The 144,179-nt window shown below is 44.4% G+C and overlaps 1 protein-coding gene across 1 annotated transcript; it reads left to right on the top strand.

Annotated features, from left to right (window-relative positions):
• Positions 1–52,260: 52,260 nt before the first annotated feature.
• LOC141096595 (uncharacterized) lies at positions 52,261–143,841 on the top strand. Its single transcript, XM_073583337.1, has 3 exons — positions 52,261–53,111; positions 139,405–139,539; positions 143,722–143,841. The coding sequence occupies exons 1-3, from the start codon at positions 52,341–52,343 to the stop codon at positions 143,839–143,841; spliced, it is 1,026 nt and encodes a 341-aa protein (XP_073439438.1). The 5' UTR covers positions 52,261–52,340.
• The last annotated feature ends 338 nt before the right edge of the window (positions 143,842–144,179 follow it).

Here is a 144,179-nt window from a genome sequence, read left to right as displayed (position 1 = left end):
CATGCTGGCGCCATTGCCGCAATGTCGGCACTTGCTCTCCCCGGGGTGCCTGTGCTGTTGTTCTGACACGTAGCCCCGGCGCCCAATCAGGGCTGGCATCACTGTCCGCACCTCCTGTCGAATTGAATTGAATTGAACACGAAGAGGAAGTCAGAGATCACCTGCAGCCCGGAATTACTCTTCATGTTCAATTTGTCCGAAGGCGGGGACAGTGATGACGCCAGCGCTCATTGGGATCTGGGACCACGTGCTACAACAACCACACTAGAGTCCCGGGACCTCAAGTGCTGTCATCACTGCAACTGCGATGACACGTGAGGTGAGTATAGATTTTTTTATTTTATCAGTGCCAAACATTTAGATAAAGAAGGGGTTGTCCAAGTAGTGGACAATCCCTTTAGTAGAAAACAGCTTGTATGCATTGTGCATGTTCTGCTAAGAATCGTGGTCGGTCTCCAAGGCAATGAGCTGTAAATGAAAGGGTTAAGAACAGATGAAAAATTTTAATAAGTAGTACATTGAAAAATTGATAGTACTTTCAAGCACTATCTGACAATATCAATTTATTAAGATGGAGTCTGAAGACTTAATAAACAGAGAACACAAACATGGTACATCCTTTTAGAACTTCTAGAGCCCAGAATAAATAACGAAAAAGAAAAGGCAAAACTAAGTGCTCTCCTTCTTCTCTTTGAACCCCAGAGCCTGATAAATGCAGGATGTAAAAAAAAAAGTACCTCACCTGTCTGGTCCTCCATACTTGTTCTTTTCTCTGGCACCTGTTGCCTGTGTCCTCTTCTGTCTCAACACCATGCCATGGATTCTTGCTCAACCAGGTCTTTGACATCACTGTACAGCATGCCGTCAATGATGAACATCTTGAGGAGTGCCGCAGTGGCATAACGCTCCTTGATATTATAGACCAAGTCAAGCCGGAAGCCAATGTCTGGAGTGCTGAAGTTGAAAAGCATGCATTCGATGAAGGAAGGGGAAAAGAAGAGGTGGGGAAGACTGAATGGTGCACAGCAGAGGAGGTGGGACATTTGTACAGTGAGGTAATATTTTTTCTTGATCATTTGCCTGGCCCAACATGGCTCAGCATAATATAGCCACATCTGGCCACCATTTTGTTCAATTCACAAGGAGCAAACTGCAGAAAATCCAATTTTGAAAAAAAATTTGTAAAATTCAAGGGGTAATGTTTCTCCTTGTGGTGAGTGATATTTCTGGCATGCCAGTGTAAGAAGGCTTATAAGCCATGCAATTCTCCTCTGGAAACTTAATTTATATATTTAATTTCTCAGAGGAGCATGGCATGACTTATAAGACTCTTACATTGGCATGCCAAAAATGTCACTCTCCACAAGGAGAAGCATTACCTGTTGGTTCCCAGTCAGTAGCCTTTCATACAGCCAAAACAGATCTCTTGCTTTGCACTGATGAGGGGCAATACCCTGAAACCTCTTGTCTGTAAGTTGAGATTTTGCTTTGGCTTTTGTCGTCAGTCATATGGCAAGGCTAATTCAAGGGTCGAAATTGACTTTTAGGATTGCTGCTTCCAATAGGTGGCATTTCAATTCTAGTCCTCTTACTCTCTGAAGAGGCAATTTGCATATGTAGAATTCAAGAATTGAGTTCTATTTGAATAAATTTGTTCATCTCTAATAAATACTGGTCTCTCACTTATTTAATGTATGTTTTGATTTTTTTAGATATGTATTGGACCACCCCTACTCTGGGAGTGGTCTGTATGGATACTTTTTAAACTGGTGTTGATGTATTTAGCTACCATTCTACAGTCAATTTGGGAAGATGGGAATTACCCTTGTATACCTATTTTATATCTGAATGTTATAGTGTTCTCTTGGGGTTTTTTTCTCACTAATGGAAAATTTTACACTAATACTTCCTTTGGTTTTGTTTCTCATGAACATTTTGGAATCCAGTCATCAGCAGGCACAACTCCATCCAAGAGTCTTTTAATGTGGCCAAACACAAATAAATGGATGGACACCTGGATGTTTGGGTCCGGCGGGTTCGGCTGAACAGTTGCAGACATGGATTACGGCGTGGGACAGAACGACGGACAGGTATGGTATATTGTTGTGTTTTTATTTTAGTTTTATTACAGGAGATCGGTGGCTTTGGTGGAATTAAGCGAGGTCGTAAGTATGGTTTAATTAAGATTATTAAAGGAGTCTGTGTCATTCTTTCAATTAAAGGACTTTTTTCTGGGTGTCTGTGTTTTCTTACAATGTCACTATGGGGTTAGTAATGGGAGTGTCTTATTGATGTCTCTCCATTTCTAACCTTGGGGCTCGATGTCACCTGACAATACAAAGGTGACATCGCACATTACAGCGCGACAAACATCCAGTGTTCGGGCAGCCAAACCCAAACAGTAACACGGACGTCCCGGTGAAGTCCGTGTTTGGTGTCCGTGCCCGAACAGTAGGTGTTTGGTACAGATGCCGAACTTTACTGTTCGGGTCCGCCCATATCTAACATTAAGGTCTCATTCAGACGTCCGTGTTACCCATCCACGTTCTATCCATATTTTTCACAGAACATGTACTCATTTTAGTCTACGGTGCTAGTCACGTATCCGTTTTTTATGGTATTTTGGATGGAGTACCAATACAAACAAGTCTATTGGTCCATGAAAATCACTGACAGCACATGGATGGCAACTTTTAAGTTTTGACTCTCTATATATTATACAGGTTTAGTTATGGGTTTCTTTAGTTTCCATCATTACTTGCGTTTTATATCACTGTTATATTATTTATTTCATAATATAGAACTATGTTGCTTACTATCTCTTTGTATTTCTCATTGTTTTTAGCTGTATGATTTTATACTATCCTTTAGCACTTCTATCGTATATAGTCAACCCATGCTTTTCTTATTTTTGGCGTTTGTTCAAATTCTCTCCTTTGCAGATTGATGCCCCTCTTGTTTATATGCTCATGGCTATTTTCAGGCTGCAGCTTGCATTGGCTCCATCTGAGCTGTGTGTGAATATTAAGAGAGCAAACATGGAAATCATCACATTTATTGTTTACAGTTCTAAATATTTAACATGTCGATGTATGGTTAGCCATGATAGACATGTTGATCCAATGTCAGTTTTTGCAACAGTAAATCAGATTATTGCAACTAACATATATATCGGTGTTTTAATTTCTTAAGTAAACAAAAACAAGAAAGAATATAAAATATACCACACATGGAAATGTTGTAAAGAAAACATGTTACCTGGATTGGTGCCCACAGATATCGACTATTGTACAATGGGAAGGGCAGGAGATGGCTGATAAATGGCATTCTTTGTGTAGCAAGTCACCTCCCCTTAAGATCCTTTAAGGGAATGCCAACAAATACCCATAAGGATCACGCATCATAGTTTTATACATAAATACTTTAAGATTTTCACCACACACCCAATTATTAAGGCTCATTTTTTGCTGTGGGATATCTTCTCTTATATTCTCTTTTAAGTAGAGGGTGACATTAAATAATCATCCAGGCAGAGGTCAGGAGGAGAGGAACATAGATAACCACCATATAGAGGGCTGAAATGAAAGAAGAACCAGGACACAAAACCCAGGACCAGAACCATTGAAACCAATTTGGTATACTGGACTGAGACTAGGATGAAGAACCAAACCAAATGGAGCAAGGCCATAGGATCATAATATAGCAATAAGATATGGAAGGGAATAGGAAGATGAAATAACCACCTCATAAGGATGTATATGATGCTAAAAGAATTAATGGAGCAAAGCTTGGGCATGTGCACCTCCGTTCCATTCAAGACAGGGTTCGGCAAAGCGCAGTTTCAGGGATTCAATACTCTATTATTTATAGGTTCCAGGAGTTGAAGCCCCAGCAATCTGTAAATTATTTGCTATCCAATGGATAGGAGATAAAGCTTTATTCTCAAAAACAACATAAGGTATCTATTCAAGGGAATTGCTGGAATGTGATATAGCTTTTCCTAATATTTACTTTTTACCTCAGTGTTCCATCTGTGTTTCATCCATTTTATCTGATCTATTAGATCAATTGATAGAAAATACTAGACATTTTTCCTCGGATACAACACAGATGACATAAGAGCAAACAGTTTGTTTTACATGGATGTAAAAATGGAAATGGATGTGTGAATATTCTAAGCTGACTTGTATTTTTCCTTGCATTTTTGTATGCATTTTGCTGCATGCATTTTTATGTGTTTTTGTCTCTCTTTATGTTATGTTTATGTTTTTGTCTCTCTTTATGCAAAGATGTAGATAGATATCGGTGAGATATATAATTAATGCATGTGTAGTTTACTGTACATGTATTAGCCTAATAAAATAAATGAAAAAAATATTGTGGGGTCCCCCTTATTTTTGATAACCAGCCAAGGTAAAGCAGACAGCTGCTGGCTTATATTATCAGGCTGGGAAGGTCCATGGTTATTTTGCCCTTCCCATCCTAAAAATACAAGGCCGCAGCCTCCCCAGAATTGGTGCCAATTTTGAGCTTTGCCCTGCTCTTCCGGATGGCCCTGGTGTGGTGGGAATGAGGGTAATGGTTTATGAGGTTGAATATTTGAATAAAGACTCTCCCACATTATCCCTCATTCGCCAATTTATTGAAAAATAAAAAATCCCATGTAGGTCCACGGTAATCCAACGAATCCAAAGTAGGCCAGAAATGGATACTTGAAAAAGACAGAAATAAAACCCAATAGATTCCCTCCTTAACCAATTTATTCCCCAAAATGTTCCCATGAAGCTCTGATGTAGTTCACGTTCCTCGATGTCTCTGTCGCCTCTGAATAACAGTAAACTGACTGCTATTCACAGGCGCCGGGTACTGACGACAACTCTCATCAACGTCGCTGGCTCCCGCTGCGCTCAGCCAGACTTGACGAGGAGGCAGGTGTTGGAAACCTTCAAGTGACTGCAAAAGACCTGCAGCAAGATTTGAGGGCATTAAGGTTTGTGAAAAATGCGTAATAAATGCTGAAGGTCTCCATTCTCGTATTCCAAGAAGTACACCTATATTGACAAAACACAAGAAAGTTTGGCTCCAATATAATGTAAGCATTATAAATAAACCACAGGAGTTTTGGCATTCTGTTCTATGGAGTGTTGAAACAAAACTGGAACTTTTCGAGCCAATGGGTTAGCAGTATGTCTGCTGGAGGAAGTATGAAGCACACACTGATGTGAGGAACCTGAACTTTGGGTGGCATTGGGACTTCCAGCAGGACAATGATCTCAAGATAATTTGAGAAGTCCTGGAAAATTCTGGAGAGTTCATTACAGTCACTTGACTTGAGGCAGGTAGAAAATCTTTGGTGAGATTTAAAGAAGGCGGTTGCAGAACACAAGTCTAAGTATATTGGTGAACTGGAGGTTGTTGCCCATAAAAAATGGGCTAAGAATCCTCAGGAACACTAACAGAAGTTAATGTCTGATTATGCCACTTGCTTGCAGCAGGTCATAACAACCAAAGGGGCTCCACTAAGCACTAAATACTCTTGTCATGAAGGGGTTGATTAATTCTGAGACTGCACATTACATGTGGCATTTAGTGATGAATTTGGAAAAAACAGTTGTTATATCGGGCAGCACAGTAGCTCAGTGGTTAGCACTGTTGCTTTACAGCAGTGGAATCCTTGGACCACGTCCCACCATGGGCAACATCAACAATGAGTTTATATGTTCTCACTGGGGTTGAGTGGCTTTACTTTAGATTGTCTAGTTTCCACCCACTCTCCAAAGACCTACTGATAGGGACTGTAGATTGTGAGCCCCAATGGGGATGGAGATGATAATGTCTGTAAAGCGCTGCGTAATAATGGTGCTATATAAGAAAAGCATAATAAATAAAGTTCTTTTATAAAATTGTTCTTGTTTGTTTGTTTTTGCAAACAGCAGAAAGTTTGCACGTTTTAATAAAAAACCTAATTTTCAGTGGTGGTGAATAGTTTTGTTTGCAGCTGTAGATTTTCCAGCATATAAAGAGTTAACAATCCTCTTACATATAGACAAGAAGGAAGTTACCAACCACCCCAGGTGTTGTAGGTTTCAGCACTTATGTGGAATGTGTCGCCATAAAAAAAAAAGGTCTGTAGAATGAAGAAGATTAATATTTTTAGGTAAGACAACACAATTCTTCTTCTACTCTCAGTTTGGTAGGACTACATGGATTACTTATATCTTATATAACATAGTGCGATGGCGAGGCTGTTGTTCCTCCATGTATTAAATAGTAGTAAACTTTAAGAAGTCTGTGAACTACTATTAGCATGTAATTTGATCGCAACGAAAAGTTGAATCCAGGTGCTTCAGGTTATATTGGGTTATTGTATGAACACGGGGGGTTGTAGCGTTTGGCATGTGATACCTATGATCTCATTCTGAATACTATGATAATCTTTATTAGCCATTTCTATCTACAGAAAAGAGGCAAGGAACCAACATGTTATTTGTTCTTAGAATTTTTTATATCTGTGGCCAAATAAATATTCTAAATTGTAACCTGGGACACCCAGATCTCTAAATGATTACATGAGAAATTAACGAGCACATTTTAGGATATGTTGTTAAGCTAAAATCAAAAATCCAGCAACTACATCTGCAACCCTGCCTCTCTAGCTGTGGAACACTACAACTCCCATCATTGTCAAAACCAGTCTTACTAAAGCTATAGAGATGCAGACTGTGGACCACCGCTGTAAGGGCTTGTTCACAATTAGCATTTTTACCATGGGCTTTTTTTCCTGCAAAAAAAAAATCGCAGCATTTTACAGTAGCAGCAAAATACACGAGATTTCTAAAATCTCATTCACATGGTGTGGTTTTTTCCTTACATTTTCTTGAACTGCTGTGTGTTTTTTTTCAAACAGCAGGATATTAATTCTTTAAGAATTTTTGCCTGTTTTTTTTTTTTACCCATTCAATTGAATGTATGAAAAGCGCATCAAAAGCTCATCAAACATGCGTGTAATGTACATAGCGTTTTTACTGCCAACACTTTGCAAAAAACCACCGTGTGAACATAGTAACAGTATAGGCAGTGGACTGTTGTCTTAGATTTATTTAGACAATTGAAGTAGCTAAGATTTTAATTGACTTAAAGAGGTATTCCCATCTCCAAGATTCTATCCCAATATCTAGTAGGTATAATAATAATAATGCTAGCAAATACCTCCAGTTAGAAATGTAGTATAGTTCTTCTGGTTTGCTATATTGCTTACCCCATGTGCAGGGCATTGCAGTAGCTTAGGTATCCCTGATTATGATGACCACTCATATAGTGACAGCTAGTTAATTGCTAGTAGTCGTAACCATGTATACCTACCTAAGCTACTGCAACGCTCTGTACACGGGGTAAGAGACATAGCGGAATCTTAAGAACTATGTTAGATTTCTAATTGGAAGTATTTGCTAATATTGTTATTATTACACCTACTACATATTGAGATAGGATCTTTGAGATGGGAATACCCCTTAAACAGCTTAGATGGAGTTGTCCAGTAGCCTCTTACGTTTCTATATTATATATGACCCAAATCCATGATCACAGAGGACCGCCTTACTAGTGGTAGAAGAGGAGGACTGCACACTCAGAACGTCCTTCTTTAAACCAGAGCAGAGCGCTGTTCCACCATGTATCCGTGTATTCACGTCTAATTTATACTGACTGAATCGTTTAACAAGCGTTTGTAAGAACACAAGTTCCCGATCGTCAGCTTGTGTAAACGTAGTCATTGGTTGTTCATCATCTGAATGGATTGGTTATACTGGTATAAATGTGATCCTGTATATAGGGGATGTGCTGATGACAACATACATGATAGAGGCTGAACGATCATATTAACAATGCCTTTATCGCTCATGTCGATCCATGTGAACAGGTCATTAAAGAAAAGTCGTCGGATTTATTGTCAATCAGCGCTTGTGTATGGGCTGAAATCGGCCTGTGTAAATTGACCATTGCAAGGACAGTCCATTGCAGGGATTGATGGATGGTGCTTTATTTTGGTAAGGGGGAGAACTTGCTTCTTTTGGTAGTGACATCCGACAATGCAAAGGTTCTGTCAATAATCCCTCTCATGTATAAAAACAAGACTGTTTTCATATTGCCTTAATTTAGACAACCTTTAACCTCGATATTAGACTAAGATGGGCCTAAATTAAGCCCATGTGTGATAACACATCATTTAATCTTAACTATCCAGACGCAAATTCAGTCGGCCAGTACGCTATTATCTTTATATTGACTTTTGAGTCTGTGTAAGGCTGGTTTCACATTTCGTTTTTTTTCACGGTAATTTAGCGCTAAATAGCGCATGCGTTTTTTTTCCCTATACTTTGCATGGGATGCGCTTATGTGCGCATACACATGCGTTTGTACGCGTTTTACCGCGCATGCGTTTTTTTGCGATATGCGCTCGGGCGCACAAAATGCAACTTGTTGCATTTTTTGTGCGTCCGATTTGCCTCAAAAAAACGCATGCGCGCGCAATGCGTTTTTTTACAGCAAGACACCCATTATAAGTCTATGGTGAGCATATGTGCGCATTGGCATGCTTATGTATGCGTTTTTTTGCACATGCGTTTTTTTTTTTACCATTAGTTTAGACAGTGGAATTTAGGGGTTTGGGTAAAGTTAGGGTTAGTTAAGGGGGTTTAGGGTTAGGGTTAGGGTCAGGGTTAGGGTTAAGTATGGTTTGGTTAAGAGTTAGGGTTAGGGTCAGGGTTAGGGTTAAGTATGGTTTGGTTAAGGGTTAGGGTCAGGGTTAGGGTTAGGGTCAGGGTTAGGGTCAGGGTTAGGGTTAGGGTTAAGTATGGTTTGGTTAAGGGTTAGGGTCAGGGTTAGGGTCAGGGTTAGGGTTAAGTATGGTTTGGTTAAGGGTTAGGGTCAGGGTTAGGGTCAGGGTTAGGGTCAGGGTTAGGGTTAAGTATGGTTTGGTTAAGGGTTAGGGTCAGGGTTAGGGTCAGGGTTAGGGTCAGGGTTAGGGTTAAGTATGGTTTGGTTAAGGGTTAGGGTCAGGGTTAGGGTTAAGTATGGTTTGGTTAAGGGTTAGGGTCAGGGTTAGGGTTAGGGTCAGGGTTAGGGTCAGGGTTAGGGTCAGGGTTAGGGTTAAGTATGGTTTGGTTAAGGGTTAGGGTCAGGGTTAGGGTCAGGGTTAGGGTCAGGGTTAGGGTTAGGGTTAAGTATGGTTTGGTTAAGGGTTAGGGTCAGGGTTAGGGTTAAGTATGGTTTGGTTAAGGGTTAGGGTCAGGGTTAGGGTTAGGGTCAGGGTTAGGGTTAAGGTTAGTTAGGGTTTGGGTTAGGGTTAAGTATGGTTTGGTTAAGGGTTAGGGTCAGGGTTAGGGTTAAGTATGGTTTGGTTAAGGGTTAGGGTTAGGGTCAGGGTTAGGGTCAGGGTTAGGGTTAAGGTTAGTTAGGGTTTGGGTTAGGGTTAAGTATGGTTTGGTTAAGGGTTAGGGTCAGGGTTAGGGTTAAGTATGGTTTGGTTAAGGGTTAGGGTTAGGGTCAGGGTTAGGGTTAGGGTCAGGGTTAGGGTTAGTAAAGTCATGGTTTGGGTTAGTGTGAGGGGCCACCTAATGTTGGAAAAAAACGCAAACGCGGTAAAAACGCACTAAAAACGCATACAAACGCATAAAAACGCTGCGTTTTTTTCATGCATGCTCATAAAAATGCTTGAAAAAAACGCAGCAGTTGTATGCTTTTGTATGCGTTTTTCAATGCGTTTTTTTGCGGGAAAAACGCGCTGCAAAAAAAAGCAAGTGTGAAACAGGCCTAACAGTCGTAACATGTGCATGGAGAGCCTGTGTTGTGACTGTCACATAGCCGCAACACATGCAGCTGCAGCGCCGAACAGCTGATTATCAGGAACGCTCCAGGTATCCGGGTTCCCGATGCAGCTTCTTTGGTAAGTGCTATAGCTTGCCGAATAAGGAGGGAGCCGACGATGTTCGCTCATCTCTAGTCTTGACATAATTGGTTACAGATCTGGATTCTCAAACTATTTTTTTTTTTTTTACAAGGAATTTTATCCCCTCAAAAATCATGGACAACAAGTAATTTTTATGGACATATTTGAAAAATAAGTGCTAGCGATTAAATGTGGAATATTGTCAATAAGCTGAATATTCTAACATAAACTTAGTATCTTCATTTACTATGAGCAGTAAAATGATGTATACTATCACAATAATTCTCTCTTTAACCACCAGCTTAAAAAATTCCGGACACTAGGAAAAAGAGTCCTATTTTTACGAATGGTTCGGGAATTTCTGCATGGCTTTCAGTCATGTTACTGACCATTTAGGCAATGGACATTAAAATGGCAAATATGTTTTAAAAGAAAGAACTAAATGAAAAAAAATATATATTCCAATTTTAAAGTGACAGACAGAACAGCCTTCCCTCCCCGCTCCTGTCTTGCTGGAGTAATTTTCACGGCTGCTAGTAGGGAGGCAGTCTTAGCCTAAGGGATTCTTGTACGTAGTTTTTTTTTTTTTTTACAGAGGTGTTGTGTAGCCTCTACTCTGAAATGCCATATATTAGGAATCTAGTATTTCCACATTAGCGTTATCCCGCATCATTGCCCCAAGAATTTCTACTGGATTATGCTCCTTGTTCCCTGGACCCTGTTTTCTGCGATTCCCAGGATGTGCCGACAGTACAGGTAACGTTTATGTTGTCCGTGTCATAGTAGAAAATGGGACTCGCTGTTTTACTTTCTGGCAGTTGAAAAATTCTGCATTCATTAAGGTGAAAGGCGTAAATTACGGCTTTATAAAAGAAGAAAGTATAAACCTTACCTGAGGTTATGCAGCCGCTTTGCAACTACAACTCTCAGTATGCATTCATTGCCACAACAAGCTCTAAAAACTGAATTTTCACAATGGCTGGAAAGACTGTTCTCAGACTGTGAATTAAATTGTACGCTGGGAGTTGTAGTTCTTTTTTAACATCCACAATGTGCGATGTGCAGCTACTAGCTGGGAGTTGCAGTTCTGCAACAGCTGGAGGCGCAAGCTGCACACTGCTGAGCTAAAGTATTGCTCAAATATATAGAACATTTGTAAATCTATTATCCTAATCTGGATCACGTGGAAATGCTGCCTTCCGTGACGTTCGCATTTTATTTTGCATGGTTTCTAATGGTGACATGTGGATTGCATTCATACCTTACATTAAGATTTGTGAATTTCTCAAACTCCAGGTAAAGGTTAACATACTGTTCGCCTTACCTGAGGATTCAGTTTATTGCACACTTATGCCATTTAACATATGACCGCGCAATGCATTAATGGAATTGTAGTATTATCTTAGAATTTAGTTCTGTAGTTAATAATCACTATTGTTTTACATTTGTGTGATTTCATTTTCAATCATAACATTTCATTTTGTGTATATTGTCGTTATTATAATTATGGCAATATGGCTGCTTAAGGGAATCTGTCAGTAGGATCAACCCTCCTAAGGCCTCTTTCACACTTCCGTTTTTTACAATCAGTTAAAATCCGCCAGGTTTTGAAAAAAACGGATCCGCAATTTTTTTTTGCGGATCCGTTTTTTTCCACATTGACTTTCATTATTGGCGGATCTTGACGGATTGCCGTCCGTTGCATCCGTTTTTGTGCGGATCCGCCATAATGTTGCTGACCGTCAACATCCTCAAAGATTTCCAAACGGAGCTTGCAACGTTTTTTTGGCCGGCGGATCCTCCAGACACTGATTTAACCCGAAATTCTGTCTGGGTGCCGGACAAAAAAAAAAAAAAGTCTCTCTCTCTCTCCCTTCCCAGCCAGCGTTTCCTTTAAATTTCCTCATTTTGCGGATCCTTTTTGGCGGATTTTAACTGACAAAAAACTGAAGTGTGAAAGAGGCCTAAGCAGTCTATATGGGCATGTAGGTCATAGGAAGCTGAATTAAATGATACCTTGATATCTGCGATCTGATGGTTTTATCCAGAGCAATTAATATTTTTTATATATGTAAATGAGCTGTTAAGATCTATGGGCAGAACATAGATCTCCCAGAGTATCTGCCTCCATAGATTATTTGAAATGAAAGGGGGCGTTACCAATGTGAGACATGTAATGACTGCTCTCCTGATCTACATGTCTCATGCTGGTAACTGCTCCTTCATTTAATAATAAGCTCTCAGGAAGATCTATGTCCGGCCCATAGATCTAATCCTAAACAGCTCTTTTACATATAAGAAAAATATGGATTACTCTGGAATAAGACATGAGATTGCAGATATCAAGATTCCCTTAAACAGCCACGTTGCCGTAATTATAATTTCTATAATAGACACAAAATTACAGGGATGAAAATAAAAATAAAATCACACAAATGTAAAGCAATATAGTGATTATTAACTACAGGACTAAATTCTACAATTCGGTTAATACATTGAACAGTCATATGTTAAATGGCACAAATATACAGAAAATGTAAGATAATTTACATTCTAAGATAAATGTGGATTTTTCTGGAATAAAGCATCAGATCGCTGATATCGAGGTGTCATTTTGTTCCTCTTCCTATGACCTATATACCATATAGACGGCTTAGGAGGGTTGATCCTACTGTCGGATTCCTTGCAGTTTGGGTCCATTTTGTGGGCAATCTTCCAATTTTGATACAGAAAAAAATTGATGATTTTTTGTTTGTATTCTCATCAATATGTCATCTGTTTTTATGCATCAGCAGTTATTAAAATGTACATGATCAAGTACAGTTGCATATGATAAAGAATTACAAAGCAGCAGTAAAAATCACATGCTGTAAAGTTGGTCCATATAGGATCCATTTTTATTTTAGTTCCTATAGACTTGAATAGGTGAATCTAGTCCGACTTATAGAACAGACTAGTGCATTCTGCAATTTTTTTTCAGACACATTTTTGGTCCAGGAAAAAATGAAGTGTGAGTGTAACGAGCAGCCTCTTGAGTTGAGCCCGCACAATACACAGCAGATGCCAGCTGTGTTACAGAGCCACCATCTACCTCTAGCAGAATTGACTAAATCTTGCTCCAGTCGCTTCTATTTAACTATCTAAATCACATATGTCAAACTCTGGTCCGTGTGCCAAATCTGGCCCACAACGTTGGGTAGGGCTTTCCGAGTATATTTGGCCAACAGTGTAAGGTTCGAGCAGGCTCACAGGATGCAGTGACGAGACACGAGACTGAATGTGGGGTGAAATAAACTTTAATAAGTTTAAAGCCGCAAGGGCTAAACTGCTTCAAGCAAACAAAGGGGAAACACCTATTTGTCCTCGCAGGGACTCGTAAAACAACATTAAAACAAAAAGGGTCCTTATTTTTCTATAATGCACTTAGCCTTCCGGGCGTCGCTCGAGTTCACGACCACTCAGGGATTGCAGATGTGGCTGCCCTGTAATCCACGATTTCCCGGAAGGACTTGTGCTCGTCCGGCCCTGAAGAAACCAGAACGATGAGGCGCAGCAGGCCCTGAAGAAACTGGACGGTGGGGCGCAACGGGCCCTGAAGAAACTGGAACGATGGGGCGCAACAGGCCCTGAAGAAACTGGAACGATGGGGCGCAACAGGCCCTGAAGAAACTGGAACGATGGGGCGCAACAGGCCCTGAAGAAACTGGAACAATGAGGCGCAACAGGCCCTGAAGAAACTGGACGGTGGGGCGCAACGGGCTCTGAAGAAGCTGGAACGGTGGGGCGCGACCGGCCCTGAAGAAACTGGAACGGTGGGGCGCAACGGGCCCTGAAGAAACTGGAACGGTGGGGCGCAACCGGCCCTGAAGAAACTGGAACGGTGGGGCGCAACGGGCCCTGAAGAAGCTGGACCGGTGGGGCACAACAGGCCCTGAAGAAATGGGAACGGTGGGGCACAACAGGCCCTGAAGAGATGGGAACGGTGGGGCACAACAGGCCCTGAAGAGACTGTTCGGGGGGTAAATCTCCCAGGCGTCCGTTTAGAGGCGCTCGTTCCCCAGCCAGGTCATGACGCAGTTTCAAAAACATAAACGTTAACAAACTCTGCTCAGTGTCCCCTCAGTAACCGGGACGGGGCTCTGCGGCCGCCTATAGCGAGGTGGCATCCCCTGAGGTCGGTGATGACGGGGCCGCAGCTGTGGGAGAAGACAGGGGGGCAGTGTCCTGGCCACTGTACCGGATTGCTGTCTCGTCACAGCGGTCACCTGAGATCCTGGTCCTGTCACACCACGGAGGGAATCAGCGGGCGTCACTTTATCTGAATGTATGCGGGGAGGGACTCCCGGGGAGAGTCTCTTACGCGTCGCTCTTCGGTCAGTCTCAAATTTTCCTTTGACAGTCTCCTGCCTGTCTCTCTTCCCCACACCGTCAGTTGCCACAGTCCTCCCTCTGCCACACGGCTCTCTCTCCCTAGTCCGGCTCTCTTCCAACTGCCTCCTCAGTGCGCCCCCTGCTCCTTTTACCCTCGCCCCGCCCCCTGTTGCCCTGACAACTTCAATCGCATGTCTCCCTTTGTAATTCCCCTGATGTGGTTTCTTCAATAACCCTGATGGCGGTCCCCCTGGTTCCGGCCCAATCACTATATGGGGGTCCTCCTCCTCACAGCAACACCATCGCACTTTACTTTCAACTATATTGGCATCCTAGCTGCAGATACAGTTGAAAGCAATGATTGAGGAAGGTGTGTCAGCTGACTGTATGGAGCACTATGTGGGGTGCATTATACTCTATGGAGCACTATGTGGATCTTATACTGTGTGGAGCACTATTTGAGGCTTTATGCTGTATGGAGTCCTTTTTGTGGACATTATATTGTATGGAACACTATGTAGGGTCTATTATACTGTATGGAGCACGATATGGACGCATTATACTGTATGGAGCACGATATGGGCCCATTATACTGTATGGAGCACTGTGTGGGGTCATTATACTCCATGGAGTACTTTTTGTTGCCATTTATACTGTATGGAGCCCTATTTTGACCATTATACTGTATGAAAGTCTATGTGAGGCCCATTATACTGTATTGAAGGCTTGCGTGCATGTGGAGGGTAATGTGGAGGATTTCACTGTGGGGGGTATCTTACTGTCCAGGGGGCACTTTTTTTCATCATACTTTAGTATCTGCATTATTGAAGGTTTTTTGTTATCCTTTGTTATATATACTGCTCAAAAAATAAAGGGTACACTTAAACAACAGAATATAACTCCAAGTAAATCAAACTTTTGTGAAATCAAACTGTCCACTTAGGAAACAACACAGGTGGGGACCACAGACCACAGTGCCGTAACTATAAACTTCGGGGCCCCAGGGCAAAACTTCATAGTGGGGCTCCTCAACTTTTCAGTTACTAGAGGTTGTGCGGAACGTGGTGAAGCCTGCTACGCATTGCTGTATACAACACACAGGCTTCACCACGTTCCGCAAGACCTTTAATACATTTTGTTTATGATGCAAGTTTTAGAAGTTAAATATTCAGTGAATATGTTTGGAAAATTAATAAGGTGAATAATAATTCCAAATATTGCACAATTTTCAAATAACTGTATATGTTTATTAAATATTAAGTAGTTTTAAACAGTATATATTTAAACTTTGTTCTCTTAAACATAACATTACTTAAACATTACCTATTTGTTCAGTTTTAAACAGCTACTTAAACATCTGTTTCCTAACTTTCAGAGAAGCGAATTCATCAATTACTTTGTCAAAGTTGATCTGTTGAGCTCAATCATTCTCAATTGAAAGTAAAGCTAAGCTGCTGAGTCTTTCTTGAGCCATAGTACTTCTCAAGTAGTTTTTTATGACTTTAAGCTTAGAGAAGGATCGTTCAGCCTTAGGGCCCCGTCACACATAGCGATCTCTCTAGCGAGATCGCTGCTGAGTCACAAGTTTTGTGATGTAACAGCGATCTCACCAGCGAGATCGCTGTGTGTGACTCCTATCAGTGACCGGCCCCCCTGCCGGTATCACTGATCGCTGCTGGAAAGCCCTGGACATTCTTTTGGTCGCTGGTCTCCCGCTGGCCAGCACGCATCGCTGCGTGTGACAGGCGAGAGACCAGCGATCAGCTGGTAACTAAGGTAAACACAGGGTTTCTAAGCACGGCGCTGTGCTCAGAAACCCTCTGTGTACCTTAGTTACCAACGCGCTGATGCAGGGAGCTGGTAACTAAGGTACACATCGGGTTTCTAAGTGACGCACATCCCTTAGAAACCTGATGTGTACCTTAGTTACCAGCTCCCTGCATCAGCGCGCTGGTAACTAAGTACACAGCGACGACGCGCGCTCGGCGTCGCTGGTGCTGATCGCTGGTGAAACTGCCTGTTTGACAGCTCACCAGTGATCATGTAGCAACTCACCAGCTATCCTGACAAGTTGATATCGTTGTCGGGATCGCTGGTGAGTCGCTATGTGTGACGGGGCCTTTAGACACAGTCACAGGAACAGTGAAATACATGATGCACGCTGTGCAAACGTCTGGATAGCTTGATGAAAGTGAAGAATGCTCGACTATTAGGAAATCAGCAAATTCCTTAACAATTTTTATTTATTCCAGTTGCTTTTGAAACAAATTTTTTACTGAACATAACTGTGAAGGAAAGGCTGGAGTTACATCATCTGCAAACTTGTTAACAAAATCAACAGCTTTTTTGTGAATATCTCTTTCACTTGCACTGGCCAAAATCAGGTTGTAATACTTCATAAGAGTCAAGAACAGCTTTCATCCCTTCAAAGCGTCGATGAAGTTGATTACAAAGTGTGTCTACCATTGGATAGAACACAGTAACTCGGAAACAAGTTTTGGGTCTGCTAATCTCTCGTCTTCACACAACTCATCAAAGTGTTTCTTCACTTTCCTTACTCTGTTCTGGTGAAATTCATTTTTTATTCCCCATCGACTACACACATCTGATGCTTCAGAAACAAGTGCTTCGAACCTTTCACGCATTTCGGTTGTCTTTAACAATGCATTACCCAATAACTCATATGCAGACAAGAGGTCCATGGTTTCAGATTGTACAGTAAGGATTTCGATACGAGGTTGAGAGTCTCTAAGACTTCACACTGCACAACCAAAAGTAATATAAAATCAATACTTCCAAGTTTGTTTTTTAGCTGCTGTGCTTCATTTCTTTCCTTGCTTTTTTTGGAAGTCAAAGTTATGCGAGTAAGACTTTTCATCACGTCCTTGCTTTTTTTGGAAGTCAAAGTTATGCGAGTAAGACTTTTCATCATGTCACAAAACCAGTGTTTCAGTGCATGCACTGCATCATGTCGGCCAGACCAACGAGTTGGATTAAGAGTTTTCAGTGTTACTTTCGATTTCGAATTCAGTGAATTGGGCTGAGCTTCGATGCAGTACACTGATTTCAAATCTTGCCAGCGAACAATACTATTACCAAAAAAGCAATATACACTTTGAATTGTTTCAAAAAACTGGCTCACCACTCGGTTCTCTTCCACAGCATCCTTCAACACTAAATTAAGGTTATGAGTATGCGTGTGGGGCTTTTTCTTTAATACGCTGCTGCACTCCATTGTATACCCCACTCATGACTGCAGCACCATCATAGCCTTGTCCCCGACATTTGGTCAAATCCAAGTTTTTCTCTTTCAATGAAGTTATTATTTCTTCTGCAAGACCTTGCGCAGACTGATCTTTTATCTCTCTAAAGGATACAAAAGTTTCACATATTTTGATTTCAATAGGTTTCCCCGATTCATCATTAACTATTTTGACATACCGGTAAACTTTACACATCTGATCAATTTTAGCTACAGTATGTCCTGGGTGGTATCTAGGATCAATGAAAAAAACAAGGAATTTTAAAGCTCAACTACAATTTCATCTTTGATTTGTAAGGCTAATAGATTAATAAGCTCATTCTGAGCTTCTGCGGTGGGCTCCATCCCTGCAGGTCCCCGGATCCAAGATGGCGACAGGGGCCTTCAGGGGCTTGCAGGGAGCTGGCTTCCTCAGTGCCTGCAAAGCGCAGGCACAAGGAAGCCTTGTGCAGTGCCTGTGACAGATCGCTGATCTGTCACAGTAATCTGTGATATAACAGATCAACGATCTGTCACATGAGAGTTATGTCCCCCCTGGGACAATCTAATAAAGTTTAAAAAAAAAGTGTAAAAATAATTTTAAAAAAATTGCTAAATAAATAAAAAAAAAAAAAAATATTCCCAACTTCATTTTTTGGAATAATTAAAAAAAACAATAAAAGTACACATATTTGGTATCGCCGAGTCCGTAACGACCTGCCCTATAAAACTGTCCCATTAGTTAACCCCTTTAGAGAACCCCTTAAAAAATAAAAATAAAAAATGAAGCAAAAAATTATGATTTATTATCATACCGCCGAACAAAAAGTGCAATAACGCGCGATCAGAAAGAAACATATAAATATCCATGGTACCGCTGAAAACGTCATCTTGTCCTGCAAAAAACGAGCCACCATACAGCATCATCAGCAAAAAAATAAGAAAGTTATAGCTCGCAGAATAAAGCGATGCAAAAATAATTATTTTTTATATAAAATTGTTTTCATTGCATAAAAGCGCCAAAACATAAAAAAAGACCTAAATGAGGTATCGCTGTAACCGTACTGACCCGAAGAATAAAAGGGCTTTATCAATTTTACCGCAGGCGGAACGGTGTAAACGCACCCCCCAAAAGAAATTCATGAAACGCTGGTTTTTGTTCATTCTGCATCCCAAAAATCGGAATAAAAAGCGATCAAAAGATGTCACGTGCCCGAAAATGATACCAATAAAAACGTCAACTCATCCCATAAAGAATAAGACCCCACATGACTCGGTGGGTCAAAATATGGAAAAATTATAGCTCTCAATATGTGGTGATGCAAAAACTATTTTAACAATAAAAAGCCTTTTAGCGTGCGACAGCTGCCAAACAAAAAAACCGCCATAAATAGTAAATCAAACCCCCCCGTTATCACCCCCTTAGTTAGGGAAAAATAATAAAATTAAAAGAAAATGTATTTATTTCCATTTTCCCATTAGGGTTAGGGCTATGGTTAGGGCTAGAGCTAGGGCTGAGATTAGGGTTAGGGGTGTGTTGGGGTTAGGGTTGGAGTTATAATTGGGGTGTTTCCACTGTTTGGGCACATCAGGTGCTCTCCAAATGCAACATGGCGTCTGATCTCAATTCCAGCCAATTCTGCGTTGAAAAAGTCAAATGGTGCTCCTTCCCTTCCAAGCTCTGCCATGCGCCCAAACAGTGGTTTACCCCCACATATGGGGTATCAGCCTACTCAGGACAAATTGCAAAACAACTTTTGGGGTCCAATTTCTCCTGTTACCCTTAGGAAAATAAAAAATTGGGGCAAAGATATCATTTTTGTGGAAAAAAATGAATTTTATATTTTCACACCCGGTTGTTATAAACTTCTGTGAAGCACTTGGGGGTTCAAAGTGCTCACCACACATCTAGATAAGTTCCATGGGGGATCTAGTTTCCAAAATGATGTCATTTGTGGGGGGTTTCCACTGTTTTGGTACATCAGGGGTTTTCCAATCACGACATGGTGTCCGATCTCAATTCCAGCCAAAAAAGTCAAATGGCGCTGCTTCCCTTCTGAGCTCTGCCATGCGCCCAAATAGTCATTTACACCCACATATGGGGTATCAGCATACTCTGGACAAATTGTACAATAACTTTTAGGGTCCTGTTACCCTTGGGAAAATAAAAATTGGGGGTGAAAAGATCATTTTTGTGGAAAAAATATGATTTTTTAATTGTACCGCTGTACGTTATAAACTTCTGTTAAGCCCTTGTGGGTTCAAAGTTCTCACCACACATCTAGATAAGTTCTTTGGGGGTTCTAGTTTCCAAAATGGGGTCACTTGTGGGGGGTTTCCACTGTTTAGGTACATCAGGGGCTCTCCAAACGTGACATGGCGTCCGATCTGAATTCCAGCCAATTTTGCATTGAAAAAGTCAAACGGCGCTTCTTCCCTTCTGAGCTCTGCCATGCGCCGAAACAGTGGTTTCCCCCCCCACATATCAGGTAACTGCATACTAAGGACAAACTGCACAATAACTTTTGCAGTCCAATTTCTCCTGTTACCCTTGGTAAAATAAAAAAAATTGAACCTGAAGTATTTTTTTTGTGAAAAAAAGTTAAATGTTCATTTTTTTTAAATATTCAAAAAAATTCCTGTGATGCACCTGAAGGGTTAATAAACTTCTTGAATGTGGTTTTGAGCACCTTAAGGGGTGCAGTTTTTAGAATGGTGTCACTTTTGGGTATTTTCTATCATATAGACCCCTCAAAGTGGCTTCAAATGTGATGTGGTCCGTAAAAATAAAATGGTGTTGAAAAATGAGAAATCGCTGGTCAACTTTTACCCCTTATAACTTCCTAACAAAAAAAATTTTGGTTCCAAAATTGTGCTGATGTAAAGTAAACATGTGGGAAATGTTATTTATTAAGTTTTTGTGTGCCGTATCTCTGTGATTAAAGGGCATAAAAATTGAAAGTTGTCAAATTGTGAAATTTTAAAAATTTTCACCAAATTTCCATTTTTTTCACAAATAAACGCAAGTTATTTGAATAAAATTTTACCACTAACATGAAGTACAATATGTCACGAGAAAACATTGTCAGAATCACCAGGATCCATGGAAGCGTTTCAGAGTTATTACCTCATAAAGGGACAGTGGTCAGAATTGTAAAAATTGGCCCGGGAGTTAACGTGCAAACCACCCTTGGTAGTGAAGGGGTTAAGGCTGTGTGGGGGCCATAATACAGTATGAAGAGAGGTAGGGGCCATTATACTGTATGAAGGGCTGTGTGGGGTTCACAATGGGAATCATACCCTCATCACCTCACTATCCAACAACCCAAGACGACTTTTTGAAACCTTAAACTCCCTCCTGAAACCTAAAGTACAGGCCCCCATCACCAACCTCAGCGGTGAGGATCTGGCCACTTATTTCCTAGAAAAAATCAACCACATCCATCAGGATATCTCAGCCCTATCTCCTCAGTGCCTGGATCCCCTTCCCTGCCGCACCTCAAGCTCACTAGACATCTTTGAGCCTGTTTCAGAAGAAGAAGTTTCCAAGCTCCTCGCTTCTGCTCGGCCTACAACCTGCAACAGTGACCCTATTCCTTCACAGCTCCTGCAGTCTCTCTCACCAGTGGTCACCACTCACCTGACTAAAATATTTAACCTCTCTCTTTCTTCAGGTATATTTCCCTCCTCATTTAAACATGCCATCATAACCCCTTTACTTAAAAAGCCATCCCTGGACCAGAACTGCACTGCTAACTACAGACCTGTCTCTAACCTTCCCTTCATCTCTAAACTCCTGGAACGCCTGGTCCACTCCCGTCTAATCCGCTATCTCTCGGATAACTCTCTTCTCGACCCCTTACAATCTGGTTTCCGCTCTTTACACTCTACTGAAACTGCCCTCACTAAAGTCTCTAATGATTTAATAACAGCTAAATCGAAAGGTCATTGCTCCCTGCTGATTCTCCTGGATCTCTCTGCCGCATTTGACACTGTGGATCACCAGCTCCTCCTCACTATGCTCCGCTCTATAGGCCTCAAGGACACAGCCCTCTCCTGGTTCTCCTCCTACCTCTCTGACCGCTCCTTCACTGTATCTTTTTCCGGCTCCTCTTCCTCTTCTCGTCCCCTTACTATCGGGGTCCCGCAGGGCTCAGTCCTAGGCCCCCTCCTCTTCTCTTTATACACTGCCCCTATTGGACAAACAATCAGCAGATTTGGGTTCCAGTATCATCTCTATGCTGATGACACCCAATTATACGCTTCTTCCCCTGACATCACCCCTACCCTAATTCAAAATACCAAGGATTGTCTGTCTGCTGTCTCTAGCATCATGTCCTCCCTCTATCTGAAACTAAATCTCTCTAAAACTGAACTTCTTGTGTTTCTCCCCTCTACTAACCTCACTCTACCTAACATCGAAATAACCCTGGAGGGTTCAACCATAACTCCCAAGCAGCATGCCCGCTGTCTTGGGGTCATATTCGACACTGAACTTTCCTTTACTCCGTACATCCGATCACTCAGTCGCTCTTGTCACCTGCATCTTAAAAACATCTCCAGAATCCGACCTTTTCTCACCTTTGAAACTGCTAAGACTCTCACTGTCGCTCTTATTCATTCTCGTCTGGACTACTGCAACTCTCTTCTGATCGGTCTCCCTCTTACCAAACTTTCTCCTCTCCAATCCATCTTGAATGCGGCAGCCAGGGTCATATTTCTGTCCAGCCGCTTCACTGATGCCTCCATCTTGTGCCAGTCATTACACTGGCTACCTATTCGCTACAGGGTCCAGTATAAACTCATCTCTCTCACCCACAAAGCTCTCCACTGTTCTGCACCGCCTTATATCTCCTCTCTCATCTCTGTCTATCGCCCTACACGTGCCCTCCGTTCTACAAATGACCTAAGACTAACATCCCCCGTAATCCGAACCTCGCACCTCCGTCTCCAAGACTTCTCTCGTGCTGCTCCAGCTCTCTGGAATGCACTTCCCCAGACGATCAGACTGATACCTAGCCCTGACCTATTCAAGCGCGCTTTGAAAACCCATCTCTTCAAAGAAGCCTATCACATCAACTACTCAGCAAGCTAACTTTGCCCTGTTCCCTCCTTCCAAATATTATTCTGAATCTGCACCCTACTATTCATCTGTCTCCACACCCTTCATGCACATGATAACTGCACTTGATACTTGTCTATTGCACTTAAACACACGGGCTGATGACCGGATCATGCAGCTTTATATGAAAATCCCTATTATAATTGCCAGACCTGAATTAACAAGCATTTCTCACCTACTGTGTCCCCCCATTTCCTTGTAGATTGTAAGCTTGCGAGCAGGGACCTCACTCCTAATGTCATTGTTTGAATTGTCTTAACTTGTATTGAATTTATTGTCTGTACATGTCCCCGCTTAATTGTAAAGTGCTGCGGAATATGTTGGCGCTATATAAATAAAAATTATTATTATTATTATTATTATACCGTAGAAGAGGGGTAGTCTTATACGGCGAGTATATTCCAAACTCTATTTTAACTGGAAAAGTTGGGGGTCGTCTTATACGCCCAGTCGTCTTATACACCGGAAAATACGGTAATACTAAATACTATCTACCTACACACGCACTACAACTACTATATGCGACAGACTGCACTGACGATCCGACACTGGCCGCTGACCGATGAGCAATGGCCAATGAGCAGTTCAGCAGTTGGGTTAAACAAGACCTCAGTGTCAGTGCACGTCACGTCGCGGCCGCTGCCTGAACTATTGGCTGAGTCACCGCCTGGCGTGACACCACACGATCAGCTAACAGTCTACTGTCTGCCATAGAGCTCCTGTTACTAAGCGAAATAGCGTTTCCCTGTTTAAAGTGTAAACGAACAAAAAACATTTATGCTTGCGCTTTCATGGATCATTTCGTTATTTTTATTAACTTTAAACTTGAATAATATAGGAGCTGGGTATTTTATGAGAAATTAAAGCATTAAAATACAATTTTTTACCATCAGTTTGGGGCCCCTTGGGTGGTTGGGGCCCTGGGGAAGTGCCCCAGCTGCCCCGGTTGTAGTTTCGGCCTGTCAGACCACATCTCAGTACCAATGCTTTCTGGCTGATGTCACTTTTGAATGTTGGTTGTGCTTTCACACTTGTGGTAGCATGAGACTGACTCTACAAACCACACAAGTGGCTCAGGTAGTGCAGCTCATCAAGAATGGCACATCAATGCGAGCTGTGGCAAGAAGGTTTGTTGTGTCTGGCAGCGTAGTGTCCAGAGGCTGGAGGCGCTACCAGGTACTTCACAGAAATGTATAACTTTGAGCTGTGAAAATAAAAAATCTAATTTTTTCCAGAAAAATGTTCTCTTATCCCCAAATTTTAAATTTTCACAAGGATAATAGGAGAAAATGGACCACAAAAATTGTTGGGTAATGTCTCCAGAGTATATTGATACCCAATATGTTCAGGAAAATGACTATTTGGGAACATGGCAGGGCTCAGAAGGGAAGAAGCGCCATTTGACTTTTTGAATGCAAAATTTGCTGGAATCATTAGCGGACGACATGTTGCATTTGGAGAGACCCTGATGTGCCTAAACAGTGGAAACATCCTAGATGTGACCCATTTTTAGACTAGACCCCTCAAGGAATGTATCTAGGTGTGTGGTGAGCTCCTTGAACCCCCAGGTGCTTCACAGAAGTTTATAACGTTGAGCTGTGAAAATAATAAATCACATTTTTCCCACAAAAATGTTCTTTTAGACCCATTTTTTTACTTTCACAAGGGTAAAAGAGGAAATTGCATGATACAACTTGTTGTCCAATTTCTGCTGAGTACGCCGATACCCCATATGTGGAGGAAAACTACTGTTTGGACGCACAGCAGGGTTCAGAAGGGAAGGAGCGCCATTTGACTAATTGAATGCAAAATTCTAATTTAAATGCAGATGCCATGTCGAGTTTGGTGAGCCCCTGATGTGGCTAGACAGTTGAAACTCCCCATATGTGACCCCATTTTGGAAACTAGACCCCTTAAATGTATCTAGATATTTGGTGAGCACCTTGAACCCACAAGTGCTTCACAGAATTTTACAGGGTTGAACTATGAAAATGGAAAAAAATATATTTTTCCCACAAAAATGTTGTTTTAGCCCCATTTTTTCTATTTTTACAAGGCAAAAGGAGAAAATGGACCCCAAAGTATGTTGTGCAATATCTCCTAGTAGACCGATGCCCCATATGTGGGGGAAAACTACTGTTTGGACGTATGGCAAGGCTCATGAAGGAGTGATGTTTTGGAATGCAGACTTTGATGGAACGGTCTGCATGTGTCATATTATTCATTATTATTTATTTCTAAAGCACCATTGGTTCCATGGTGCTGTACATGAGAAGGGGTTACATACAAATTGCATATATCACTTACAGTAAACAAACTAACAATCACAGACTGATATAGAGGGAAGAGGACCCTTACATGCTACAGGATGGTGGAAGGGAAGGAGACAGTAGGCTGGGGGGTTGCAGCAGCTCCAGTGAAGGTGAGGCAGTAGCTCCAGTAGTGGTGAAGAGGCAGCGGGGATCATTGCAGGCTATAGGCTTTCCTGAAGAGGTGGGTTTTCAGGTTCCGTCTGAAGGATCTGAGTGTGGTTGATAGCCGGATGTGTTGGGGCAGGGAATTCCAGAGGATGGGCTCTATTCGGGCTAAGTCTTGGAGGCGGTTGGGTGAGGAGCAAATAAGTGTGGAGGAGAGAAGGAGGTCTTGGGAGGACCGGAGATTGCGTGAGGGAAAGTATCAGGAGATTAGTTTAGAGATGTATGGAGGAGACAGGTTGTAGATGTGCGGTTGGAAAGGTATGAAGAGATCCAGGATAGGGCGAGGTCTTTTATGCCAAAGGAGGAGAGGATCTGTAGTAGGAGGCAGTGGTCAACTGTGTTGAAAGCAGAGGACAGGTCTAGAAGGAGGAGTATGGAGTATTGTCCGTTAGCTTTGGCTGTAAGGTCGTTTGTAATTTTAGTCAGGGCTGTCTCAGTGGAATGATGGGGGCAGAAGCCAGATTGTAGATTGTCGAAGAGCAAGTTAGATGAGAGATGGGAGGAAAGTTCAGTGTGGGCATGCTGCTCCAGGAGTTTGGAAGCGAATGGGAGCAGCGATATTGGGCGATAGCTGGACGTGGCTGTTGGATCAAGGGTTGGCTTTTTAAGGATAGGCGTGATTGTGGCATGTTTGAAAGCAGAAGGGAAGGTACCAGAAGTTAGTGATAGGTTGAAGAAGTGGGTTAGGGATGGGATAAGAGTGGCAGTGATGTTGGGGAGGAGGTGGGATGGGATAGGGTCAAGTGCACAAGTGGTGAGGTGTGATTTGGAGAGAAGATGAGCAAGCTCCCTTTCAGTGATGTTAGATAAGGAGGTTATGGGGTTTGGGCATTGGTCTGGTATGCAGAAGGGTTGTGGTGGTTGAGCAATAAAGACTTGCCGTGTTTGGTCTATCTTGTTTTTGAAGTGTGTGGCAAAGTCCTCGGCAGAGATTAGGGAAGTCGGAGGGGGCAGTGGTGGGCGGAGGAGGGAGTTAAAAGTATTGAAAAACTGTTTGGGGTTGTGGGATAAGGAAGATACAAGGGATGTAAAGTAGGCCTGTTTAGCAGAGGTGAGAGCTGATTTGAATGCAGGTGTTGCTTGTTTGAGTGCAGTGAAGTCGTCATATCCCATTTAGAGAGCCCCTGATGTGCCTAAACAGTGGAAACCCCTCACAACTGACTTTAATTTGGAAATTAGACCCCCTAAGGAATTTATCTAGATACAGTATGTGGTTATTACCTTAAACCCACAGATGCGTCACAGAATTTTACAATGTTGATCTGTGAAAATAAAAAAATATTTATTTTTCACACAAAAATGTTATTTTAGCCCCACTTTTTTTATTTTCACGAGGATAGCAGGAGAAATGGACCCCAAAATTTGTTGTCCAATTTCTGCTGAATACACAATACTCCATATGTGGGGAAAACTACTTTTGAAGCACAGTAAAAGGTTCGGAAGGGAAGAAACGCCATATTGGGGTTCAAGTTTTGTTGGAAAGGTTTAAGAGGGCCATGTCACATTGGCAGATCCCCTGAGATACCATCATAGCAGAAACCCCCTATAAGTGACCTCATTTTACAAACTAATCCCCCCAATGAATTCATATAGGAGTGTAGGGGAGAAAACAAGGGGAACTGCTACCTTGGATCTAATCCTTATAAACAGAGAGGAAATTGTTGAGGAGGTAAAAGTGGCTGGGACCCTAGGAGGTAGCGACCATGCTATTTTAGAATTTTGGATAACTAGAGGCGGAAGACCTGTGAAGACTCAGACGTCAAGGTTAGATTTCAGAAAGGCAGATTTTAAGGGCTTCAGAAAGAGAATTGGAGGGATCCAATGGCTGGATATCCTTAAAGACAAAAATGTCCAGGAAGGATGGGAAATCTTGAAAAATGAAATTCTCAAAGCACAGTTGTTAACAATTCCGAAAAGAGGGAAGAATAGGAAGCATTTAAGGAAACCAGGATGGATGAACACAGAACTTAAGCACATGCTAAAAAGGAAGAAACAAATGTTTATAAAATGGAAAGAGGGAGGCATATCTAAAGAAGAATATAATGCTGTCTGCAGAACCTGCAGGGCACAAATCAGATTATCTAAAGCTGAAAATGAATTGAGGCTTGCAAGAGATGTCAAAAGCAATAATAAAGGATTTTGGGGATATGTCAAAAGTAAAAGGAAAGTCAAAGATGCTATAGGATTTTTACAGGATGAAAATGATGAAATGGTAAGACAGGATGTTGAGAAGGCTGAACTTTTAAATTCCTATTTTGCATCTGTTTTCTCTCAGAAAGGAAATGTAACATCAACTGTTATTCACTGTCCTATTAAGGGAATAGAAGAATCCAGGAAATCTATAAACAGAAAGATAGTGAGGAAACACTTAGCTAACCTAAATGAATTCAAGTCTCCAGGTCCAGATGAATTACACCCCAGAGTACTGAAGGAGATAGCAGAAGAAATTTTTGAACCCCTCTCCATAATCTTTGAAAATTCTTGGAGAACAGGAGAAGTGCCAGAAGACTGGAGAAGAGCAAATGTTGTTCCTATCTTCAAAAAGGGGAAGAAGGTGGACCCAGGCAACTATAGGCCGGTGAGTCTGACTTCTATACCAGGAAAGATCTTTGAACAAATTATTAAAAAACATGTATGTCAATACCTGGATAAGAATGAAGTGATTAAACAGAGTCAGCATGGGTTTGTAACTAATAAGTCATGTCAGACTAACTTAATTTCCTTCTATGACGGTATCACTGATTGGGTGGATCAAGGAAATGCTGTAGATATAGTATATCTTGACTTCAGCAAAGCATTTGACAAAGTCTCTCATACAATCCTTATTGAAAAAATGACTAAGTATGGAATGGACAAGGCAACTGTTAGGTGGATTCATAACTGGCTTAGTGATCGGACCCAAAGAGTGGTGGTAAATGGCTGCACATCCAGTTGGAAGAATGTCTTAAGTGGGGTACCACAGGGCTCTGTCCTGGGCCCTGTATTGTTTAACATCTTTATCAACGATTTAGATGAAGGAATTGAGGGTAAACTGATTAAATTTGCTGATGACACAAAGCTAGGAGGGATAGCTAATACTAGAGAAGAGAGAGAGAGGATTCAAAAAGATTTAAATAAACTGGAGAAGTGGGCAGCAACTAACAGAATGGTTTTTAACAGGGAGAAATGCAAAGTACTACATCTGGGCAATAAAAATGAAAAAAGCATATATAGAATGGGAGGAATAGGGCTAAGTGACAGCACATGTGAAAAAGACTTGGGTATACTAATAGATCACAGACTGAATATGAGTCAACAGTGTGATGCAGCAGCAAAAAAGGCAAATGCAATTCTAGGATGTATTAACAGAAGCATACAGTCTAGATCACGTGAAGTCATTATTTCCCTCTACTCCTCTTTGGTCAGACCTCATCTGGAATATTGTGTCCAGTTTTGGGCACCACATTTTAAAAAAGACATCAACAAACTGGAGCAAGTTCAGAAAATAGCGACCAGAATGGAGACCGGTCTGCAAACCCTGTCTTATGAGGAAAGGTTGCAGGATTTGGGAATGTTTAGTTTGCAAAAGAGAAGACTGAGAGGAGACTTAATAGCTGTCTACAAATATCTAAAGGGCTGTCACATTGTAGAAGGATCAACTTTATTCTCATTTGCACAAGGAAAGACTAGAAGCAATGGGATGAAACTGAATGGGAGGAGACACAGATTAGATATTAGAAAAAACTTTTTGACAGTTAGAGTGATCAATGAGTGGAACAGGCTGCCACGAGAAGTGGTGAGTTCTCCTTCAATGGAAGTCTTCAAACAGAGGCTGGACAAACATCTGACTGGGATGATTTAGCGAATCCTGCTTTGAGCAGGGGGTTGGACCAGATGGCCCAGGAGGTCCCTTCCAACTCTACGATTCTATGATTCTATGATTCTATGATCATATTGACACCATATGTGCCTCACAGAATTTTATACCATTGGGCAGTAAATAAAAAATAATTTCATTTTTGCCACCAAAATCTTGTTTTAGCCCCATATTTTACATTTTCACATGGGGGAATGAATAATAATGGCACCAAATTTGTCCCACAATTTCTGCTGAATGTAGAAATACCCCATATGTGGCTGTACAGTATTGCTTAGCCATGTGGCAAGACTCGAGAGGGTCAGAGCGATACTTGCCTCCTGGAGCTTAGATATTCCTAGAATTGTTACGGAGCCCCTAAGTGCTAGTAGAGCAGAATTCCCCCTAAAGTGACCCCATTATGGAAATTATATTGATTGGGAATTTATCTATAGGTATAGTGACAGTGTTGACTACATGCATGTTTTCCACAAACAAGCAGTTGCTGAGTGAAAATTGCAAACTGTCATTGTAGTGCCCAGTATGTTGTAGTCCCCAGTACGTTGTAGCTCATGCTTCTGGAAACACGCACCCATAAATTAGGCAGGCTCTCATCGCTACAGAAACGCCAAACACGTGGACACTAAATGTGGTTCAGAATACTGCGGACTCAGAAGGGAGGTGGGCATTTGGATATGGGAGCACAGAATTTGCTGAATTTCTATTGGTGTTGAGGAGCTATTTTGCTTTTCTAGAGGCTTTGTACTACCAGTAGCGGGAAAGCCCCCTATATTTCCGATAACAGATGATGTAACTGAGTGGGGACATGCTTTTTTGTGGATTGATTTGAAGCTTTTGTTGGGAACATTTTACATAAAATTTTGGATCATATTTATCCTGCACTCTATGCTGAGCACTTTCTTTGTTGTTTCCATCTAAATCTCTGAGTGATGCAATTCAGATGAATCCCCCGAGGGATCCATTCACTTTAATAGGGCAGCAGAGTTACTCTGGACTCCATCTGGTCTTTGTTTAATGTTATTTTTTTCAGAAGTGCAAAACACAGTAGCGGTCTGCACTTTTATGCATGCAAGATGGACACCACTGTATGATAGGCCAGATGGCATCCACAGTGCCTCCATCTGCCTCATTATAGGGAATTTTCTGCCAGGGGTTCCATCTGAATCAGATATTTCAGAGATTTACATGGAAATCTCGGTGTGAGTGCTCAGCACAGAGCGCAGGATAAATGTGAGCTGAGCCTTACTGCAATCTTTGGGAGGCAAAATGAAATAATCAACAGGTGGTGAAGAATTGGTTTTATTTTTTTTATGTTGCATTGCAATGCTTTATAACAGTCAGTGTTACTTAGACTATGCTCTGCACATGGTCTAAGGGGCTTGCCGTAGCCTAGTGACTTGGATGTCGTCATGAAGTCATTGGATCACCATGACAATGATCCGCCCCTTCGAAGACGTCACAGGGGCGACTATCAGAGGGAAGAAGTATCCCCTCCCTCTCCCTGCCTTCTAAATTCTTCAACTAATATTGATCGCAGCACTTAAAAAGAAAAGTCTTGTGTGAAGAAAAGAAGGGCTCAATTCTGGCTTTACTAGCAGAGAGATACAGTGAGGGTCATGTTGCCTCCATCCTTAAAATTTCTAAGATGGCAGTCCATTACAACGAGGTCAAGCAGCAGACATTGGGGACATTAAAGCTACAGACCGGGCGAAAACGACTCTCCACTGACCGGGATGACCGTCATCTTATTCAAATGTCAGCAACCGCAGGATGACATCAAGTGACCTACAAAAGGAATGGCAAATGGCAGCTGCAGTGAAGTGCACGGCAAGAACAGTTTGTAACAGGCTCCTAGAGGCAGGGCTCAAGTCATGTAAAGCTATAAAAAAAGCTTTCATCAATGAGAAGCAAAGGAGAGCCAGGCTGCAGCTTTCCAAAGACCATAAGGATTGAATCATAGAGGACTGGAGTAAGGTAATTTTCTTTGATGAGTCTAATTTTCAGCTTTGCCCAACACCTGGTCGTTTAATGCTTGGACGGAGACCTGGAGAGGCGTACAAGCCAGTGTCTTGCACCCACTATGAAATTTGGTAGAGGATCAGTGATGATCTGGGGATGCTTCAGCAAGGCTGGAATTGGGCAGGTTAATCTTTGCGAAGGACGTATGAATCAAGCTGCATACAAGGTTATCCTGGAAAAACAGTTGATTTCTTCTGCTCAGGCAATGTGCCTCAATTCTGAGGACTGTTTTTTTCCAGCAGGACAATGTGCCATGCCACACAACTAGGTCAATCAATGTGTGAATGAAGGACCACCACATCAAATCCCTGACATGGCCAGCCCAATCTCCAGACCTGAACCCCATTGAAAACCTCTGGAATGTAATCAAGAGGAAGATGGATAGTCACAACAAGCCATCAAACAAAGAAGAACTTACATTTTTGCACCAGGAGTGGCATAAGGTCACCCAAAAGCAGTGTGAAAGACTGGTGGAAAGCATGCCAAGACGCATGAAAGCTGTGATTAAAAATCATGGTTATTCCACAAAATATTGATTTCTGAACTCTGAGTTAAAACATTAGTATTGTTGTTTCTAAATGATTATGAACTTGTTTTCTTAGCATTATTTGAGGTCTGGAAGCACTGCATTTTTTGTTTTTTAAACATTTCTCATTTTCTGAAAATAAATAAAAAAATTTAGTGCTTGGAAATTCAGAGACATGTTGTCAGTAGTTTATAGAATAAAAGAGCAATTTACATTTTACTCAAAAATATACCTATGAAGAGAAAAATCAGACAAAATGGAAATTTTGCAGTGGTCTCTAAATTTTTGCCAGAGCTGTATATGTATACCTGATATATGTGTACCTGATAAAATTCACGCAGAAGCGATGGGACCCGCTTCAGTTTGCCTATAAGGAGAATCGTTGGCAAATGACACTGTCAATCTGGCACTGCAGTACATTTTGGATCATACAGATGAACGGCACTCATATATCCGGATTCTTTTCATGGACTTTAGCTCAGCGTTCAATACCATTGATCCGAATTTACTTCATAAGTAAATGGTAGCTCTTGGAGTCCCTCTCAACTTATGCTTGTGGATTTATAACTTCCTGACAGCCAGGATACAGAGTGTAAAAGTTGGACCATTCACTTCGGACACCTTGGTCACAAACATCGGGGCACCTCAGGGGTGTGTTTTGTCCCCGTTACTGTTTTCTCTCTATACGAATGATTGCATCTCTTCAGCAGACTCAGTAAAAATCTTGAAATTTGCCGATGATATGACACTGATTGGTCTCATCAGGGGAAATGCTGAAGACTTGTATCGGAGTGAGGTGAAAAGAATATGTGACTGGTGTAAAGCCAATAATCTTGTACTCAACACTAAAAAAACTGCTGAGATGGTTGTGGATTTTAGGAAAGATCAACATGAGATACTTCCAATCTACATCCATGACGAAGTGGTTCTTAGGGTCACAGAGACCAAATTCCTTGGTGTTATCATCTCTCATGATCTTAAATGGGGGAAAAACATGGATGCTGTTGTAAGAAAAGCACAACAGAGGATGTTCTTCCTGCGTCAGCTGAAAAGATATGGTTTGTCTAAGAATCTGCTGATCTTATTCTTTAATGCTGTCATCAGATCTGTGATTTGTTCCTCTCTGATAGTCTGGTATGGGGGAGCCACTGCGCATGACAAACTCCGCTTACAAAGGACTTTCAGAACAGCAGAGAGAATTATAGGTTCCCCCCTGCCTAAAATCCAGGATCTTTATGATAAGAGTATTCGATCCCACGCATTGAAAATTTCATCCGATCCCTCTCACCCGGGACACTCCTCATTCCAACTACTCCCTTCAGGACGTCGCTTCAGAGTCCCCAAATGCAGCACCAACCGCCATATGAACAGCTTCTATCCACTCTCTGTTCAACAAATAAATCGTCATGTGTAGATTATATACTGTATCTGTCTTGTTAGATGTTACTTGTTGTATCTGTTGTTATATATCATGTTGCCTCTTTGCCACAAAGAATTCCTTGTATATATGTAATATGTACTTGGCGATAATAAATTTGATTGATTGATTGATTGATTGATTGTATACTTACACACTATATATGCACAACCAAAGTATATAAACTGTATATTCTAGTCACCCACCCTTGTGTGATATACCCAATGTCTTTTATTATATTTGTGATTTTATCTTTAATCAATAAGACATAGCTGTTATTATTATATTCACATGTGTCTGCCATTTTTTCACTTTTTCGGTCTTATATTATTGTGATTATCTTTTAAGGGGCAGATGCCATCAGAGTGTTACTGTAAATTAAGATGAACTTTATGACTGAGAAGAAGTTGTCATTAAACTAATTTTTGAGCTTCTAACCATAGTTGAATATATTTTCAGAAACTTCAATCCTGTGACCAGACTAAAATGTCAATGATAGTTTCATGAGAAGTCGCTGTTTCAAGAGTTAGGACAATTCTCAAAGTTTCCAGTTTCTGTCAATGACGTTCCCTGAATGGCTATTTTACACTATTAGATCCTTTATTGTAATTTGAGCTTCCTGGACTCCTTACTGGGTAATACTTTATATTCATCACTTCGGCTGGTGTATTGTTTCGGTGTGACTTATTTGACAATCTCAGGATACATTGCCTCTATAATTTATAATATTACTTACCATACCTTTGACACTGTCACTTGAGCTGGACGCCCTCTAAACTTTGATTGTGTCTGTGATTGCCAAGCATCTGAAAGTTTTTTAAGTTTATAAAAACATCACTGAGAGAAAAAATGGCCATACTTGCAATACCATGTTCAGACACAAATGCACAAGCAGGATGCCGCAGGTCTCCCCACTTTTTTTTCTCTCTTGGTGATGTGTTTATTGATTCTTTAATGTAATTTTTCAGTGATTTTTTTTAATTTAGTCTAGGACTCACAAATTAATGAGGCCCCTTGACGCGGGTTGCGAGCTTGTGAATCTTGGCCAAAATATCGACCAATAGCTCATGTATTATTTACATCTTTTTGCACATTTTTTATGCAGGGTGCAGGTGGAGTTTTTCCAGTGGTGTCTGGGTAATGTGGAGTGCCTAGCCTGTGGGTGCACATATGGTATTGGCAGCCCGCCTGATATAATAGTTAGGGCGTCGGTAATAGGCTGTTATATGGATAGAGGTACATCTCACATAATGGTGTGAATGGTGCCCTATGCAGACATGTGTGCAATTAGAATACTAGGCAGCCACCCAACGGATGTTCGGTGGGTTAATAAGTGACTTGTTATCAGTGTTTTGCACCCGTACTGCTCCCTCCTTTATTATGGGGGACCTGCTGCATCCTGTTTGTGCATTTGTTTTTGGACATGATATTGCAAGATTGGGTTTCATAGTTTATGACAGATTTTTTTGCATGACAGGAAAGGTTTCTTGATAATTCCCTGTAACTACTTTGAAGAATAATGGAGACTACCCTTCAGCAATTAACATCCTTACTAGGTTGCCAAATGAAAATAATTCCCTACGTGATGCAAGGTTTTTGGTAATTAGAGACACAAATAAGTGCTATATTTCACTGTTTCCTTAACTCCCATAAAGTTATAATAAAGCTACAGAATTAATGACCAACTTACACTCTATACAAGTTCCCATTTGCAGCAGTTGTGCAATTTTGGGGCATCCCCACAATATTTTCTATCCAGCGGTTTGGTGATAAATGTTTTTGGTTGGAATACCTCTTCAAAAGACTTTCTATATGGGTGACGTAGTCCGTTATTAACTTTGCTGTGTAATGGTAATCTGTCATCAGAAAAGGATCTATTGTTTAAAGGGAATCTGCAACCAGGTTTTTGTAACATCATCTAAGCACAGCATAATGCAGGGACAGAGACCCTGATTCCAACAATGTATAACTATGTTTACTGGGTGCAGCCATTCTAATACAATCAGCGTTTTTAGATGTAGAAGGAAGCAGAGCTCAGAAAGCTGTCCCCGCCCACACCTCTGATTGGCAGCTTTCTATGTACGTTGCATATTGACAATAAGCTGCTAATCAGTGATGGTGACGTGGTTGGACCAGGATGCGCAAGGGAGCTAGTCCAGCAGTGATAATCTTTTGCTGGGAAAACACTGATAGTATTGAGACAGCAGCACACAGCTTAATAAGTGACAAATCGCTGAAATCAGTGTCTCAGCCCCTACTTTGGTGTAGTCTCAGAATAAATAGCAAAACCTGCTGACAGATTCCCTTTAATCAATTTTTTTTCTATATTTTCCACATCAATATCTTTATATTTCAAACAAATCAGAAATGTTTACAGTGGCTACTAGGACTTATACTAAACACAGTTCCTGTTCCAATTCAGAAGGCTTTTCAGGAGTATTTCACAGACAGGATTATAATAAAAGGTAACACCACTGTATACAGAAAATATCACAGAATCCGCCATTCACAATAAATGATGTTACAGCTCACCTCCTCTCTTTACTTTCACAATCACATTTGCCCTTATGACAATAAACTTATTAAATGCTTCATTACAAATTAGTAGGGTGTGAGTAAGTTTATATCTACTTATGTTTCCAACAGTAGTCTATTATTAGGCTTAATTTATCAAGTATAGTCTGCTATGATTGAGTCACCGTAGGAGGCAAAAATAGAAATGCTAGCTAAGTCCAGAAAACCAGAGAAGTTGGCAGCTATCGGATTGCAGACCCCTGAACCTATCAACACAACTAGCAGTAGCCGTGGGGAGCTCCTACGATGCCCTAGGCCCCTCGATCACAGCCGGAGGACTACATAGCCTAAAGACAGAAAGGGAAATCTAAACTGCCCCAGAGCAGACCCCAAAGTAAAAGTCAGCCCCCCACATATAATGACGGTGAAGCAAGAAGAAAGAACAAAACACAGACAGAAAGATAGACTGAGCAAAGATGGGGCCCACGCTAGCTTAGATAGGAAAGGACAGGAAGGCTGCTGTCTGCAATCCGTGAAAAACCCTATGAAAATAAGAGCCAACAAACTGACAGTAAAAAAGGCCCTGAAGACACTAGGCTTCAAAAAAGGCTATGTCAGTACTCAGGAATATTCTGAAGACAGAGCAACAGGCAAAAGGAGATTCAGCTCACCCCAGCAGGAAATGGCAGAATCCAGAAAAGCAAGGAAAACAAAACACTAATGCAAAAAGGCAAAGCAGAAATCTTAGCTTTAGATGAGCAGGAATCAGACTGGTTTCCTAGAAGTCCACAGAGAAATCACCCGCAGGCCAGAAGGGTGTCGGCAGCCTTATATCCAGTCATCAACTCCACTCAGCCAGTCATCATCATCAGCCCCAGGTGTTTGACGATCAGGCTCACTACCTTTCTTCACCAGAAGAGGGAGTTCCTCGGGCCTCAGTAGTGAAGGGGAAAATGAACTCACAACAGTACCTCCCCCTTTAGGAGGGGTCACCGAACCCTCAACCACGCCACCAGGGCGATCAGGGTGAGCCCGATGAAAGGCACGCACCAATCTTTTGGCATGAATATCAGAGGCAGAGACCCAGGAATTATCCTCCTGACCATAACCCTTCCACTTAACCAAATACTGAAGTCTCCGTCTAGCCAGACGGGAATCCAGTACTTTCTCTACCTCATATTCCATGTTACCGTCAACAAATACAGGGTCTGGAGGTGCAACCCCCGGAACAACAGGTTCAACAAACCTCTTCAACAAAGATTTATGGAACACATTATGGATTTTAAATGTGACAGGAAGAGCCAAACGAAAAGAGACCGGATTAATAATCTCCAAAATCTTGTAAGGTCCAATAAATCTAGGCTTAAACTTAGGAGAAGCCACCTTCATAGCAATATTTTTTGATGATAACCACACCATATCACCAACCTTAAATTGGGGACCAATGGTCCTATGTCGGTTGGAAAACCGCTGGGCCTTTTCCTGGGAGAGAGATAACTTATCCACCACTTGGTCCCCGATCTGGTGCATTCTCTCCACCACAGTGTCAACCTCTGGGCAGGCAGAGGGTTCCACCTGCCCTGAAGAAAATCGAGGATGAAACCCAAAGTTACAAAAAAAAGGAGACATCAAAGTGGCAGAACTAGCTCTATTATTTAAAGCAAATTCGGCCAAGGGCAAAAATGAAACCCAATCATCCTGATCAGCAGAAATAAAACATCTCAAATATGACTCCAAGGTCTGGTTTGTTCTCTCTGTCTGCCCATTGGTCTGAGGGTGAAAAGCAGAGGAGAAGGACAACTGAATTCCCAGCTTGGAACAGAAAGTTCTCCAAAATCTAGACACAAACTGGACTCCTCTGTCAGATACAATGTTCTCAGGAATCCCGTGCAAGCGAACCACCTGTTGTAAAAACAGGGGCACCAACTCAGAGGAAGACGGCAACTTAGGGAGTGGTACAAGATGAACCATCTTAGAGAACCTATCACAAATCACCCAAATAACAGTCATCCTTTGAGAGACAGGCATATCAGAGATGAAATCCATTGAAATATGGGTCCATGGCCTCTTGGGGACAGGCAAAGGCATCAACAACCCACTAGAGCGAGAACACGATTTAGACCGGGAGCACGTCCCACAGGACTGCACAAAATTCATGACATCACGAGACAAGGAGGGCCACCAAAAAGACCGACTCACCAGATCTCTAGTACCAAAAATACCTGGATGACCAGCCAAAGCAGAGCAATGAACTTCAGACATCACTCTCTTCTTCCACTGGTCAGGAACATACAACTTTCCACTGGGACAACGCTCAGGTTTGTCCTCCTGGAACTCTTCCAGAGCACGTCTCAAATCGGGCGAGATGGCAGAAAGAACTACCCCTTCGCCTAAGATGGTAGCAGGCTTGGTCACCACGGGAGAATCAGCAAAGAAGCTCCTAGAGAGGGCGTCAGCCTTGACATTCTTAGTTCCAGGAAGAAAAGAAACCACAAAATCAAAACGTGTAAAAAACAAGGCCCACCTAGCCTGTCTAGGGTTCAAGCGCTTAGCCGACTCTAGGTAAATCAAATTCTTGTGGTCAGTGAGGACCACGACTTGATGCTTAGCTCCCTCCAACCAATGTCTCCACTCCTCAAATGCCCATTTCATGGCTAACAGTTCCCGATTCCCCACATCATAGTTACGTTCAGATGGAGAGAACTTTCGGGAAAAGAAAGCACAGGGATTCATTTTAGATGTTACAGGATCCTTTTGGGACAAAACAGCTCCTGCACCAATCTCAGAAGCATCCACCTCTACCTGGAACGGAAGCGAGACATCAGGTTGCCGCAAAACCGGGGCGGAGGTGAATCTTCGCTTCAGCTCCTGAGAGGAAGAAACAGCCTCCGGAGACCAATTTAACACATCAGCACCCTTCTTAGTCAAATCAGTCAATGGCTTGGCAATACTAGAAAATTTTGCTATAAATTTCCGATAAAAATTAGCAAAACCCAAAAACTTCTGGAGGGCCTTCAAAGAAGTGGGCTGAACCCAATCGTAAATGGCCTGTACCTTGGCCGGGTCCATTTCAGTAGTTGACGGGAACAAAATAAATCCCAAAAAAGAAATCCTCTGTACTCCAAAAAGGCATTTAGATCCTTTGACATACAGGGAATTCTCCCTCAAGATCCGGAACACAGTCCGAATATGTTCCACATGAGAATCCCAATCCTTGGAGAAGATCAAAATATCATCCAGATAGATAATCAAAAATTTATCGACAAAATCTCGGAAAATATCGTTCATGAAGCACTGGAAGACAGAAGGGGCATTAGTGAGCCCAAAAGGCATCACCAGGTACTCAAAATGTCCCTCCGGAGTATTAAACGCCGTCTTCCATTCATCCCCATGCTTAATGCGAATAAGATTATACGCCCCCCTGAGGTCAAGCTTGGTAAACCAGCAAGCACCTTTAACTCTGGAGAATAGATCAGAAATCAGGGGTAACGGATACTGATATTTAACAGTAATTTTGTTGAGAGCACGATAATAAATACAAGGTCTTAATGATCCATCCTTTTTGGCTACAAAAAAAAACCCGGCACCTAAGGGTGACAAGGATGGTCTAATATGACCCTTCTCCAACGCCTCCTTAATATAGGATCGCATAGCCTCTTGCTCGGGTACAGATAAATTGAAGAGCCGACCCTTGGGAAATTTACACCCCGGGCTCAGTTCAATAGCACAGTCATAACTCCTATGAGGAGGCAGAGACGCAGACTCATTCTCACTAAATACATCATAAAAGTCCGCCAAATAATCAGGAACATCATGCGACTGAGGAGAGGTGGAAAACACCGGAGCCTCACTAAAGGCACACCGACAACCCCAACTCACCACAGACACAGATTTCCAATCCAAAACTGGATTATGAATTTGTAACCAGGGAAACCCCAGAACAATAGTATCATGCAGATTATGTAACACCAAAAACCTGCAATTTTCTTGATGGTCTGGGGCGACCCGCATTACCACCTGGGTCCAAAACTGAGGTTTATTTTTAGCCAAAGGAGTAGCATCAATCCCCCTCAAAGGGATAGGCGTCTGCAGAGGTGTCATTGGAAATCCACAACGTTTAGCAAAATCCAAGTCCATTAGGTTTAGAGCTGCTCCCGAATCCACAAAAGCCTTGGCGGAAAATGTGGACAGGGAGCAGATCAGAGTAATAGTCAGAAGAAACTTAGGTTGAACACCACCAACAGAAAACGTGTGTGCAAAGCGTTTCTCGCGTTTAGGACAGACAGAAATAATATGCGAGGCATCTCCACAGAAAAAACACAACTTATTACGCCTTCTGAACTCCTGACGCTGCTCTCTGGAAAAAACTCTATCGCATTGCATAGGTTCAGACATCTGTTCAACAGGTGGCAACACCTCTCGTGCAGCTCTGCGTTCACGTAAACGCCGATCAACCTGAATGGCTAAAGACATAGAATCGTCAAGACCAGAGGGAACAGGAAATCCCACCATAGTATCTTTTACGGCTTCTGACAACCCCTTCCGAAAGAGAGCAGCCAAGGCATTATCATTCCAGGTAGTAAGTACTGCCCACTTTCGGAATTTTTGACAGTACAATTCTGCAGAATCACGACCCTGGTTCAATGCCAGCAGGGTCTTTTCAGCCTGATCAATGGCATTAGGTTCGTCATACAACAACCCCAAGGCCTGAAAAAATGCGTTCACATTAGTCAGAATAGGATCATCTGGTTTCAAAGAAAACGCCCAATACTGGGGATCGCCACGCAGCAAAGAGATGACAATTTTAACCTGCTGCGCGGAGCTCCCTGACGAGTTAGGCTTCAAGGCAAAAAATAATTTACAATTATTTTTGAAATTCAAAAATTTAGACCGATCCCCAAAAAATACATCAGGTGTAGGAATCTTTGGTTCAGCAGCATGTGAATGAGCAAGGTAGGCGGAAATTCCCCGCACTTCCGCAGCGAGCTGCTCCACACGATCAGACAATTGCTTTATCTCCATTGAGAGAAAAAAAAATTCCCCCTACGGCCTCAGAGATATAGAGGAAAAAATATACACACCTTTTTTTTTTTATACAATTCTTTCCTGCTATTGAGTACCCTAGAATCTGCGGTATGGCGGGTGATTCTGTTATGATTGAGTCACCGTAGAAGGCAAAAATAGAAATGCTAGCTAAGTCCAGAAGACCAGAGAAGTTGGCAGCTATCAGATTGCAGACCCCTGAACCTATCAACACAACTAGCAGTAGCCGTGGGGGGCTCCTACGATGCCCTAGGCCCTTCGATCACAGCCGGAGGACTACATAGCCTAAAGACAGAAAGGGAAATCTAAACTGCCCCAGAGCAGACCCCAAAGTAAAAGGCAGCCCCCCACATATAATGACGGTGAAGCAAGAAGAAAGAACAAAACACAGACAGAAAGATAGACTGAGCAAAGATGGGGCCCATGCTAGCTTAGATAGGAAAGGACAGGAAGGCTGCTGTCTGCAATCCGTGAAAAACCCTATGAAAATAAGAGCCAACAAACTGACAGTAAAAAAGGCCCTGAAGACGCTAGGCTTCAAAAAAGCTATGTCAGTACTCAGGAATATTCTGAAGACAGAGCAACAGGCAAAAGGAGATTCAGCTCACCCCAGCAGGAAATGGCAGAATCCAGAAAAGCAAGGAAAACAAAACACTAATGCAAAAAGGCAAAGCAGAAATCTTAGCTTTAGATGAGCAGGAATCAGACTGGTTTCCTAGAAGTCCACAGAGAAATCACCCACAGGCCAGAAGGGCATCGGCAGCCTTATATCCAGTCATCAACTCCACTCAGCCAGTCATCATCATCAGCCCCAGGTGTTTGACGATCAGGCTCACTACCTTTCTTCACCAGAAGAGGGAGTTCCTTGGGCCTCAGTAGTGAAGGGGAAAATGAACTCACAACAATAGTCCGTTTATAAAGAAGACTGGCATGTCATATCATAATATAAACAACAACTATGGCTTACATGACCATAGCCGAAGAAGAGACCCAGGGAGTAAATATAAAATCACTTTTTATTACACATTATATTAAAATCATGCATAGAGAAATAATATAAAAAAGTAGAGTACCCAGAAGGGGGAAGTGTTTATGACTCGGCCCCGGAGGCCGTGGGGTACTCGGTGCCGGGCCCGTTGATTTCAATGGGAGATGTCACAGTGGCAGTGACCCGGTCCGTAGCCTCAGGCAGTCAATGTAAAAGGAGTATAGTCAGGGGTGGGATTCAAATTTTTAACAACAGGTTCTGTGTTTGTGTGTAGGAAAACCACACCCATTTTTAAGCCACACTCATTTTTAAGCCACACCCATTTACACCCATTTACACCCACCTTTTCCTCAAACATATACAAGTAGGAGTACAGTCAAACAGTTGAAAAAAAATAAATTAGAATCCCAGCCACTTTAAGTTAAAGGCCTCAAATTACCACACTCTCTTTAAGTCTAAAGCCTAAGGGTGTGTGCACACGTTGCAGACTTTTCTGCGGATCCACAGTGGATTTGGCCCTGCGGATCCGCAGCAGTTTCTGCTGCGGTGTACAGTACCATTTAAGGCAATGCAAAAAGAAAAACACAGTGAACACGGTGCAGAATTTTCCGTGTGGATTTGCTGCGGTTTTAAATCCGCAGGCATGTCACTTCTTTGTGCGGATTCCGCAGCGGTTTGGCACCTGCTCCATGACAGGTGTCAAACCGCAGGGTAATCCGCAGAAAATCTGCAGATAAACCGCAGGTCTTTTGACCTGCGGATTTATACAAATCCGCGCAGAAAATTCCGCAGATTCCGCAATGTGTGCACACACCCTAATACTGTCACAGTCCCCACAAGCCTCATAGATTTCCAACCTTATTAAGTCCAAGATCCTACAAAATACCTGTCTTGACAAGTCACAGACAACAAATAATACCTATAAATCAACACATCCTATGCTCCATAAATATTCCCAAACACCCAAAGCTTTGATCCGATAGTGTTTCAGACTCAACAAGTCTTATTCTCCACAATTAACTAGCTGTTGTCTTCAAGCCCAGACACCAGTAGCGTAGCTACCAGGGGGGCAGGGGGGACGGTGGCCCCGGGCTCCGCACTCTGAGGGGGCCCACCGGAGCTACACTACTGTAACTGTATCGGCGTGCATAGCGCGCCCATACAGTTACATTCTGCTGCAGAGCAGGGAGAATCGATCTCCCTACTCTGCCGCCCAGCCGCTATGGGCCCCTGAGAAGGCGGTGGGGGGCCCCAGTGCCAGAAGTGGGCCCCCCACCTCACAGCCAGCAATGTCGTCCTGGGCTATTCTGTGCGCACAGGACCTGTGATGAGGTCACAGGAGGGGCGGAGTCAGGGGGGTCACATGATCAGGGGCTTCAGTGGCTGCAGGACTTTGCTGTGCTGGTTGTCATGGTGCTGGATGAGGTGAAGTAAGTTTCTGTGTGGGGTCAGGATGCCCTTACAGGGTGGATGTAGCAGAGCTGTGTGTGTATGAGGTGTACAGAGTGGAGCCGTGTGTGTAGAAGGTGTATGAAACAGAGATATGCATGTATGAGGTGTACAGAGGAGAGGAGCCGCGTGTGTATGGGGTGTGCGGAGCCGTTTGTGTATAGAGCGGAGCCGTGTGTGTACGGGGTGTACGGAGCAGAGCCATGTGTGTGCGCGGTGTACGACGCAGAGCCATGTGTGTGCAGGGTGTACGGAGCAAAGCCATGTGTCTGCGGGGTGTACGGAGCAGAGCCGTGTGTGTACGGGGTGTATGGCGCAGAGCCATGTGTGTGCGGGGTGTACGGCGCAGAGCCATGTGTGTGCGGGGTGTACGGAGCAGAGCCGTGTGTGCAAGGTGTACAGAGTGGAGCCGTATGTGTACGAGGTGTATGGAGCGGAGCCGAGTGGGTACGGGGTGTGCGGAGCAGAGCCGTGTATGTATAAGTTGTACAAAACGGAGCCAGGTGTGTACAAGGTGTACGGAGCGGAGCCGCGTGTGTACGGAGCAGAGCCGCATGTGTACAAGTGCACGGAGCGGAGCCAGGTGTGTACAAGGTGTACAGAGCGGAGCCAGGTGTTTACAAGGTGTACGGAGCAGAGCCGCGTGTGTAAGGGGTGTATGGAGCAGAGCCGCATGTGTACAAGGTGTACGGAGCAGAGCCACATGTGTACAAGGTGCACGGAGCAGAGCCAGGTGTGTACAAGGTGTACGTAGTGGAGCCAGGTAGGTACAAGGTGTACGGAGCGGAGCCAGGTGTGTACAAGGTGTACGTAGCAGAGGCGCGTGTGTACAGCGTGTATGTTTCAGAGCTGCGTGTGTACAAGGTGTATGGAACAGAGCCGCGTGTGTACAAGGTGTACGGAGCGGAGCCGTGTGTGTATAGGGGGTGCGGAGCAGAGCCGTGTGTGTATAGAGGGTATCAGGTGCAGTAATAGGGACACATATGGCAGCAGAGGCTCAGCATTGGGGTATCAGATGCAGTAATAGTGACACATATGGCAGCTAAGGCTCAGTATTGGGGTATCAAGTGCAGTAATAGGGACACATACAGCAGCAGCAGCTCAGCATTGAGGTATCATGTGTAGTAATAGGGACACATGCGGCAGCAGCGGCTCAGCATTGGGGTATCAGGTGCAGTAATAGGGATACATACGGCAGAGGCTCAGTATTGGGGTATCAGGTGTAGTAATAAGGACACATATGGCAGAGGCTCAGTATCGGGGTATGAGGTGTAGTAATTACTAATAAGGACACATATGGCAGCGGCTCAGTATTGGGGTATCAGGTGCAGTAATAGGGACACATACGGGAGCAGCGGCTCAGTATTGGGGTATCAGGTGCAGTAAGAGGGACACATACGGCAGCAGCGACTCAGCATTGGTGTATCAGGTGCAGTAATAGGGACACATACGGCAGCAGCAGCTCAGCATTGGGGTATTAGGTGCAGTAATAGGGACACATACAGCAGCAGCGAGTCAGCATTGGTGTATCAGGTGCAGTAATAGGGACACATACGGCAGCAGCGGCTCAGCATTGGGGTAGCAGATGCAGTAATAGGGACACATATGGCAGCAGTGGCTCAGTATTGGGGTATCAGGTGTAGTAATAGGGACAGATATGGCAGCAGCGGCTCAGCATTGGGGTATCAAGTGCAGTAATAGGGACACATACGGCAGCAGCGGCTCACTGCAAGAAACGACCTGGAAACCATCTGCAGAGACTTTGAAGACTTAGGCAAGAAAGTGAAAGAACTGGGAGCGCAGGTGGTCTTCTCTTCCATCCTCCCAGTGGATGGCCATGGAACAAGGAGGTGGAATAAGATTCTGCAGGTGAATAACTGGCTACGTCGATGGTGCCGTCAGCAACGATTTGGATTTCTGGATCACGGAGTGAACTACTTATACGATGGACTACTTGCTAGAGATGGGGTGCACCTTACGAAGACTGGAAAACATGTATTTGGAAGTCGCCTTGCTACACTTGTAAGGAGAGCTTTAAACTAGAACAACATGGGAAGGGAAGCAAAAGACCAGAAAAAGCCATAGACCTGACAAATGCTATTGAGAACTCTGCTATTAGAAGTGGAAAGGAAGAACAAAGACGAAAGAATCTAATTAATAAAAATATTGGAGAAAGAGAAACCAATCACAAACTAAAATGTTTCTATACTAATGCACAAAGCATGGGCAACAAACAAGGAGAATTGGAACTACTAACACAGGAAAAGAAATATGATGTCATTGGAATCACTGAAACTTGGTGGGACAATACACATGATTGGAATACAAGACTAGAAGGATACAACTTATTTGCAAGAAACAGACTTGATAAACGAGGAGGGGGTGTCGCATTGTATGTTAGAAACGCGTATATCTGCACAGAGATTGAAGCTTCAGAGACTGGGAGTTCTGTGGAAACTGTTTGGGTAAGAATACAAGGACAGAACAATGGAAAGGACACCATTGTAGGCATTTACTACAGGCCGCCTGTGCAAGCTGAAGATATGGATGAACTCTTTATGCATCAAATGGCCAAGTTCTCCAAAAAATATGACATAGTTGTCATGGGAGATTTCAACTATCCAGACATTTGTTGGGAATCTCTCTCAGGCAAAACTAACAGGTCAAGGAAATTCTTATCCTCTCTTGCTGACAACTTTATCTTCCAAAAGGTAAGGGAGAAAACAAGGGGAACTGCTACCTTGGATCTAATCCTTATAAACAGGGAGGAAATGGTTGAGGAGGTAAAAGTGGCTGGGACCCTAGGAGGTAGCGACCATGCTATTTTAGAATTTTGGATAACTAGAGGCGGAAGACCTGTGAAGACTCAGACATCAAGGTTAGATTTCAGAAAGGCAGATTTTAAGGGATTCAGAAAGAGAATTGGAGGGATCCAATGGCTGGATATCCTTAAAGACAAAAATGTCCAGGAAGGATGGGAAATCTTGAAAAATGAAATTCTCAAAGCACAGTTGTTAACAATTCCGAAAAGAGGGAAGAATAGGAAGCAGTTAAGGAAACCAGGATGGATGAACACAGAACTTAAGCACATGCTAAAAAGGAAGAAAAAAATGTTTATAAAATGGAAAGAGGGAGGCATATCTAAAGAAGAATATAATGCTGTCTGCAGAACCTGCAGGGCACAAATTAGATTATCTAAAGCTGAAAATGAATTGAGGCTTGCAAGAGATGTCAAAAGCAATAATAAAGGATTTTGGGGATATGTCAAAAGTAAAAGAAAAGTCAAAGATGCTATAGGATTTTTACAGGATGAAAATGATGAAATGGTAAGACAGGATGTTGAGAAGGCTGAACTTTTAAATTCCTATTTTGCATCTGTTTTCTCTCAGAAAGGAAATGTAACATCAACTGTTATTCACTGTCCTATTAAGGGAATAGAAGAATCCAGGATATCTATAAACAGAAAGATAGTGAGGAAACACTTAGCTAGCCTAAATGAATTCAAGTCTCCAGGTCCAGATGAATTACACCCCAGAGTACTGAAGGAGATAGCAGAAGAAATTTTTGAACCCCTCTCTATAATCTTTGAAAATTCTTGGAGAACAGGAGAAGTGCCAGAAGACTGGAGAAGAGCAAATGTTGTTCCTATCTTCAAAAAGGGGAAGAAGGTGGACCCAGGTAACTATAGGCCGGTGAGTCTGACTTCTATACCAGGAAAGATCTTTGAACAAATTATTAAACGACATGTATGTCAATACCTGGATAAGAATGAAGTGATTAAACAGAGTCAGCATGGGTTTGTAACTAATAAGTCATGTCAGACTAACTTAATTTCCTTCTATGACGGTATCACTGATTGGGTGGATCAAGGAAATGCTGTAGATATAGTATATCTTGACTTCAGCAAAGCATTTGACAAAGTCTCTCATACAATCCTTATTGAAAAAATGATTAAGTATGGAATGGACAAGGCAACTGTTAGGTGGATTCATAACTGGCTTAGTGATCGGACCCAAAGAGTGGTCGTAAATGGCTGCACATCCAGTTGGAAGAATGTCTCAAGTGGGGTACCACAGGGCTCTGTCCTGGGCCCTGTATTGTTCAACATCTTTATCAACGATTTAGATGAAGGAATTGAGGGTAAACTGATTAAATTTGCTGATGACACAAAGCTAGGAGGGATAGCTAATACTAGAGAAGAGAGAGAGAGGATTCAAAAAGATTTAAATAAACTGGAGAAGTGGGCAGCAACTAACAGAATGGTTTTTAACAGGGAGAAATGCAAAGTACTACATCTGGGCAATAAAAATGGAAAAAACATATATAGAATGGGAGGAATAGGGCTAAGTGACAGCACATGTGAAAAAGACTTGGGTATACTAATAGATCACAGACTGAATATGAGTCAACAGTGTGATGCAGCAGCAAAAAAGGCAAATGCAATTCTAGGATGTATTAACAGAAGCATACAGTCTAGATCACGTGAAGTCATTATTTCCCTCTACTCCTCTTTGGTCAGACCTCATCTGGAATATTGTGTCCAGTTTTGGGCACCACATTTTAAAAAAGACATCAACAAACTGGAGCAAGTTCAGAAAAGAGCGACCAGAATGGTGACCGGTCTGCAAACCCTGTCTTATGAGGAAAGGTTGCAGGATTTGGGAATGTTTAGTTTGCAAAAGAGAAGACTGAGAGGAGACTTAATAGCTGTCTACAAATATCTAAAGGGCTGTCACATTGTAGAAGGATCAACTTTATTCTCATTTGCACAAGGAAAGACTAGAAGCAATGGGATGAAACTGAATGGGAGGAGACACAGATTAGATATTAGAAAAAACTTTTTGACAGTTAGAGTGATCAATGAGTGGAACAGGCTGCCACGAGAAGTGGTGAGTTCTCCTTCAATGGAAGTCTTCAAACAGAGGCTGGACAGACATCTGACTGGGATGATTTAGCGAATCCTGCTTTGAGCAGGGGGTTGGACCAGATGGCCCAGGAGGTCCCTTCCAACTCTACGATTCTATGATTCTGATTCATTGGGGTATCAGGTGCAGTAATAGGGACACATATGGCAGCAGCGGCTCAGCATTGGGGTAGCAGATGCAGTAATAGGGACACATACGGCAGCAGCGGCTCAGTATTGGGGTATCAGGTGTAGTAATAGGGACAGATACGGCAGCAGCGGCTCAGCATTGGGGTATCAAGTGCAGTAATAGGGACACATACGGCAGCAGCGGCTCAGTATTGGGGTATCAGGTGCAGTAATAGGGACACATACGGCAGCAGCGGCTCAGCATTGGGGTAGCAGATGCAGTAATAGGGACACATACGGCAGCAGCGGCTCAGTATTGGGGTATCAGGTGTAGTAATAGGGACAGATACGGCAGCAGCGGCTCAGCATTGGGGTAGCAGATGCAGTAATAGGGACACATACGGCAGCAGCGGCTCAGCATTGGGGTATCAAGTGCAGTAATAGGGACACATACGGCAGCAGCGGCTCAGTATTGGGGTATCAGGTGCAGTAATAGGGACACATACAGCAGCAGCGGCTCAGCATTGGGGTAGCAGATGCAGTAATAGGGACACATACGGCAGCAGCGGCTCAGCATTGGGGTATCAAGCCGTAAGACACCAACTATAACTGTGCAGTAATCACGTCTATGTTTTGTAGGACTGGTATTTACCACTGACCATATGGCGGTAATATCAATATTGGTCTTTATATAGGGATTATTTTCAGTAACAGCGCAGTCGTCTCCTACATCTACTATTAGGGGGCGTCACCGAGTTGTAATGAAAGTTACCTAGTTAGGGGCCCACTCAGAAGTTTCGCCCCCCCCCCTGAACCGAAACCCTAGCTACGCCTCTGCCAGACACCATAATGTCCCATCTTCCTCAGGTCCAGGTCACATAGTATCCCATTCTCCTCTAGTCCCAGGTTCCATAGTATCTCAGCTGTTTACAGCCCCATGAACCACAATATCCCAACCTCCACAATCCCAGGTCCCATAAAGTATCAGGCTCCTCAATTGACGGATGACAAAGTGCCCCAGCTGCCTAAAACTCCAAGTCCCATAGTGTCCTAACCTCCTGATATCCTAGGCCTTATCGTGCCCTAGCTGCCTTAAGCACCATAATGTCCCAGTCTTCACAAGTTATGGTCCCATAGAGTCTCAGCCTCCTCATGTCCCACTCCCAGGCCTTATAGTGCCCCAGGTGCCTAAAGCCTCCTAATGACACAACCTCCATAATCCCAGGTGCCAGAGAATCCCAGCCTCCACAATCTCAGATCCATTTGAGTCCAAGCCACCTCAATCCCATATCCCATAGTTTCCCAGCAGCCTCAGTGCCACATCCCATTGAGTCCCAGCCTCCTCAATCCCAGGTCCCAAAGAGTCCCAGCCTCCTCAATCCCGCATCCTATAAAGTCCCAGCCGCCTCAATCCTAAATCCTATAGAGTGCCAGCCCAGGCCAGCCTCCTCAATCCCACATCCCATAGAATTCCTTCCCAGCCACCTCACAATCCCACATCCCATAGAGTCCCAGCCTCCTCAATCCCAGGTCCCATAGAATTCCAGCTGCCTCAATCCCACATCCCATAGAGTCCCAGCCTCCTCAATCCCAGGTCCCATAGAATTCCAGCTGCCTCAATCCCACATCCCATAGAGTCCCAGCCTCCTCAATCCCAGGTCCCATAGAATCCCAGCTGCCTCAATCCCACATGCCATAGAGTCCCTCTCCCAGCCTCCTCAATCGATCCCATATCCCATAGAGACTGTCGGGGGGCACACATTGTACATAATGGGGCACAGCCACATGCATTACTGTATAATGGGGCACAACGGGCACAGCCAGGCCGTACAACACACATGGCTCCTCTGAGTCTGACCTGCTGTTGGTGCAGCTGCGTGCAGCAGTCCACTGTCCAGAGTACGTACAGGGTGATTGCACTCTCTTGCAGCCTGCCTGCGGTTACTGGCGTGGCGGCGTTGATGACCCCTGGCTGGATGGCGGCGGCTCTCAGCTCAGCCCCCACAGCACACGCACCTGCCCTGTCCATCCTGCGGCCTACCCTAATTGCCACAATTCCGCAGGTATCAGTGTGCTGGGGCCGGGGACCAGGCGGGGTGTGCGCATTACAGCACTGACTGTGCAGGTTTCAGTGCACGGTATCCATTAATTCCGGCTGGAAGCAGAGCCCGCCCTCCTCCTCCTATGTGCGCTGCAGCCTGCAAGTACCGGATCGCAGCTATGAATCTCCCCGGTTCGGGGAACCAGCTGCTTTTTTAACAAACGGTTCTACCGAACTGGGGAGAACCAGCTGAATCCCACCTCTGGGTAGAGTGATGGGGATAAAGTTATTGACATGATTCATGACGCCACCTGTGGTTCCTGGTCAGTTTGACCAGCGCTGCAGGGTTGCTTCTCTGGGACAGATGTTGTTGTGCAGCTATGATGTTGAAGCTCTCAACAGGTAGAGCTGTAGTCCCAGGGCAGATGAAGAGAGTTGGTAGATGGTGATGTAGTGTAGGGTGAAAGATGCAGCAGTGCGGGGAACGTGGCGCAGAAAGAAAGCGGAGGACACAGTGGGATGTAGTTCCAATGCTTTACTCAGTCTGTTGCGCATACAGATGCCCACTTCAGTGCCGTGTCCTCCAGGTCAGGGGCTCAGCCAACTCCCAGGCAAGATAGAGTACACCTTCCCAGCACTCCTCCAACATATGCCTTTCCTGAACATCTCCTCACTAGCGCCTAAACTGAAGTACTTGTAGTTGTGAATTAAACTCAAGTTCCTCCTTCCAGATGTTACTTGGAACTCCACTCGTACGGCAGACAGCTTTAGCCCGCTTCGGGGACTTCTTACTATCAGGTCCCGGCTCACACACGTTGCTATTGTGTCCCCGAGTCTTAGGTGAGAAAAACTGGTGACAACTTCTATTCCTCCGGTTTCTGCTGCAGGACCATCAGCATCCATACAACTTCGGATACCCGACTCCGAACCATGCGATTTAACTTAAGGAAGGGCTCTGCTCTCACCCTTGTCCTCAGTTCTCTTCTCCCCATGTTCCGTACTAATCTGTGTTCCTTCTGAAGAATTAGGCTTTCTCTTGCTCTTTCCCGTGCCAACAGCTCCAGATCACAGGAGTCTGCTGCAGCACTTACTTTCACTCCATCCCTCTCCGGGGATCTTCTCTCACTAACTGACTCCTTCCTAACCTTCTTCCCTCTCTTGTGCAGTCTAAGCTCCACCCGCTTCCCCAGAACCCTTGGTGATCCAAAGCAGCTGACTTACAGGGTGCTCCACTATTCTAAAGTGTCTGTGCTGGGTGCAGGTGTTGGAGTGTGGTCAGGCATCTCCACCTTACCTGGATAGTGGGGTACCACACCTCAGGAGGAGGTGCAGTAGCTCTGTGGCGACTGAACCCTCATGGGCGCCACATATACCATCAATAATATAAACGGTGGAGGTATGATTATGCTCACTTGGTAAAGATTATGATTACCCTATTACATTATTAGACTTAATTGTCTGCCCATATATACAAAATGTGCAGCCAAAATAATGCTTAAAGGAGTCTTTGTCTAGGAAACCACCTCAATAATTATTTTTGTATAATACATCAAACTTCCATAAGGGTCCATATTCTAGACGACTCTGTAAACAATTAAGACGGGCAGAGCAAGAGACATAAGCCAGTAGGGAACTTTAAGAGTAGGAATCATGTAATATATATAAAGGTTGGTGTACAATACCTTACTCAGGAGCCACAGGTAAGTGGATGGCACGCTCCCAGAAGAAGCGACGGCAAAACGTGCGTCGGGGTGAGGAGGAAGTGCCATCCATCCGCTTACACTTCCCCCTTCTGGGCACTCTGCTTTTTTATATTATTTCTCTATGCATGATTTTAATATAATGTGTAGTAGAAAGTGATTTTATATTTACTCCGGGGTCTCTTCTTCGGCTATGGTCATGTAAGCCTGAGTTTTTGTTTATATTATTAGGCTTAGTGGCCAAAGTATAAAGAACAATATTTTTCTTTCTTTTATTTATATAGATAGGTTTATGAAAAATAAAATATTGTAATAATTTAAAGGATAAGTAATTTTCTGATTACCTAATGACCTATCCTTGACATATTCACCTGTACAAATATGTTTTGACATAAAGTATACATTTCACTGGGTATTACATGATATATTCTTGTAGACCCACACCCACAAACCCTTCTGCAATTTGATATTCTGTGCTTTTTCTTTATTACAGAAGAATAGATGGGGTGGTAAGACTGTCCTTGTACAACAAGATCTTCAATTCAAGAGCGTAATAAAAGGAACAATATGATAAAAGCGTGACTAATCTTATTAAAGCATGGAAACAATCTTGGATCTTGACGGTACGTCAATTCTTTCTTCAGCTTGTAACTTTTCTTTAACGTCAATAAATATGAGAGCAGACTACTTCCCATCCGGAAGGAATACAAACGAAACACATCTAGAAGACTACGACACTTTATTAGGGTCGGAACCTGATGTCAACAGTCAGTTAGATACAAGAGAAAGCAACACCAAAATCCATGAGACAAGCAGGTGGACAATAGGAGACATTAGTCCAACAACTCTGGAGCTTGGCAACTTGGCAACAATTGAAACCAACCCTACAGACAAATTTGTCGATTGGTTACCATCATCCACTGACAATGACCTTCTCCCAAACAACATGTCTGCCACTGAAAATGCTGGCATTGAAGACGGATACCAAGAAATTTCTCCAACATCATTACAACCAGAAACCTCTTACAGCAAGTCTCACAATGTGCGAGTTATCAAGCATAAGCCAAGTGCCATCACATTCACCGATTTACCCCTTGACTTTATTTGCGACAGTGCTGGCTATGAAAATGACACACGAGAGGATAAAGAAAGTGGTGATGACACCGAGGAAGAGGATGAAAATGATGATGTTTTTACAGATTTGCCACGTTATAAATATACTTTCACTGGTATAAAAAGGAGGAGTTCTCACCCTAGAAGCCCTACTAAAATTTTCGCTGACTCTAAGGATATTTTCCAAGTGTTCAATAAGAACAGTGTTCGGAACCATGGCACTGATTTGGGCGAAGAAGAAAGAAAGTTGTCCATGGTAAGAACTTTCACAGCAAAATAAACTTGCATCACTTTCCCCCAAAATGTATTAATGCTTTTTAGTATGTCAAATATTAAATTTGGATGCTATAACATGCAGCTCTGTATCAGACTTTTCACTACATGATAGGTATACATTAAAGAGTAGCTTGTTTTAACTTTTTTTCATAACTCAGTAGTACACATTAATTCATACTGTAACTCATGGGTAAAATTTGTCTTCAGTGAATACAGACTTTTCATTACGCAGATAGGAGATGACAGTTAGTGCTTGTAATGTTCTATGGAGAACTGTAACTGTCATTTCAGGAGAACTTGCGGCAGAATATTTGTAAGCAAAGATGGTTCTCAAGCCATATTCTAGATAAAATGGTGATCTTCATTACAACATACAAAAATACATCTTCAAGTACATCCAAATATATATTTTCCTACATGTTTCAGACCATAATTCAGTCCTTATTCATGGATAAAAAGTCTAAATCTATATATCCATGAATAATGACTGAGGTACTGTCTGAAATGCATAGGAAACATATATTTGGATATACTTGGAGATGTTTTTTAACATGTTGGAATAAAGCTCACTATTTTATCTGGATTACGGCTGGAGAACCTTCTCTGGATCCTTGTTGTGCCATATTGGCCCGGAATGACTTTCTCCAGGCCAAGAATCTCACAGTAGCCTTCACAAGAGTGAGCTGTTTTTTTCCTATATCATTGTGACAGAATGATTGTTTCTGTCTCTAGCTCCTCCCCCTCCCCTCTCCATAGAATTGTAAAAGCACCAACTGTCATCTCTGATCTCAGTAATGGGAAAATCTGTCTTCATTGAACACAGATTTTAAAGATTTTACCCATGAATTGAAAGTGAAAGATCAATCCAGTAGGGAAAAATGCAGGTTTTTCTGATAAGATATATTACAAAGTTACTTATTCTTTTGTACTGTTGATCTAGACTATGAAATAAAAACAACAACAGTTACTCTTTAAGTCAAGGTAAGGGTGGTTTCACATTAGCGCTTTTTAAGCGCATGCACGGCCGGGGGTAGCTCCGCCCCCGAGCCGGCTCTCTGCCCGGCGTGCCCGCCCCTTGCTTGTAGCGCCGCCTCCTAGCGCACAGCGGCGCCTGCGATCGGCGCACCCTATCTTTAGCATAGGGTGCGCAGATCGTGCGCAGGCCGTGCGCTAGTTGCGCTTTGACCTGCGCTGCGCACTTTTGACGGTGCGCCGTGCGCGCCAAAATCAAACTTTTCGGATTTTGGCGCGCACGGCGCACCGTCAAAAGTGCGCAGCGCAGGTCAAAGCGCAACTAGCACACGGCCTGCGCACGATCTGCGCACCCTATGCTAAAGATAGGGTGCGCCGATCGCAGGCGCCGCTGTGCGCTAGGAGGCGGCGCTACAAGCAAGGGGCAGGCACGCCGGGCAGAGAGCCGGCTCGGGGGCGGAGCTACCCCCGGCCGTGCGTGCGCTTAAAAAGCGCTAATGTGAAACCACCCTAAATGAAGATTTATAAAAGTTTCAACACATTTTACATTCAGATATGGCCAGATCTTAGCTATCCTCTAGATGTTTGACTACTGGCATAAAACAATACAGAAAAGGAGTCTGCAGTGTATCAGTGACTATAGGAGTTTAAAAGGAGATAAATGTGGAACAAGGCCTTATCTAGAAAAATTACATCTACATATAACAGGTAACGCAGTTAAAGTTTCTGTCTTCTTGACCAATTTATATGTTTGGCTGCAAGATATGGACTCAGTATTCATGCTAAGAGAGTAAATGCTTTTCACAGATGCACGCTATGCAGGATATATGTGTGTGTGATGACCTTTTCCAAACAATGTATCTGTGGGGGGGTACAGATACACTGTAATTTTGTAGCACAGGAACCTTTGTATGGTCTTGTAAAAGATTAATAGCTGCTAAGTAAAAAAACAGATTGCACACAGATAATTTCATGGTCCATTTTTGGAGCCGTGGCAGAATGTGGATTCTTATAGAAAACTTTTTCATTTTTCCCCCGGTGGCCGCTGGGGTTTACTACAACTGTAGTTGTTTTTGGTGCTGGTTTTGCCCCCGGTGGCTGCTGGGTTTACTACACGTGTGAATTAACCAACAGGTTATGACTACTCACCCCTCTGTTATGAATGAGTCACCGTAGGAGGCAAAAGCAGAAATACAAGCTAAGTCCAGAAAACCAGAGAAGTTGGCAACTATCAGATTGCTGACCCCTGAACCTATCAACACAACTAGCAGTAGCCGTGGGGGGTTCCTACGATGCCCTAGACCCCTCGATCACAGCCGGAGAATTACATAGGCCTAAAGAAAGAAAGGGGAAATCTAAACTGCCCCAGAGCAGACCCCAAAGCAATAGGCAGCCCCCAACATATAATGACGGTGAAGCAAGATGAAAATACTAACACAGACAGAAAGATAGACTGAGCAAAGACGGGGCCCAAAACTACCTAGATAGGAAAGGACAGGAAGGCTGCTGTCTGCAATCTGCCAAAACCCTATCAAAGACATAAGCCAACAAGCTGATATGAAAATGGCCCTGAAGCAGCTAGGCTTCAAAAACTAAATCAGCACTCAGGTATTTTCAGAAGACAGAGCTAAATGAATTCAGCACACCCCAGCAGGGAATGGCAGAAATCCAGAAAAACAAAGCAAAACAAAGTCAAAGCACCAAAGCAAAAGGCCGAGCAGCAAACTTAGCTTTAGAGGAGCAGGAATTCAGACTGGTCTCCAAGGATCCCACAGAGAAATCACCCGCAGGGCAGAAGGGCGTCGGCAGCCTTATATCCAGTCAGTAACTCCACTCAGCCAGTCATCATCATCAGCCTCAGGTGTTTGATAATCAGGCTCACTACCTTTCTTTACCAGAAGAGGGAGTTCCTCGGGCCTCAGTAATGAAGGGGAAAATGAACTCACAACACCCCTCCTTCCTATAAAAGGTCGTCATGTGCAGTAAATCACTGTTGGTAATATTGTTCATTTGTTATCCAACCATGGTGAAGACTGGACCTACCTGGTGGAGAGGGGGTTCAGCTTATCTGGAGCAGTGGAGTTGCTTCTGGATGCTGATCGGATCCTTACTCTGTTGCTTGGAGCATTTGTAGCAGAGCAAAGCTAAGTTTTTTGTTTTAGTTGCTTTAACACTGTGGTGTCTGTTTTATTTTCCTTTGTGAGTTATTGGGTGCAGTTCACTTTATTCCCTGTCTCACCTCCTGGGGACGAGTTTTTTGCGGCTTTGGCGAATATGCCCCCTGGGGACCTTGCTGAGGAGGAGGACTCACAGGTGCAGGTGGATGAGCCCAGGCAGGTGGGAGGAGTTGGTTCCCCAGCGGTGTTGCCTGCGGATTGTCGTGATGTGGGGGCATGTTTTAGCTGTGGACAGACTGGTCATGTTTTCAGGGTCTGCCCAGCGCACGCCAAATCTTCTGTACCATCTAAGGAGCCGCGCCCCCCTGGTCGTGTGGGGGAAGCGACCAGGGAGTGTATATTACCTCCATTTTGCCCTCTCAGTGTACTATGTCAGCAAAGGTGGTGGTTGGCGGGGTACCTTAGGGCATACCGGTGTTTGTGGACAGTGGCGCGGGAGTCAATCTGGTGGATGCTCACTTTGTCCAGACACATGGCCTGAAGTGTAGGACGCTGGCCAAACCTCTAAGCGGCCAGGCCATTGACTCTGTCCCACTGAGCCAGGGGAGGTTGACCCAAGTCATCGAAAATATACATCTGCACATTGGGACTCAGCATGAAGAGTCCCTGTCATGCTACGTCTTGGGGGGAATGCCATCACTTATCATTTTAGGCCTCCCTTGGTTAGAAAAACACAACCCGGTCATAGATTGGCTGTCTAGGGAAGTAGTCAGCTGGGATCAGTCGTGTGAGGGCTGCTGCCCAGGGGCTACTGTCTCTGCCATCTTTCTACAACCATCCCCTTCTTCTCCAGTGGGGGCAGCAGAGGTGCTGCCAGGGAGTAGGGGCAAGTCTCTACCCTCACCACATGCTAACCCTGGGTGTCGGAGTCCACGTAGGAGGAGGGGTCGGAGGAGATTGGTGACTCCTTCTGAGCATTGTGGGGGTGTGAGTATGATGACACAGGGGGACGCCTCTGTTGTCAGTCCTTTGAAGAGTTCACCATTTTGTGACAAACGCATGAATGGTATTAAATGTTCAGGTCCGGACATGTGTGTGAACGAGTATGTATGGGTGGCCACCAAAAACATCCGGTGGAAGTGTGCTGCAGGGGTCTGGAGTTCTCGAGTGATCGGGCCGTATCGGGTGTCGGCCATCCTCAGCCCTGGAGTCTTACTAGCTGGAGCTACCCCCAATAATGCCCATACACAACTCATTCCCCAGGTCGGCGCTCTGGAGATTTGGGGCACCTCCGGAGCATACGTTGTCACCTCCATCAGTCCACGTTTGCCATAAACCTGAGAGTCAGGTGACTGCCGAGGTGAACTCTGGTGGATCGAGGCGTCCTCATTGTAGATTGTTTTCTGGTGAGGTGCGGTGTTGAGGGTCCAGAGGCCCCTCATTGAAGGAGGGGTACTGTCACCATCCATTTTTGGATCTGTGTCAGATCTGCATTCTCACATTAAAACTTTTTTCCTTTCAGGCCATCGGGGTTAATATCAGTTTTTCCCACCGGCGGCGCTCTGGAGAGTTGTGGTGCTTCTGGAGCATACATTGCCATCTATTTGCCCACGTTTTCCATAAACCTGTGAGTCAGGTGGTCGCTGAGGTGAACTCTGGTGGACCTAGGCGTCCGCACTGTAGGTGTTTTTCGGTGAGGTGTGGTGTTGAGGGTCCAGAGGCCCCTCATTGAAGGAGGGGTACTGTCACGGTCCATTTTTGGAGCTGTAGCAGAATGTGGATTCTTATAGAAAACTTTTTCCTTTTTCCCCCGGTGGCCGCTGGGGTTTACTACAACTGTAGTTGTTTTTGGTGCTGGTTTTGCCCCAGGTGGCCGCTGGGATTACTACACGTGTGAATTAACCAACAGGTGATGACTACTCCCCCCTCCTTCCTATAAAAGGTCATCATGCGCAGTAAATCACTGTTGGTAATATTGTTCATTTGTTATCCAACCGTGGTGAAGACTGGACCTACCTGGTGGAGAGGGTGTTCAGCTTATCTGGAGCAGTGGAGTTGCTTCTGGATGCTGATCTGATCCTTACTCTGTTGCTTGGAGCATTTGTAGCAGAGCAAAGCTAAGTTTTGGGTTTTAGTTGCTTTAACCCCATGGTGTCTGTTTTATTTTCCTTTGTGAGTTATTGGGTGCAGTTCACTTTATTCCCTGTCTCACCTCCTGGGGAGGGGGTTGGTGGTTTAGCTCAGGGCTAAACAGGAGATAGGGACAAGTCGGGGACTTGGGCCTCACTACCTTCAAGTGTACCCCCAAGTTAAGGAGAGTCAGGGCACCCCCTTAGCCTGAGGGGCAGTTCAGGGGTCCAGGTTACACGTCGCCTGCTTTTTTCCCTACTGCGCCGTGACAGATAACAAGTGAGAAAAAATGGTCCCACTCTTCTGGATGAGAATGGGACCGATTTTTTTTTTTTTTTTTTTTTTTTTTATGCACTTGTGTGAGTGAACCCTTAAAATCATAAAAATTCAAAGTTGGATAATTTGGCATATGTTAAATGTTTTTATAAGAATGATCAAATCATATCAGCATAAATTTATCACTAATATAAAGTACAATGTGTTGTGATAAAAAGACAGTGTTGCCTGCCTGCCCAGATCTCGGACGATTTGACCAGTCTCAGTCTTTGCCCTTCAGTACCACACACCTGTACCTCTGACCCTCCGGTCAGGGCTGGGATTGTTCACTCAATGGTTAAGCAGAAGGTCAGTGCTTACTGCAAACAGGAGACAATTTCAAGATAAAAGCCAGATCAGAGGCTAGAAGAACACTCAAATGCACATATTTGCACGGACAGGAACCAAACGAAATCTCAGACAATGAACTTTCTACATACAGCCCACACACAATCCCTTCATATAAACAAAATTAGTGGCGCACAATAAACACCTCCACTACCTATTAGATCTGCTTCCTGACCTTTCCGTTCTGCTACCCCTTCCATGCCATGGGCAATATATTTATGGCGTTGTGGGACACTGATTAACATGAACCGCCATATATTTTCGGCACTTGCGTTTTCCATTCTCGGAAGCTGAGCACCAATCCCGAGCTTGGCCAATCAGCAAAACGCCAAAGTGGTGGCACCTTTATTAGAGTGTTCTATAGACACTGTACTATTGTTAACCCCTTTCTGAGAGGCAAACTTTCCTTTTTACACTTTCGTTTTTTCCTCCCTTTCTACTAAGAACCATAATTTGTAATTTTGCATATATATATATATATATATATATATATATATATATATATATATATGTTTGAGGGCTTGTTTGATGCAAGACGAGTCCCCGGGGGGGACTTGAACCTGTGGGTTTTGATCATGCAATGATTTGATCACTTTTATTATATACTGCAATATTATAATATATGAATGCACATACTTTTCTAAGAATTCAAGGTGTATGACAGTGAAGGACTTAAAAAATAGCCCAAAGTCTAACTTCCAGTAACCTGTCTGTCATGGCAATTATATTCATTCATTCCTAAGCTATAATTGTCCCACAGGGAAAATGCTGCAGATCAGATAAGTTCTTTACTGAAATAAAGTGCACATTGTCAAAAAACATGAACGATATCAACTGGAACTGATAAAATATGAAAAACACTAGAGAACCGCAACTTCAGCAGATTCACCACAGGAATTCCTTTAGGGTAAAGAAGATGGAAACTGGATTGGAAGGGCCTGAATTCTAATTTGCTGCAGACTCACTGACACATCACAAATAATAAGGATAACAGAATTGTTTGTCCTTATACTTAAATAAGGAATGGAGTCGTGATATAGATTTTATAAGTCCCCTTTAAATTCAGAGTAGGGTTGCAAGATTTGCTATCAATTTTTACTGGTAAAAAAGGAGTGTAGTTTGACTATTTTACATTTCTAAGTGGTACATAACGTCACACTCCATCTGAAGCCACTGTTTGTAAAGTGAATTTTACTTTTATTATTTTTTTTACTGAATGAAAAATGGAGGCCATTTAACCCCTTCGCCCCGAAGCCTGTTTTCATGTTCCAGACCGGGCCAATTTTTACAATTCTGACCACTGTCACTTTATGAAGTGATAACTCTGAAACACTTCAATGGATTCTACGGATTCCGAGATTTTTTTCGTGACATATTGTACTTCATGATAGTGGTAAAATGCCATTGATATGACTTGCGTTTATTTGTGAAAAAACAAAAACCTGACAAAAGTTTCGCAAATTTCAAACTTTGAATTTTTATGCCCTTATATCAGAGAGCACAATAAATAGTTTATACATAATGCAATACCTCATCACAATTTTTGAAACAGAATTTTTTTTTTGTTAGGAAGTTACAAGGGTTAAAAGTTGACCAGTGATTTTTCATTTTTACAACAAAATTTGCACATTTTTTTAGGGACCACCTCATATTTGAAGTGACTTTGAGGGGCCTATATGACAGAAAATACCCGAAAGTGACACCAACATTTACTTTTCTGTCACAAAAATTTTTCTTTAGACCTCATTTTTTTTTTACATTCGCAAGGGTAACAGGAGAAAATGGACCATACAATTTGTTGTGCAATTTATCCTGCGCTTGCCGATACCCCATATGTGGGGGGAAATCTACTGTTTGGGCAAACGGATGGCTCGGAAGTTAAGGAGCGCCATTTCACTTTTTAAACTTAAAATTTGCTGGCACAATTAGCGGATGCCATGGCATGTATTTTTACGCCATTCCTTGTGAGGTATAAGTGATTAGGCGACTTTATTCTTCGGGTGGGTGCGATTACAGCGATACCAGATTTATATTGGGTTTTTATGCTTGGCTGCTCTCACACACTAAAAGATGCCTTTTCCTGCGAAAACTAGTTTTTGCATTACCACATTTTGAGAGCTATAATTTTTCCATATTTTGGCTGATAGTCATGTGAGTTTGCTTGTTTTTTGCGGGACGAGCTGACGTTTTTATTGCTACCATTTTCGGGCATATGACATTTTTTGATTGCTTTCTATTGCGATTTTTGGGAGACGGAATGAACAAAAACCAGCAATTCAGGAATTGCTTTTTGGGTTGTTTGTTTTATACTGTTCCGCGTGTGGTAAAATTGGTAACGCAGCTTTATTCTTCGAGACAGTTCGATTACAGCGATACCCAATTTATATCTTTTTTTTAATGTTTTGGCGCTTTTACACAATAAAAACTATTTTACAGAGAAATAATTATTTTTGCATCGTTTTATTCTGAGAGCTATAACTTTTTTTATTTTATAAACGGAAAGAAGATGGAGCTAGGAATTTACAGGCCAGTGACCATTACTTCTATACCAGGAATGAACTTTGAACAAATTATTAAACAGCATGTACAGTTGAAACTTGAAGTTTATGTGGCACCCCAGGAGTCCGGTTGTCACAGTGGCCATTGCCTCACAAGGGGTGATGTCATGCCTGGAAGCAAGGAGGGTTTCCCTAGCCAGATAACACCAGCATACAACACCTTTCCTGACTCCAGATCAGAAGGGGGAGCGCAAAACCTGGCTTCAGGAAATCTTCCTTATTAGTTCTGGCCTGGAGGCGGGGTTAGTCAGTCTGTGAGAGTCTGCATAGGGGACAGGAGCTGTGAGGAGCTCATCCCAAGAGCAGAGTAAAGAGAGAGGAAAGTGGAAGTTTAGGAAAGCCTGGGGAATGGAGCTGTGACCAAGCTCACCCCAGGGAAGAGCGCTTGACACAGGACGCCGGAGTCCGTGGCTGCACGGGTACAACAGTCCCAGCAGCCAACTCCGGAGGGAAGGAGACAGCAGGCCTCCTGGCCCCATCACACACCTGAAGGCAGAGCAGCATACCAGAGCCGGAGCCACAAAGGAGTGACACCTGTAAAAGGCTCAAGCTGCCTGCCATACAGGCAAGGACTAAAGGACAGTAAGGAACAGAGGACTGAGCATAGCTTCAGGCAGCAAGGACTTCATAGGACAGCGCAGAAAAGAGGCCTCCCACACCATCTGGTTAGGGTTAGGTGGATCCCAAATTGCTTCAAGGCTGCCAGGATCTCCATTACCATCTGTAATGAGTGCCCTGGACTGCACCACAAACCGTGAGTAAAAGTGTGAAGACTGCACCCTGCTGTGTCCTCAGTTATTTACTGCACCATCCTCTCAGCACTACAACCATCATTCTGCACTACAACCATCATTCTGCACTACAACCATCACCACTATCTTTGACATCATAAGTGCCCTGGGACTTAGCTCTACCTGTGGAGAGCTGTTCCAACTCTGCTGCATCACCATCAGCCCCAGCGATCTCTTTAAGCAGCGTTGGCTATCCCTTGCCGAATACCACAGGTGGCATCACAAACTATATCTTATAAACTTTATTCCCCTTTTATCATTTTCATTGAACGCCCAAGGCCCCAAGGCCACGGACCGGGTCACTGCTGCCGTGACATATCCCCTTAAGAACCGGCCTGGTACCGAGTATCCCCACGGCCCTGGTGGGCAATATATATATATATATAGCTGAGTGTATGCATGTGTGTATGTATCATCAAGCCACGCGCACTCCACATAGCCCCACCCAGTGGCAGCTGGAGATCGGGGTTGCAGAGGAAAAGCACAGGATGCAGGTGGAGAGCGGGACAGCCAGTGGAGAATGGGGCAGTGGAGGGAAAATGTGGGATGGTGATTGGAGAGTGGGGCTACGGAAGGAGAGAGCATGGCAGTGGATGGAAAGCTGAACTGCGGAGGGAGACAGCAGGGCTGTGAAGTGAAAGCGGAGCTGCTGAGAGAGAGAGCGGGACAGACAGTGGAGACGGGCTGCTGAGGGAGAGATCGAGACGGTGGATGGAGAACTGGGCTGCTGAGGGAGAATGCGGGACAGCGGGTAGAGAGCTGGGCTTCGGAGGGAGAGAGGGGGTCGGAGAGTGGGCAGCAGGGCTGCGGAGGGAGAGAGCGGGACGGCGAGTGGAGAGCGGGGCTGCGGAGGGAGACAGCGGGACGGTATATATCCCCTATGGCTTCATGCCTGCACCCCATCCGTCACTCTGCTGAATGTCTGCAGCTGCAGGAAGATATTAAGTGACTACAGACATTCAGCTATTTTTTTTCAAAGTGCACCCCCTTGGGTAGGCAGGAGGTGACACCCTAGACAGGTGCCTACCCTGCCTACCCCTCATCCCGGCCATGGGCCCACAGCTCCCCTATGTACAGTTTGATGTCTTCACAGCTTCTCTATATAAAGTCTAATGCTTCCAGCTGCATGACTGCGCTTTGGGAAGCATGAATCACCTGAAAGCTTTCCTTTAATATCTTGTAAATGTATATTATTTATCCTGTGCAACACTTTGGTGGTTTATTTTGCATAATTTTCGAAATGTTATGTGTTTATTACTTTTATTATTCATGAATAAAGATAAGATCAATTTGTATATACTTTTATTGTTTTTTAGTTTAATATAATAATACTGATTTGGACATTGACTATATCTCTTAGGGTATGTGCCCACAATAAGTAATTGGCAGCGCTTTGGATGCAGCACATATCTGCTGCCACCAAAGCGCTGCTGGCTAATGAACGCAGGTGAATCCGCTTGTGTTCATTGAACCGTACGGATTCACCGCGTCCAATACATTGTACGGGTGAAATTTCTCCTGCGGAGACTAGCATCTCTGCAAGATAAATAGACGTGCTATGGTCTGTAGAGACGTGCCGCATGTCCTTCTCTGCGGGTGAGCCGCGGGCATCTCTGGACGCATAGTAGATATGGGATTTCTTGAAATTCCATCCACTATGCTGTAACATCCGGACGCTGTGGGTTGGACGCTGGAGAAGTGCACAGTGTCCAAGACGCAGAGTTTATTGATCATCTGCACATACCCTTATCGGCGCTTTTACATTTATAGGTTGTCTTGCCCTGAATAAGGTTAAATTGCCCTGACTTGAACTGGTTACATTTATCTAAAATGATTTGCTATTAAATATTGGCCCATCTAACATCGGAATTCTGTTCCAAAACGAATATTACATCGGACTCATTTTTTTTACACAGTTGATTTATGGACTTTGCATAGGATTTTGAAGCGTTGTTCTATTTTAAGATCTTATTTTCTTGCTCACTTATTGAGTATGCACATTTGTAAAATGTGTTTTCAACAAAGTGGGATGTAAACATGTTTGCACATTATGAAACTTTTGTTTTGTAACTAGCAGAGCACAATGACCTGGAACACATACTCTAAGAATACTGTTTGGGCGCATCGCAGAGCTCGGAAGGGAAGGAGCAACGTTTCACTTTTCAATGCAAAATTGGTTGGAATTAAGATCGGATGCCATATCGCGTTTGGAGAGCACCTGATGTGCTTAAACAGTGGAAACTGTTATGAATGGGTCACCGAGGAGGAGAGCAAGCCCAAGCTAAGCCACAGAAAACCAGAGAGGTTGGTAACTAAGTGGATTGCAGACCCCTGATCCTATCCACACAACTAGCAGTAGCCATGGAGCATACCTACGATGATCCTAGACGCCTCGGCACAGCCGGAGAGCTAACTGAGCCTAAAGCAAGAAAGGGGAAATCTAAACTGCCCCAGAGCAGACCCCAAAGGAATAGATAGCCCCCAAACATATATTGTCGATGAGACAAGGTGAAAACACAAACGCAGGCAGGAAAATAGACTGAGCAAATGATGGGGCCCACACTGACTAGACAGGACAGGAAAGATGCTGTCTGCAATCACGCAAAAAACCCTGCAAAAAGTCCAACACGTCTGATGCAAAAAACACTGGAGTAGCATGACTTCGCCCACTATATCAGCACTCTGGTATTTTCTGAAAGCAGAGCAAAAAGAGGCCAATCTAATAAGGGACAAAAACAAACTGGCACAAGCAGTAACATATGGACGGTGATTTAGCACAGCCCCAGCCGAAGCAGGCTGACCCACACAAAACTGAGATAGACAAAACCAGATCAAATGCAAACAGAATAGCAAATGAACACTTAGCTGAACATTCAGGGACTGAGCTGAAAACATCAGACCTCAGGAGGCAGAAAAAAATCAGCAGGGATAGAGGGAGTCGGCTGTCTTAAATCTCAATCTGAAACCCCAGATCTCCAATCGTCGTCCTCATTATCAGGTGGCAAGTCTCTGTTAATCAGATCAGCTCCATTACCTCCAGTAACCACCAGAGGGAGCCCAGAAAGAGAACTCGCAACCCCTCTGTCAATCTGACCAGCTCCACTACCTTCAGTAATAACCAGAGGGAGGCCAGAAAGTGAATTCACAACAGGAAACCCCCCAGAAGTGACACCATTTTGGAACGTAGACCCCCTAAGGAACTTATCTAGATCTGTGGTGAGCACTTTGAACCCCCAAGTGCTTCACAGAAGTTTATAATGTAGAGCCTTAAAAATAAAAAATCTTATTTTTTTTCACAAAATGATCTTTTCAACCCCAACTTTTTATTTTCCCAAGGTTAGCAGGAGAAATTTGACCCCAAGAGTTATTGTGCAATTTGTCATGAGTATGCTGATACCCCATATGTGGGGCTAAACCACTGTTTGGGTGCATGGCAGAGCTCGGAAGGGAAGGAGCACCGTTTGACTTTTTCAACGCAGAATTAGCTGGAATTGAGATCAGACGCGTGTTGCGTTTGAAGAGCCCCTGATGAGCCTAAACAGAGGAAACCCCCCAATTCTAACTCCAACCCTAACCCCAACACACCCCTAATCCTAAACCCAACCCTAACCATAACCCTAATCACAAACTTAACCCTAACACAACCCTAACCTTAATCCCAACCCTAACTCTAATCCCAACCCTAACCCTCACTTTAGCCCCAACCCTAACCCCAACTTTATCCGCAATCCTAACCCTAACTTTAGCCCCAAACCTAACTTTAGCCCCAAACCTAACCCTAACTTTAACCTCAACCCTAACCCTAACACCAGCCCCAACCCTAACCCTAATGGGAAAATGGAATTTTAATTTTATTATGTTCCCTAACTAAGGGGGTGATAAAGTGGGGTATGATTTAGTTAAGGATGCGGCAGCCCACACTTTAGATTACTCTATGGAGCTCTTTTCACATACCATGCCTGGGTTATCCAGTCAAATACTGAATTCCCCAGTCCAAGATGAATCTGACATGGAGTGCACTGATGCACAGCCACTGCTAGATGATTCTGCTGGTTCATTGACCCAGAGCACTACATTGCCTTTGCAGTCTACTGAGCCAGAATCTGACCCTGATGAAACTCAGGTGCCCCTTCCCGCATACTATACCACCTTACACGATGACACAGAGGAAGGTAAAGAGGAAGGTACAGATGACTTTGAAGAGGAGGTGATGGATGACCCAGTTCTTGACCAGATTGGCATCCATTTGGGGAGGAGGGTGGCGCTGGCAATAGTTCAGATAAGGAGAAGGATCCGCAGCAGGCATTGACATTGAAGCAGCGGTTATCTGGCAGGCCCGTAGCTGTCCAAAAACGTGGACCAAAAACTAAAAGAGTTGCAGGACAGCGTGCAAGGCCAGAAAATGTATACCATAGTAGGAAGAGTGCAGTGTGGCACTTCTTTGTCCAAAATCCTACTGATGAGGCAAAGGTTACCTGTAAGAAGTGCGGAAGGACCTTTAGCCGAGGTAAACAACTCAGTTGCATGCTTAGACATTTAATCAACATGCACTTGCAAGCGTGGATGGACTACAAAACCTCAGGTAGCACATGTGCACCTGCTCCGACTGAAGGTAGCCAGCAACGTTCCATCGCTTCCCCCACTGTAAGACCACCGCCACCGTTAAGCACACCACCAGCACTAATTGTTGAGGTGTCGTCGCAAGGCCAAAGCACTCAGGGAATCACAATGGTTTTGCAACACAACACTGAATCTAGGCCATCACCACCAATACCATCACCAACCCCCTCTCACTCCGTCCGGCCCACCGCTACTCCCCCCATATGCAGCTCTCCAGTCCAGCTCACTCTACCAGACACTCTGAGTAGGACAAGAAAGTACTCATCCTCTCATCCGCGTACACTGTGCTTGAACGCCTACATTGCCAAACTAATCTCATTAGAGATGATGCCCTACAGTTTGGTTGAAAGCGAAGCTTTCCGCGAGCTCATGGCCTACGCAGTCCCATGCTATGACCTACCCAGGCGGCACTTCTTTTCTCGAAAAGCCATCCCAGCCCTCCACCTGCATGTGAAAGACCACATTGTCCATGCACTCAAGCAATCAGTGGGTGGAAAGGTGCACCTCACAACAGATGCATGGTCCAGTAGGCATGGCCAGGGCCGTTACGTGTCCATCACTGCGCACTGGGTTAATGTGGTGGATGCAGGCTCCACAGGGATAGCCCTTGGTATAGGAAACAGTTGGCTGTAGGCTTTCGACCCTCCTCCTCCTCCATAAGCGAAAGCTCGTCCACAGAGCGCAGTCGCACGAGCACTCCATCCGCAGCTGGCAGTGTTGCACATGAGGTGTCCCACTATCGAACAGCTAGTGGTAAGCATCAGCAGGCTGTGTTAAAGATGATGTCTTTGGGCGACAACAGACACACCGTGGAGGTACTGGCCGAATACTTGCAGCAACAAACTGAGTCATGGCTGGGCAGTTTACATCTTGAGCCAGGCAAGGTATTCAGTGATAACGGCCGTAATTTTGTGGCAGCCATAGCCCGTGCAAAACTCGCACACATACCTTGCCTGGCTCACACTTTGAACCTGGTGATGCAGTGCTTCCTTAATAGTTATCCAGAGTTAATATCCCTGCTCCATAAGGTGCAAAGACTGTGCTCGCACATCCGTCGCTCAAACATCCACTCCACTCGTATGCATAAGCTGCAGCGATTGCTCTACCTCCCCACTCCACATTGCCAAAATGATGAAGGCTGATGACTACTGGCTGGCCAGCATCCTCAATCCACGCTACAAAGGCAAATTACACAACATCATGCCGCAGGAGAACCTAGAGATAATATTTGCTAACAAACAAGCAACTCTGGTAAACCGTTTGTTTGAGGCTTTCCCAGCACACAGCAGCGGTGCTGGTTCTCCCACGAGCCGTAGTGGGCACAATGGAAGAGGTGTTCGTGGTGCACACAGCAGAAGTGGCGTTGGAGACAGGGGTTTAATGACCATGTTGTGGAATGATTTCTCAATTACCGCTCACATGACTGCTAATACTGCATCGATTACAAGTGACAGGAGACAGCAGTTGTCAACTATGGTTACAAACTACTTCTCCTCCCATATCGATGTTCTCCATCACAGGTCATTCCCCTTTGACTACTGGGCCTCTAAACTGGACACCTGGCCTGAATTGGAGCACTATGCCTTACAGGAGCTCGCTTGCCCTGCTGCTAGTGTGTTATCTGAAAGAGTCTTCAGTGCTGCTGGATCAATCCTGACATAATAAAGGACCCGTCTGTCGACCCAAAATGTTGATGATCTAACCTTCATTAAAATGAACCATGCATGTTCAAAGGATTTTGTCCCACCTTCCCCTGATGACACATAGTTTGCTAGAAAACTGCCTCGCTTTTGTCTTCCTCTTCCTCCGACTTGCCCAAATCCGCCATTTGCAGCAGCTTAATGTCCGGCCTACACAACAACATATGTAATTTTTTAAACCTCCCTAACTGGGCTGCCCCCAAGGGCTGGGGTCAACACCTGGCACACCCGGGCAAGTGCCATTGCTCTGAACAGGTGGATGGGCCCACTGATGGCCGACGCACTGGCACAGGGCCCCTCATAGTACAATACAGTGTCTCTGATGGTGGGGCGGCCCACTTGCCGTCAGACAAACCAGCGTACTATGAGGGGCCCTGTGCCAGTACCATCGCCCACGAGTGTGCCCCCCTGCTTGGTCGTGGCCACAGCACTTGCAAGTTGCAATCCTTACCTCTCCCTGCTCCACCGCTGTGTAGTCTGGGCAGTTAAATCCTTCACAGGGACGCCCACTAGAAAGTTGGTGTATTGATCGATGATGGTTAAGATGTAGCTATGGCATGTCCTGCTGGCCTCCACCTTCAGATGATCAATGGCTACCATTTGTAATGAACGTCAACTTACAAGTGGATGCAGTGGTGCTTTATGATCACCTTTCACAGTTGTGATAGTCACAGGCGTGTGACATTCCTGCCACCATTTTTTAATGTCTCCTCTCATGCCAATCCAATAGAATCATCTATGGCCTGTGGCTTCTGTCTTTTGCACTCCAAAATAACCAGACACATCATGATAGGCAGTGAGGACTATGTCTACATCTCTCCCTGTGATCACAATTTGATGGAGACGAGTATCAGTGATGTGATACACGCTACTGCGATAAAGCAATCCTTTCTTCACAAAGAACCGTTTTCGCTGTCTCCACAGACACAGTAATTAAGGGTCTGCTTCGCCTCTGCAACATCTACTGGGAGGTTTTCCCACGATGAGTAATTCCCAAATTTCAGCTAACACTTGACTTTCCGTCTGTACTTGTATCCATGTAGTTTCCAGTAGCGGAGAGTCTGGACTGGCTTACTGAGATTGAAATATATACGAAGATTTAAAAGTACCACAACACTGTATACTGTTGTACGCTTCGAATACCTTTCCCTTTTTTTACTTTTTAAATTCTGGTGTAATACATAGTGAGCCTGTGAGTGTCTGTGTCTGACTCCGGAAGTATAGACGGAAATTTACAATTACCCCTAGACTGGATACACCTGGTATGTGCTGATACAGTACCTTTGTTAAAAAAATTTTATTACGGTATCATCCATAGTGAGTGAGCGTGTGTGGTTTACGCCTTCTATATATACGGTGAATTGGAGATACCAATTTTTACCCTATACTCGATACAGCTTGTATCTTGTTATACAGTACATTTGTTCAACATTTAGTATTACGGTCAAATCCATACTGAGTAAGCATCTGAGAGTGACTACGGGACTATGTATATGGAGATTTCAATTGTACCCTATAATATATATCCTTGCTATCTTGTTATCCAGTACCTTTTTTACAACATTTTTTATTATGATTAAACCCAGACTGAGTGAGCATCTGAGGGTGACTCCGGAAATATATACCGAGATTTCAAATTTGGCCAACACTGTATACAACTGCACGCTTCTGATACAGTAACCTTTTTTGCTATTTAGATTCAGGTGTAATCCATCCTGAGCCTGTGAGCATCTGTGTATGACTCATGAAATATATACGGAGATTTACTGTTATCCCTAGACTGTATAGAGCTGTACGCTTCTGATACAGTACCATATATCTTCTGGTATTTTGGGTCCATTTTCCAAATCATGAGGAAGTATGGTGGAACAGGACGCTGACGTGGGCGTGGGGGGCCACCTGGTACTGATTGTGGTGGTGGTGCATCTGCTGGTAGTGCCACAAACACAATAGCAGTTAAGGCAGGAGGTGTTGAGCCTGCGTCATGGAGTAGCTCTGGAAGGCCTGTAAGGCTCCCTTTTCTGGGAGTAGGTAGACGGCTTTTAACCCCTTCACCCCCAAGGGTGGTTTGCACGTTCATGACTGGGCCAATTTTTACAATTCTGACCACTGTACCTTTATGAGGTCATAACTCTGGAACGCTTCCATGGATCCCGGTGATTCTGACATTGTTTTCTCGTGACATATTGTACTTCATGTTAGTGGTAAAATTTCATTCAAATAACTTGCGTTTATTTGTGAGAAAAACGGAAATTTGGCGAAAATTTTGAAAATTTCGCAATTTTCCAACTTTGAATTTTTATGCCCTTAAATCACAGAGATACGGCACACAAAAAACTTGATAACTAACATTTCCCTCATGTTTACTTTACATCAGCACAATTTTAGAACCAAAATTTTTTTTTTGTTAGGAAGTTATAAGGGTTAAAAGTTGGCCAGCGATTTCTCATTTTTACAACACCATTTTATTTTTAGGACCACATCACATTTGAGGTCACTTTGAGGGGTCTATATGATAGAAAATACCCAAAAGTGACACCATTCTAAAAACTGCACCCCTTAAGGTGCTCAAAACCACATTCAAGAAGTTTATTAACCCTTTAGGTGCGTCACAGGAATTTTTTTGAATATTTAAAAAAAAATTGGACTGCAAAAGTTATTGTGCAATTTTTCCTGAGTACGCTGATACCTGATATGTGGGGGGGAACGACTGTTTCGGCGCATGGCAGAGCTCAGAATGGAAGGAGCGCCGTTTGACTTTTTCAATGCAAAATTGGCTGGAATTCAGATTGGACGCCATGTCACGTTTGGAGAGTCCCTGATGTACCTAAACAGTTGAAACCCCCTACAAGTGACCCCATTTTGGAAACTAGACCCCCCAAGGAACTTATCTAGATATGTGGTGAGAACTTTGAACCCACAAGGGCTTTACAGAAGTTTATAACATACAGCGGTACAATTAAAAAATCATATTTTTTCCACAAAAATGATCTTTTCACCCTGAATTCTTATTTTTCCAAGGGTAACAGGACCCTAAAAGTTATTGTGCAATTTGTCCTGAGAACGCTGATACATGTGGGGGTAAACCACTATTTGGGTGCATGGCAGAGCTCGAAAGGGAAGCAGCGCCATTTGACGTTTTTGGCTGGAATTGAGATCGGACACCATGTCGCGATTGGAAAACCCCTGATGTACCTAAACAGTGGAAACCCCCCACAAATGATACCATTTTGTAAACTAGACCCCCCAAGGAACTTATCTAGATGTGTGGTGAGCACTTTTAACCCCCCCCAGTGCATCACAGAAGTTTATAACGCCCGGGCGTGAAAATAAAAAATTCGTATTTTTTCCACAAACATGATTTTTAGTCACCATTTTTTTATTTTTCCAAGGGTACCAGGAGAAATTGGACCCCAAAAGTTGTTGTCCAATTTGTCCTGAGTATGCTGATACCCCATATGTGGGAGAAAACTACTGTATGGGCACACGTCGGGGCTCGGAAGGGAAGTAGTGACGTTTTGGAATGCAGACTTTGATGGAATGGTCTGCGGGTGTCATGTTGCCTTTGGAGAGCCCCTAATGTACCTAAACAGTGGAAACCCCCCACAAATGACCCCATTTTGAAAACTAGACCCCCTAAGGAACTTATCTAGATGTGAGGTGAGCACTTTGAACCCCCAAAGGCTTCACTGAAGTTTATTATGCCAGGGCATGAAAATAAAAAAATCGTATTTTTCCCACAAACATGATCAATTAGTCCCCAATTTTTTCACTTTCCCAAGGGTACCAGGAGAAATTGGACCCCAAAAGTTGTTGTCCAATTTGTCCTGAGTATGCTGATACCCCATATGTGGGAGAAAACTACTGTATGGGCACACGTCGGGGCTCGGAAGGGAAGTAGTGATGTTTTGGAATGCAGACTTTGAGGGAATGTTCTGCGGGTGTCATGTTGCCTTTGGAGAGCCCCTAATGTACCTAAACAGTGGAAACCCCCACAAATGACCCCATTTTGGAAACGAGACCCCCTAAGGAACTTATCTAGATGTGTGGTGAGCACTGTGAACCCCCCAGTGCTTCACAGAAGTTTATAACGCCCGGGCGTGAAAATAAAAAATTCGTATTTTTTCCACAAACATGATTTTTAGTCACCATTTTTTTATTTTCCCAAGGGTACCAGGAGAAATTGGACCCCAAAAGTTGTTGTCCAATTTGTCCTGAGTATTCTGATACCCCATATGTGGGAGAAAACTACTGTATGGGCACACGTCGGGGCTCGGAAGGGAAGTAGTGACGTTTTGGAATACAGACTTTGATGGAATGGTCTGCGGGTGTCATGTTGCCTTTGGAGAGCCCCTAATGTACCTAAACAGTGGAAACCCCCCACAAATGACCCCATTTTGAAAACTAGACCCCCTAAGGAACTTATCTAGATGTGAGGTGAGCACATTGAACCCTCAAAGGCTTCACTGAAGTTTATTATGCCAGGGCATGAAAATAAAAAAATCGTATTTTTCCCACAAACATGATCAATTAGTCCCCAATTTTTTTATTTTCCCAAGGGTAACAGGAGAAATTGAACCCCAAAAGTTGTTGTCCAATTTGTCCTGAGTACGCTGATTCCCCATATGTGGGAGAAAACTACTGTATGGACACACGTCAGGGCTCGGAAGGGAAGTAGTGACGTTTTAGAATGCAGACTTTGATGGAATGGTCTGCGGGTGTCATGTTGCCTTTGGAGAGCCCCTAATGTACCTAAACAGTGAAAACCCCCACAAATGACCCCATTTTGGAAACGAGACCCCCTAAGGAACTTATCTAGATGTGTGGTGAGCACTTTGAACCCCCAAGGGCTTCACAGAAGTTTATAATGCCCGAGCATGAAAATAAAAAAATTGTATTTTTTCCACAAACATGATCAATTAGTCCCCAATTTTTTCACTTTCCCAAGGATACCAGGAGAAATTGGACCCCAAAAGTTGTTGTCCAATTTGTCCTGAGTATGCTGATACCCCATATGTGGGAGAAAACTACTGTATGGGCACACGTCGGGGCTCGGAAGGGAAGTAGTGACGTTTTGGAATGCAGACTTTGATGGAATGTTCTGCGGGTGTCATGTTGCCTTTGGAGAGCCCCTAATGTACCTAAACAGTGGAAACCCCCACAAATGACCCCATTTTGGAAACGAGACCCCCTAAGGAACTTATCTAGATGTGTGGTGAGCACTTTGAACCCCCCAGTGCTTCACAGAAGTTTATAACGCCCGGGCGTGAAAATAAAAAATTCGTATTTTTTCCACAAACATGATTTTTAGTCACCATTTTTTTATTTTCCCAAGGGTAACAGGAGAAATTGGACCCCAAAAGTTGTTGTCCAATTTGTCCTGAGTATGCTGATACCCCATATGTGGGAGAAAACTACTGTATGGGCACACGTCGGGGCTCGGAAGGGGAGTAGTGACGTTTTGGAATGCAGACTTTGATGGAATGGTCTGCGGGTGTCATGTTGCCTTTGGAGAGCCCCTAATGTACCTAAACAGTGGAAACCCCCACAAATGACCCCATTTTGGAAACGAGACCCCCTAAGGAACTTATCTAGATGTGTGGTGAGCACTTTGAACCCCCAAGGGCTTCACAGAAGTTTATAATGCCCGGGCATGAAAATAAAAAAATCGTATTTTTTCCACAAACATGATCAATTAGTCCCCAATTTTTTCACTTTCCCAAGGGTAACAGGAGAAATTGGACCCCAAAAGTTGTTGTCCAATTTGTCCTGAGTACGCTGACACCCCATATGTGGGAGAAAACTACTGTATGGACACACGTCGGGGCTCGGAAGGGAAGTAGTGACGTTTTGGAATGCAGACTTTGAGGGAATGTTCTGCGGGTGTCATGTTGCCTTTGGAGAGCCCCTAATGTACCTAAACAGTGGAAACCCCCACAAATGACCCCATTTTGGAAACGAGACCCCCTAAGGAACTTTTCTAGATGTGTGGTGAGCACTTTGAACCCCCAAGGGCTTCACAGAAGTTTATAATGCCCAGGCATGAAAATAATAAAAAAATTGTATTTTTTCCACAAACATGATCAATTAGTCCCCAATTTTTTTATTTTCCCAAGGGTAACAGGAGAAATTGGACCCCAAAAGTTGTTGTCCAATTTGTCATGAGTATGCTGACACCCCATATGTGGGAGAAAACTACTGTATGGACACACGTCGGGGCTCGGAAAGGAAGCAGTGACATTTTGGAATGCAGACTTTGATGGAATGGTCTGCGGGTGTCATGTGCGTTTGGAGAGCCCCTGATGTACCTATACTATTGAAACTCCCCACAAATGACCCCATTTTGGACGCTAGGTCTCCAAACGGAATTTATCTAGATGTGTGGTGAGCACTTTGAACCCCCAAGTGCTTCACAGAAGTTTATAACGCTCGGACGTGAAAATAAAAAAATCATTTTTTCCACAAAAATGATATTTTTGCCCCCAATTTTTTATTTTCCTAAGGGTAACAGGAGAAATTGGACCCCAAAAATTGTTTTGCAATTTGACCTGAGTAGGCTGATACCCTACATGTGGGGGTAAAACACTGTTTGGGCGCATGGCAGAGCTTGGAAGGGAAGGAGCACCATTTGACTTTTTCAACTCAGAATTGGCTGGAATTGAGATCAGACGCCATGTTGCGTTTGGAGAGCCCCTGATGTGCCCAAACAGTGGAAACCCCCAATTCTAACTCCAACCCGAACCGCAACACACCCCTAACCCTAATCTCAGCCCTAACCCTAACCCTAACCCTAGCCCTAACCCTACCCCTAACCCTAACCCTAGCCCTAACCCTAATGGAAAAAGGGAAATAAATACATTTTTTTAATTTTATTTTTTTCCCCTAACTAAGGGGGTGATAACGGGGGGTTTGATTTACTATTTATGGCAGTTTTTATGTTTGGCGGCTTTCACACGCTAAAAGACGCTTTTTATTGTAAAAATAGTTTTTGCATCACCACATATTGAGAGCTATAATTTTTCCGTATTTTGACCCACCGAATCATGTGAGGTCTTATTTTTTGTGGGACGAGTTGACGTTTTTATTGGTACCATTTTCGGGCATGTGACATTTTTTGATCGCTTTTTATTCCGATTTTTGGGACGCAGAATGAACAAAAACCAGCGTTTCATGAATTTCTTTTGGGGGGTGCGTTTACACCGTTCCGCGTGCGATAAAATTGATAAAGCGGTTTTATTCTTCGGGTCAGTACGCTTACAGAGATACGTTATTTAGGTCTTTTTTTATGTTTTGTCGGTTTTATGCAATGAAAACTATTTTATATAAAAAATAATTATTTTTGCATCGCTTTATTCCGCGAGCTATAACTTTTTTATTTTTTCGCTGATGATGCTGTATGGTGGTTCGTTTTTTGCGGGACAAGATGACGTTTTCAGCGGTACCATGGATATTTATATGTGTCTTTTTGATCGCGCGTTATTACACTTTTTGTTTGGCGGTATGATAATAAATCATTATTTTTTGCTTCGTTTTTTATTTTTATTTTTTAAGGGGTTCGCTAAAGGGGTTAACTAATGGGATAGTTTTATAGGGCAGGTTGTTACGGACGCGGCGATACCTAATATGTGTACTTTTATTGTTTTTTTTTTTATTTCTAAAAAATGGATTTATTTGGGGGAATATTTTTTTTTTTTTCTAATTTATTTGGCGATTTTTTTTTAATTTATTTTAACACTTTTTTTTATTTTTTTTTTACTTTATTAAAAAGTCCCAGGTGGGACATCACTGTCCTGTGACAGATCGCTGATCTGTCACATCACATATCACTCTGACAGATCAGCGATCTGTCACAGGCACTGCAGAAGGCTTCCTCATGCCTGCGCTTTGCAGGCACTGAGGAAGCCAGCTTCCTGCAGGCCCCCGAAGGCCCCCGTCGCCATCTTGGATTCGGGGGCCTGCAGGAAAGGAGGCCCCGCAGCAGCGCTGCACATTGCGCTGCCGTGGGAGGCTCAGGGAAGCACGGAGGGAGCCCCCTCCCTGCCGATGCTTCCCTTTAACCCCCGGTACACCGCGATCATGTTTGATCGTGGTGTGCAAGGGGTTAACGTGTTGGGGGCGGTCCGTGGCCTCCCCTGACACATTGTGCCGGGTGTCAGCTGTGATAATCAGCTGACACCCGGCCGCGATCAGCGGCGCTCACCATGTGGGCGCCGCTGATCGCGGTAGACGTACTATCCCGTCCATGGGCATAGGGGCCCGGGTCCCATGGACGGGATAGTACGTCTGATGTCAGGAAGGGGTTAAAGCCGGAGCATCAGGAACTGTTTTTGGCTTACATTGCTGAAACAGCCTCCAGCTCTGTCGCCTCCTCTTCTGAAGTTTAAAAAAAAAGCAGGCTTCTGGTCAGGAGCAACCCCTTTCCTTGTGTCCTTCACCCACACAAAAAGTGAAGGATGCGGCAGCACACATTTCAGATTACTCCATGGAGCTCTTTTCACATACCATGCCTGGGTTAATTAAAAATTGGGCCCATCATATACTAGAGCATTCCAAATGGGGGACATCAGACACTGGAGCAGCATGTACGGGGCTCATTATACACTGGAGCATTAGAAATGGAGCCCATTATATATGGAGCATTATTAGGGCCCATCATACACTGGAGCATAATCCATGAGGCCCATCATATACTAGAGCATTCCAAATGGGGGACATCATACACTGGAGCAGCATTTACGGGGCACATTATACACTGGAGCATTAGAAATGGAGCCCATTATATATGGAGCATTATTAGGGCCCATCATACACTGGAGCATCATCCATGAGGCCCATCATATACTGGAACATTCCAAATGGGGAACATCAGACACTGGAGCAGCATCTATGGGGCACATTATACACTGAAGCATTAGAAATGGAGCCCATTATATATGGAGCATTATTTGGGCCCATCATACACTGGAGCATCGTCCATGGGGACCATCATATACTGTAGCATTATGTGGAGCTCGTATGGAACATTATATGTGACCAATTATTCTGTATGGAGAAATATATGGGGCTCATTATTCTATATGGCGCACAATGTGGTGGCCATAATACTGTATGGAGTCATATACTGTCCTTTTTTTGAGCTATTGTACAATTTAAAATAGATCAGTCATGTCATGTAAGCAGTGAAGTATTTGTCATTGTACTATGCCTATATTTCTGTGCCGTATCGGAGCATCATGAGTTGTGGTATGTGTTAAAGGGGCGCACTGACACTCTTTGGCCCAGGGCACACGAAAACCTGGAGCCAGCCCTACCCCCCCTACAACTTTAGCCAAATAACCCCCAGTTTTCAATGCGTAACTATTATTATGAAGTAAATTAAGGTTGACAAGCTTCAGTTATAAGAATTGATGATTTTGGCATTGAAATGGGCACTGTAGGTGTGTTTACTGTCCTCCACTCCCTGCCGACTTTGCTTCCCCATTGACTTGCATTGGGTTTCGTGTTTCAGTCGGCCTCCGACTTTTCCCTATAGTTGGCCGATTTCGTTCGACCCGACTTTTGCGAAAGTCAGGATTCATGAAACCTGACTCGACCCTAAAAAAGTCGCTCATCTCTACTTTTGAGGCTTCACTTTTAGACCATGCTGTTGTAGATGACTCAACACCTGTTCTATTCTCGAAGATGTTCTTCAAATGAGGGAGCAAAGACAATGATATCATCCAGATAGATCAGAGTGGCCGCGAAGTTCATATCTCCCAAACACCTCTCCATAAGTCGTTGAAACGTACCTGGAGCGTTGACTAGGCCGAATGCCATCACCATGGGGAGTATGAAGGCTGTCTTGCTCAGACATCGGTACTTGCCAGTAGCCACTGACGAGGTCCAAGGTGGAAAAGTATTTAGCATTTCCCAGACCAGACAAGGACTTCTCAATCCTCGGCAACGGATAAGAATCCAGTACCATACAGGCGTTGAGTCTGCGGTAATCCACACAGAAACTTAACGTCCTGTCCTTTTTCCACACCAGTACGATGGGGACAGCCCAGGGGCTCTGACTCTCTTGTATTACTCCCTTCTGTAGCATCTGGGTCAGCATGCCTTTCACCTCCTGGTACATTTAACTTCTTGACGTCCAATGATGGACACAGTCCGTCATTGGAAGTCTCCCCTGCTTTGATGTGGGCTCCAGCGGTGAGCCCGCATCAAAGCCGGGACATGTCAGCTGTTTTTAACAGCTGACATGTGCCTGCAATAGGCGCAGGTGGAATCGTGCGGCTGGAAATGCGAGCATCGCTGACTCCCGTCAAGTGATCGGGGGGTCAGCGACGCGTTGGCATAACAACCAGAGGTCTCCTGGCAATGCTGCATTCAGGACAGCCATCAGGGCATTAATGCCCTGACTGGTGTATGGGGCCCGGTGGGCAGAGGGGGCCCGTATCGGGCCCTGTCTCTTCTAGTCACTGGGCCCCAGTGGCAGGCTTCTATTGCCATGTGGGCCAGCACGGAAATAGATAAAAGGAATTGGTCCCCATTGCACCCCTTACTCTGCCGCATCACGTGACCACCAACGTCATGCAGGTCCTGTCGGCTTTGCAAATGCCGCCGGACCACATTGCAGATACTCACCCCCGCGCACATGCATCACCAGAGAAGAGGTTCTTGCCAGTAACTGAACCCTCTGTCCTTGTTCACATTTACGTCACTTGACAAGTGGAAAGGTTTTAAATATAAGAGTTAGGACTGTCCCACAAGGGTTGCCATGATGTGGCGTGATGGCTTGTACATTGTTTTGATCAAAATTATGTTAACTAAATACCCTTATTATTATTACTACCTTCATGCAATATTTGCAATTTATTTTTTACTTTTTTATTTTAGGATATTTGTTTTGTGTTTTGTTTTTGGTTTTCTCTGTGTAAAGGTCATGTGTTCATATACATTTACATTTTATTTTACATACACATTAATTTACTTTTTCAGCTCAGACCCAGTTTCTCATTTAGTTCAGTGTGCATTCAGTGCATATAAGGGTGTGACTGCCCTGTTTCTGAGTTGGAAAATCCGTCCTGTCTGGCCTATGCTATTACTGGTGGTTCAGTCCCTCTGTCCTTGTTCACATTTACGTCACTTGACAAGTGGAAAGGTTTTAAATACAAGAGTTAGGACTGTCCCACAAGGGTTGCCGTGACGTGGCGGGATGACTTGTACATTATTTTGATCAAATTTATGTTAACTAAATACCCTTAGGCTGTGTGCACACGCTGCGGATTTTGCTGCGGTTCCGCAGCGGTTTTGGCCGCTGCGGACCCGCAGCAGTTTTTGCTGCGGTGTACAGTACAATGATTCCCTATGGGAATCAAAAACCGCAGTGCAGACGGTGCGGAATTTTCCGCGCGGATTATCTGCGGTTTTCAATCCGCAGAAAGAATTGACATGTCAATTCTTTCTGCGGATTCTCCTGCGGTTTGCCATCTCCTCCATTGAGGAGATGAAAAACCGCAGGGCAAAACCGCAGAGCAATCCGCAGGTAAAACCGCAGGTCTTTTGACCTGCGGTTTCACCTGCGGATTGTACAAAATCCGCGCGGAGGAATCCGCACCTTTTCCGCAGCGTGTGCACACAGCCTTATTATTATTACTACCTTCATGCAATATTTGCAATTTATTTTTCACTTTTTTATTTTAGGATATTTGTTTTGTGTTTTGTTTTTGGTTTTCTCTGTGTAAAGGTCATGTGTTCATATGCATTTACATTTTGCATACACATTAATTTACTTTTTCAGCTCAGACCCAGTTTCTCATATAGGCGACCTGAGCATCGCCTATATGTAGCAGAGCCGATCAAGTATGGGATGCCTCTAGCTTTCCATGGAGGCTATTGAAGCATGGAAAAAAGTTAAAAAAAAGTTTTTAAAAATATGAAAAAAAAAACATAAGTTTAAATTGCCCCCCTTTTGCCCCATTCAAAATGAAACAATAAAAAAAATCAAACATACACATACTGTATTAGGTATCGACGCTTCAGAATCACCCGATCTATCAATAAAAAAAAGGATTAAGCCAATCACTAAACGGCGTAGCGGTAAAAAAAATCAAAACGCCAGAATGACATTTTTTTTGGTCACCGCAACATTGCATTAAAATGCAAAAACGGGTGATCAAAAGAACGAATCTGCACAAATGTGGTATCATTAAAAACGTCAGCTCGGCATGCAAAAAATAAGCCCTCACTCAACCCAAGATCACGAAAAATGGAGATGCTATCGGTCTCGGAAGATGGCGCAATTTTTTATTTTAACAAATTTTGGAATTTTTTTTCACCACTTAGATAAAAATGAACCTAGACATGTTTGGTGTCTATGAACTTGTAATGACCTGGAGAATCCTAATGGTAGGTCACTTTTAGCATTTAGTGAACCTAGCAAAAAAGCGAAGCAAAAAACAAGTGTGGGATTGCACTTTTTTGCAAGTTCACCGAACTTGGAATTTTTTTCCCATTTTGTAGTACACGACATGGGAAAGCCTATGGTGTTGTTCAAAAGTACAACTCATCCCGCAGAGAAAACCCTCACATGGCCATATTGACGGAAAAATAAAAAAGTTATGGCTCTGGGAAGAAGGGGAGGGAAAAATGAAAATCAAAAATACTCCTTGTCGTTAAGGGGTTAAGGAGGAATTTGGTGGTAACGATCTCTTATAGGCGCAGCACTTCCAGTTGGAATTTCGTGTGTGATTGCTGTCATGCACCCAAATTCATCCTCGTGTCTGGCCAACACATCCTGATACTTTCCCAATAAGGCCTCCACTAGCTGTACCTGCTGCGGTGTGAGTCCAGCCAGCTCAGCTCTCATCTCTTCCAGGATTCGCTGTCCTTCCTTCAAATGTCGTGGGTCAGATGTACAGCCTGTGGTGATATCAACTCTTCTGGCACACCCTGGACGTGAGCCACTTCCCTTCTGGGGTGTAGTGTGACGTCCTTTTCCCCCAAATTGATAAAACGTACAAGAACTGCCCCATCACTCACTGTAGCTAACGTCCGTGCCCCTAGTATTCACGGCGGTAACTGGTCAGCATTACTCAGCTTGATCTAAACCTCTATGCCTTTCAAAGGGGTACATGCTTGGATGGGCAAGTTAAGCTTTACCACCGGTCCCCATACAGGCCTCATCGCTTCAGTAAAGTGCTGGCGGAAGTAGGCTTCTGGCATTGTGGTCACCTGTGAGCCCGTATCGCCCAGACAATGTACTGCTCGACCGTTCATCTCAGCCCAATGGAGGGGGCACACGGAAACAAGGTTTGTGGGACTTCTAGTACTCCTTCTTAACAGTATAGGCTCCAGGCGGCGTCCCCCAGGCTCAGAGCCCCCTAGTTTAACGGACGGCGCTGAATAGACCTACCCCCTCCTGGTGCACCACTGGGCTATGTGTCCTACTTCTCCACAGTTAAAACACGTGGGTGGTCCTTCTCTGCGGGACATTCTCGTCTCACGGCGAGGGGCGGATTTGCGTCGATTTACAGGTGGGCTTGCAGCTACCATGGGTACTTTCTTTGAATCGGTCAACTCTTTGTGTATCTGCTGTATCTCTTTTCACAATTCTTCTACCTATTGGGGTGCAGTCGCCACGGTCGAGGACACCTCGCCACTCCGGACCTTCAGCACCGAAACAGTCACATCCTGCTTTTGCTCACACGTGCGCGCTTCGCTCCCTACTTCAGACAAAAAGTCATGCTTGATTTTACTCTCAAGCACTCCCACAGAGCCTGCTTCAGCAGCACATCTCGTAAGCCCATCACTAACTGGTCTTGCAGCACTACGTCAATAGACCCTATGCCTACACTGTCTTTGCGAGCAATGGCGGTATGAAGCTCCTGTAGCGCATTCATAAACTGAGTCAACATCTCCACCCTCTTTGAACTCAGCCGAACAGCTGCATATGTAGCTCCCCTATGTCCGTGGGGTCCCCATGCGTCTTCTCAAGTATGAGCAAAACTTTCTCTAGGGTGTCTCTCGCCTGTGGGGCCAGAGCATGACAGAGTCCCTGGCCTCCCCATCTAGCGCCATCATAGCCACCTCCACCTCTAAGGCCAGAGTCATGGGATGCATCCTCATCATCCCCCTTATACGCTCAGTCCAACTCCACAGCATATTATTGCTCCCATTGAACTTTGGAAGGTTATTCAACATGGCCCCTAGGGAGATACTGGATGAACTGCTTGATCTGCCGCCTCCACGCCATTGAACAACATCCTGCCAAATGTAGAAATCGCAGGAATGTGGGATGTTGTCACGGACAGGAGACAGATCAAGAGTTAACAGGATTTTATTAACAACAGGGATACTCTATCCAGGGAGTGTAAGGGAGCGGGGGTATGGAAGGGGAAGGGCAGGAACAAACAAGAGTTTAATAGGAGGGAGAAGGTGAAACTTGTCAGTCTGTAGTCTTCTTGTTTGTAGCATCTTGGTTCTCCAACGGTGGTTCCGACAACAGTGGCACATGATGTCTCAGTGGTGTCTGTAGAAGATGGGGTTCCAGTCCACAAGAAGGGTGACGAATCCTTGAAAGTTGAGGGAGGTTCCCACACTCACGAACGCCACAAACTGTGCTCAGTCCAGTACATGGGAACGCCAGAATGAGACTTTGCTCTGCGGTGTATGAAATTATCTGGCTAAGGGGCTGTGGCCTAGTCACTTGCTCCTCACTGTACCGCGCACATTACAGTCTCTGGTTAAGAGTTTGAGTCACGTCCAGACTGGGGAAGCTGGCAGTCCGTCGCCCACCACCAGTAGACTGGTACACCGGGGATCTGTGAAGTCAGCCTGCGCCCAATGGATGCTCTGCTCTTTCAGCTGACACTGCACCCGACTATCCGCTTAGCTTTCCCGCCTGGACCCTTTTCCCACACACAGCGCTTTTTAGGCTGGCTCCACCTACCACAGGGACATGGAACTTGTCTGAAAGTCTTCCCCCCTGTAACATTGGTGACAGTTCCAGAACCGGTGCGAGAGAGATATGCCCGATCTTGTCCTTTCACTTACTGGGACATTCATCTAAGCTACACCCTACCAAAAATCTTAGTACAGAAAGCAGAGCTCCCCATACACAGCTGATCTACCCTCAGCCCCTACTGTTTGGGCACTAGCAGAGCTGTAGTAACCTGGAGATGCATACCTTTCATAATTTAAAAATGAGAAAGTGATATATCACCCCAAAATCCCTTTCTCCTGTCCTCTGGTGAAAGGACGGTGAAACCAATGCATCAGCGTCAGCTATACTGAAGAGCCTGGAAAAGCTGACTACAACTAGTAATATGTGAGTGCCTGTCTAGTCTCATTAATTTAGAGAGCTTTAAGGGTACAAATAATTGCAAGGGCTTTTTTTTACAAGCTTTACACATACGACCTAGTACCAGACCATCTCTCACAGTCCCATAGACAATAAATTGAGTAGGTGAGTATGCTTGACTACCACTACATCCAGACCAGACTCTACAGTCCTGTTTTCGGGATCGATGGAGATGCGAGATGTTGCGCACCCCATTGGGGAGACGTGAGGTCACCATGGCACAGTTTTACACAGACACCCCCTATGCACACAGGCACAGGGAAGCAAATGCGAGTTAGAGAGGGTGACCCACGCAACTGCTGTCATGGCACAACACTTGCTCACAACCCTGACAGGCTGAGAAACCCCTTTCACTAGCACCAGTGAAAGCATCACAGCCTTACCAGCCAAGTTCTTTGCTAGAATAAGTGCAGTCCATTAACGGGTTTATATTTGGCCAGAAACCAGCCTTAATAGCATGTGGAGTTAAACTGAGAACATGGATGTGTGGATTCATGGACCGAGATAAAAGAGCAGCGCAGGAGTAAATAAGATTTAATCACTTTAAGGAAACACTAGACAAAACACTATATACACAATGGATATATGTATACAATGGTTTGATATGAAACTACAGTTGGGGTAGTAGTACAATAAGTATTATCAGATGATACAACAGTGGGGTACCAGTGGATTCCAGTTTCCTCCAACACAATACACTGTGTGACTTCCCTTAGAAGAGAACAAGTGCCACAGCATTGCACAAACAATTAACTCCATCCCCGGGATGGTCCTAGTTTCCCTATCTTCGGGTCTGGCAGCTGAAACTCTAAAACCTAATGGATCATAACTTTTCAACGGAATGTCAAAGGGAGGTTGTTTTGGTACTATCAGATCCGGCCGGGCCCCCGTTATGCTTGGAGACCAAATACAGCTTTGCTACCTGGCCTCTACTAGCTGTTCTATGTATCTTCCCACCCCGAGGTGCTAGACGTGCGTTCAGTCAGTTCTCGAAATCTTAAAAAAAATGTAACTGGTATACTGCTAGGTTGTATGATTACTCCATAACGCCTTATGAAATAACTGCTTCTGTATATCTGGAGGGGATCATTGAAGCAGTTACTGTAAGTAGCTTGGGCTCCTAGCAGGAGTTCATTCTGCATAAAAGCCCTTTTGTACCAGCTAGGCTGCTGGGAGTGTGAGCTTTTCCACTTGGAGCTTTTGAAGCTGAACAACGAGCTCAGCCAGGTGTCCTGTCTCAGCTTCACACATTGAAGGAGGTCTATAATCTTGGACCGGATATAATACAGTCAATTGACATGAAATTATGTCCCCCATATTCTTCATACTTAGGATAGGAAATAACTTTTAAACTTATTACAAACCCTTTTAAGTGGTGCCCATATTTTTGGTGGAATGGATCAAAGAAAAGTGGTATTCAACCCGCAAATGGTCTATATTTTGAGTAAAATAAGCTTAGTGACTACTAGGAAAAATAATTCTATCACTTCCTTGTAACTAAATGTCGGATGCAGCAAATTGCAGGATGTGGGTCATTATTGTAGAATCTAATGTGATGACGTATGTGAGCCAATTGTAAGAGTGACTTTAATGTAATCCTCTTATTAGTCACACCCTTAGGAGTTAACAGCAATGTGTCAGGGGCAAGTAAATATTTATATTGCAGAAGGTGTTCTTCTAAAGCCTCTCTGTGCCATCACATATTAGCTATCCATGATTGGGCAAATATTGTAGGGACCGCAATGAAGTATTCAAGTGCTTAATAAATATATATAGACAGAGCTTTATGATTCATTGGTCACTGCTATCTGGGAGGTGTATTGTGTGCAGATGGTGTCAAAATGGAGCAATTCACAATCATGACTTTATGAATCATGGTTGTAAATGTATTTATTGTGGCGCCACAGCAGACCCGAATAGTTTGGTGTGGTGCCACCATTTAAGTGCTTCGTACATTACCATATTATTTAGTAAGTCTATCTTATAATTATTGAATTTAAAGGGAGTCTGTCACCCCATTTTTCGACTATGAGCTGCCGGCACCGACATCAGGGGCTTATCTACAGCATTCTGTAATGCTGTAGATAAGCCCCTGATGTAACCTGAAAGATAAGAAAAAAGAGTTAGATTATACTCACCATGGCGTTCGGCCTTGTCCGATGGGTGTCGCCGTCCGGTCCGGCGCCTCCCAGCTTCTAACGGTGACATCCTCTTCTTTGCTGCCTGTTGTTGCTCCTGCGCAGGTGCACTGCTCTGCCCTGTTGAGGGCAGAGCAGAGTCCTGCAGTGCGCAGGCGCCGGGAGAGGTCCAGCGCTTGCACACTGCAGTATTCTGCTCTGCCCTCAACAGGGCAGAGCAGTGCACCTGCGCAGGAGCAACAACAGGCAGCAAAGAAGAGGATGTCACTGTTAGAAGCTGGGAGGCGCCGGACTGCAACACCCATCGGACTAAGACCGGACTGCCCCCGGTGAGTATAATCTAACTCCTTTTTCTTCTTTCAGATTACCTCGGGGGCTTATCTACAGCATTACAGAATGCTGTAGATAAGCCCCTGATGTCAGTGCCGGCAGCTCATAGTTGAAAAATGGGGTGACAGATTCCCTTTAACCCCTTCATGACCAAGCCTATTTTGACCTTAATAACCAGGCCATTTTTTGCAATTCTGACCAGTGTCCCTTTATGAGGTAATAACTCTAGAATGCTTCAACGCATCCTAGCGATTCTGAGTTTGTTTTCTGTGTTTGTTTTCATGACATATTGGGCTTCATGTTAGTGGTAAATTTAGATCGCTAATTTTTGCATTTATTGGTGAAAAAATCAGAAATTTGGCGAAAATTTTGAAAATTTCACAATTTTCAATTTTTAATTTTTATTCTGTTAAACCAGAGAGTTATGTGACACAAAATAGTTGCTAAATAACATTTCCCACTTGTCTAATTCAAATCAGAGCAATTTTGGAAACAATTTTTTCTTTTGTTAGGAAGTTATAATGGTTAAAAGTTGACCAGCGATTTCTCATTTTTACAACAAAAATTTACAAAACCTTTTTTTAGGGACCACATCACATTTGAAGTCACTTTGAGTGGTCTATATGGCAGAAAATACCCAAAAGTGACATCATTCTAAAAACTGCACCTCTCAAGCTACTCAAAACTACATTCAAGAAGATTATTAACCCTTCAGGTGCTTCACAGGAACTAAAGTAACATGGAAGGAAAAAATGGACATTTTAATTTTTCCAACAAAAATTTTCTTTTAGCATCAATTTTTTCATTTTCACATGGGCAACAGGATAAAATGGATCCTAAAATTTGTTGGGCAATTTCTCCTGAGTACACCGATACCTCATATGTGGTCATAAACCACTGTTTGGGCGCACGGCAGGGCTCGGAAGGGAAGGAGCGCCATTTGACTTTTTGAATGGAAAACATGCTGGAATATTCAACGGTTGCCATGTCGCGTTTGGAGAGCCCCTGTGTGCCTAAACATTGCAGCTCCCCCACAAGTGACCCCATTTTGGAAACTAGACCCCCCAAGGAACTTATCTAGATGTTTGGTGAGCACATTGAACCCATAAGTGCTTCACAGACGTTTATAACGCAGAGACGTGAAAATAAAAAAGTCATTTTTTTCTGCAAAAATAATTTTTTAGCCCCCAATTTTTTATTTTCCCAAGGGTAACAGGAGAAATTAGACCCCCAAACTTGTTGTGCAATTTGTCCTCAGTACGCTGATACCGCATATGTTGGGGTAAAACACAGTTTGGGTACACGTTGGGACTTGGAATGGAGAGAGCACCGTTTGACTTTTTCAAAGCAAAAAATTGGCTGGAATCAATGGTGGCACCATGTCGTGCTTGTAGACCCCCTGATGTGCTTAAACAGTGGAAACCCCTCAATTACAACTCCAACCCTAACCACAACACACCCCTAACCACAACCCTAACCCCAACACATCCCTAACCCTAATCCCAACCCTAACCATAACCCTAACCCCAACACACCCCTAACCCTAATTCCAACCCTAACCATAACCCTAACCACAAGCCTAACCCTAATCCCAACCCTGACCCCAACACACCCCTTACCCTAATCTTAACCCTAATTCCAACCCTAACCCTAATTTCAACCCTAACCCTAATTTCAACCCTAACCCTAATTCCAACCCTAACCCTAACCCTTATTCCACCCTCACCCTAATTCCAACCCTAACCCTAACCTTAATTCCACCCTAACCCTAATTCCAACCCTAACCATATTTCCAGCCCTAACCCTAATTTTAACCCTAACCCTAAAGGAAAAATAAAAATAATTTCTTTATTTTATTATTGGTGCCTACCTAAGGGGGGTTTATTTACTTTTTATTTCATTTTGATCACTGTGAGAGTTTATCACAGTGATCAAAATGAATGAATGGAATCTGCAGCGGCAGATTCCGGCGGGTGCACTGGGCATGTGCCAGCCATTTTCCAAGATGGCGGAGCGAATGATCCGGGATCGCGGGACACCGGGAGCGACAGCGGCACTTGGAAGGTACCGGGGGATGGGAGGGGTGATCGGAAGCTGGGGGGAGAGGAGGGAAGGCGGGGGAGCAGATGATGACAGCCACAGCAGATCGCCGCTGTCATTCAGTGGCTGGGGCCGATCACCCCCGTCAGCCGGTGTGTGGGGGGTCTGACTGCTGTCTCCAGCCATGTCCGATGCTACTGCAGCATCTGCCATGGCTGGTTTGTAATATTTCATCAAATTTCATTGATGAAATATTACTATCGCTCTGATTGGCTATTTCACTTTTAACAGCCAATCAGAGCGATCGTAGCCACGTGGGGGCGAAGCCACCCCCATGTGGTAAAGTACAGTGCCCCCTGTATCTGCGGGTCAGGTGACCTTTCTTTGACCCTGGTCACCCGACCTGCAGGGGGGCTTTAAAGTCATGACACAGCTTATCTGTCATTGGTCGGATTGATACTGACTTTCATGACGCATATGCTGTATCACTGGTCGGGAAGGGGTTAAAGGAGAATAATTCTCTAGTAAAATATCCCATGGACCAAGCCATTTGAGAAATATTGAAGTACAGTAGCTCTACATAAATACTATAAGTGCTGTAGTTCAACTTTCTTGCAACTTAGAGGTTTTACTCTGCTTTATGACAAAGTCATGACAAAGTCATGTGCACGTGGCATTAGTTGCCAACCCTCCTGAGATTGGAAGCTAGGGTCGTATTTCTACAGACACTTCACTGATGCCTCCACCTTGCGCCAGTTATTACACTGGTTACCATCCATTACAGAGTACAATATAAACTTCTCTCTTTCACGCACAAAGCTCTCCAGAGTTCTATGCCACCCTATATCTCCTTCCTTATTTCTATCACCCTACCCATGCTACCCATTCTGCAACTGATCAGAGACTAATATGCTCCTTAATCCGATCCTCCCACCTCCGTGTCTAAGACTTCTCTCGTGCTGCACCAGTTTTCTGGAATGCACTATCCTGGACAATCTGAATAATACCACCCCCCCACACACATTTTTAAGTGTGCTTTTAAAATAAATCTCTTTATTCAGACATCAGCTCACCAATCCAATTCTTCCCTGGTCCCTCTTTCTAAAGCCCTTTCTACCTATTGTGTCTCCCTATTTCTTTATAAATTGTAACCTTTTAAACAGGGTCCTCACTCCTCCTGTAGTTGTTGAACTATGTTACTTTTTCATGTCTATATTTTCTGTACATGTCCACACTTAATTGTAAAGTGCTGTGGAATATGTTGGTGCTATAGAAAGAAAATTATTATTAAGTAACCAAAATCTCGGCAAAGCCTCTACAAAGCCTTAGAGAGTATGTATTGTCCAAGAACTTCCTATCTGTTGCAAAATATAGTTGTCGGGACGGTTGCCAAAAGCCTATGTCCTGTTATGTGGTCACATGACACACTCTCAGCCTGGTTTACTGCGCAGGCATTTAGAAGCTGCTGAGGGAAGAGTCGGGGAGGAGTTCGTCACCTTCCTGTGAGGAGCAAAGGAGAAAAAAACAGCCTGAGCAATGTGAGGAGAGGTCTACTTCCTAGGCTGCTCTGCCTTCAGCGTAGGTCCCGCTTCCCTTAATCTTCAATTGGCCAGGAAACTGCCACAGCCTATGCCAGGAGGGCATCTTAAATTTCAATCTTCATAGAGACATAAGTGATAGAGCTGTACAAGGTCTCTTCTGCTACACTCCACGCCTTTAATGGTTCTGCCAGCGTGCGTGCCTCATGTTCTACTGCATCTTCTTCTGTACGCCCTGTGACAGGTAACGGAATCAGGACTTAATCGTCATTAAGCAGTGAACACTATCTCCACAGTGTACCAAACCGTGTAGGCCCATCCTTAGTAGTAATATAACTGAAGGACTGTGTGAATTAATATAGTAACCCAATATATAACTGGAAGTCAGCCGATCACTTTATTTAAGCCAGTAATTGGGAAGATTCCATCTTAAACGTCACGGTGACCATCTCTCTTGCTACCCAAAATTTCAAGCTTGCATGAAAGACTGACACCATTGCTATGGACTATGTATTTTGAAGTGAATATGGGTCGCCCCTCCCAGGGCTGCGGGGGTACTCGGTACCGGGCCGGTATCGGCGGGATGTGTCACAGCAGCGGTGACCCGGACCGTGGCCCTGGGCGTCCAATCAATGGCGGGGAAAGTGGTGGTTTGAATAAATAGTTCGTGACGCCACCTGTGGTGTTCAGCAAGTGAGGTGTCAGGCCGACGCCGCATGCAGATCCTCTGGGACTGATGGTGGGCTGCAGCCAAGATGGTGCAGCTCCCCACAGGCGGAGCTGTAGTCCCAGGGCAGTGTAGATGTCGGGGCAGAGGAGAGGCGCAGGCGGTGTAGAAGCCGGGGCCCAGATGTAGCGGTGCTGGGTGTGTTTGGCGCAAGAATGAATGGAGGACACCAGGGCATGTAATTCCAAAGCTTTACTCAGTCTGTAGTGCCCGCTTCCGTGCCGTGTCCTCCGGGTCAGGGACTCGGTCAACCTCCAGGCAAGATGGAATGCTCCCTTCCAACGCTCCGCCAACATATGTGCCTTTTCTGAACGTCTCCTCTATAGCGCCTGTAAGTGTGAAGATCTCCTAGTACTGAGTTACACTGGAGTTTCTCCTGACAGATGTTCCCAAGAACTCTACTTGTACGGCAGACAGCTGTAGCCTGCTTCGGGGACTCCTTACTCCTGAGTCCCGACTCACTATCAATGTTGCTGTTGTGCCCCCAAGTCTTAGATGGGAGTAGTGCATTTACAGCCTACTACTCCACCGGTGTCTGCTGCAGAACCATTAGTGTCCATACAACCTCGGGGACCGGGCCCCGGCCTTGCGCTTAGAACTTCTAGGCAGGGTTCATTCTCTAACCCACGTCCTCTCTGTTCTCTTTTACTCCTTCGTTCCGTACTTGTCTTTCTTTTCTATGGAAGCTTAGGTTTCAGTTCAATGTCTTTCTCCTTCTTTCCTTTCCCGTGCCAGCTGGCTCAGGTCACTGAGGCAGCTGCAGCACTCCTTCCTCTATCCCTTCTTCCAGGGATCCCCACTCCTCTCTGAGTGGCTTCCTTCCCGACTGACCTCCTGTCAGACTCACCTACTGACTGACTGACCTGTAATCCTAAACCTCCCCGCTCTTTTATATATTCTCAACTCCACCCACCTCCCAGCACGTTTAGTGTTCCAAGCAGGGAACCACCAAAGGTGCTCTGCTACTCTCTAAGCAAGGAGCCGCAATGTGGTTTTGCTGAACTTCTTTATTGTGTGGGGTGCGAGTGTTGGAGCATGGTCAGGAGTTCTCACCTTATCTGGATGGTGGGGTACCACACCTCAGGAGGAGGTGCAGTACCTCTGTGGTGACTGAGCCTCAGGGGCGCCACAAATACAGTAAAGACTCCCTTTTGATTATGTTAATACCCTTGTCAGCATTCATCCTTGAAACTGCGCACACACACACTTAGGGTATGTGCACAAGCTGCGGATCCGCAGCGGATTTGCCTCTGCGGATCCACAGCAGTTCCGCAGGCAGTGTACAGTATAATGTTATCCTATGGGTTTTCAAATCCGCTGTGCACATGCTGCGGATTTTTCCGTGCGGAAAAGCTGCGGTTTTAAATCCGCAGCATATCAATTCTTTCGGCGGACTACGCTGCGGTTTGACACCTATTCCATTGTCCAAGTGGCAAACTGCAGGGAAAAATCGCTGGCCAATCCGCAGGTAAACCGCAGGTCACTTTACCTGCGGTTTTACCTGCGGATCCACATGGAAAAATCCGCTGGTGAATCCGCAGCGTGTGCACATACCCTAAGAGGCTGTAAGGGCTCAGTGTGAGGAACACAGGGCTAGCATGCCACAATGCCGCCTGTGACATTCCTAATTTCTTTATTATTGGCCAGTACTGGCACCTACTGTATAACATCTAGTTCCCCCCTGGGCACTGCAATTGGCTCCAGGAAACAGGTAACGTTATTTGTTGGTTACTCAGATTTCACTCCCAGTAACATGATGAAAAACTTGAGCAAAAAGGCAATATTTATTGTGACAACTTGAGGGCTAGTCAGATTTCTTAATTTTGCCATTCCTCAGATCGATGACAAAGTACTGGAACTTTGCTTTATTATCTTAATACTCAGCAAAGAAAGTATAGTACATTACAGACCACTTAGTAAATACCGAACATCCCTTGCTATAAGTGGATCGACAGTCCTTACCATTTCTCACAATGGTGACTCCAACAGGCTTTGACACAGCTTGCCCTTCCCATAGCTGCTAAACATGCCTGAGATTCGTCTCTTTTTCTGCCACTCAAGCAAAGTACATTAAAAATATAACATTTTTACAAAAAGATGCGTGGAAATCGGACAGTCAGGTGAGATGGCTGTTGTGTATGGGAGACTTAAAGGGACAATTTTGGTCAATTTTTTTCTCACTTAAATGAAGGCTATTGGGGATAAAAATCAGTTTTGAAATTGGGACTCACACATTAAAACATTTAAGACACCAAACAAGAGCCCCAAGATGTGTCTGCTCATGGTAAGGCAAACAAGAACACACAGGTCCCGATTCATCTTTGCCTTTGCACCTGTTTTTTGTCTACTTTTGAGCGTTTTGCATCATTTTTTTGTTTGTACTCAATTTATTATTCTATTTGCACGCTTTCGATGTCTATTTTATATGTGCTCGCTTGTTTTTTTTTGTTCGCCATTGTGGGTGGAGTTTAGTGATTCAATTGCGACTTTATAAAAAGTTTAAAATTTGGCGCAACTCTACTTCCACTTTCCTCCCCCTGATTTATTTCATAAACATCTTTTAAAAGGTGCATGTTTTGCAATGTTTTGAAAAAGATGTGACATTTTGTTTAAAAATGTTTACTGACAAGGTGAAGCTCAGTTCTGACTTTGTGCCAAATTCATGAACCATGTGCACCATTTTGATTAATTTGGTGCAATAAACATTCTCAAATTGCACAATCCAAAAGAGGAATCTGTCCCTTGGTTTTGCCACCTAATCTGAAAACAGCATAAATTAGAGACAAAAACCCTGATTCCTGTGATGTGTCACTTACTAGACTGCTTTTTGTAGTTTTGATAAACTTCTACTGATGGAATTGCGATTTTAATCACTAGAAGACTAGTAACCCTGCTTCCGTATATTCCACTATATTCATGAGCCCTGTATAACCCCACCTCCTCCACTGACTGTCAGCTTTGTGCACAGTGTACACAGAAAATCGTCGGTGGTGTAGGTGTGATTATAAAGAGGTCAGAATTCAGGGAACTGAAAGATTTGCAACAGAGGAAACAGCGTTTTTATCAAAGCTACAGCAATCATCCCAGTTAGTGAGATATCTCTGGATTTGTGGTCGCTTCTTCTCCATCATGCTACTTTCAGATGGGGCAGCTCAAACCTGGTGACAGATTCCCTTTAAAGTGCCTAACAAAAAAGAGTCCAGAGTCCATCATAATGTCACTGTGTGGAGTCAGTACCTCATGCGTATCACCAAGCACAAGTTGGCTTCCTCAGGGGTACTTTGTGCCTGATGATACACAAGCACCCTCTGAGGAAACCATCTGTGTTTGGTGATATGTGTGGGTACCCCAAAGGAGTCCATCCTGTGTTTGGCGATACGTGTGATGCGTGGGTCCCCCTCAGGAAGCCATCTTGCGTGGCACACACGTGAGATTTTGTAATATTCTATTTATAGAATCATAGAATCGTAGAGTTGGAAGGAACCTCCTGGGCCATCTGGTCCAACCCCCTGCTCAAAGCAGGATTCGCTAAATCATCCCAGTCAGATGTCTGTCCAGCCTCTGTTTGAAGACTTCCATTGAAGGAGAACTCACCACTTCTCGTGGCAGCTTGTTCCACTCATTGATCACTCTAACTGTCAAAAAGTTTTTTCTAATATCTAATCTGTGTCTCCTCCCATTCAGTTTCATCACATTGATTCTAGTCTTTCCTTGTGCAAATGAGAATAAAGTTGATCCTTCTACAATGTGACAGCCCTTTAGATATTTGTAGACAGCTATTAAGTCTCCTCTCAGTCTTCTCTTTTGCAAACTAAACATTCCCAAATCCTGCAACCTTTCCTCATAAGACAGGGTTTTCAGACCGGTCACCATTCTGGTCGCTCTTTTCTGAACTTGCTCCAGTTTGTTGATGTCTTTTTTAAAATGTGGTGCCCAAAACTGGACACAATATTCCAGATGAGGTTTGACCAAAGAGGAGTAGAGGGAAATAATGACTTCACGTGATCTAGACTGTATGCTTCTGTTAATACATCCTAGAATTGAATTTGCCTTTTTTGCTGCTGCATCACACTGTTGACTCATATTCAGTCTGTGATCTATTAGTATACCCAAGTCTTTTTCACATGTGCTGTTGCTTAGCCCTATTCCTCCCATTCTGTATATGCTTTTTTAATTTTTATTGCCCAGATGTAGTACTTTGCATTTTTCCCTGTTAAAAACCATTCTGTTAGTTGCTGCCCACTGCTCCAGTTTATTTATATCTCTTTGAATCCTCTCTCTTCTCTAGTTTTAGCTATCCCTCCTAGCTTTGTGTCATCAGCAAATTTAATCAGTTTACCCTCAATTCCTTAATCTAAATCGTTGATAAAGATGTTGAAAAATACAGGGCCCAGGACAGAGCCCTGTGGTACCCCACTTGAGACATTCTTCCAACTGGATCTGCAGCCATTTACGACCACTCTTTGGGTCCGATCACTAAGCCAGTTATGAATTCACCTAACAGTTGCCTTGTCCATTCCATACTTAGTCATTTTTTCAATAAGGATTGTATGTGCACTTAAATCAACACTCTGATGCACTTGATACCATATTTGTACACTTAATGAATGTATTATCTTTTTATTAGTTACTAATTATATTATTATGTTTTATTCCTATTATTCTATTTTTTGTGTAGTGCTATTCTCATGTGTTTACTGTGATTTTCATATTTTTTTTTATTTATTTGATGTATAAGAAGGATAGGTTGTTCATCATACGTGTTCCACACAGGGTGCGGCGGACATTTGTTGTATCAGGGGCAGAGATTTTGCGATTCTTGCTTTGTTGTTTCACACTGCTTTTTTGTTGTTGTTTTTTTCTTTATAAGTAAAGCATAAGCTTTCCGGTATTTTGATCTGCAGCCTGCGATGTGTTTGTTATTGCTGAAAGTAAGTTCATCATTATAAACCAGTCTTCAACAGGAGAACTTACTCTTATTTGCATCATTTGCTGTAAATCTTGACATTTGAAGTTCAGATGGTCATACGTTTCTTTTTACATTATTCATTCATATGACATATGATTTTTATGCTTGAAAAGAAAAATCACTGCAAATTTTTCAGTCTTAGGCCTCTCTCTCTCTCTCTCTCTCCTTTTCCAGGCTGCGATTCCTTTAAAATTCTTCATTTTGCGGATCCGTCAAAAAAACGGATGGGTGTCATCAGTTCTAAAACGGATCCAGCATCCGTCCTTTTGGCGGATTTTGACTGATGCAAAAAACTGAAGTGTGAAAGAGGCCTTACTAGTTTACATCTCAGCAATGACATAATACATTTCTTAGAGAGCATTATTTATCTGAGATGTCAAATTGTTATCTCCTTTGACAAGTGCAGGCTAGAATTGAGATTTGAAAAAATCAAAAATGTAAATCAAGTTGCAACTGATCTTCCAGTGTGTCTAGCCTTGGCAGTATAACGCAACCAGGCTAAGTGTATACTGTCTATCAGCCCTTGGAATTTGTAACCTGAAACACGCAGTATAAATCTGCTGGGATGACTTTCACCGAGGTTGTCTCCATCGTGACTGACAGGTGCATTCATTGAGGCAAGCAACTGAGATTGCAGAACAATAAGAACTGCTGAAGTAGCTGAGGCTAACTGGTGCCTCCAGCAAGTCATGGATATAACTTCACATTCAGAACTACCTGTGATGTCATGTCTGTAACAGAATATAATTTATTCCTCCTAATTTAATTTGACGATACGAAGGAATATTTCAGCAGTCACAAGGAAAGCATTAAAACCTGAATGTATGTAATAAAAATTAACGTTATCGAGTGAAATTCTCAGGGTATGTGTACATAACATCTTTTTCAGGAGGATTCCGCATGGAAAATACCTGGAAAAGCCCAAAAAATAAATATAAGGCGCACCATGAAAAAAGTATTTTGTTTCTTTTTTAACCGCTTCAGGGTTTGGAAATTGTGAAGTGGTTATAATAAGTGACGTTTTCATTCTTCAGGTGGATTTGTTTGGATGCCAGTCACTCTTTACTGTCGAAACAACAAGAAAAAAATGCTGGCGGCTGAACTGCCACATAAAGCTACAGCAAAACCGCCAGTGAAGCCTAACCTAACCACTGGTGTTTTAAAGATGTTGTGTGCACATATCCTAAATGTTAGGCAGATGTGAACCTTGAGGCCTGCGGGCCGAATCTGGCCTGCCACATCATTTTATGTGGCCCGTGAGGTCAGGACACAGAAAGACCGTCACTCCACTTTCTCCATACGGAGAGCCGATCGGAGCAGCGTGGAAGTGTGTGCTGGAGCTCAAAATCTAAGATTGCACTTGCCCGCTATGCTGGTGCCATCTTCTCTACTGAGTGCTGGCTACGTCGACACATTCAGTGCTTAGCAGAGGTGGTGATTGTCGGGGGTGAGTGGTTTTCTAAGCTGGACTTTAGGGGACCTATTATCTCATTCGTATTAAGTAGGGGGATGAGTGGAAGACTGCATTTAACCCCTTTGCGACCTCCTCTGTACTAGTATTGCACAAGTCACTTCCCTCCCCTTTGATGTGGGCTCCGGCAGTAAGCCCACATTTTTCTCGGTACATGTCAGCTGTTTTGAATAGCTGGCATGTGCTCGGAATCGCGATCCACCCGCGGCTATTAACTCATTAAATGCCGCTGTCAAACTCTGGACAGCGGCATTAAACTCTCGTTTCTGGCCATAGGGCTGGAATTTCGCCCACCGGTGACCCCGTCACATGATCGCGGGTCACCGGTGGGTTGGTATGACAACCAGATCTTTATGGTTGTCAGTGCCGGATTGCTATGAGCGCCACCCGGTGGTCAGCGCTCATAGCAAGTCAGCAATTCTATAACATACAGGTGATCTGATCATCGCCTGTATGTAGAAGAGCTGATTGGGTTATGGCAGCTTCTAGTCTCTCAAAGAGACTATTGAAGCATGCCAAAAGTAAAAAAAAAAATATAAAAGTTTAAATCACCCCCTTTCGCCCCATTCAAAATAAAACAATAAGAAAAAATCAAACATACACTTATTTTGTAACGCTGTGTTCAGAATCGCTCGATCTATCAAAAGAAAAAGAGGATTAACCTGATCTCTAAATGCTGTAGATAAACCCCTGATGTCAATGCCGGAAGCTGATAGTCAAAAAAAAAAGGTTGACAGATTCCCTTTAAGTGTGACAAACATGACAAACAATAAAAAAATCAGGAAGGGGACAAACACTTTTTTTACACAACTGTGTATTTATATATATATATATATATATATATACAGTACAGACCAAAAGTTTGGACACATCTTCTCATTCTCATTCAAAGAGTTTTCTTTATTTTCATGACTATGATATGAAAATTGTAGATTCACTCTGAAGGCATCAAAACTATGAATTAACACATGTGGAGTTATATAATTAACAAAAAGTGTGAAACAACTGAAAATATGTCTTATATTCTAGGTTCTTCAAAGTAGCCACCTTTTGCTTTGATTACTGCTTTGCACACTCTTGGCATTCTCTTGATAAGCTTCAAGAGATTGTCACCGGAAATGGTCTTCCGACAGTCTTGAAGGAGTTCCCAGAGATGCTTAGCACTTGTTGGCCCTTTTGCCTTCACTCTGCGGTCCAGCTCACCCCAAACCATCTCGATTGGGTTCAGGCCTATTGACTGTGGAGGCCAGGTCATCTGGCGTAGCACCCCATCACTCTCCTTCTTGGTCAAATAGCCCTTACACAGCCTGGAGGTGTGTTTGGGGTCATTGTCCTGTTGAAAAATAAATGATGGTCCAACTAAATGCAAACCGGATGGAATAGCATGCCGCTGCAAGATGCTGTGGTAGCCATGCTAGTTCAGTATGCCTTCAATTTAGCATTTTTATAAGGTGTGTTCAAACTTTTGGTCTGTACTGTATGTATACCTATATACATGTGTTTGTATGTATAAATATATATACACACACATCGTATTTTTAGAGTATAAGACGCATTTTGTACAAGAAAAACTTGTTAAAAAGTTGTGCGCCTCATAGTCCGGAGGCAGCTTCCTGTGACGAGTAAGAACACTGACCCCACATTCTTCCTGATCACAAAGAGAGCTGCTGTCTCTCCTCTTGTCTGATACTGATCTATGTCATCGGTTCAGAGCAGGAGAGCAAGCTACAGGGACCTGAACGGAGGCTGCACAAACTGAGCAGCTGCAGGACCTTCTCCACCAGTAATTCCAGGACCTATCAGGCCATGTGACTGATCACATGACTTGATAGGTTCTTGAGTTAATCAAGTGAAAGGTCCTACAAATGCTATGCTGCTGGAGGCTCCAGACAGATCCTGATCAGGAACTGCAGGATGTGGTAGTGTGAGTGTGTGTATGTCCATATGTGCACATATGTGCATGTAGCAGACTTGTGTATGTCTATGTGCATGTAGAAGAGCTGTGTATGTGGGTGGCCCTACCAGGGCTGTGGGGTACTCGGTACCGGGCCCGATGAACTTCAATGGGAGATGTCACGGCAGCTGGGACCCGGCCCGTGGCCCTGGGCGCCCATTGTAAAAAGGGGAAAGTTTATAAGTGATTCGTGACACCACCTGTGGTGTTCGGCAAGGAAGATGTAAGCCGACGCTGCAGACAGATCCTCTGGGACAGATGGTGTGGTGCAGCAATGATGTTATAGCCCTCCACAGGCAGGGCTGTAGTCCCAGGGCAGAGTAGGTGAAGTGACACTTAGATGGTGTAGTGTCGGGCGCAAGGGATGTAGCAGTGGTGAGTGGATTGGCGCAGGAATAAGTGGAGGACATCAGGGCATGTAGTTCCAAAGCTTTACTCACAGTCTGCTGTGCACACAGGTGCCCGCCTCGGTGCTGTGTCCTCCAGGTAAGAAGCTCAGCCAACTTCCAGGCAAGATGAAGTACTCCCTTCCAACACTCCGCCAACATATGTGCCTTTTCTGAACGTCTCCTAGCGCCTTTGAGTGAAGTACTCACAGTACTGAGTTACACTGGAGTTCCTCCTGTCAGATGTTCCTATGAACTCTACTTGTACGGCAGACAGCTGTAGCCTGCTTCGGGGACTCCTTACTACTTAGTCCCGGCTCACTATCGTTGCTGTTGTGCCCCCAAGTCTTGGGTGGGAATAAAGTGGTCACTACTTCTATTCCTCCGGTGTCTGCTGCAGGACCATTAGTCCATTAGTATCCATACAACCTCAGGGACCGGACCCCGGCCTTGCGCTTAGAACTTGGGAAGGGTTCTCTCTTCCAACCCTGATCCTTAGTCCTCCTATTCTCCTTACGTTCCATACTAATCCTTCTTTCCAATGGAGAATCAAGCTTCCTTTCTCTGTCTCTTTCCTGTGCCAGCAGACCCAGATCACTGTGGCCTGCTGCAGCACTTCCTTCTTCCTTCCCTTTCCCGGGGATCTTCTCTTTCTCACTCTCTGTCCTTCTACATCCTCACTCACTTACTGAATGAAAGACTGACTGACTGACTCAACTCTTCCCGCTCTTTTATGTGAACTAAACTCCACCCACCTCCCAGCATGTTTCTTGTTCCAAGCAGGGAGCCACCAAGGTGTGCTATACTACACTCCAAGCAGGGAGCCGCCAAAGGTGCTTTGCTACACTACGTAGTGGTGTGGGGTGCAGGTGTTGGAGTGTGGTCAGGTGTCTCCACCTTACCTGGATAGTGGGGTACCACACCTCAGGAGGAGGTGCAGGACCTCTGTGGCGACTGAACCCTCAGGGGCGGCACATATGTCTATATTGGCAAGTATCAAAGTTGTGTATGTCTAAATGGGCTTGTAGCAGAGCTGGGCATGTCTATATGTATATCTATATGGGTATGTAACAGAGCTGTGTATGTCTGGGCAAGTATCAGAGCTGTGTATATCTATATGGGCAAGTATCAGAGCTGTGTATATCTATATGGGCATGTAGCAGAGCTGTGCATGTCTATTCGGGCATGTAACAGAGCTGTGTATATCTGCAATCCATCCCCTTGGACGAAGCTGTGGCGAAACGCGCGTCGGGGTTATCACCACGCCAGGTTGTATGCTTCCTCTCTGTGCTTTATATTTTATGTACTCTGCTCTCAGTGTGGGGACCATATGGTGACTGTTTTCATGGTATGCCCGACTCCAAGTGAGGGCATATACTGCTCACACTAGTCTAGTTGAGACTCTTTATTGATCATATTGCTGGCTTGGCTGCCTACTTTATTAGGGAATGCCCTTATATGCACCCTGCCTACTTTTAGGCTAATTATGCTTGACCGTTTTAGTGTGGGCAGCAGGCCAGCTAACATGGTGTGGGAAAATATACCATTCTTTAGGACAGTCACACTATGAGTACCATATATACTTGCATATTAATCATACCTTCACTATGAGCAATGCACACTGAGGATTTAGTATGTACTATGCTGGTGATGCTTTATGTTGTATGTACAATTACTATTTAGGCACTTGCAGTTTTGATCTTCCGGCTTTGTACATTCCTTTATATAGGACTTATTTTGCATATTTCCTTGTCTGGTGTAAGGATTGAAATCTCCTTTTATATGTTTTTATTGTTGTATACACTGGTTTAATAAAGTTGTAATTTTATGGCTGAACGTCTTCGTCTAGTTTGATATATTTGAGTTTGAAGTGCCATTACTAGTAGGCCTTCCTTTTTTTGGATACAAACTTACAGGGAAACAGTGAGTCAGGACAGCCAGAGGGAATAAACAGAAACGGGGCAAGTTAGGGATCACAGCAGGACAAATCAGGATATACCACAGTCAGATACACACGCCGAAGGAAAAACTATAGCTGACACCACCTGCAGGATGCAGCAGAGCTAAATAGCAAACCTCAAACTAGACTGAGGCTGAGAAACGTTAACCCCTGAAATGACCAGACCAGGAACATGGAAAGACAGGACTCAAAACCCGGTCTGGATCATGACAGTGGGGCTGAGAGGGTGATATACTACATCATGGGGTTGTACAAAAAGAGGTTGAGAAGAGTTGAGCTGTTTGTTGTGAACATGTGAAGCTGCAAACGCTACACTGTTGATGCATATTACTAAAGATAATCCTCTGCCACATGCATCAAGAGCCCATCATTTGCAATTTCAAATCACTGATATGTCAAAGCAGACAACAAGCATAAAATGTGCACTGCCTAAAATTAGAAGCTCTATTGTAGAGGATTGCAAGAGAGTTGAGCTCTAAGAGAAACCAGCTAAAAATTATGCAAAATCACACAGACAGCTATAGTAATGTAGTTTGATGAAAGGTAGAGCCAGTCAGGAACACAAGATGGGGAGGAGAAGTCCATGGCACTGAGGAAAAGCAAGTTATTCTGGAAAATGTAGTTTTAGCAGCTAAGAAAAGGACCATTAATTCATCTATGTGAAGATGGTTGCACAAAAAGGCAAATAGAAATGAAAAAAGACAAATCAGCAATAAAGAAAAGTTATGTTGTGCTTAGTCTGTATAATAGCAATAAGTATGCATTTACTATATGATTTTGTTTTTAATTACGTGATTGTGGGAATAAAACTTTAATAAAAAAAAGAAACCATGTAACATTTTGAATAAATATTTTTGTTAAGACAAAATTAATAATAGATATACTTTCATTAAAGAAACACTCCCATGAAGATTTATTTTGCTAAATCTGTGTCTATATTCATGTAGTGTAGTGTGAGTGTGTTAATATACTTGGGTCGCCTTCTCACACCCAGGGCAGCGGGGTACTCGGTACCGGGCCAGTGTCAAGGTGGGAATGTGTCACAGCAGCAGTGACCCGGTCCGTGGCCCTGGGTGCCCAATATCAGTGGCGGTGATGTTAATGGTGTAATAGTTTATTTGGATAGTTCCTGACGCCACCCGTGGTGTTTGGCAAGTAAGATGCTGAGCCAACGCTGCATGCAGATCCGCTGGGACTGATGGTGTGGTGCAGCAAAGATGGTGTAGCTCCCCACAGGTGGAGCTGTAGTCCCAGGGCAGTGTAAGTGCAATGGATGAGGAGAGGCGCAGAATGGTATAGATGTTGTTACCCAGGTGTAGCGGTGCTGGAATAACTGGAGGACACCAGGGTGTGCGGTTCCAAGGCTTTACTCACTGTTTGCAGTTCACACACACGCCTGCCTCCATACTGTGTTCTCCAGGTCAGGGCTCCAGCCAACCTCCAGGCCAGATAGGGTTCTCCCTTCCACACTCCGCCAATATGTAACTTCACTGAATGACTCCTCCAATGCGCCCTTAGGTGCGAAGCACTCCAGTACTTAGTTACCCTGGAATGCCTCTCTCTAGGTGTTCCTAGTCTCTACTTGTATGACAGACAGCTGTAGCCTGCTTCGGGGACTACTCACTGCGTCCTGGCTCTCTATTCAGTTGCTGTTGTGTCCCAAGTCTATGATGGGAGCAAGGCGTTAGTGGCTCACTACTCCTCCAGTGTCTGTTGCTGGACATAATGATCCAATTAACCTCGGGGAACGGGCCCTGGCCTTTGTGCTCTGGACTTGAAGGGTTCTCTCTCTTTCTCAACCTGCTTGCCACCGTCCTTCTATTCTCCTTCGTTCCGATCTGTTCTATCTCTCTTATGGAAGGTTAGGTTATCAATCTTATCAGTCTCTTTCTCTGGTCTTTCTCGTGCCAGCAGCCCAGATCACTGGGACCTGCTGCAGCACGTCCTTCAGACACCCATGTTCTCTCTTCTCTCTCCAACTAACCAACAACCCCTAACTCTCACTCTTCCCACTCTTTTATATCATCTCACTCCACCCGCCTCCCAGCACATCTCGTGTTACGAAGCAGGGTTCCACGAGGGGTGCTCTGCTAACCCCCAGCCTGAAGCTATTAGGTGGCCCCACTGAACTATCCAGTGTGTGGAATGCAGGTGTGGAGTGTGGTCAGGAGTTCCCACCTTACCTGGATGGTGGGGCACTACACCTTAGGAGAAGGTGCAGTACTTCTGTGGCGACTGAAGCTTCAGGGGTGCCACATACTCACCTACTGCTGCCTTTTCTGGTGTCCAGCACCATTCTGCTCTTTTTCTCAGTGATGACATCGTTATTTAGCCTATCCAGCTCACTGTATGTTCTATGCGTGAGCCAGGAAGTCTCTTTTACAATGAAAGCTTATGGAGCCACGTATGAACACTCTCTAGACTTTCAATGTAAAAGACACTTCCAGGTCACGCAGAACGCAGTGTGAGCCAGAGAGCATGAAGAGCAGTTATGTCACTCAGAAGAGTAGTGGAATGGCACTGGTGAAGGCAAGGGTAGGTGTGTATATGAACCCTTTAAGGACCAGTGGTAGTTCCGTTTTTGGATTTCCATTTTCTGCTCCCTTTCTTCCCAGAGCCATAACGTTGTTATTTTTCCATCAATATGACCATATGAGTGGATTTTTTTGCAGGACGAGTTGTACTTTTGAACGGCACTGATTTTACCATATTGTGTACTGGAAAACGGGGAAAAAATTCCAAGTGCGGTAAAATTGAAAAAAAAGTGCAATTCCACACTTGTTTTTTCTTTCCCATCTTCACTAAATGCTAAAACTGACCATCCAATATGATTCTCCAGGTCATTATGAGTTCGTAGACACCAAACATGTGTAGGTTCTTTTTTATTTAAGTGGTGAAAAATCCAAAGTTTGTCCAAAAGTGTCATCATTTTCCAGGACATGTATCGTCTCCACTTTTCGGGATCTGGGGCTCGTGAGGGCTTATTATTTGCTTGCAGATCTGACGTTTTGGTGTAGATACGATCTTTTGCTCGCCTGTTATTGCATTTTATTGCAATGTTGCAGCAGCCAAAAAAATGTAATTCTGACAGTTTGATTTTTTTCCTCATTTACCAGATTAACTATTTTTTTATATTGATAGATCTGGCTATTCTGAACGTGGCGATGTCAAATATGTGTTTTTTTTTAATAGTTTTATTTTGAATGGGGCAAATGGGAGTGATTTGAACTGTTATATTTTTTTATATTTTTAAAAACTTTTTTTTACTCTTTACTTGCTTGAATAGTCTCCATGGGAGACTTGAAGCTGCGATCATCCGATCACTTGTTCCACACTTCAGCCATGCTGTGTGTAGCTGAAATGCTCACCTACTATGAGAGCTGACCTCTGGGCGCCGCTAATAGCAATCCGGCAATGACAACCACAAGGGTCTGCTGCAGACCCCGGGTTGTCATGCCAACCCCTTCGGCGACCTGCAGTCATGTGACATGGGTGCTGATGGGCAGGATTAGTGACACGCTTCCTGCGCGTGCATGTTAAATGCCGCTGTCAGAGATTGACAGCGGCATTTAACATTTTAACAGCCGCGGGTGGATCGCGATTTTGGATGGATATGCGATGGATATGCGGCTATACAAATCCTACACACCCCAGCTAAAATGGCAGATTTTTGTCATGTGAAAAAATCATAGCAAAAAGAATCATTTCAAAACTTTTTCCTCCTTTAATGTCACCCATGGTCTTTAAAAATCCAATGAGAAATAAACTAAATTCATTTTGAGAGAGAATAGAAAAATAATATGCTAAAATAATGTGGTTGCATAGGAGTGAACATCCTCTTATAATCTGGATTGTGCTTGTGTTCAGAATTTTTCAACTAGTACACTGCTGCTATTATTTACAGTGATTCTGATTAACCCAATATAAACTTTCGCTGTACTAAGATTTTCACAACACTTTCTTAGTTGCATTTACAAGTCATGGTCCATTAACAGCTTACAACACAGCAATAGGATCTCATTGTTGAACGTTATCAATCAGAAAGGGACAAAAAAAATTCCCAAGACATTAGATCAGGGCTGCCACTAAGAATTTTAGGGCCAAATTTTCAATGCCCCCTTGAGAGTCCGCCCAGGCTCCACCCCAGCCTCGCCTCCATGTCCACAGTTCCACCGCCCTCTCTTGGAAAAACTCCACTTCTGCACCACATTCTCACCAATCACACATTTGCAGTTCCCATCACCACATACATAACCAGAAGCTTTTGTTTTGGCCAAAAGATTTTTTAATCCGCCACTATGACAAGGTAGACTCTTTTGGCCGGGGTCTACTCTACTGTAACTTACTAAACATTGGTTAAAGTATCCAATACAATTAAGGTATATTGTTATTTTTTTTTCAATTTTTAAAATGACCAATAATAAATATCACAAACAAGGAACAAATATCGCCACACCATGACCATGTGATAACAATCTCCTGTAATCTTCATATGCCTGGCCTGTGGGATAGGGTGGCAAGATGGAAGCCTTTTCTTATGAAGAAAAGCATTCAAGCCCAGCTATGATTTGCCAAAACCTACATCAAGTCTGCCAAAATCATGTGGGAAAATATGTTATAGTTTGATGGGACCATGGTTTGAACTTTTTGGCCATAATTCCAAAACGAAAGTTTTGAACAAAGACAACACAGTACATCCCCGGAAGAACACTATACCTACAGTGAAACATAGTGGAGTCAGCATTACAGTTTGGGGCTGTTTTCCACCAACTGGAACTGAGGCTGTAGTCAAGGTGGAGGGAATTATGAGCGGTTCTGAATATTAGTCAATCTTGCTACAAAATATTCAGTCCTTTGCTAAAAACTGAAGCTAAAGAGGAATTTCACCTTTCAGCAAGAGAACCTTAAGCATACATCCAAATCAGCAAAAGTATGTCTGTGCCAGAAGAAGGTCAGAGGAGTGCACATTTGTGCAACCACTTTCTTTAGTTCTTTATTTTTCTCTTTCCACCCCAAAAGATTTCAGTTTAATTTTTAATCGGATTGTACATATTATATATTAAAGATGGAAAACGTTCTAAAATTTTCTTCTTTGTCAGATTTCTTTACATGACAAAAACCTGGCATTTTAACAAGGGTGAGTAGACTTTTATATTCACTGTATGGAGTAGTGAATATAAAAAGCTAATATATACAGTGGCATATAAAAGTTTTGGCACTCCTGCTCAAAATTACTCTTATTGTGAACTGTTAAGTAATGATAAATATCTAAAAGGCCTAGAGTTAAAGATGACACATTTTCCTTTGCATTTTTGCTAAAAATGCATATATATTTTTATCTTTTAAATTTTAAAAATTGCAAAAAAAAAAAAATGGGCTGATGCAAATGTTTGGGTATCTTGCATGGTTAGTACCTAAAGCACTAGAAAAATGGAGTAAACATAAACCACCAATGAAATAAAAAAAATTATTGAAAAAAATCATAAAATCAGTTACCAATAGTTACAAATTTGTCAAATAAAGTGGAGTTAAGAATGAAGAGGAACAAATGGATCTCAAATATATCAAACAGCACTCAATGTGCAAAACACCTATACAGACAGTTTCTAAACACCATATGTAGTAATAAAGCACCGGTGACTGTAAACAAAAGGTGAAAAAGAGAGGAAAGGCTATACCCAAGGTAGAGGAGAATCAAGATGACCCGCCAGCACAGCCCCGACGTGCGTTTTGCGTGTGGCTTCCCCTTCAGAAAACTTTTGCATCTGCCCATTTTCCATTTTGTAATTTTTAAACTGTAAAAGATGAAGATTTTTTTTTGCTAAAAATACACAGGAAATGTGTCCTCTTTAACTTTAGGCCATTTAGATATAATTTCATCATCAACTTGCTTAACTGTTCACATATTCAAAACAGTAATTTTGATGAAGGGTGCCCAAACTGTTACATGTCACTGAATGTACTGTATATTAGCTTGGCAGCTGCAAAAATACAGCATGGTGTCACAAACAGTGATATCAAAAAATATGTTATGGTAGGGAAAGAAACCAGGTGATGATGTGGTAAGAGGAGACTTCACACCTACTCCATACAGACAATCCAATGTGTGAGCTACCAAATTAGACAACAGAGAGTTCCTTTAAAATAAAGTATAAGCCGCTGAGATAATGGTCCCATTCTGAATAAGGAGAGGCTGTACCAAGGCCTTCAGGAGTCATTAAGAATGGTATGGACTATGTTGTGTTTTCAGGTTTTTTCAAGTTAGCTCTGAGCCTGTGTGTTAGGAGTGGCGGAAGGCACTAAAAAAAAAAAATAATTAAAGTGCCTTCGCCACTCGGGGTCCACCTTGCGGCAAGTGATATAACCGCTGCTAGAGAGGCAGAGCACTGTGGCGTTATTTTGCACAGGGTTAACTGCACCCAGAGTGCACTGAAGCAAGCTCTGTTGAGGACACAGAGCTGCAAACTTAAAGCACACAAAAACGCTGTGTCTGTTTAAGTCACAGAACAACAGCGATAAAGACACGGTATTACAGGGTCACAGGAGTAGCCTTAACTCTCAGAACTACTCTGAACTAGACCTACCGTGAAAAGAGGTGCGAGGCGTTGCAACTGCAAACGCTCGAGAAACTGCAATCGCAGCGCGGTGTGAACGGAGCCAAAGAGGAGACACCGCAATATCGCTGGCGCGATGCAGGACGCTAGCTGCTGAGACAGGAATAACTGGAGCACGCTGGCGGCTGCCCAATCACTCACACAATCGTAATGTCAGAGGGAAGGGGTTTCTTAATAAGTCAGTCACCAGTCCAAGCATCCATCACCAAACATACAGCAGCAGTATGAAATACTAGCGCATGGCATAACGGCCATGCGCACTTTTTATAGCGTACAGGACCTGCCAGAAATCTCCAGAGCCCTGAGCTAAGCCAATGGAATCAGGAGCAGGACCTGAGCACCTGACTCCTGAACTCCAATGGGAGCTCGTCCCATGGGCATGCTCAGAAGTTGGGAAAAAAGGACTTAGCCTCTGGAGACAAATGTGAGAATCTGGATTCCCACATAGGCAGAATAGAACCCAGATTCCTAACACTGTGTTTGCACAGTTTACTGAAATGTATAGTTAGTAGCCAGAGAGACCAGGAGTTATTTTCCAACGTGATGTACTTGCTATCTATAAAGATAATAAAAGTGGTTGTGCAATGATTTGAGACTAATCCACTGTGTTGGAGGGAAAGTCCTTCTGGTATCAATCTCAGAAAATGGTTAAACTGACCTCCAGATTGTCACAATATAATTGCACATAATAATAATAATAATAATAATCTTTATTTATATAGCGCCAACATATTCCGCAGCGCTTTACAGTTTAACAGTTTCAAAACACAAGTCATAAGTAACAACGCTAACAATACAATAATTAAAGCAAAATAAGACGAAATAAGACGACCCTGCTCGTGAGAGCGTACAATCTACAATGAGGTGAGGGAGATACAGAGTACAGGTGTGTATTTACAATGGTGTATTTACAATGAAGGTCCAGCCATCTTGCAGGAGTGACGGATGGATGGAGATAGTGAATGGGCTACGCACGCACACTTACACAGAGAATGACTTTGATTAGTGAATGTGATAGGCCGCTCTGAACAGGTGTGTTTTGAGGGAGCGCCTAAAACTATGCAAATTGTGGATAGTCCTGATTTCTTGGGGTAGAGCATTCCAGAGGATAGGAGCAGCACGGGAGAAGTCTTGGAGTCGGGAGTGGGAGGTACGGATTAGTGCAGAGGTTAGTCGAAAGTCGTTTGCAGAGCGCAGCGATCGGCTAGGCCGATAGACAGAAATGAGAGAAGAGATGTAAGGGGGTGCCGCACTGTGGAGAGCTTTGTGGGTGAGAACAAGTACTTTGAATTGGATCCTATAATGAATGGGCAGCCAATGTAAGGACTGGCGAAGAGCGGACGCGTCCGAGTACCGATTACCCAGATGGACGATCCTGGCTGCTGCATTGAGTATGGACTGGAGAGGGGATAGTCGAGTGACGGGGAGGCCAATTAATAGAGCGTTGCAGTAATCCAGGCGAGAGTGGATCAATGCAACAGTGAGGGTTTTTGTTGTTTCCATAGTGAGAAAAGGGCGGATTCTAGAGATGTTCTTTAGGTGTAAGCGGCAAGAGCGGGCAAGGGATTGTATATGGGATGTAAAGGAGAGATTGGTGTCAAACATAACACCCAGACAGCGCACCTGCTGCCGGGGTGTTATTGTGGTACCACCCACGGAGAAGGAAATGTCAGATTTAGGGAGGTTAGTAGACGGCGGGAGCAGAAGAAGTTCAGTTTTGGAGAGGTTGAGTTTCAGATAGAGAGCGGACATGATATTGGAGACTGCGGACAGACAGTCACTGGCGTTCTGTAGTACAGCGGGGGGTAAGGTCGGGGGAAGACGTGTATAGTTGTGTGTCATCAGCATAAAGATGGTACTGAAAGCCAAATCTGCTGATGATCTGTCCAATTGGGGCCGTGTAGAGAGAGAAAAGAAGGGGGCCAAGGACTGAGCCCTGAGGTACCCCGACAGCAAGAGGAAGAGGAGATGACGTGGAGCCAGAGAACAAAACACTGAAGGAGCGGTCAGAGAGATAGGAAGAGAACCAGGAGAGTGCAGTGTACTTAATGCCTAGTGACTGGAGCCTAGAGAGTAGGAGATGGTGGTCAACAGTATCGAAAGCTGCAGATAGGTCAAGAAGAATGAGCAGAGAGTGGTCACCGTTACGTTTTGCTGTCAGAAGGTCATTGGTCACTTTGATGAGTGCAGTTTCAGTCGAATGTAGGGGGCGGAAGCCGGACTGTGAAGGGTCTAGAAGGGAGTGAATGGAGAGGTAACGGGTAAGGCGGGAGTAAACTAGGCGTTCCAAAAGTTTAGAGATGAAGGGGAGATTGGAGACTGGTCTGCAGTTGTTTGTGCAGGATGGGTCGAGAGCAGGTTTCTTTAGTAGTGGAGTAACGATGGCGTGTTTGAAGGAGGATGGGAAAATGCCCGAGGAGAGGGAGAGATTAAAGATTGTAGTTAGGTGGGTTGTGACGACTGGAGAGAGAGACTGGAGGAGATGTGAGGGAATGGGGTCGGTAGTGCATGTAGTCGGACGAGAAGAAGAGAGGAGTCTGGAGACTTCTTCTTCTGTTATGGGATCAAATGTGGAGAGTGAGCCAGGGGAGATGTAGGAAGGGATGGGAGTCACAGCACTTGGTGGTTGGGAGCAGATTTCTTGACGGATATTATCTATTTTTTCTGTAAAGTGGGAGGCCAGGTCATCAGCACAAATGTCTGTGATAGGTGCTTGTGCTTTTGGCCTGAGGAGGGAGTGAAAAGTGTCAAAAAGTTTCTTGGGGTTGTTGGCTAGTGAGGAGATCAGGGTGGTGAAGTAGGTCTGTTTGGCAAGGTGAAGGGCAGCGTTATAGGTTCTTAACATAAATTTGAAGTGGATGAAGTCTTCTGGTGTGCGGGTTTTTCTCCATAGGCGTTCAGCACTCCTGGAGCATCGCTGGAGAAGTTGAGTTTGCGATGTGAGCCAGGGCTCTTTTACTCTGTGTTTGGAGGTTCTGAGGGTGAGGGGAGCTACTTGGTCAAGGGTGCTTCTAAGAGTGTCATTGTAGTGATGAACAGCCAGATTAGGACAGGAAAGAGAGGAGATTGGGGACAGAGATGAGTGTAGGGAATCTGAAAGTGTCTGAGGGTTAATAGCTTGTAGATTTCTGACTGTGTGGTAGGTAGGAATGAGCTGGGGTGGGCGAGGATTTGTGAGCGTGAAGGAGAGAATGTTGTGGTCAGAGAGTGGAAGCGGTGAGTTGTTTAGGTGGGAGATTGAACAGAGCCGGCAGAAGACCAGATCAAGGGTGTTACCGTCCTTATGTGTCTCAGAGGTTGAAAGCTGTGAGAGGCCTAGAGAGGTGGTTAGTGATAGAAGCTGGGATGCAGATGTGGAATTAGGGCTGTTAATGGGGATGTTGAAGTCTCCCAGGATGAGGGTTGGTAGTTCTGAGGACATGAAGTGTGGCAGCCAGGCTGAAAAGTGGTCAAGGAAGAGGGTGGGTGAGCCTGGGGGCCGGTATATGACCGTTACCCTGAGGGAGAGGGGACGGAAGAGCCTGATGGTGTGGACCTCAAAAGAAGGGAATAAGAGTGATGGGACTGGGGGGATGACCTGGAAAGTGCATTGTGGGGACAGGAGTATGCCAACTCCACCACCAGGTCTGTTTGTGGGTCTCGGGGAGTGAGAGAATTGTAAGCCACCGTAGGAAATGGAAGCAGGAGAGACAGTGTCAGAATCCTGAATCCAGGTTTCAGTGAGGGCCAACAGATTAAGAGAGTTGTTCAGAAAGTAGTTGTGTAGGAAAGGAAGCTTGTTACAAGCAGACCGTGGATTCCAGAGGGCACAATTAAAAGATTGAGATGAGGGAGTGCAAGTAATGTTAATCAGATTATTGTGGTTTCGATATGAGGTAGGGTAGGGGTCGAGGTTGGGGGATGGTGGACCAGGGTTGGGGGAGATGTCCCCTGAAATTAGTAGGAGAAGGAAGATAAAGAGCCAATAGTTGTTGGAATTGTAAGTAGTTTTTTTCTGCGATGTGTTTGGGCAAGATGGGCTGAGGTTTCTCAGGAAGGTGAGGAGTGTGTGGGAGCTGTACATGGGAGAGGGAAGTATAGAGGGGCTGATGTGTATGAGTCGTGATGGAGGGGGGATAGGGTGATGAATGTGGATGGCAAGGGAACACAGGAGGATAAAAATAAAGCACATGGTTAAAGGGGAAGGCAAGGTGTGGGTTACCTGACTCCTGCCCTGACTAACTGCCATGTATAACTGCCGTTTTGCTGGATGCTTATCTTCTGTGATGCTTTGCTTATGGGATGCTTGCGTGCTGTACCCCACACTGCGTGCTTCCCCTTAGCAACTACTACATATATAGGCCACACTACAGGGTCAGGAGAGAGGGATTGTGTGAGATGGTTGGGTATAATTTGGCAGCTGGGGCCAGCACACCAGGGGATGGTTAGATGATCAAAGGCACTAGACCAAGATGTGGCAAAATGCTATAGCACCTTCCACCTGATAAGATCTAGAAATGCCCCAGTCACAGATCTAAAGCAGTAAGTATTACATACAGTGCAACAAATGAATTATACCAAAGCTTTAGCAAGCACATTTAAATATGCAGCAAAATGGTCAAGCAGCAGAAGTATGGAGTTGTACCATTTGGATATATTACAGCAGAGAAATAGAGGCAGCAGAGGTGGGAAGTTGTATCATTCAGGCTGCTTGCTGGCAGTGAATGGAGTAAATACATGCAGGGTGGCTCAGTTGATTACCATTTGGATATATTACAGCAGAGAAATAGAGGCAGCAGAGGTGGGAAGTTGTATCATTCAGGCTGCTTGCTGGCAGTGAATGGAGTAAATACATGCAGGGTGGCTCAGTTGATTACCATTTGGATATATTACAGCAGAGAAATAGAGGCAGCAGAGGTGGGAAGTTGTATCATTCAGGCTGCTTGCTGGCAGTGAATGGAGTAAATACATGCAGGGTGGCTCAGTTGATTACCATTTGGATATATTACAGCAGAGAAATAGAGGCAGCAGAGGTGGGAAGTTGTATCATTCAGGCTGCTTGCTGGCAGTGAATGGAGTAAATACATGCAGGGTGGCTCAGTTGATTACCATTTGGATATATTACAGCAGAGAAATAGAGGCAGCAGAGGTGGGAAGTTGTATCATTCAGGCTGCTTGCTGGCAGTGAATGGAGTAAATACATGCAGGGTGGCTCAGTTGATTACCATTTGGATATATTACAGCAGAGAAATAGAGGCAGCAGAGGTGGGAAGTTGTATCATTCAGGCTGCTTGCTGGCAGTGAATGGAGTAAATACATGCAGGGTGGCTCAGTTGATTACCATTTGTATATATTACAGCAGAGAAATAGAGGCAGCAGAGGTGGGAAGTTGTATCATTCAGGCTGCTTGCTGGCAGTGAATGGAGTAAATACATGCAGGGTGGCTCAGTTGATTACCATTTGGATATATTACAGCAGAGAAATAGAGGCAGCAGAGGTGGGAAGTTGTATCATTCAGGCTGCTTGCTGGCAGTGAATGGAGTAAATACATGCAGGGTGGCTCAGTTGATTACCATTTGGATATATTACAGCAGAGAAATAGAGGCAGCAGAGGTGGGAAGTTGTATCATTCAGGCTGCTTGCTGGCAGTGAATGGAGTAAATACATGCAGGGTGGCTCAGTTGATTACCATTTGGATATATTACAGCAGAGAAATAGAGGCAGCAGAGGTGGGAAGTTGTATCATTCAGGCTGCTTGCTGGCAGTGAATGGAGAAAAAACATGCAGGGTGGCTCAGTTGATTACCATTTGGATATATTACAGCAGAGAAATAGAGGCAGCAGAGGTGGGAAGTTGTATCATTCAGACTGCTTGCTGGCAGTGAATGGAGTAAATACATGCAGGGTGGCTCAGTTGATTACCATTTGGATATATTACAGCAGAGAAATAGAGGCAGCAGAGGTGGGAAGTTGTATCATTCAGGCTGCTTGCTGGCAGTGAATGGAGTAAATACATGCAGGGTGGCTCAGTTGATTACCATTTGGATATATTACAGCAGAGAAATAGAGGCAGCAGAGGTGGGAAGTTGTATCATTCAGGCTGCTTGCTGGCAGTGAATGGAGTAAATACATGCAGGGTGGCTCAGTTGATTACCATTTGGATATATTACAGCAGAGAAATAGAGGCAGCAGAGGTGGGAAGTTGTATCATTCAGGCTGCTTGCTGGCAGTGAATGGAGTAAATACATGCAGGGTGGCTCAGTTGATTACCATTTGGATATATTACAGCAGAGAAATAGAGGCAGCAGAGGTGGGAAGTTGTATCATTCAGGCTGCTTGCTGGCAGTGAATGGAGTAAATACATGCAGGGTGGCTCAGTTGATTACCATTTGGATATATTACAGCAGAGAAATAGAGGCAGCAGAGGTGGGAAGTTGTATCATTCAGGCTGCTTGCTGGCAGTGAATGGAGTAAATACATGCAGGGTGGCTCAGTTGATTACCATTTGGATATATTACAGCAGAGAAATAGAGGCAGCAGAGGTGGGAAGTTGTATCATTCAGGCTGCTTGCTGGCAGTGAATGGAGTAAATACATGCAGGGTGGCTCAGTTGATTACCATTTGGATATATTACAGCAGAGAAATAGAAGCAGCAGAGGTGGGAAGTTGTATCATTCAGGCTGCTTGCTGGCAGTGAATGGAGTAAATACATGCAGGGTGGCTCAGTTGATTACCATTTGGATATATTACAGCAGAGAAATAGAGGCAGCAGAGGTGGGAAGTTGTATCATTCAGGCTGCTTGCTGGCAGTGAATGGAGTAAATACATGCAGGGTGGCTCAGTTGATTACCATTTGGATATATTACAGCAGAGAAATAGAGGCAGCAGAGGTGGGAAGTTGTATCATTCAGGCTGCTTGCTGGCAGTGAATGGAGTAAATACATGCAGGGTGGCTCAGTTGATTACCATTTGGATATATTACAGCAGAGAAATAGAGGCAGCAGAGGTGGGAAGTTGTATCATTCAGGCTGCTTGCTGGCAGTGAATGGAGTAAATACATGCAGGGTGGCTCAGTTGATTACCATTTGGATATATTACAGCAGAGAAATAGAGGCAGCAGAGGTGGGAAGTTGTATCATTCAGGCTGCTTGCTGGCAGTGAATGGAGTAAATACATGCAGGGTGGCTCAGTTGATTACCATTTGGATATATTACAGCAGAGAAATAGAGGCAGCAGAGGTGGGAAGTTGTATCATTCAGGCTGCTTGCTGGCAGTGAATGGAGTAAATACATGCAGGGTGGCTCAGTTGATTACCTGTGTGAAGAGAGAAGATGAATGTTAATTCCATGCCATGTATAACTGCCGTTTTGCTGGATGCTTATCTTCTGTGATGCTTTGCTTATGGGATGCTTGCGTGCTGTACCCCACACTGCACATAAATATGTAAGCCACCTCCAGCACAATTTGGCACCTGACACTGAAATGTGCCTGCCCTGTTTTTTATCTGATCAAAAACACATGCACGCACAGTTTGTAATGTTGGGATACTTGTCCCCACTGTGTCTGCATCTATCACATATTGATTAAGGACTGTGGATGCCAACTCAATCCCTCGAACTAGAAGTGCCCTAATTTATCACTGTCCCTGGGATTACTCCTGAAGGTCTAGATGCTGGGGACACTTCCCTTGCTATGCTCCTATATTAACACATCTGTTCCCTTTCCCACCCAGAGAAGGTGTGAGGCCGATGTGTATAGGATAACACTAACCAGACAAACAAAGGAAGACATGGATAAATAAAAACTACAATCATGCAAAATACACTCACCAAATAACAGAGTGGAGGTAAAGAAAAGTGAAACAAAATAGGAAAGTATGAGGATGAACACACAAACTCCAAGCAACAATCTACTGAACAACTCTCCAAACATGAACTTCACCTCCAACTCCTAACCAGGCAGTGAGAACTATCACTGGCAATTTTCAAGTGCGAGTGGTGAGCATATATAACAGAGAGTGGCCAACACTGAACAGCTGAGACAATTCAGATTAGAGAGCTCCAGGTGATGAACTGAACTTATTAACCCTTAAACTGCAAGCAATGAAAACACCTGCACTGTTTAATAAGATGGTGAAGCAGTTCTAATCACTGTGATCTTCTGGCCCCACTCCGTTGTGGTATGCCCATGACAGCATTATCACATGCACTGGATTTTCAAGACAAAGCTCACTGCGCATGCTGTAACAATTATGTGGGTACTCTGATTGCGTGGGATAAATCGAGTCTGAGACCAAAGCTGAGGCAAATAAGTGTATTTAATCAAGCAAGAAGTAAAACATAAGCTAACAGAGACTTTCTTGCATTTGTAAAAAAGTGACAGCACAAAACAGAAATGTCAGTATACTTAGTAGCGGGGTGCGACCACTAGCGCAAATAAGTCCAGTTGTAATATGCAGCAAGAGTGCGACTGACACTTATATGTGGAAGTCCAGCATTAGTATGCAAACAAGAGTGCGACCCGCACTTATACATTGAAGTCCAGCAGTATATGCAGCAAGAGTGCGAGGGGCATTTATACGTGGAAGTCCAGAACTATGTAGATAGAGGAGATGACACCTTAAATGGAAGTCCAGAAATACATAGGTGGAGCATAACAGGGAGTAGGTCCTTAAATGTACCTTTTGGGCTGAAAGTTCGCAAAGCAGCCTGCAACAGAACACAGTCTCAGAAGTCAGGACAGCAAGTAACCCCAGCCAGGATCGGGGAGAAGCTTAGAAGACTGAAGGCAACTGGTAGTGGTGAGGCAGAGCACTGAGTAAAGAGCAGCAGCAGGAACTCCAGAGGCAAGCCAGGAGGAAGCTCAGAAGCAAACAGCAACAAAATACTCAGGCAAGGAGGCTCTTCCGACCTGGACTTAAATAGTAGGACAGACAGGAAGTTCCAGGACAGGGCGAAGTATCAGACTCCATCTTTGACAAGGGTGAAACAGGCTTCAAGGAAACATCCAGAATCCAATACCTTACTACCACCTTAGAAGCGGCCTCAGGACGATCCAGGACCATGTTTTCCAGGATATTTCTGATGAAACAAGGCAATTTTTGGAGGAGCACAGATATTACTCACTGGTTGGCAAAGAAAGGTGTTACCTTGGTAGATGCATTTTGTGAGTTATTGTAGGAGAACTCTGCTAGAGGAAGCAACTCCAACCAGTCATCCTGCGAGTGGCTGATATTATTATTATTTATTTATATAGCGCCATTAATTCCATGGTGCTGTACATGAGAAGGGGGGTTACATACAAAAGTTATAGATATCGTTAACAGTAAACAAATTTACAATGACAGAATGGTGCAGAGTGGAGAGGACCCTTTCCTTGCGGACTTGCATTCTACGGGATAGTGTGGAAGAGACAGAAAGTCAGGGGTGCAGCATCTCAGGCGGTGGTGAGGCGGCAGAATGGTCATTTCAGGCTGTAAGCTTTCCTGAAAAGATGGGTTTTCAGGTTCTGTTTGAAGGATCCGAGGGTGGTGGATAATCGGACGTGTTGAGGCATCGAATTCCAGAAGATAGGAGATATTCGGGAGAAATCTTGGAGACGGTTGTGTGAGGAACAAATAAGTGTGGAGGAGAGTAGGAGGACTTGGGACTATCGAAGATTATGTGTGGGAAGATATTGGGAGATTAGTTCAGAGATATAGGGAGGGGATAGGTTGTGGATGGCTTTGTAGGTCAGTGTTAGTTTGAACTGGATTCGTTGGGGAATTGGGAGCCAATGGAGGGATTTGCAGAGGGGAGAGACAGGGGAGTAGCGAGGAGAGAGGTGGATTAGTCGGGCAGCAGAATTGAGGACAGACTGGAGTGGTGCAAGAGGGTTAGCAGGGAGGCCACAGAGAAGAGTGTTGCAGTAGTCAAGGCGGGAGATGATGAGGGCATGTACAAGAGTTTTAGTAGATTGAGGGCTGAGGAAGGGCGCGGATTTTGGAAATATTTTTGAGTTGGAGGCGACAGGAGGTGGCAAGAGTTTGGACGTGTGGAGAGAGAGAGCGTGATGCCGTTTACCATAATAGATAGTTCGGGTAGGGAAGATACGTGAGATGGAGGAAAGATAATGAGTTCAGTTTTGTCTACATTGAGTTTTAGGAAGCGAGAGGTGAAAAAGGAGGATATGGCTGATAGACACTCCGGGATTCTGGACAACAGAGAGGTGACATCTGGGCCAGAGAGGTAGGTCTGAGTGTCATCAGCATACAGGTGGTACTGGAAGCCATGGGACTTTATGAGTTGTCCTAAGACAAGAGTATAGATGGAAAAAAGTAGGGGTCCCAGGACAGAGCCTTGGGGGACTCCAACAGAGAGGGGGCGGGATGAGGAGGTAGTGTGGGAGTGGGAAACGCTGAATGTGTGGTCAGAAAGGTATGAGGAAATCCAGGACAGGGCAAGGTCTTTGATGCCAAGGGAAGAAAGAATCTGTAGCAGTAGGCAGTGGTCAGCTGTGTCAAAGGCAGAGGACAGGTTGAAAAGGAGGAGGATGGAGAACTGTCTGTTAGCTTTGGCTGTGAGTAAGTCATTAGTAATTTTGGTCAGGGAAGTTTCAGTGGAGTGGTGGGGCAGAAGCCAGATTGCAGGATGTCAAGGAGGGAGTTAGATGAGAGGTGGGAGGAAAGTTGAGCATGGACATGCTGTTCAAGGAGTTTCGAAGCAAACGGGAGCAGTGATATGGGGCGATAGCTGGGCATAGCAGTTGGGTCAAGGTTTGATTTTTTGAGGATGGGTGTTATGGTGGCATGTTTGAATGCAGAGGGGGAGGTACCAGAAGTTAGGGATAGGTTGGAGAGATGGGTTAGGGCTGGAATGATCATGTTAGTGAGGTTGGGGAGCAGGTGGGAAGGGATGGGGTCAAGTGCACAGGTGGTGAGGTGTGATTTGGAAAGGAGATGAGTAAGCTCTCCTACAGTGATGTTGGAGAGGGAGGTTATTAGGGAAGGGCAGCGGTCTGGTATGTGGAGTGGTTGGGGTGGTGGAACTGTAAAGGTTTTCCTTGTTTGGTCGATCTTGTTTTTGAAGTAAGTGGCAAAGTCCTCAGCAGAAATGAGGGGAGTTGGAGGTGGCAGTGGTGGGCGGAGGAGAGAGTTAAATGTGCTGAAAAGTTGTTTTGAGTTGTGAGATAATGAAGATACAAGGTTTGTGAAATAGGTCTGTTTAGCAGAGGTGAGGGCTGATTTAAAGGCAAGTGTAGCTTGTTTGAAAGCAGTGAAGTCGTCTGGCAGGCGTGTTTTCTTCCAACGCCGCTGGATGCTTGTAGAAGTTTTTTGGTGAGGTTGTTGTGCCAGGGTTGCCTATTGGTTTGTCGCACTTTGCCATGCATGAGAGGAGCGACTGAGTCTATGGCTGATGCGAGGGTGGCATTGTAGAAAGCGGTGGCACTGTCCATGTTGTGGAGTGAAGATATGGAGGACAGAGGTAGAAGAGAGTCGGAGAGGCTGTGAATGTCTAGTTGTGCGAGGTTTCTGCAAGGATGTGCTAGTGGCTGGACATGGGCGCAGGTGAGAAGGACAAGGATGAGAAAGTGAGTAGATGATGGTCAGATAGGGGGAAGGGAGAGGTTGTGAGATTAGATAGGGAACAGAGGCGGGTGAAGATGAGGTCTAATGTATGTCCATCTGTGTGGGTGACTGTGGAGGACCACTGAGTAAATATATATATATATATATATATATATATATATAAATATATATATGATATAGCCCTGAGATACTGCTTCAGAGTCTGATTAGTCCGCTCCATCTGCCCATTGATCTGAGGTTGATATACTGAAGACAGAGAGACATTGATACCAAGCGCAGAACAAAATCCTTTCCAGAATCAGGAGGTAAACTGCACTCCCCGATGCATCTGGAACTCCAGGCAGCCAGAGCACATTCTGAATGACCAGATCTACCATCTCCTTAGCCGAGGGAAGACCAGTGCAAGGAATGAAGTGGATAACTTTAGTAAGGTGATCTACTATGACCAGAATAGATTTCTTTCCCCTAGAGGTGGACAATTCCACTATAAAGTCCATAGAAATAGACCCCCGAGGGCAAGCAGGAATGGGCAGTTGTTGCAGCAATCCAGTAGGTGATACACAAGGAGTATAAAAACGTACACATACCTCACAAAAGAGATCGTAGTTCTTAATGTCCCTCAGACAGGTAGGCCACCACAAGAAAGGGGTCAGAAACTTCTGTGTCTTCTGTACCCCCCGGTGACCAGCCAACTTGGAGTCATGGACAAACTTGAGTATGTTTATTTCAGCAGGAAAGATCTTTGAACAAATTATTAAACAACATGTATGTCAATACCTGGATAAGAATGAAGTGATTAAACAGAGTCAGCATGGGTTTGTAACTAATAAGTCATGTCAGACTAACTTAATTTCCTTCTATGACGGTAACACTGATTGGGTGGATCAAGGAAATGCTGTAGATATAGTATATCTTGACTTCAGCAAAGCATTTGACAAAGTCTCTCATACAATCCTTATTGAAAAAATGACTAAGTATGGAATGGACAAGGCAACTGTTAGGTGGATTCATAACTGGCTTAGTGATCGGACCCAAAGAGTGGTCATAAATGGCTGCACATCCAGTTGGAAGAATGTCTCAAGTGGGGTACCACAGGGCTCTGTCCTGGGCCCTGTATTGTTCAACATCTTTATCAACGATTTAGATGAAGGAATTGAGGGTAAACTGATTAAATTTGCTGATGACACAAAGCTAGGAGGGATAGCTAATACTAGAGAAGAGAGAGAGAGGATTCAAAAAGATTTAAATAAACTGGAGAAGTGGGCAGCAACTAACAGAATGGTTTTTAACAGGGAGAAATGTAAAGTACTACATCTGGGCAATAAAAATGAAAAAGCATATATAGAATGGGAGGAATAGGGCTAAGTGACAGCACATGTGAAAAAGACTTGGGTATACTAATAGATCACAGACTGAATATGAGTCAACAGTGTGATGCAGCAGCAAAAAAGGCAAATGCAATTCTAGGATGTATTAACAGAAGCATACAGTCTAGATCACGTGAAGTAATTATTTCCCTCTACTCCTCTTTGGTCAGACCTCATCTGGAATATTGTGTCCAGTTTTGGGCACCACATTTTAAAAAAGACATCAACAAACTGGAGCAAGTTCAGAAAAGAGCGACCAGAATGGTGACAGGTCTGCAAACCCTGTCTTATGAGGAAAGGTTGCAGGATTTGGGAATGTTTAGTTTGCAAAAGAGAAGACTGAGAGGAGACTTAATAGCTGTCTACAAATATCTAAAGGGCTGTCACATTGTAGAAGGATCAACTTTATTCTCATTTGCACAAGGAAAGACTAGAAGCAATGGGATGAAACTGAATGGGAGGAGACACAGATTAGATATTAGAAAAAACTTTTTGACAGTTAGAGTGATCAATGAGTGGAACAGGCTGCCACGAGAAGTGGTGAGTTCTCCTTCAATGGAAGTCTTCAAACAGAGGCTGGACAGACATCTGACTGGGATGATTTAGCGAATCCTGCTTTGAGCAGGGGGTTGGACCAGATGGCCCAGGAGGTCCCTTCCAACTCTACGATTCTATGATTACTTAATGGCCTGAGTATCCTGTAACAATTATGTGGGTACTATGGAATCTGATTGCATGGGATAAAATGAGTCTGAAACCAAAGCTGAAGAAAATAAGTGTATTTAATAAAGCAAGAAGTAGAACATAAGCTAACAGGGACTTTCCTGCATTTGTAATAAAGTGACAGCACAAAACAAATGTCAGCAAATTTAGTAGCGGGGCAAACAAGTCCAGTAGTAATATGCAGCAAGACTGCGACTGGCACTTATATGTGGAAGTCCAGTAGTAGTATGCAAACAAGAGTGCAACCTGCACATATACGTGGAAGCCCAGCAGTAGCAGGCAAACTAGCGTGCGACCCACACTTATACGTGGAAGTCCAGCAGTAGTATGCAAGCAAGAGTGCAACCTGCACTTATATGTGGAAGTCCAGCAGTAGTATGCAAACAAGAGTGCGACCCCCACTTATATATGGAAGTCCAGCAGTAGTTTGCAAACAAGAGTGTCCAGAACTATGACGATAGAGGAGATGACACACATGGAAGTCCAGAAATACCCCTTCAGCCGTACACACCGCACGTTGAAGGGGCCACCATCGCAGCGCAATACCATGGCAATGGACGTCGCCATCCACAAGCCCTATCTAACTTATGTTCTCCAATGCAGCATCCAGCATTCTCGAAAAATTCTCTGATGAAGGTCCGATTTTGGACCGAAAATATTTAGAGTACATTTTATCTGGATGCCTATAAATGGAACTTTCTTTTTCACTATTCTGAGTGCCAAGTTCATTTTAACAAGGTAATACAAACAGGAATAAAGGAAAATACCAATCATACAAATATACTCACACAAACAACAGACGTAAATATCGGGGATTAGAGGATGGGTAAAAATCAAAGTTGGAAAAGGAGGGGAATTAACACACACCCAAAACCTAGCAACAGCCTCAGATAAATCCACCAAACACCTCAGACAACAACCTCAAAGCACCATCTCCTAACCATGCAGCATAAACTATCTTTGGCAATGAGTGATTGCCAGGGCCCAGATTAAATAGGAGAGGAGAGTGGTTAACAGTGAGCAGCTGAGAGCCTTAATGCAGGAAAGCTTCCAAGAGCTTTCAGCTGACCAGAATAACAAGAGCTGCCACTAGGAATTTTGGGGCCCCATACTGGCAAAATTTTCAGGGTCCCCTTTAGATTCCACACCAGGCTCCACCCCAGCCCCGCCTCTACCCCTCAATCTGTTCACAGTCTCACCGCCCTCTCTTGGAAAAACTCCACTTCTCACCAATCACACATTAACAGTTCCCATCACCAGATCACACATATAGCCGGCAGCTTTTGCTTTGGCCAAAAGATTTTTTAAGCCGCCATCACAACACTGTAGACACTTTTGGCCGAGCTCTACTCTAGGCTAACCTATTAAATATTTGTTAAAATATGCAATACAATTTAGGTATATTTTTGTTAATTTTTCAATTTTTAAAATGACCAATAATATCACATACAAGGGGCAAATACCACCGCACCATGTCCAGACCACATATTACCACCACATAGTGACCTATAATACCACATACAAGGAAAAAATACCGATCACCATGACCAGACCACATATTACTACCATAGTGACCGAATAATATCACATGCAAGGACCAAATACCACCGCAACATGACCAGACCATATATTACCACCACAAAGTGACCAAATAATAGCACATACAAGAGACAAATACCGCAACACCATGTCCAGACCACATATTACCACCACATAGTGGCTGAATACTACAATACTGATCAGTAATAAAAAAACACAATACTATCTGTCATGTCCCACGACTTGGGAAATCATTTAATATTTGCATTGTTTGTGTTGCATCTCTGTTGCTAGGCAGAAGTTTGCCTTTCCCTGTATTTTGTTCCAACTCTCTCCCTGTAGTCCTGTGATGTATGTTTGTTCCCTCCTTTATTCTCCATTTTGTGATCGTCCCTCCATCTGTATGCTTCCTTTTACATGTCCTCTGAAGAATATTCCTTTTTACCTGCTGCTTTCATCATAATACAAGAATTTCAGTTAAAGCATCCCTCTTTTCCTGGAGTCTTCTTACATGAGATCGTGGCTGAGTTAAGCTGTCTGATTAATTGGTATGAACGTGAGTACAGGTCGATACGGAAGGGGCCCAGAAAGAGAGGTCTATTCAGGTACCATACGTTCTACATATCCATGAGTCAGAACAGTAAAAAGGAATAACCTGCCTTCAGAGACAGTAACTCAAGGTCTGTGCTAAATCTCAGTGGAAAAGGACATTTCCCAGATAGACTGTAACCCAGTTCCAGCCAGACCCCAGCACGCATAGAAGCCACACACTGCAGCTGAACAGAGAGGAATATAACTCCCATCATTACACAGGACCCTGCAGCTGCTCCAGCATTAGATACAAAGTATCAACTCTGTGCAGAGTCTCTGTGTATTTCCTGTTGCTGAACAGTGGAAAGTATAACCCCCATCATCAACTCTTCCTGCCTGCAATCTAATCATGTCTGAAGCAAGGAATACAATGTCCCTACCAGACTTACAAGCACAGGAAAGAGACCCAGACCCCCATCCACCATCTAGCGAAAGGGGAAAACGTACAGTCAAACCCACATGGAAAGTCATGGAGAATTTAGAGACTGCAAAATTTGAATTATATAGTGATGTGTCTTCAGTATGGAAGAAAGTGCTGAGTCACAGACACTGTATCAAGGCCTGCTTCTCATGAGTTACCACCAGAGGGAGTCCTAGAACAATTATGCACAGCATACCAAATGTGATATGGAGAAGAGTGACCAATACATTATTCTCCTGAAGAAACTGAATCTCCCAGAGACTTTAAATGAATTGCAAGGTTTCCAGCAGCTTAATTCTGAAAGAGACTGCACTGTACGTGACATTAAAGCCAAGATAGAGGCTAGAATCGCACAAACACCAGATGCATCAACTCGCTCATCCAAATCGTGTAAGCACTCAAAACGTTCATCTAGGTCAAGTTCATCAAAATATTCTACTCTTACTGAGCAGCTTATAAGAGCACGTGCTAAGGCTGAAACTACTAAGGTACAAGCTGCCTTTGCACAAAAGAGAGCAGAAATGGACGCAGCTGCTGCACAAAATAGAGCAGAAATGGATGCAGAAGCGGCACGCGTGAAAGCGGAAATGGAAGCTCTAGAGAAGGAATGTGAGCATGCAACAGCCATGGCAGAATTAAAGGTACTCGAGCAGGCTATCAGTGGGAGTCAAAGAGACAGCGTCAGTTTGTGTGAAATGGAGGCAGAAGACCCTATTGAACGCACAAGAGACTACGTGCTAAGCCAAGATGGCGAACCGCAGATCATCACTAACACTCTTGATGGTGTTGACGCTTCTCTAGAGCACCAGGATGCCGATCCACTTACAGAATCCTGCATTCAAGGTCATTATACCCTCGACAACCACACAGTACCACCTCCACATGTAGCATGTAGTACCATTATACACAGGAGATCTGTACTTAGTATGCAGTGTCTGTGTACATGTACTCAAAGTTCTGCTTCACGTCACTTGTCTTATCTATTGCATTTTTTCTAGGCTGTATTGTGCATAAATATGTGACTTCAGATTTTGTATTAGTCTATGCCTGATGAAGAGACCTGAGTAGTCTTGAAAGCTTGCAATGTGTTACCATCTTTTCAGTTAGCCATTAAAAGGTATCAACTACTGAGGACTCTCAATCCTGAATATTTTTCTATCTACTGGCTAACACGGTACAAAGATATACATCTTTCATGTATCTACATGTAATACAGTGATCTATGACATTACACAGGAGCTCTGAATATAATGTACAGGTAATACAGTGATCACTGGTGACATTATACACAGGACCTCTGTATATAGTATATAGTGTATACTGTCAGTGTATAGGTAACACACTCACTCACCAGTGGCGTCTCTAAGTGAAGTCCTTCATCCTTGCTTTTCATCTTTTATTCAGCACAGATCGCCATCACGTCTTCCAACCAGGGCTTGTCTCTGCAGGAAATAACACAGTTATCTAGAGCTCCGCTTGCAGAACACATTACTTATTTTTTTCCCAACTTCTACATTACACCACATGAAGAAAAAAAGGAAGGCGACATAGTGACACTTCACACAGTAAAAGGACCGCCCCCCATTTAAAACAGTATACTCAAAAAATAAAATAAATTCATCACTGCTGCAATTATATCCCTTAATTAGCCCCTATGGTAAAAATATTCCCCATCTAGGCCCCCGTGTGTCTCATTCCTGGCTTCAGCCATATGTTCTCCCATCCTGCCCTCATGAGTATCCATTGTGTCCCATATGATCTCCCCATCTGTCTCCATCGTATCCATCCTGCCCCATGATCCTGCACAATGTGTCTCCCATCCTGCCCCCTCCTGTGTCTCACATTCTGCCCCTTCCTGTGTCTTACTGTCACATTCTGCCCCGTGCCTTACATTCTACCACCTCCTGTGTCTCACTGTCACATTCTGCCCGGTGTCCAGCATTCTGCACCCATGTCCAGCATTCTGCCCCCATGTCTGCATTCTGCCCCATATCTGCATTCTGTACCCATGTCCAGTATTCTTCCCCCAAGTCCAGCATTCTGCCCCATCATGTCTGCATTCTGCCCCCATGTCTGCATTCTGCCCCCGTGTCTCACAGTCTGCCCCCATCATGTCCAGCATTCTTCCCCCATCATGTCCAGCTTTCTGCCCCATCATGTCCAGCAATCTGCCCCCATCATATACAGCAATCTGCCCCCATCATGTCCAGCAATCTGCTCCATTATGTCCAGCAATCTGCCCCCATCATGTCCAGCATTCTGTCCCCATCATGTCCAGCATTCTGCCGCCATCATGCCCAGCAATCTGCCTCCATCACGTCCAGCAATCTGCCCCCATCATGTCCAGCAATCTGCCCCGGGCCCCCCGGATCGCCGCTTTCAATTAAAAAAAAAAAGTTCTTCATACCTGGCCGTGCTCCAGCGGCGACGCTCGCGCTCCCTTCATGCTGCTGAATCACGCACTCGCCGGCGACTGATAGTGACGTTAGACGCCGGCGGTGTGCGCGCTGCAGCTGATGTCAGCTGCTAGCCTCCGATTGGCTGTCGACCCGCACGTCAATAGTGTTCAGCTGCCACAGGTAGGGGCACGGTGCGGGACCCATCTGCCCACCGGGCCCCATACGACAGTCAGGGCAGTAATGCCCTGATGGTGGCCCTGAGAATAACTCCTGCACTGCTAAAAGAAACCTGCACCATTTAATATGAAGGTGAAGTGCTTCTAAACAGTGCAGGAGTAGGAGAAATCAGATGCTGTGTTCTTCTGGCTCCTTTCTGTCACGGTAAACAGGTAAACACATGACGCCTATTCTCTACCTACTGGACAGTAGATAATGAGCATCATAAAAACAATACATTCATTCCAATCCATTATCTGATGATACATGTGAATTCTACAGTAAGGCCAACACTGATATACAGTATATTATAAAAGTATAGAAAGCCTATGAGTGGTATACACATGAATGGAGCTAGATGAAAACAATGTTTCTTTCATGCTTGTGGTGCTCTTAGCTGACAGATGTGATCTCTTGAAGAGTTTCTCATAACCCTTCTGTGTGTGACTTGCTGCTACCAGCTTAATTACACTTCTTCATGGCTTCAGTGAACAGCTCACTTTCTGACCTCGGTATTCAACAAAAACTTCTTACTCAGAATACTTTTCAATTTTCTTTCATTCCACAATTTCGGGTCAAGATGTTTTGGCAGGCGTAGGCCTTATCACATTTAGACTAAAAGACATTCATATCAGAGACTTACAACTATTGTAGTGTGTTCTCTGCTGAATGGTGTTACTATTATGATAATTGGGTAACTTCCAAATATTTTTGCCTTCAGGCACCTTTAGTGCTTTGGATCATTGGAAAATGTATTTAATATTTTTCTGAGAATTTCATATTTGTAAATGATTTATTTGTTAATTAATTCAAAATTGTACTGGTTATGAATAAAAGGGCTGGATACTCTATCTTTATTTTACGTATGTGTTGGGGACATGATCTTTGGCACTTACTAGTAAAGAAGCAATCGAAGAAGAAAATGCAGACATTGCTACTATATACTTTATATACTTTTTAAAACAATATGACACTCACTATCAGAGTTGTGTCAGACACGGTGCTACTCAAATTGAAAAATGCATAATTAATATTGTTCAACAGGATGACAGCAGAAAACAGCACTCACAACCAATCTTTTCTTGTTGAAGAAAACTAATGAGCATTACCAGAGGCAAATCTATGTTTTCCTGCACCCAAGGTAAAAATTCAGTTGGGTGTTCCCTCCTATACACTGCTTAAGCAATTTGGATAGTTGCTATGTGATAATGACTACTCATATAGTGTTCATATAGTGTATAGCGTTGGCATCCCTGCATGCTGCCTCTCCCACAGCAGTTATGCCGACTCAATCACCACCGCGGCCCCGAACTCCCTCCTCCTTCTCCTGCTGCTATTGCTCAGGATCCCAATGGCTGGTAGACACTTATTATTTAAGGCACCTCCACCTGATGGGACATCATTAGTCTGTTTGTAAAACATGCTTGCTAGTTCTCAGGTCCCAGTGCTCGTATCCTGGTATACCTGCCAGTCTATCAGCCGTGCTCGCCAATCTATCTATCAGCCGTGCCCGCCTGTCTGTCTATAAACCATGCCCGACTGCCTGTCTATCAGCCATGCCCACCTGCACCTGTCTGCCAAGATACCAGTCTTGCCAGCCAGTACCTGCCTGCCTGTGTGTCTGTCGTGCAAGTCACTAGACCAGCCGTGCCAGCCAGTACTTGCTAAATCTACCATTTCTGGCAGCTATGGCGGTGACCCTGCTCTATGTCAGGGGTTCATTAATCAGTGCATGCCACACTTTGAACTTTTGGCTCATAAGTTCATCTCAGATTGGGCCAAGGTGGCCTAAATTATGTCCCACATCTCTGGTGAGGCTTTGGTGTGGCTTAACCCTCTATGGGATCCTCTAGTGTCAAACCTTCAGTCTTTTGTAGAAGCCTTCCAAAAGGTCTTTCATGAGCCTGGTCGAGTGTCCTCAGCAGCAATTTCTCTCCTCCGACTGCACAAGGGAAACCTTTCTGAGGGACAGTACACTGTATCTTTCCTCACCCTGTCGTCTGAACTGGAATAATGAAGCACTGGTTGCCACCTTCTGTGAAGACCCATCTGGGAGAATTAAGGAAGGGCTGTCCAGTAGTGATATAACCACCACAGTGGATGACCTGGTCTCTCTAGCAATGCGGATAGACATCAGGTTTCAGGAGCGTTCCAAAGGAGGTGAACTGTGAGAGACCTATGCTCCTACTATGCACCTGGCTCCTACAGTACCTTTCAAAGACTGATCCTGAAGCAAACCTCTTCTTCACCCTTTCCTGAGTCCAAGCAGGTAGATCAGGTGAAGATGACCAAACATTGTCAGGAGCTATGCCAGTCCGAGAGAAGGTGCGGTTTGCTGGAGAGGTCACCCTGGCGAAAATTACTCCTCTCGATTGCTAACTTTGTCAGTGTCCATGTCCTGTGGCAGCATCGGTTTGTCAAGTCTGCCTACCTTGACTCCGGTTCCGCCGGTAACCTCATTCAACAGGCCGTAGTGGAACGATATTAGATGCCGATCCAATGTTTTCCCAATCCACTGGTGGTTTCTTCAGTGGATGAAAAATCCCTTTCCAAAACCATCCTATTCATGACTGAGCCTGTAGAACTCCAAGTAGGAATGCTACACTTAGAGAAGGTTAATTTCTATGTGCTGTCTGGCCTATTTCACCCTCTGCTTCTAAGTGTGCCATGGCCGTGAAAACATGAAACAGTCTTAGATTAGAGATCCAAAGAAGAACTCCGTCGGGTCACGTGGGAGTGCCACGAGAGATATTTAGTTACCATTTATACTTCTCTACCTCCTGCTTCTCCATCTATTTCACTTGGCTTAGCTGCTGCATACTGTATGTACGCTGACGTTTTTGATAGAAAGGAGGCTGAGACTCTACCACCTCATGGGCCGTATGACTGTCCTATTAAACTTATACAAGGTACTTCTCCTCCACAAGGCTGAATCTATCCCCCTATCACCGTGCCGTGTCCGAGTATATTGAAGAAAATCTTGCCAGAGGATCTATCCAGAAATCTTCCTCCCCAGATGGAGCAGGTTTCTTTTTTGTGAAGAAAAAGGACGGCTCTCTGTGATGCTGTATCGATTACAGGAGTCTCAACCAAATTACTATAAAAAATAAATACCCTCTGACTCTCATCTCCGAGTTGTTTGGTTGACTTAAAGATTCCAGAGTTTTCACAATGCTTGATCTTCGCGGGGCATACAACCTGGTCCGAATACACCAGTAGATGATTGGAAGACACCTTTTAATACCTTAGATGGCCATTATGAATATCGGGTAATGCCATTTGGTCTCTGTAATACCCCCAGCCATTTTGGTCACATGTCCCTTCATCAGTAGCTATTTTGAGAACAGGAGAGAGGTACGGTCTGCGAGAATGCTGAACTAACAAACATGGCCTTAAGCTCTTAGTCCTGAAGAGGCTGGTGTACTTACTTTGAAAATATATGTCAGAAATGCTGTATGAGACTGGTGTTAAAATCTAGGTGGACTTATCAAGCAAGAAAACTTTCAATTATAGTCATTCTTACATGGATTTACAAAGTAAGTACACAAGCATCATCACCAGGTATATGTAATAATACATACATGGAAAATATTGTTGGTAATCTTTGGTTAAACTAAGAAAAATACACAATGGTCACAAAAATAACTGAAACATATAAAAGCAATTTTCAATTTATATTTACTGAATATCAACTAATTAAAATCAGACATTGCTTCTGAATTGTGGTTCAAAAGAAAAGTAAAAAAAAAAATAATGAAATTGGCCTGAAGAAAAATGAGGATACTCCTTAGCTTATAATATGCAAATTGCCTCTTCAGAGAAAAAGAGGACTTGAACTCTATAGCGCCACCTCTTGGTCCTTAGCTTATATTCACTAGTAGCAAGGGCATAAATATAGTGGGTACAAGAGTTACAGTTGCACCAAGTTCTGGAGCATGGAAGCTCAAAAGTTCACTTCGGCACAAATGATAACACTAATGCTATTTAAGACCTGTGATGGTGTTACGGCGGCGGAACACGCTTAAAAAAATATAAATAAGCGTGTTCGCCGCCCGGGGTTCACCGTGTGGCAGATGGAAAAAACGCTGCTAACAGAGGCAGAGCCTAACAGAGGCAGAGCACTACGGCGGTAGTGTGCACTGGGTATAACTGCACCCAATGTGCACAAAGGCAAGCTCTGTTCACACACAGAGCTGCACGCACAGAGTATACAAAAACCCTGAGTCTGTTCTATGTCACAGACTGACAGCAACACAGATACGGTATTTAATGTCAAAGGAGTAGCCTTAAACCGCAGGACTACTCCGTCTAGACCTACCGTAACAAAAGATGCGGAACGTCGCAACTGCGAACGTCCGACAGACTGAAACCGCAGCGCGGTGTGCACGGAGCCACAGAGAAGACACCGCAAACTCGCTGGCGTTATGCAGGACGCTAGCTGCTGGAAAAGTATAGCTGGAGCGCGCTGACGCTAGCGCTGCTACTGGCGGCTGCCCAATCACTCACACAATCGTAATATCAGAGGAAAGGGGTTTCATAATTGTTACAGAACCACTCAGCACCCAGAATATGTTGTGCAGTTATATGGATGTATAATAGGTTCTATGTGAGATGCATGTCCCTAATGTATCAGCATTACCCTTTTGTCCGCCCTCCCCCCACCTTTGTCATTTCCACAGTAAACATCGGCAGGCTCCAGCCACCTGCGGCTTTTGTAATGCATGTCTGGCCTGCCCTCTGTATCTGGGTGATATATTCTGTGTCCTGTGAGTAAAGTGTTGTCAGACTGGAAATACATGGAGAAGCAGTGATCTTTTATATGCTCCCAAGTAACCCAGGGATTCCAGCCAGCGTCATTCATTCAGACTCCAGCCAACGCAGAGCGGACCTCCGAAAACACGGGGTGGTACTGAAAGAGGTACCCCAGCTTGGTAGACCCCGTTACACTGGTTGCAGACAGCGGGATTTGATACCCCTTCTACAGCAGGAAAGGAATGAATGGAAAATAACTACCAGAAGTTAAAGAGGACTACATTAAAAGATCTGGTGGAAGCCCGAGGGTTGATCGCCAGCAACAAAACAAAAGCGGATTTGATAGCAGCCATCATGGAACACGACAGTGCAGCGCCCCCCAATGTGAACGTGGAGGAGACCGAATTCCAGAGGGAGGTAAAGAACAGACTGGCGTTCTATGGCCCAAACCCTGCGGTAGAGATCATACGAGAGGTGATGGCTGATGTGCATACTGATCTGAAGGAAAAGATGGCCGAGCGGACCAGGATAGAGCTAGCCAAGATGGAGATGGCAGAGCGGACCAAAGTGGAGCTGGCCAAGATGGAGATGGCAGGGCGGAGAGAGGAGAGCCAGCGAGCAGGGGGAGCTCTGGCCTTCGACCAGGTACCTTCAACAGTAAGCCACAAAAATATCCAGTATGCCTTCCGACAGGTGGGGGGAGGCAGAAGAAGACATTGATGGCTTTCTGCAGGACTTTGAGCGGCAGTGTGCCCTTCATCAAGTGAAGCCGGAGGAACGGGTTCAGATTCTGGCCAGCAAGCTGACAGGCCGAGCAGCGAATGCCTATCGCACGGTACCTGATGAGGACTGTATGGACTATGAGCGGATCAAAGAAGTGATCTTGGCCCGGTATGCGCTGACACCAGAGGCCTATCGCCAAAACTTCCGCGGACTTATAAAACGTGTAACCGATACCCACGCTGAATGGGCCTGTAAATTACGGCGGTCACTGCTACAGTGGGTACAAGGGAGCCAAGCAACCACTAAGGAGGACATCCTCCAGCTCTTCCTGCTAGAACGATTCTTTAATGGACTAAACCCCGAGACAGAGGAATGGCTTTCGGACAGGCGGCCAACGACTCTTCAGGAAGCCGCTCGTCTGGCCGATGAACATCATGATCCCAGGAGGCCGCAGTTCTCCAGATCAAAGGTGGTCACTAGGGGCCCGCCCATGGACTTGGAGGGCCCCAAACCACCAAAGATTGTAGGGGGACCAGCTAGAAACCCAGCCTACCATAGTCCCCCTGGGGCGCGATGCCACACCTGCCATCAGCTGGGCCACCTGCAAAGACAATGCCCCAACTGGACTCAGCATACCCAGTGGCCAAAGGTGGGAACAGCTACCTTCAGCTGGGCAGCTGTACACTGCTACCAAGGCAAAGCTGACCCGGCATTGGGGGCTACGACTAACCAAGGGGTGGAAGAGATGGAGGAAGTGCTGCATGAAGTAGACCCTGTGCAGGCAGCCCGGGCAGATAATCGACAACAGCATCGACAGGTCGCGTGGGTTAATGGGAAACGTATGCAGGGACTAAGAGATTCCGGAGCAACTTTGACACTTGTGAAGCCTCATCTCATCCGGAACCAAGAGAAGAGGGACCGGACAGTGGCAGTCCGTGTAGCAGGGGGAGCTATACATCGACTGCCCACTGCCAGGATTCACCTGAACTTGGGAGTCGGGGATGGCCTTGTTGAGGTCGGCTTGTTGGAGGATTTGCCTGCAGACGACTTGCTGGGAAATGACTTGGGGCCCATGTTGTCTGCATTCTCGGTGGCCCTTCTGGCTGAGACCTATCCTGTGACCACCCGGAGACAAGCTCGAGCTGCGGAAGCGGAATCACACTCAGAGGAGGCCCAGGTAAGACATCCCAGCCCTGCACGTATTCCCATAGCCAGACACATTTCTTGGACCACCCCAGATGAATTTAAGATGGAGTTACTTGATCCTTCATTAGAGGGATATCGTGGGAAGGCACAGGAGGGGAGAGGAGTACTGGAAGGGGAACAGTTTGTATGGAAGCAGGGACTCCTCTACCGGATCACAGAGCAGCACCACACAGGGACGAGCCCCACTATAAAACAACAGCTGGTAGTTCCCAAGAAGTATAGGCAGGAGCTACTGCGAATCTCTCATGATATACCCTTGGCCGGGCACTTCGGCGTCAGTCGCACCAAGCATCGTCTGACACAAAACTTCTTTTGGCCGGGGGTAACCTATGATGTTCGTCAGTACTGCCAGACCTGTGACAGTTGTCAGCGCATTGGCAAGAGGGGGGATCGATGCAAGGCCAAATTACGCCCCCTCCCCATTGTGGAGGAACCATTTAGCCGAGTAGCGGTCAATCTGATAGGGCCGTTAGCCAAACCCAGTCCGTCAGGGAAAAAGTATATATTGACCGTGGTAGATTATGCCACACGGTATCCAGAGGCGGTTGCGTTACCTAACATACTGGCAGAGACGGTGGCGGCCGCCCTGCTCCAGGTTTTCTCACGGGTTGGATTTCCCTGGGAGATTATCTCGGACCAGGGTACCCAGTTTACAGCAGAGGTGATCAACCAACTGTGGAAGCTGTGCGGCGTAAAGTCCATTAGAAGCGCCCCGTACCACCCTCAAACCAATGGGCTGTGTGAACGCTTTAACGGGACATTAAAACAGCTCATTGGGACTTTTACCAAGACCTACAGGGACTGGGAGAAATTCTTGCCACACCTCCTGTTTGCCTATCGGGAGGTGCCCCAAGAATCCACGGGGTTCTCCCCGTTCGAGCTGGTATACGGGAGACGGGTAAGGGGACCCCTAGACTTAGTGCTGGCACAGTGGGAAGGGGAGGGCCTCATAGGCCCTATTGTACCCTATGTGCTGGAATTCCGGGACCGCCTGCAGGAGCTGACTCAGGCTGTACGTGAGAACATGCAGGCGACCCAGCGGCGCCAGCGCATATGGTACGATCGGAGGGCCAGAGAGCGCACTTTGGAAATAGGACAGAAGGTCCTGGTGTTAGAGCCCACTAAGCAGAATAAGTTTCAAGCTGCATGGCAGGGGCCCTACCAGGTAGTGGGGAAAATAGCCGACACAACCTATAATGTCACCGATTGTGACGACCCCAGGGTTATCCGCATGTTCCACGTGAATATGCTGAAGCCCTGCCGGGAGCGCCCTGAAGAGGTAGTGGCCATCTGTGCACCTGAAGCAGAAGATTTAGCCGGACTTCCCTTGCCGGATGTCTTAGGGGAAAGGACTCAGTCTATAACATGGGACCAGGTACACTTGGGTGAAGACCTAGGCCCCCGGGAGAGACAGCAGGCGGAGGCGTTGTTGAGGCTGCGACAGAGGATGTTTTCAGAGAGACCGGGGTACACTCGCCTGGCACAACACAAGGTTGAGACCCAGGATCAGATCCCCCTGCGACAAAACCCCTTCCGCGTCCCTGAGTCTGTACGAGAGGGGATGCGACAAGAGATACAAGAGATGCTGCGTTTAGGGGTCATTGAAGAGTCAGATAGTCCCTGGGCATCCCCCGTAGTGTTAGTGCCCAAGAAGGATGGGACTACACGGTTTTGTGTAGACTATCGTAAGCTCAATGAGAAAACAGTGACGGATGCATACCCCATGCCACGTGTGGATGAGTTGTTAGACCGGCTGGCGGGGGCAAAGTATTTGACCACCATCGATCTATGCAAAGGCTACTGGCAGATTCCCCTTAGTCCTGAGACTATTCCCAAGTCGGCATTTGTCACCCCGTTTGGCTTATTCCAGTTTCGAGTTATGCCATTCGGGATGAAGAATGCCCCAGCGACCTTCCAAAGGCTGGCTGACCGGCTTCTGGATGGTCTCCAGGACTATGCTTGTGCCTACCTGGACGACATCGCCATCTACAGTGCGACATGGGAAGAGCATCTAAATCACCTAGAGACAGTATTGGACAGGATCCACCAGGCCAGAATCACCCTGAACCCAAACAAGTGTCACGTGAGCAAAGCAGAGGTTCAGTATTTAGGGCATTGGGTGGGAAGTGGGAAACAGCGACCAGAACCAGCCAAGATTGAGGCCATAGCCAAATGGCCCATCCCACACACTAAAACCCAGGTCATGGCGTTTCTAGGGACAGCGGGGTATTACAGGAAATTCTTTCCCAATTACAGCAGCGCAGCCAAGCCCCTCACTGATCTGACCAGTAAGAACCAACCCCGCCAGGTAACCTGGACCTCAGAGTGTGAGGAAGCCTTCCGCCAACTAAAGGACGCCCTCACCAATACCCCTGTATTGGCCGCACCTGATTCAACTAAACGTTTCCTTGTTCATACAGACGCTTCAATGTTTGGATTGGGGGCAGTACTGAGCCAAGTCGAGCCGGACGGCCAAGAACACCCGGTAGCTTACCTGAGTCGGAAACTACTGCCCCGTGAAGTAAGCTATGCGGCCATCGAGAAGGAGTGCCTGGCGGTAGTATGGGCACTCAAGAAGTTGCAACCATATTTGTATGGACGACAGTTTTCTCTTCTAACAGACCATAATCCCCTAGTCTGGCTTAATCGGGTCTCCGGAGACAACGCCAGATTGCTGCGGTGGAGTTTAGCCCTACAACCTCTGGACTTCACCATCCACCACAGACCCGGCAAACAAAACGGTAACGCCGATGGACTAAGTCGACAAACGGAACTTGTACCAACCCCATAAACTTCGGTCATCCCCAAACCGATCCGTTGAGGATCAGACTGTGTATGCCGATCACGTCGCTGAAAAGGGGAGCCGTGTTACAGAACCACTCAGCACGAAGAATATGTTGTGCAGTTATATGGATGTATAATAGGTTCTATGTGAGATGCATGTCCCTAATGTATCAGCATTACCCTTTTGTCCGCCCTCCCCCCACCTTTGTCATTTCCACAGTAAACATCGGCAGGCTCCGGCCACCTGCGGCTTTTGTAATGCATGTCTGGCCTGCCTTCTGTATCTGGGTGATATATTCTGGGTCCTGTGAGTAAAGTGTTGTCAGACTGGAAATACATGGAGAAGCAGTGATCTTTTATATGCTCCCAAGTAACCCAGGGATTCCAGCCAGTGTCATTCATTCAGACTCCAGCCAACGCAGAGCGGACCTCCGAAAACACGGGGTGGTACTGAAAGAGGTACCCCAGCTGGGTAGACCCCGTTACAATAATAAGTCAGTAACCAGTCCAAGCATCCATCACCATACATACAGCAGCAGTATGAAAATACTAGCGCATGGCATAGCGGCCATGCGCACTTTTTATAGCGGGACCTGCCGGAAATCTCCAGAGCCCTGAGCATAACCAATCAAATCAGGAGCAGAACCTGAGCACCTGACTCCTGAACTCCAATGAGAGCTAGTCCCGTGAGCATGCTCAGAAGCTGGGACAAAGGACTTAGCCTCTGGAGACAGATGTGTGAATCTGGATTCCCGCATAGGCATTATAGAACCCAGATTCCTAACAGATGGTTGGGGACCTGTTGGAAATTTTGCATTGGTGCCCACAAGCTTCAAATTATGCTATTGCTAGTAGCTTATGCTCAATTGCAGAAATTTCTGTGACTGTCCAATTCATATGAATGATCTTTGCAAAAAACATGCACATGCTGCAAGACGACTCCAATTATATTGTAACACTATTGCCAGCGCCCCTGTACGGTTTCCCTCCCCCTCCAAGCAGAGACGTTGGCATACTCACTGCTGTAGTACCCAAGGTATGGTCCCCTTCTACTGGTATGTCTCCTTGTGCACACCACACTTCCTGGCAGCACACCTAGTGTGCTCCCCCGTTCTAAAAGGGACAGGGTGTGCACATAGTAAAATGTCCCCCGGTGAATGGCCGGGAGGCATTTAGTATTAGAGTACACCTGCAAAATGGCTCCCAGCAAATAGCTCGGAGGCGTATTATATAAAAGACTCCCTTCCCCTTAGGTAATCCCCAAAGCAACAATATTCATTAGTGGGTGGGTTCTTCTACTACTGTGTTGTGAGGTCCCCTGGTGCGGCCAGGGTCCTGAACCCCTATCCCTGGTCCATGTGCTGCATCCTGCTTCTGCATTTGGGATCGGACTTGGTGTTGGTAAGGCTTTTTTTTCTGGTTTGTTTTTTGAATTTATGTCCTTTAGGTTGTTGTTTTTGAAATTAGTATTAGGACTCGCAAGCGTGAGGACCCTTGACGTGGTTTGCGAGCTTGTCTATTTCATCCAAAACATCAACCAAAACCTCATTTAATGTATTCATCATATACATTATTTTTCATTTTTTTTCATCTTTTACCATTTTTGCAGGATGCAGCCAGGCCCTTTTTTTGCTGGTTGGGTGCCCTCATATAGTTCTAAGCAGCCCGCCTAACAATATTATGGGCATCATTAATAGGCTGTAAGCTGGACACTGTGCATCACAGGTACCTGTATGATGACTGGTTTTCTATTCAAGCCTCATTTGTGTGCATTTTTTACAAGGCAGCCACCCCCTCCCCCCATAAATTGGTAGATTTGTGAGTGGCTGCTTTCATAAGTAGTTAGCACCTGTGCTGTCCATGCCTTTATAATGGGGGTCTGCTGCATCCTGCTTGTGCATTTGTGATTTGTGTTGGTTTCTAGTTTGTTTGTTGAATTTATGTCATTTTTTCGGTTGTTGTCCATGTGTGACCAGTGCCTGAACCTGCTCCCCTGGTCTGTCTGCGGCCAGTGCCTGAACCTGATTCCCTTGCACGTGAACGGCTAGTGCCTGAACTTGCTCCCTTTGCCCATGTGCAGTCAGTGCCTAAACCTGCTTCCTTGACCAGCCCGTGTGCAGCCAGTGCCTGAACCTAGGTTGTTGTCCATGTGTGACCATGCCTGAACCTGCTCCCCTGGTCTGTGTGTGGCCAGTACCTGAACCTGCTCCCCTGGCCCATGTGTGGCCAGTGCCTGAACCTGCTCCTCTGGTCCATGTGTGGCCACAGCCTGAACCTGTTCCCTTGGTCCCAATGGAGCCAGTGCCTGAACCTGCTTTCCTGGTCCATGTGTGGCCAGTGACTGAACCTGCTCCCCTGGTCCATGTTCATCCTGAGTCTGAACCTGCTGCGCTGGTCCATGTGCAGCCATAACCTGAAGCCTCATCCTCTGGTCTGTTTCTATAGGGCCTGCTAGAACCAGTCTCTGAATAAGCCAAGTCTGAATGTAGCCCCAATCTGTGTCAGTAACCGTTCTGTAGAGGTGCCAGAACTTACTAGTCTGAATGGAGCCCCGGTCCTTAATGAGTGTCAGCAAACCAGCAGCTGCAGTACCGGGATCTGCCTAGTCTGCCTAGGAGTGGTACCTGGTGGTACCTACAGCCCAGTCTGTCTCCACCATCAGGAGCTCCAGTGAAAACCAGCTAGCCTCTTAACTATTCCCCTTCCTAGGCAGGCACAGTGGGTAGACAAACTACGTGTGCCAACATTGATTGTAACATATATTTATGGGAGAGATTTTCAGGTGTGGAAATTTCTTCAACAAATCTACCAAATCTGAACTTAATCTTAGAGCTTAGACAGACATTCATTATATAGAGTCTAAAGACTGGTTAAATGCAGAAAGCAAGTTATTAAAATCTTCATTATAATACAATTATAGTTAATTCTCATGTAAGGTTATAGAGGTTTACTAATCTCACTAATCGGAATTTTTGTTTTCTATATAGGAAGAAAGATCACAGTGGTCACAATCCATGACGTGTCTCATGATGAAGCTGAGGCAATTGAATGTAGACATTGAAGGAGCCATTAATGCCAGTTCTAATCCTCCTTGCATCTATCATGAAAATTCAGAAGAGCAGGTAAAATATAATTAATTAATGCTTACTGTGTGTAGGGAATAGCAGTGACAGAAATGAGAAATATATTTTATAAACAAGAGCATTAGTCCTTGATGGGAAAAGTGGTTAGGCGACGGGACAATTAAATTCATGTTGAACTAGAGACAGATTATAGAAGCCCATAGGAGCCCCAGTTATAAGGAAAATAGACCCCTGCTGAGACAGACTAAATTGGCAAAGCTTATCTGGATCTGCTAGCACCCAGTATAGCTGCTGCACTAGGCAGTCACCCAGCAATCATGTGATTGCCAGCCAGCTCCTATAGAAGTATCAAGACTGCTGATGATTCTGTTCCCTGCAATTCGCTCCTTGAGAACTACAGTATGTAGTCAACAAAAGAGAAGGCAGAAGTGTTAATAAACTGCTTCTGTCTTCACCCCAGGGTCCCCAACTGTTTCTGACAGCTGGAAACCCAAACTGCTCTTGCTGTTGCATGAGGAAGAGTTAAAATTTACAGTGCTTAGTTGTTATCAGATTAAAGCAACCCTCAAATTAAAAAAAAAATTAAAACCCTAAAATATAATTTAAAGGGGCGGTCCAATACCTATAAAGCCTGTTATACATACCTATATTTCAACCCCAACCATTAGCTTTATTATTAAATTCCTTATATTTCTCCCTACCCTGTTATTTCATATATACTGACATATAAAGAGTAACAATGTTTTGAACTTTGGACTTTCAGGTTTCATATCTAGGTTTTGGAGTTTTTAGCTCTCAGAAGCAATGGGAGGGGAGTTAGGTTCAGCCCAGAGGACAGGAGGAAAGTGTCCTAAAAGTGTTAAATGCTCATGTAAATTGGGGCCAATTGGTTTTTATCTGTGAGGTTGCGACGACATTGTGGGGGAGAAGTCAAGGAACAGTGAGGACCTCAAGTCTCCTGTCAGGGTCCTGTCAGCGCCGGCGTGCAGCCTCCGCTGAGCAGGGATTCACCCGCACTGTAGGGGGGCCCGGGGTCAGGTACAGCTGGAAAGTACACACAGGACCTGGGGACGCAGAAGTGTAGCAAGCAGTGAAGGATCTACGGTCATGTGACTGCAGGGGGCGGGGCTTAGCATCCTGCTTCCAGAGATGGCAGGACACTAAACAGAAATACTCAGAGTCACGCAAAACGGAGGTCATACACAGAGAAAGCAGTAAAGTACCAGGGATGAGACAGAACGGATAGTCGGGGCCAAGCAGGGGTCAAAAACCAAACAGACATAGAAGGTACCAAGCAGAATCCAACAAGCAATATCCAGAGAACAGACCAAGTCATATACAGAGTATCAAGCTACCAGAACACAGCACAAACACACTCAGGGGTCACCACGCTATGCCAAGGGCGAAAGTATACCTGACAGGGATGGGAGCTTCTTGAGGCTATAAGAAGCTTTCCCAGAACCAATGAGAGGCCACCATAATAAGTCCCAGGTGTTCAGGTAAGAGTCTGCACTGAGATCAAAACATTAACCACAGAAGTGCAGGTCCACCAGCACTAGTATCATGACACCTCCATGAGGCAGCCCCTTCCCAGAAAGCCAGGCATTTCCTCTACTGGTAACTGACCCATATATTCTGCTTATATCTTCTATCCTACCACTATCTGTGTTTGCATAAATGACCATTGTATATGTGTAACCATCGTGTATATAAAGTATTGTTTAGTGTGCCCTTAGGCTATGTGCACACGTTGCGGATTCCGCAGCGTTTTTTTCCACGCGGAAACGCAGGTAAAACCGCAGGTAAAGTGACCTGCGGTTTTCCTGCGTTTTGGTCTGCGGTTTTGCCCTGCGGTTTCACACCTCTACTATGGTAGCGGTATGAAACCGCTGCGGAAACCGCACAAACAATTGACATGCTGCGGTTTGCAAACCGCAGCAAAACCGCGCGGAAAAAACCGCACCGTCAGCACAGCGTTTTTGAAACCCCATAGGGTTTCATTGTACTGTACTTGGTCAGCGGAACTGCTGCGTTTCCGTAACGGCAAAACCGCTGCGGAAATGCAGCAGAAACCGCACCGTGTGCACACAGCCTTAAGGTGATTAAATATATATTTTAACTTTAGGCTGCGCTTTTATCTCAATCCACAAATCCACACATCTGTTTCTCGGCTTAAGTTTCCATGCTACTGGGGCTGGTTTCGGCCTGATATAATCCTGCAGCACTTTGTTTCACTGGTGCTAGTTAAAGGGGCCTCACAGCTTGTCCGATTGTGAGCGAGTTTGGTGTCAGTGATTGCGTGGGCCACATTCTCTCACTCCCCGCGCCTCCCTGGGCCTGTGTCGACAGGGAGCATCTGTGTAAAATGGTACCGAGTGGACCTTATGTGCCCCCAAGGGGATACGAAACATTACGTTGGTGAAAGTGGGGAGACCGCATTAAGTGATCCATCTGATGTAATAGTGACATCCGGCAGGATAGCAAGGTGCGGAATCATTACAGATGACACAGTGTTTCATCAAGATTGGCAAATAAATGGTTCAATGACAATGCCTCCCCCAGCACCCAGACCTCAACCCAATCGAACATTTGTGGGTAGACTTGAAGAAATACAGTGGGGAAAAAAGTATTTAGTCAGTCAGCAATAGTGCAAGTTCCACCACTTAAAAAGATGAGAGGCGTCTGTAATTTACATCATAGGTAGACTTCAACTATGGGAGACAAACTGAGAAAAAAAAATCCAGAAAATCACATTGTCTGTTTTTTTTTCATTTTATTTGCATATTATGGTGGAAAATAAGTATTTGGTCAGAAACAAGCAATCAAGATTTCTGGCTCTCACAGACCTGTAACTTCTTCTTTAAGAGTCTCCTCTTTCCTCCACTCATTACCTGTAGTAATGGCACCTGTTTAAACTTGTTATCAGTATAAAAAGACACCTGTGCACACCCTCAAACAGTCTGACTCCAAACTCCACTATGGTGAAGACCAAAGAGCTGTCAAAGGACACCAGAAACAAAATTGTAGCCCTGCACCAGGCTGGGAAGACTGAATCTGCAATAGCCAACCAGCTTGGAGTGAAGAAATCAACTGTGGGAGCAATAATTAGAAAATGGAAGACATACAAGACCACTGATAATGTCCCTCGATCTGGTGCTCCACGCAAAATCCCACCCCGTGGGGTCAGAATGATCACAAGAACGGTGAGCAAAAATCCCAGAACCACGCGGGGGGACCTAGTGAATGAACTGCAGAGAGCTGGGACCAATGTAACAAGGCCTACCATAAGTAACACACTACGCCACCATGGACTCAGATCCTGCAGTGCCAGACGTGTCCCACTGCTTAAGCCTGTACATGTCCGGGCCCGTCTGAAGTTTGCTAGAGAGCATTTGGATGATCCAGAGGAGTTTTGGGAGAATGTCCTAGGGTCTGATGAAACCAAACTGGAACTGTTTGGTAGAAACACAACTTGTCGTGTTTGGAGGAAAAAGAATACTGAGTTGCATCCATCAAACACCATACCTACTGTAAAGCATGGTGGTGGAAACATCATGCTTTGGGGCTGTTTCTCTGCAAAGGGGCCAGGACGACTGATCCGGGTACATGAAAGAATGAATGGGGCCATGTATCGTGAGATTTTGAGTGCAAACCTCCTTCCATCAGCAAGGACATTGAAGATGAAACGTGGCTGGGTCTTTCAACATGACAATGATCCAAAGCACACCGCCAGGGCAACGAAGGAGTGGCTTCGTAAGAAGCATTTCAAGGTCCTGGAGTGGCCTAGCCAGTCTCCAGATCTCAACCCTATAGAAAACCTTTGGAGGGAGTTGAAAGTCCGTGTTGCCAAGCGAAAAGCCAAAAACATCACTGCTCTAGAGGAGATCTGCATGGAGGAATGGGCCAACATACCAACAACAGTGTGTGGCAACCTTGTGAAGACTTACAGAAAATGTTTGACCTCTGTCATTGCCAACAAAGGATATATCACAAAGTATTGAGATGAAATTTTGTTTCTGACCAAATACTTATTTTCCACCATAATATGCAAATAAAATGAAAAAAAAACAGACAATGTGATTTTCTGGATTTTTTTTTCTCAGTTTGTCTCCCATAGTTGAAGTCTACCTATGATGTAAATTACAGACGCCTCTCATCTTTTTAAGTGGTGGAACTTGCACTATTGCTGACTGACTAAATACTTTTTTTTCCCCACTGTAGCTGTGTACATACCCAAATGAGTTGACAAGTATGCACCAACATGTAGAAGAGCCCTGGGATCAGATTTCGATCGAGATTCAGGCAGTGTTGAAAGTCAAAAATGGATTTACAAAACAATAGCAAAGTAATGAAAATTTAGATTTTTAGAAGCAAAACATTAACAATGTAGTGACCTGACAATAAGCTGCCTAACTATCATATGCAAAATAGTTGCAAGTCAAACTTATGTATGAGATTGGGAAGGTGATTGTCTATAAAGTGATGGTAGTCTCATGTTCGAAGCAGTAGTGGATGATGAAATATGGAGCCTAAAAGTCAAAAGTTCAAAACATTTCACCCTTTTGCTCATCAGTGTATGTGTTTTTTTTTCTTTTCTTCCTGTGAGATTTCATTTGCGAGTAATCTCAAACAGGATGGCGCAGGAGGCTGAAACTGCACTCACTTCTCTGCATCATCTA

This window comes from Dendrobates tinctorius, unplaced genomic scaffold (genome assembly GCF_039654945.1).
Source record: "Dendrobates tinctorius isolate UK_male_01 unplaced genomic scaffold, ASM3965494v1 ptg000075l, whole genome shotgun sequence".
NCBI lineage: Eukaryota > Metazoa > Chordata > Amphibia > Anura > Dendrobatidae > Dendrobates > Dendrobates tinctorius.
Note: the sequence above shows the minus strand (reverse complement) of the source record. Positions and strands in the feature narration are given on the sequence as shown.

What these genes read in the sequence shown, in the direction of transcription:
- LOC141096595 (XM_073583337.1), top strand. Translation starts at nt 52,341, where the DNA reads ATGGAAACAATCTTGGATCTTGACGGTACGTCAATTCTTTCTTCAGCT. An exon ending in AAGAAAGAAAGTTGTCCATG is followed by an intron (nt 53,112 to 139,404) that starts GTAAGAACTTTC and finishes TTTTCTATATAG; the next exon opens with GAAGAAAGATCACAGTGGTC. An exon ending in ATGAAAATTCAGAAGAGCAG is followed by an intron (nt 139,540 to 143,721) that starts GTAAAATATAAT and finishes TCCCCACTGTAG; the next exon opens with CTGTGTACATACCCAAATGA.